The sequence below is a fragment of the Amborella trichopoda genome, chromosome 1 (assembly GCF_054954075.1).
Source record: "Amborella trichopoda isolate Santa Cruz 75 chromosome 1, AtrichopodaSantaCruz75HAP2 v2.0, whole genome shotgun sequence".
Lineage (NCBI taxonomy): Eukaryota > Viridiplantae > Streptophyta > Magnoliopsida > Amborellales > Amborellaceae > Amborella > Amborella trichopoda.
Window position 1 is genome coordinate 4,527,328 of NC_142336.1, and position 144,179 is coordinate 4,671,506.

Below are 144,179 nucleotides of genomic sequence, written 5' to 3' on the forward strand. Positions count from 1 at the left end.
CCAAATTTAACTTTTCTAACAAATACCTCCCCAAGTCATAAAAAAGGTAAAATGAAGACCAAACTATCCTCTAAGCATGCAGTCCGGGGCAAAATGGGGGTGGTCTGACACTTTTCTTCTGAAAAGCATGCTGTCCGGCATAAAATGGGGGGCGTACGGTACTTTGGGCATTTGAAAAGCATGCGGTACGACACAAAATAGGGGCTGTCTGGTACTTTAGGCATGCGGTCCAGCGCTATGGGCATTTTTGTCAAAAAATATGACTTTTTTGACTTTGGCGGGCGGAGGGGGTATTTGCTAAAAAAGTTTAATTTAGGGTAAAAATTGCTAAAACAAACTTTGTTGTGGGTAGGCTGTCTAGAAAGTCTCATTTTAGAGGCTTTTTTTTTTTGGTAGTTTTCCCATCTGTCATTTTAGTTTTGAGAAAAAATATATATAAAGCGGTCACAATAATCCTGACCATTGGGTGTGAAATTGAGTGACCACAATTATTCCATTAATCAAGCTCAAACTTCAAAAGAAAATTTTTCGAACTTTGTGACACATTCAAGCTATCAAATTTCATATCAAATAGTTGTAAAGAATTGTGACCACCTTGTATAAATGGTAAATGGTCTCATTGTATACAATCCCTTTAGTTTTATGTACCAACTACCATACAAATGAACTTTGGATGGTGTAGGATTTGTAGGGCTAGAAATGGGACGGGTGACCAAGCTTGGCTCTAAAAAATTGAGGTCTATGTGGCTCGAATGCCAGGTGGGGGAGAGCTTTAAGTCTATTCGACCTGGTCCTAACTAGGCTAGGGCTGGGCCTCAGCTAGGGCTCTTTTAGCCCAATTTGACCGAGCTTGGGCTAGCCTTATAGGGACTTGACTCGGGCTCAAGCAAGGGTAGGCCCGACCGGTTTCCAACCCAAAAGTTTGAACAAAAATAAAGTATTTTATCTTCATGACTTCAAAAAAAAAAAAAAATTGCCTTAGTTATAAAACTAAGAATTCATTATTTTTCAAGTAACTACCATGCTTTTGTTGGATTTCAAAAATATAAAAGTACCAAAGTAAGAGGACGTTTGGCGTCATTAGGGCATTATGACTAACATTAAACATGATTGAAGGTAAAATAGAATTTCTTAGGCATGTTAAATGGGTTTAGGGGCTTATTTGCGGTTTTTATCAAGGAAGTGGAGTTAAAAATGGACATACATAAACAAATTGGAGCATGGTTATAACACCAGAGTGTTGTAAAACTAAATGCAAAGGAATTATACATTATGAGATTATTTACTCTTAGTACAAAGAAGTCACAATCATTGGATATGAAATCTAATAGATTGAAATATCTCACAACATTCGATAATTTTTATTTTGGACAACGTGCTCAATTAATGACACATTCTCAATCACCTAATTTCATATAATCAATAGTGATTGTGACCTCTTTATATGAAAAATAAATGATTTCATTACAAACATTTCCAATAAGGTACATGTGCTTAGTGTCTGAAGCTAACAATGCCCAAAGTATACTGCTTAGGAAGATGAATACAAATAATTTTAGAGCTTTACGGCGAAGAGAAACCCCTCAACATGATGTATGGTGTGGGACGAATGTTCAATTGAATCTGACAACAGAATCTTTTCCAAAAATATATTGTATCACTCTGTGTTTATGTCCATACATGCATGCATAAGTAGGAGTGGCAATCTCATCGGTCATCGGGTCTACAGGTCGACCCGAACTAGTTCCAAGTTCGGGTCCAAGATTTGGACCCAGCTAGTCGGGTCTGGGTCTAAATGACTTGGACCCTAGGGTCCGAGTATGGCTTGGACCTCCTATGGGTTGGGTCAGATTGGGTCGATATAAAATATATAAAAAAATATATTATACAATACAAACATTAATTTTGCAGTTTTTTAGATTCTAGAATTGTCCAGGCCGACAAGGACCCTTCTTGGGCCGAGTCTGGGTCCAGGCCAACAAGAACCCAATCCAAGCCATTGACACCCCTATGCTTACCCTATATTCAAATGCATATGTCAAGGGGATTTGTTTGACCTTTAACTCTCAAATCGTTTGTATTCATCTTTAAAAATCATTTAAAGGAATAAGTTTGTGCTCAAAAGTAGCTCCAGGTTAATCTACTTTGACACTTTGCCGATCTGATAGATGATCAAATCTACAGTTTTAAGATCTCAAGATCTTTTCTTTAAAAAAAAAAAAAAAAAAAAACCACAAAATTAATAAAAAATGATTTGAAGAATTTAAAATTAACAAAAAAAATGAAAATGGCCCCTTTTCCTCTGGAAAAACGCATGAAGGACAATATGACAAACACAATCACCCCTCCATCTATATTGCTATTGTTTTTTCTAGAACTGGGAGAACCATGGTTTTCATAGATTTGTTATCAAATCCGGATTAGACAGCCCGATTGAACCATTTATTAGACCCCAAACTGGTTGTAGAAGATTGGATCTTGGAAATCTTGGATTTCTAATGTATATGATCACTTTTTTTCTCTCTCTCTTCTTTAAAACATGTGAATGTATCCTACAAATCTCTATAGAATTAGAGCTCTTTCTTATTTTTGCGACACATGTCCACTGCTTAACTCTAGCTTAATAATGTAGTACAGATAAATGATTTATTCATTAGTGTTAATAAAATGACACTAAACTATTGAACATTTTTTTTTTGGTATGGTGTTCAGTCTGGTTTATTCATACAAGAACAATGACCCTAGTTGGACTTGATCAGTTGTCAGACATTTGTTAAAAACCTCATAATTGCCCAACATTTTTCATCAAATCTTAAATCTTTTTCATTCAGATTTTCCAATTTGACTCAAACTCGCCTGAGTTCAGATCAGTGGGCCCCTGGCGAGTCAAAACCCCAGCCCGACTTATTAAATCTACACTAAGGAGACCATATGTATGAATTTCTCTTTCTTTTTGGGTTGAGTTGCATCAGGGATGTCAATGGCTCGGGTTGGGATCCAAGTCGGGCCGAACCTGGACTTGACATGGACTCAGACCTGACCTGGACCTAGGTCTAGAAACTAAAGAAATGCAAAAAGTAATTTTTATATTTTATAATGTATATTTTATACCGACCTGATCCTGACTTCACCCATAGGGGGTCCAAGCTGGACTCAGACCCGGACCCTAACCCAGACCCGACCCGATCCGACAAGGTCCCACATGGACTCGGACCCGACCCAGACCCAAGTCTGGTCCAAGTCATTCGGGCCTGAACCCAGGTCTAGAAATAAAATAATAAAAAATAATTGTTATATTGCATAATATATTTTTTTATATATTTTATATGGACCCGACCCTGACCTGAACCATAAGGGATCCAAACCGGACTCGGACCCAAACCAAGACTCAGATGTAGATCCGACCCAAATAGGGTCCAAGTCATTTAGAGCTGGACCCGGACCGAAAACCAGTTTGGGTCGCCCGTCGGGGAGGCAGGTCGACCCCGATCGACATCCCTAAGTTACATTGCGAGATATGTTTGAGGAATGTGCATGGGTTTCCTTGAGCCTCAATGGCTGGAAGAGGCTCTTATTGTTCACCGAACAAAACCAAAGCACAATTGCTTATTGTGTTTTATGCAATAGCACAATTGCTTATTGTGTTTTATGCAATAGATTTTGAAATCTTATGCCCTAACCCCCACGCTCATGTATAATATTTGGTACACCATCACTCAATATGTGGTCTTCCCAACAACTACTTATCCCACCACCATTTTTCTGTTCTCTTGCTTTCTCACCAACCATTTATCTCCATCCTCTTTCTTTAAGCATAAAAAGGAGTACATATCTCAAAACACATGTGACATGCACATGAGACATGAGCAAACCTTTGCCAACTAAAGATAGTTGAAGCATCAAGATATGATGCACATTTCATTAAATAAAGGGTGGTTATAAAGGCGGGATGTCTTGTTAAAGAGAGATATACTCCAATAGGGAACTTACAAATCAATAATTTAAAAATTGCTGAGCCAAATCAGAATCGAAATAGTCTGAGTCGGTTTGAAATTAAGAGATAGGCAATTCTAAGCTGAAAACCCTTGAAATAGCTTGAGACTCTTTATTTGAACATATTATTTCAATTTTTTGTTAAATATTGTCTAGTCTGACACGTAATCGCCTCAACTAAATCGAAGCACTCGTGCTTGGATCTAGCTTGACTTTTTAGAATGGGTGATCTCTCTCTCTCTTCATGATACTTTCTCTCTCCTAAATATTGAATACTCTCTCTCTCTCCGTAAATGGGGGATCATGGGTAGGTTGGGTTGTTTGTTTTAGGTGGGAGTAAACAAGATGTAAACTTTCAGTCATTTTTCCTTGAAATAAAGCCCCAATTTTTGGGGAGTTATGAAACCTTCTAGAATTGTAGGTTAACTATATGCCATGGGAAATATGCCCAAAACTTGAAGCTACCATGAAGTATTTAGAGTGATGATTAATCTTCTTTCTAAGGCATATTTATGTTTGAAAGGCCAATACCCTACATTACTCAAGCATGGTATGAGAGGGAGTGTATATTCGGTTTGGAGTGTGTTACGCCATATGCTCATATCCGACATCCACCGTTTATATTTATCTCTGAAAAATAGATTATACTTATACCTGATGCATATTATCCATATTTATCCCAAGACAGTAGACTTTCCCCTTAAAAATGAGGGATAGTGGATTTCATTATTCTCCCTTTAAAATAGGGATAGATCTAAAGGTGGATTCAATATAGAATAAAAGTGAGCAACAAGTCATCACCCATCATCCCTAAATGAACATAATTGTGGATTTTGTGTGTGAGTGCTTTGTTCGAGATGCAATATCTTTTCTCGTAACTAAAATAGATATTCATTATCTCTAAAATAATAAAGGGTGCAGTTTGTATAGAGCCTAGGCTCTAAACAATCAAATTAGGGCCTACCTTCAAATAATGACGAGAAATATAGTTTCAATACTGGAAATTTTTGTTATAGCCTTAAAATATATTTTCATATTTATTTATAAAGTTTAAAGCTTCAAAAATAGTGTAGATCGACAGATCTATGAAAACTTGAGAATTGACGGTCAAAAAATACCTTACAAAATACACTATTTCCAAAACTTGAAATCTATTTTTTTCTCATGTCCATGCATCTTGATATCTAGATGATCAATTTGAAGATATTTGGGCATAAAAAGCAACCTCTTCTATTGAAATTTTTGAGGTAAGCTCAAATTTGATGGTTTAGAGCCTCGACTCTATATAAACTTTTCCCAATAATAAATAGGAACCAACTTCTCTATACAAGAAAAAAAAAATAGAAGGAAAAAATGCTTAAAATGAAATACCCCCTCCAATATTGTATTCCTTTAATCATATATCTAGAATGTCAAGCAGTTAATCTTAAAAAATTGAATACCCAATAAAATCTTACATCAATATTAATATCTAGAATTACATTTTTAAAAATTGACAAATGGCTAGGACTTTTTTAGATGAACAGGTTTTTCAACTTTGTACCTGAATTTCAGGAAAATACATGTGACACTTTGAAAATGCATAATATTGTATTATTTCTTTGGGTTCCTATATGGACCTATTTATAAAGGTTAAAAAGCTGTTTGGCTTATACCTCTAGCCATGCATGCCTTAACTCATCTCTCTCTCTCTCTACTATATACTTCCAGCCATGTATTTATTAACTCAGTTATCTCTCTCTAAAATGGATGGATAATTAAAACTGAGCGGTCAAATCTCTCTCTCTCTCTCTCTCTAAATCAAGTGGATAATTAGAAACTGAGTGGCAATCTCTTCAAAGCCCACTTAATTCAAAGGCCACTTGGTTATCCATCCTTTTCAAATGAGATTGAAGTGCCCCTTATCTTTGGTTTTAAAATTTGGTCACTGTCACGTCACCTAGTTTATACTAGGAGATCAATCGATTAAACATTGTCGAATGTCTAAACGTTTTTTAAAATTTGGAGATCAGGATTAGAATCGTTAAATCTAGACTGAGTTCAGTAGGTAGGTGATTTGAATTTATGACAATTAAAATAGCATTTAGATACACCATGGAATTCCCGAAGCTTAAATATATTAGTCCCTCGTATTGTTTTTTTTTAGAGAAAATTGTGGCCCTAAAACAGAGAGAGAGTGTGTTCTTGCATGAGGAGGGATTTCTCTGTTTTGAGCTCAAAATAGAGTAAATGATTTATGCAAGAAAAAGTTTCACTCCCAAATTTTAGATCCCAGGAAAATGATTCCCCGAAATGTTTTTTTTAGGATCCAAATGGCCCCATGTTAAAGTGAAGACACGAAATGGAATATGTCCCTTGAAACAATGAGTCTTTGTTTTTTGGTGTTTTACAAACAGGAAAAAAACAAAAAGAAATATTTTGAACTCTAGGGGCATGTTTGGATGACCGTTAATCTTTTAAAAATGTTAAAACTTATAGGTCAAAAAGTTAATCCTACCTATGAGTTTATCTCATATAATTTTACGAAAAAAACATATAATGCATTATTATTATAATTTTATTGAAATGGTGAATTTTCCGCGATAACCCGGCCGAAAAATAGTTGGAACCAGCCTGATTCCCTAAATAATATATTGGGAACTAGGTATCGTTCGGATCATCTTGATTGCTTAAATATATCGAGAATTGAGTGGTTTCAAAAAAAATTAACCATACCAGATTAACAATCCAGTTCCCATGAATTCTTTTATTTATTATCATTTTTTTTAATTTTTTTAAGTTACTTATTTTTGTGATGGATGGCCCCACCATTTCATGTACACGGCATAAGTATTCCCAACCTTGTTTTGTAGACCCTTAGCTCTCAACGTCTTTCCGACGTCCCCAAAGTGTGGCTAAATGTTCTCACCATATTTGCCTCATTTCGTACCCTCTCTAATCTCTCTCTTTTGGATTGGGTTTTTTTTTTCTGCTCTCTCTCTAATCTCTCTCTCTTTCGGATTGGTTTTTTTTTTCCGCTCTCTCTCTAATCTCTCTCTCTTGGATTGGGTTTTCACTCTCTCTAATCTCTCTCTCTTTTGGATTGGGTTTTCTTTTTCCACTCTCTTGAATAATGGCTTAAATTTTTTTTCTCTCTGTTTATCTCTCTCTAATTGAGTTTTTCTTTTTCACACACATATGCATACACATATATAACTAGTGTCGATTTAGTAATGAAAATGGGTTCTCTAATTCGGCCGTTGGAAGAAGTTTAACCTCTTTTTTAGGTTCAGCTTTTGGTGTTATGGCTGCTAAAAAAAATGGAGCATAAAATTAAGGGACTATTTATGTTTTGCACATGGAGGTCATAACTATTCTCACTCATTAGATGTCAAATTGGATGACTTGGAGTGAGTCACAAAGTCTGAGATTTTTTCTTTTAGAATTGTGTCTATTCAATGACACTCTTATAACCACCTATTTTGAAATTTAAGGGACACATATGATTATGATCTCCATATACAATAGATAAATGATTTCTTTGTAATCACTAAAATTAATAATTTGCTTCCCTGAAAATTACAACTCTATTGACTTTGTAGTAGTTGTCATTATCTTCGCTAGGGTTTTAGAACTTAGCAATTTCCAGTCTGGATCACCGATCTGCATAAAAATTGGGATCAAATCAGTTCCAAGATTATATGGGTCCTAGCCCGGTCCCCCACTCTTAAAATCCCCTTATGTATTTTTTTTTCTTTTTTTTTTTAATCTTATCTAATATTTTATTTTGTCAAATGGTAGTATCTTTATTAATCGATTTTATTGCAAAAAAATGTATTTTAAACTCATTTTTACTCTGAAATAAACTTAATGGTCAACAAACACGCAGATAAAAAACATGTTTTTAGTATTTATGTATTTTTGGTAAAATAATGAAAATCTATACCATAATACTCCCAATTTTTTTGAAACATAAATAATTAGATTTTAAAGAGATTTTAGTAGATTTTTTAAGACTGGATTGGGCCGAACCGGCTGATCCAGTGTTTAAATAAACGCCGAGTCGAACCGGACTCGCCCGGTTCGACTCGGGAATCGCCATAGACGGTTCGAACCGCTAAAAAAATCAGGAATCGTCCGGTTCTAAAAAGAACTGGACGATTCGGCACAGTGACTCGCCGATTCATTGTACGGAATCGGCGAGTCCCGTGAAGAACACGGGCTGCACAGTGTTCTTCACCGGATTCTTCGAAATTTGTCATTTTTCTTGTTTTTTTGGCATGTGATCTAATTTGCAGGCTTTAAATAGCTTTATTCAGCTTTTACACAAATTAAATGGTTGAGAAATTTTGTGTTTTTGGATCACGAAACTTACATTTTTAGGGTTTTCGCCTTTCCTTGTGTTTCATGCCAAATAGGGCATGAATCTTTCAAAATTTGTAGGCATTTTGATCGTAAAGTTGTTCATCAAAACCTTATGTTACTAATTTGTGATAATCGTTGAGAAACACGGAGTTTTTTGAAGATTGAAGGCTCCGGTTCACAAAACCAGGTAAGAAGTTTGGGTTTTTTTTTTTTTTCCGCCATATGATTAATTTCACTGTGTATTTTGAAGATAATGAGTTCAATTTGTAGGGTTTTTAATCTTTATTGTGTCTATTATGATTTAACATATTCAATTTTATGTAATTTGGTCAATTACAACATAAATTTTTAGATGAACACAGATATGTATGTGGAACCAAATTTCTGCTTTTTTTTTCCTCCTTTTGATTTTTTGTTCATGATATATTAGAAATAATGTGTTCAAAATTTAGGGTTTTGATTCCTTATATTGTTGTTTATCATAAAATGTACTCAATTGGATGTATTTATTCGCTTAGAGGTGGATTTTTGAGTTAAAATGGCTTATGTAAGATAGCTCTGTGAAGAACAAATTCTTTTTTTTTTTTTTGTAATCCATGATTGAATTTTTTGTAATACTTGATCGGTTTTTTTGTAATCCATGATCGAATTGTTTTTTTTTTTTTTTTGTAATCATTGATCGAATTTTTTGTTTTTTTGTTTTTTTTTGTAACCCATGATAGAATTTTTTGTAATCCATGATCGAATTTTTTGTAACCTATGATCGAAAATGTTTGTTTTTTTTTCTTGTAATCCATGATCGAATTTTTTTTTTTTTTTGTAACCCATGATGGAATTTTTTGTAATCCATGATCAAATGTTTTGTAATCCATGATCGAAATGTTTGCTTTTTTTTTTTTGTAATCCATGATCGAAATGTTTTTTTTTTTTTTTTTTGTAATCCATGATCGAAGTTTTTGTTTTTTTTTTTTTTTTGTAACCCATGATAGAGTTTTTTGTAATCCATGATTGAATTTTTTGTAATCCATGATCGAATTTTTTTCTTTTTTTGTAATCCACGATCGAATTTTTTGTTTTTGATTTTTTTTTTTTGTAATCCATGATCAAATTTTATGTAATCCATGATCAAATTTTTTGTAATCCATGATCGAACTTTTTGTAATCCATGATCGAATTTTTTGTAATCCATGATTGAATTTTTTGAACATTTGTGATTTTTTTTTTTTAATCCATGATCGAATTTTTTTTGTAATCCATGATTGAATTTTTTTAAAATTTGTGTTTTTTTTTTTAATCCATGATCAAATTTTTTGAAAATTTGTTAATTTTTTTTTTAATCCATGATTGAATTTTTTTTTGTAATCCATGATCGAATTTTTTGAAAATTTGCTTTACTTTTTTTTATTATTTCTTTTTATCCATGATCGAATTTTTTGAAAAATGATGATTTTCTGAAAAGATGTGAAAATCGTGATAAGGTTTTGATTATGATGATGTATTAAACCCAATTTTTAATTTTTATTATTTGAGTTTACTGTACTTTTTTTTTTTTTTTTCCATGATCGAAAAATGATGATTTTCCGAAAAGATGTGAAAGTTGTGACAAGGTTTTAATTATCATGAGGTATTAAACCATATTTTAAATTTTTATTTTTAAAGTTTTTGTTGAAAAAATTGTATGTTGATAGATTATTTATGTAAAAAAAGTGCATGTTATTATATTTTTAATGCAAAACTATATTTTTTCTATCTGTTGTTAATGCATTGTTTAGTTGGAATGACTGATGTTAGCTAGCTCTGTGAAGAATTGTTTTTATTATTAATTTTTTAATGCAAAAAATGTATGTTCTTGATAATTGAGTTGTAGCCATGTTTGGAGCTTGCATTTTGTATTATATTATCCTGAATGTTTGTAAATGATATGTACGAAAATATTATTGTCAATAGAGGTATTTTGCAATAACAAATAACAACAAATATGACTACATGAACTACCCCAACATATTATCACTACACATGGTGATTATTTTTCTTGTTGAACTGTCAGGTTAATTTTATACTTTTTACTTCTTAAAACAGTTGAATCATGTCAAGATCTGCAGAAGACCCTACATGGCAACATGGGGTCAGACTTGATCCCAACAAAAAAGACAAAATTATTTATAATTACTGTCTAAGAGTGATAAGTAGTAGGCTACATAGGTTCAAGCAACACTTGGCAGGGATTAAGGGAGAAGTTTCTGCATGCCCTAGTGTCCTTAGTAATGTAGAAAAACAGATGGCAGCAATTCTTAATGCTAACAAAGGTAAAAAAATTGCCAAACATAGGATGAATGAGGAGATAGCTAGTTTATATACGTCATCAAGTATGAATGATACAGAAGAGCAATATAATAATGACTTAGAAAAACAATATAATAATGAACTGGACATGGCTACAAGATTGAGTTTACATGAACAATATCAGAAGGAATGTGGGTTTATAATGCTCGGTTGGTCTAGCTCAGACATGCATGGTGGGCCTAGCTCAGATATGCATGGCGGGCCCAACTAGAGCATGTATGGCGGGCCCAGCTCAAATATGTATGGAGAGTTTGGTGACAATATGTATCAAGGAGAATCAGATGTTGAAGAAATTGTTTCTAGGTTACCTAGGAGTGCTAGTATTGCAGGTCATGGTCGTAAAGACTCATTTCTCTCAAAGCCTAAGTCATAAAAGATGACCCTAAAAGGCATGGTTAAAGGTACAAGAAATATGTTGGGGAGATATGTTGGTAAATGGTTCTACTATAAAGGGATTCCCTTTGATGCAGCCAATAGCCCATATTTTCCACCTATGGTCAGTGCAATCCAGATAGTCGGGCCCGGGGTAAAACCCCCGACGGCATATGAGCTCAGTGGGCCAATATTAGATGAAGAGGTGGAGGAAGTTAAAAAATGGATTGAAGAATATAAACAGAGTTGGCCAAGAACATGCATTACTCTCATGAGTGATGATTGGTTGAATAAAGTTAGCAAAAAGGAGTTCTTAAACTTCTTGGCCTATTCCTCAATAGGTACAACTTTTTTGTCTAGCAAAGACGTATTAGGGACGAAGAAGGATGCAAACTTCTACGTACGACTATATGATCAGATGGTGGAGGAGGTGGGAGATAATCATGTAGTCCAGTTTATTACGGACAATGCGCGTGCATGTGTTTCTGCGGGCAGCAAGTTGATGGATAATAGGAAGCATCTAGTATGGACCCCGTGTGCTGCACACAACATCGATCTTATGTTAGAGGAAATCGGTGAGATCAAAATTGTGAAGGAGACTCTAGAGGAAGCAAGGTTGGTGTCGAGATTTATATACAACCACTCTAAAATTTTATTTATGTTTAGAGAATACTCTAAGAAAAAAGAGATAATCAGGCCTGCCATAACCTGCTTTGCGACCGATTACTTAGCTGTGGACTCCATTCGAGAATCTGAAGGTGCATTAAAGAGATTGTTTACCTGTGAAGAGTGGTTAAATGACCTCTTCTTGAAGTCCAGTACCGGTATAAAAGTGGACAACATAGTCTCAAATAGGCGATTCTGGTCTCGATGTTCCAGTGTTGTAGAGGCCACTGCCCCTTTGGTCACGGTGTTAAGAATGGTGGATGCTGACAAGAAAGCTACCATGGGTATCCTTTATGAAGGTATTGAGAGGGCGAAATCAGTTATTGGGGAGACGTGTAATTTTGCTAGCAAAGTGATCGAGATTATAGAAAGGAGGCGGAATACCAAATTTGGACGTCCAATTCATTATGCTGGTAAATATATATTTATATCATTATAATGTTTCATTTTAAATCATTTTTTTATGAAATTGTAAATGACATTTTTCTACCTATATATTTTGTAGGTTACTACTTCAACCCAAAATTTTTCTATTTGACACCTGAACATCCCCACAAGATTATGGAAGGGGTCAGATACATTATTACAAGGTTGAAGAGACGCCATCGAAACCAAGTAGCAGCAATACAAGAGGTATTATTTAATGTTTGGGTAAGAACTTCATTGAGTTGTTATATTTGTGAGCAATAATGTACTAAAACGTAATATATTTGTTTTAGCTTGCTATGTATAGGGATGCTATAGGATCTTTCGGAACTAGACTTGCCAGGAATTCTCGAACTATGATGGATCCAGGTTATCCCCTCGCTTATATTTTGTTTATTCATATATTTAATCTTATGAATTGTTCTTGCCCTTACAATGTTTTTTGCATTTTAATGAATGGTGGGAGATATATGGTACTGATGCACATCACCTAAAGGGGATAGCAATCAAGGTGCTCTCCCAGACATGTTCTGCTACTGGTTGTGAGCGCAACTGGAGTACGTTTCAATGGTTGCACACTACTAAGAGGAATCGACTCGCTTCTGAGAAGCTTCATAAGCTAGTCTACGTTCATTATAATTTAAACCTCCGAGAGCGACAAATAAGAAGGAAGCTTGAAGACTATGGGCCGATAGACTTAGACACAATGTTTGTCACAGACACAACCGACCAATGGATAGTTGAAGAGGAGGAGCCAGTGTTGCACAAGAGAGCGTTCCTTGAGGCTATCGGTGATGAAGATCTTGAAGAAAGTGATGAGCAGCATGAAAGAGGAAGCAGCTAGCCAACGTATCCACAATTCGTCGGAGATGTCGGTGATATTGCACCTAATGAGGGAGAGTGGGAAGGGGGTCTAAGAGAAAATGAGAGAGATGATGATTCTGAGGCCACCCTATCCCAGCCAAATTATTCACATATCGAGTCCCAACATCAACAGTGTATGGATGAGCACGACAGTGCAGGTGAGCATGAAGGATGGACATGCTTCGGGGATTTTGGATTGGAAAAACAACAAAACACTAACACTCAGGGATTTGGGGATAGTCAGACGCCTGCTAATATCGATGATTCGTTTTTAGATCGAATCAATGAATTGTCAAACGAATTCAATCAATGGCACCAGCGTGACCAAGAAGAACAACAACGTCGTCTATCATTTTATTTTTAGATCGTATGTTACTAATTTTATGCTTTATTGTAGTCCATGTATGTTGATATACTTATTCCATGATAATTCTATGTTTATCCTTTTGTGTGATGTAAATTAAATGCTGAATAGTAGTTCATGCAGGGAAAGAACATATCAATATTCGCATATTCATGCAAAAACATGAAAATTCTTAATGGAGTACCCTCATTTCTTATTGAATTCCTAAAAAATATTTATAATGAATTTTAATAATTTTTTCGAATTTTTTTGAAGCTTTATTCTGATCGATTCACCCTATTCTCGATCCGGATCGCCGATTCGCCGATCCGAATCGATTTTTTGGGTGCCCGATCCGGGTCACCAATCCGCTTTTTAAACCATTGGGCTGATCCAATGGTTTAAAAAACGGATCGGTGACCTGGATCGGGCTTCCAAAAAACCGATCCGGATCAGCGAATCGGTGATCCGGATCGGGAATCGGGTGAATCGGTCAGAATAAAGCTTAAAAAAAATCCGAAAAAATTATTAAAATTCATTATAAATATTGTTTTTTAGGAATTCAATAAGAAATGAGGGTACTCTATTAAGAATTTTCATGTTTTTGAATGAATATGCGAATATTGATATGTTCTTTCCCTGCATGAACCGCCATTCAACATTTAATTTACATCACACAAAAGGATAAACATATAATTATCATGGAATAAGTATATCAACATACATGGACTACAATAAAGCATAAAATTAGTAACATATGATCTAAAAATAAAATGATAGACGACGTTATTGTTCTTCTTGGTCACGCTGGTGCCATTGATTGAATTCGTTTAACAATTCATTGATTCGATCTAAAAACGAACCATCGATATTAGCAGGCGTCTGACTATTCCCAAATCCCTGAGTGTTAATGTTTTGTTGTGTTCCCAATCTAAAATCCCCGAAGATTGTCCATCCTTCATGCTCACTTGCACTGTCGTGCTCATCCCTACATTGTTGCTGTTGGGACTCGATATGTGAATAATATGGCTCGGATAGGGTGGCCTCAGAATCATCATCTCTCTCATTTTCTCTTTGAATAATATGGATTAAAAAAAAAAAAAACAAATTTTCAAAAAAATCGATCATGGATTAAAAAAAAAAATCACAAATTTTCAAAAAATTCTATCATGGATTACAAAAAAAAAATCGATCATGGATTAAAAAAAAAAAATCACAAATTTTTCAAAAATTCTATCATGGATTACAAAAAAAAATTCGATCATGGATTAAAAAAAAAAAATCACAAATTTTCAAAAAATTCAATCATGGATTACAAAAAATTCGATCATGGTTTACATAAAATTCGATCATGGATTACATAAAATTCGATCATGGATTATATAAAATTCGATCATGGATTACAAAAAAAAACAAACAAAAAAAAACAAAAAATTCAATCGTGGATTACAAAAAAAGAAAAAAACAATTCGATCATGGATTACAAAAAATTCAATCATGGATTACAAAAAACTCTATCATGGGTTACAAAAAAAGCAAAAAACAAAAAATTCAATCATGGATTACAAAAAAAAAAACAAACATTTCGATCATGGATTACAAAAAAAAAACAAACATTTCGATCATGTATTACAAAACATTCGATCATGGATTACAAAAAATTCTATCATGGGTTACAAAAAAAAAAAAAAAAACAAAAAATTCGATCATGGATTACAAGAAAAAAAAACAAACATTTCGATCATGGATTACAAAAAATTCTATCATGGATTACAAAAAATTCTATCATGGGTTACAAAAAAACAAAAAATTCGATCATGGATTACAAAAAAATCGATCAAGTATTACAAAAAAATCTATCATGGATTACCAAAACAAAAAAAAAAAAAAAAAAAAAAAAAAAAAAAAAAAACCAATTTCCGAACGGGACTCGCCGATTCACTGTTCGGACTCGCCGATTCCGTACAGTGAATCGGCGAGTCACTGTACAGAATCGTCTGGTTCTCTCTAGAACCGGACGATTTCCGATTTTTTAGCCGATACGATCCACTTTTGCGATTTTCGAGTCGAACCTAGCGAGTCCGATTCGACTCGACGTTTTTTAAAACACTGGGCTGATCCATTGATCCACTGAACTGGCCGATCCATCGATTCACCCAGCGACTACATATTTTCAAACATTGGTACACACAAACGTGCTCTAGATCTGATGCCCGCCAAAAGGATGGTTCACAATCAATAGTTGAGGGGGCACTGTTCTGGAGCCTTTTTTTAGCTCAAGAGTATTCTAAAAGGAAAAAAAAATTTGATTTTTGGGTGAATAAAGATGATTAAGAAATGTCGAATTTTAAAAAGGAAAAGTTTATATAAAGTTGCAATAATAAAATGTAGAATTGAAGATACACCTCAAAAATCCACCGAAAAAGGTTGTTTTAATGTTGAAAAACCCTCTAATTGATCATCTCAACATCGAGATGCATGAATATGAAAAAAAAAATATTGTGAGTCCCAAAAATAGTTCATCTTGCAACACATTATCTAGACCGTCAATTTTCAAGATTTTCATATATTTTTAGATAACTTGAATTTAACCATTTTTTAAGTTTAAAATTTTATATTTAGATATGAAAATAGATTTTCAGATAATCCTAAGAATTTTTTTTGCCAACGTTTGATGTTATGATAAAATTTGGAGGTGCGCCTTAATTTGATTTTTTTTAAGGTTGCAACCTCATAGAAACCACACCCTTTAAAAAAAAGGAAACGGTTTCTATACTTACCCTACAGCATAGAAGATATATGTTTCTCCTACCATCCAATCGTTCAATTTTGATCAAGAAAATCACACACTGTTTGATCTTAGATTCGATGTCTCAAAGTATTTTATTTTTAGTTTTTTTTTTATATAAATTGTATGAATATGAAATTTTGTATGTGCCATCTTCTCATTGGGGAGAACCTATAAAAAAATAGTAATTTTTTTTTTTTGATAAAATATAACGACCAAAATACCCCTTGAAACTTTCAGGGCTATTTTGATCATTTTATTTTATTGAATTTTTTTTATATATATATATTTTCGTTAGTGCGAGTTTAATAGAGGATTGGACGTCCAAAATTTGGTGTCAAAATAATTTATAGAAAAAAATAAAAAATAAAATAGTGTAGAGACGTGACATTATGATTGAGGCAATCTTAGCCCTCAATTCAGAATGGACTGTTGGATAAGGAGAAATATATAATTTTATGATGTAGGGGATGCATAGAAAGCTTGCCCTAAAAAAAAAAAAGGAAAAAGTTTATATAAGGATATGACCTTATAATGTAGAACTATAGACGCACCTCAAAAATCTATCAAAAAAGGTAAATTTAATGTTGAAAAATCCTTTGTTTAATCATCTCGACATCGAGATGTATGACCATGAAAAATAAAAAGATTTTAAGTCTCAGAAATAGTGCATTTTACAACATATTATCTACCGTCCATTTTCAAGATTTTCATATGCTTCTAGATCTACTTGATTTTTAATCATTTTTGAAATTTTAAATTTTATAATTAGATCTAAAAATAGATTTTGACATAATCCTAAAAATATTTTACATCAAAATTATATACCATTATAAAATTTGAAGGTAGACCTTACTTGTACAGCTATTGATGCATCCGTATGCCAACTGCACCCTAAAAAAACACCGCTAACTATGTTTTGGTGGGAAAGATGTGTTGATGGTGGTCTTGTGAGACCACCAAATTCTTTCCCAAATTAAATTTGCCCACAACTACTTATGACGAACTCTCTCCTTCACTAAATTCATTAGTCCTTTTTATATGGATCAACTTGGTATCAATGCATAACAAATAACAAATGGCAGATCTTCCTAAGTTAACAATTAGTAATAGTTGGAAGTAGAATTGACTTATATAATATCTATCTATGTAGAATTACAGTTGAATTTGAACCAAATTAGGAAGGAACATCAAATTGTTGATATTTTGGAGTTCGGGTAGTATTGAGCTAATTTCAACACGAATTTAAGATAATTTTGGTTGGTTTTCAGCACACTTTGATCAAATTCTTATTTTATTCAAAAGGAATTCTATCTTATTCAATAGTTAGATTAAACAGAGTCTTTTGTCCAAAATCCAAAAACTACTACAAATTAAGGTAACCATTTTTTTTTTTTTTTTAGTAATTCATTGGGAAAGACATGCCCTTACCCATTGTTTCATACAGAATAAGAAGTTAGCTTTTTTGAAGGTGTTCAGGATTGAAAACCACAGTATAGTAATTATGGGGCTGCTACCACGACGACCGAGTCCTTTCCTGAGGTAACCAATTTGTACAAATCGGAACACCAACCTCATAATTTAAGGTGTCAATTTAGGTTCCCCTTACTCATTATGCCAATTGATGGGGCGCTTTATCTCCATAAGTCAAAAGTTTTAAACTTGATAGGCACAAATCAAGGAGAAAATTATGGATTCCTTCTATAGGGTTTCACTTCACAAAAATATGGTTTCTATTAATTTCAACTTAGTGGACTATCCCCATTGATGTGATAATTGATGGATTACCTACTTTGCATGAATGCAAGGTTTAAAAATGTAGGGTACCAATCTTTTGCTCAGCTGAGAAGGCGCTTAATGTTGCAGCCTTATGTTGTGAGTTCAGAATCCAACTCAACTATTTATTGTTGTAGAAAGAGAATTGCAATGCAACAACCAACAATTAAAGAGAAAATGAGTGTTATGGATACTTTTTTTTAATGAATTTTTTTTTTTTTTAAGGACTATAGTATGCTTTCATGTGAGCATATTGTCCTCATACTCCCTCAAGTCAAAAAAAAAAAAGTTCCAAGGATTTTTTTAATATGGAATTTTGTGATCCACTTAAGAATTATTGCAAGATTATTTCAAAAGAGAAGAAAATAGGATCTTTTAGTTCTTTAATACTTAGATTTGGTTGTCCAAATATTGGAGGGTCTACATTCAATTTCAAGAAATTATTCCTTTTGCGATCACATACACTACACTTAAAATCGTTTTTTTCAAAGTTAGTCACTTGGTTGAAGATAATACATCCCCAAAATTTAGGGTGCCAAGGATACTTTTATATTGAGATTTACCTAAGGAAGTAAATAAATAGTATATGCCCCGCGAGAGCATGAAGTATCTGTACTTCTAAGCACAATTGGTTGGGCCCCACTATCCAAAAAACATATGGTGCTTAATGTTTGTCTTGTAAAGGGTTGGAGTTTGTTTTTTTTTTCCAACAAATTTAGGGTTTTCACTCACCCCACTTTCTTACATTGGTGGGGCAATAACCCTAAAATACATTCACCATAGGGTGGACTGGTGGTACTTGGCCACCTAAAACTACTTTGCATCTACCAAACAAAAATTGATTCTCTAATATGTACATCATGTTTGGCCTATCCATTGGGCAATGACCCTAGGGATTACAGTTTCCTTCTTTATTATTTACACAGCACTAAAGATATTGTCCTCATTGGCTCCTCATTGGACTCAAACTCATCATTTTGCTTTCAACTTGGCCCACCCTTCCATGACCAGTAGGCATTTTTACCTAACAGATTTTGGATTTTTATTCTGCATAAGATGTTGGTACTTACCCTCATGAACCAATCAATGGGTTGCATACCCTAACTGGTGGGGTGGTTATCCAACAAAGTTTAGGGTCGCCACTCATTTGAGGTTCCCTCATACGGGCTCGTCTGCTGATTTGTGTGTTGAATACTGAGTAAAACTTAGCCCGTTTTTCTTCAAGCCCAATTTTTTTAAGAAAATGTTTTTGAATGACCCAAACTTTACAAAAGCCCAAGTTTTTCTAAAGCCCAAGAAAATGTTTTTATAAAGCCCAAGTTTTTTAAATAAGGCCAAGGCTATATGGAAAAAACGTACAGCCTCACCTGAAAGCTCATCGAAAATTATAGTTATGGTGTCGGACAACCTTCAAATCGATCATCTCAACTTGATCTTTATGGTTGTGAAAAGAAAAAGGTTTTCAAGCCTAAAAAATAGCATATATTGTAACACATTAACTAGACCGTTCATTTTCAAATATTCACAGATCCATAAGATCTATACCTTTTTTTTTAGCTCCAAATTTCATAATCAATGGTTGAGTCCAAACAATGAAAATTTAAAGGAAAATTGTTTCATGCGGGCTGGACCGCATTTCTACATATCCGATCTAGAAAGTGTAAAGCATCCATCTTAAAGATAGACGCAAGTAGGTGTTCCATCTAAAAATAACGGAAACTAATGGTTCAAATGTTTCCTTACTAGAAATAATATTTTTACTTTTTAAAATTTATTTATTTATTCATATTCATGATCTCCATGTTAGAGATTCCATATCCGTAAAAATTAAGTCTTAAAATTCATCTAAAAAATAGATTTATTAAGAGCCCCACATTTCTACATATGCGGGCTTGGCCGTATCGAATCTGGGTCCAGATTTAAAACCTAGCTTCTATGCAAATGGTATCCCAACAGTATATACCCGAAACTCGGGTTTAAATTTTCCTTGTGTTAAAAAACTTGAGTTTTGGATAAGGGATTGTATATAATGAGACCATTTACTTCTAGTACAAGGAAGTCACAATTACTTATAACCATTTGATGTGAAATTTGATAGCTTAGGTGTGCCATAAAGTTTAAGAAAATTTCTTTTAAACTTTGAGCTTGGTCAATGGAACAAATGTAGCTACCCAATTTTACATGCAATGGTCTAAATTAATTGTAATCATCTTGTACCAAAGATAAACGATCTTATTGTATAATTTACTTTTGGATAGAACCTTGGTATGCTTTTCACGCTCGGCCAAATGTCCCCCGCAAAACTAGCCATTTTTACCCAGTATTAGAGCACTTAGAATGGGGCTTCCACATCATATAGATTGTATCCACTTTGCCTTGTTAGACAAATTGGTAAGGCTGATGAGCTAAAAGAGTAGAATTATTTAGAAAAATGTAATACATATACTGCAATTGTTCTTAGTTGTCCGATCTAAATGGATAGTTGGAGTTAGTTTTGTCATGATTCCTGTCAAATGTTGTTTGATTTTTACACTTTATTTTTCAAAATATTTTTTAATAAAATTTGGGGTGTGATCTCACCTTATTAGGGCACAACTATCAAAAATAAAAAATATTCTTGATAAAAATAAATGACCAAAAAGCTCTTCAAGGGTATTTTGATTAGTTTCCCTCAACAGAAACATTTTTTAAGTGTTTTCATGACGTGAGCCCTTATCAGGAGTGCTTATGTCCAAATTTTACTGTAAAATTATTTATGTAAAAATAAAAAATTACTATAAACTATTAGATCAAGGTCTGACGCTTAAGAACTAACTTGTGACTAAAGCTATCATAACAGTCAATTCAGATTAAGTGGCTGAGAACATGCTTTATACATAGAGGTGCCACATATAAAATTTCACTTTATTATTGGGCTCCTACATTGGAGGTCTTTGGTCTAGTGGTGCACTGAAAGAAGTCCAGGTTTCAAACATGAGCTTGTCACTGTTGCTAGTTTGTCACTGTTGCTAGTTGATGGCTTTTAACTAATGGTAGAGGCGCTCATAATGTGGTTGCACATGGCCATTTTTTTATGGTCATTTGCTAAGGCAATTATGCTGCAATAATTATGCCATTTTTTTTATTATTGTTGAGCATTAACTTGTAAATATCCTTAATACTATCAAAATTGATGAACAAGGACTAGTAAATGTAAAAAGAAAACTTTTATACATGGCACCACCGTTTATAAAGTATGCCTACCTGATGTTTTCAGCTATTCGATTTAAATGGACAATTAGAGTGCAATGTTTATAATGGTTTTATTTTTTATTTTTTTTAATCACTTTGAGATGAAAATTTTGAATACTCCTTGCAAAGATGCACTCAAACTAAGCGAAAAGATCAAACCAAATAAAATGATCAGAATACCATGGAAAGTTATTAGGGATATTTTGTTTATTATAAATAAGTTTATTTATTAGGTGCAGCCTTGTAGGAAGAGGGATTCACTAGATTTCATCCAAAAGTAGTTTGTAAAAAATAATTAAAAAATCAAATATTCCGAGCTATTCGATCAAAATCAGACGCTCGGATGCTAACTTGTTACATTATGACTAAAGCTTTCTCAGCCATTCATACAAATCGAACATCTTAGAATTGCAGTAACATATATTTCATATATAGGAGTGAAAAGTTTATGAATACAAAGCAAAAGTGTGTTGAACTAGCTGAATCCGATCCCTTGTCAATAAGACAACATTATAGTTTCTTTTTTTCTTTAAGTGTCAATGAGTTTTTTTTTTTTGGGATAATTCAGTAGGAAAAAAAAACCACTACCCATTTTTTTCATATAAATTGGGGAGTTAGTTTTTTTGAAGGTGTCAATGAGTAGTGTCAACAAGATTGAAAATCACAATGTGGTAACTAGGTATGAGTGTCAGCAGGATTGAAATCACAATGTGGTAACTAGGTATGAGTGTCAGCAGGATTGAAAATCACAATGTGGTAACTAGGTATGGGTGTCAACGAGTTTTTCATTGAGAATATGATAACAATACAGGTACAAGAAGGAAAAAGGAAGTGAGAAAGAAAAAGACAAAAAAGATAAAACAAAACATGGAACACACAAGTGGGATAGAGAATTAAGAATATTGGCATGCCATATGCATTGCCTCCTTCTCTAAAACATCAGTTGCAGTATTCCTGTCTTTGTAAACATGATAGTTTTAACCAGCGTTTTAAAAATCGCCGAGTCGAACCGGACTCGCCCGGTTCAACTCGGAATTCACGAAAAAGGGACCGGATCGGTTCAAAAACCGGGAATCATCCGGTTCTAGAGAGAACCGGACGATTCCACACAGTGACTCACCGATTCACTGTGCGAAATCGGCGAGTCCGTGAAGAACACGGGTTGCACAGTGTTCTTCACGGATTTTTTTCAAATTTGTCATTTTTTGATCATTTTTTTTGTTTTTTTCGGCACGTGATCTGTTTTGCAGGCTGTAAACAGCTTTATTCAGCTTTTTCAACGATTTAATGGTGGAAAAATTGGTTGTTTTTGGATCAAGAAAAATTCGGGGTTTAGGGTTTCCGCCATTTCCGAAATTTCATGCCAAATAGGGCATGAATCTTTCAAAATTTGTAGGCATATTGATCTTAAAGCTGTGAATCAAAAGATTTTGTTACTAATTTGTGATAATCGTTGAGAAAAACAGACTTTTTTGGAGATTGAAAGTTTCGGTTCATAAAAACAGGTAAGAACTTTGGGTTTTTTTATTTTTCCGCCATTTGATTTATTTCATGGCATATTTTGAACAAAATGGGTTCAATAATTAGGGTTTTTAATCTTTATTGTGTCTAGTATGATTTAAAATTTTCAATTTTACGTAATCTGGTCAATTACAGCAAGAAATTTGATATGAACAGTGAGATGTCTACGGAACCAAATTCCGCTGTTTTTTTTTTTTTTCCGCCTTTTGATTTTGTTTTCATGATATATTAGAAATAATGTGTTAAAAATTTAGGTTTTTGATTCCTTATATTGTTGTTTATCAGAAAATATAGTCAATTGGATGTAATTTATTCACTTGGAGGTGAATTTTTGAGTTAAAATCGCTTATGTAAAACGAATCTGTGAAGAACAAATTTTTTTTTTTTTTTTTTGTTTGTAGCCCATGATAGAATTTTTTGTAATCTATGATCGAATTTTTTGTAATCCATGATCAAAATGTTTGTTTTTTTTTCTTGTAATCCATGATCGAATTTTATTTTTTATTTTTTATTTTTGTAACCCATGATAGAATTTTTTGTAATCCATGATCGAATGTTTTGTAATCCATGATCGAAATGTTTGTTTTTTTTTGTAATCCATGATCGAATTTTTTGTTTTTTGTTTTTTATGTAACCCATGATAGAGTTTTTTGTAATCTATGATTGAATTTTTTGTTATCCATGATGTAATTGTTTTTTTCTTTTTTAGTAATCCACGATCGAATTTTTTGTTTTTTTTTTTGTAATGCATGATCGAATTTTATGTAATCCATGAACGAATTTTTTGTAATCCATGATAGAATTTTCTGTAATCCATGATCGACTTTTTTGTAATCCATGATCGAATTTTATGTAATCCATGATCGAATTTTTTGTAATCCATGATAGAATTTTCTGTAATCCATGATCGACTTTTTTGTAATCCATGATCAAAATGTTTGTTTTTTTTACTTGTAATCCATGATCGAATTTTTTGTGTTTTTTTTTTTTTTTGTAACCCATGATTGAATTTTTTGTAATCCATGATGGAATTGTTTTTTTTTGTTCTTGTAATCCACGATCAAATTTTTTGTTTTTTTATGTTTTTTTTTTTTTTTGTAATCCATGATCGAATTTTATGTAATCCATGATCGAATTTTTTGTAATCCATGATCGAATTTTTTGTAATCCATGATCGAATTTTTAGAAAATTTATGATTTTTTTTTTTTAATCCATGATCGAACTTTTTGAAAATTTGTTAATTTTTTTTTTTAATCCATGATCGAATTTTTTGAAAATTTGCTGTACTTTTTTTTTATTATTTCTTTTTATCCATGATCGAATTTTTTGAAAAATGATGATTTTTCGAAAAGATGTGAAAATCGTGATAAAGTTTTGATTATCATGATGTATTAAACATTTAAACCTAATTTTTAATTTTTATTGTTTGAGTTTGCTGTAATTTTTTTTTTTTTTTTTTCATGATCGAATTTTTTGAAAATTGGTGATTTTCCGAAAAGATGTGAAAATCGTGACAAGGTTTTAATTATCATGAGGTATTAAACCATATTTTAAATTTTTATTGTTAAAGTTTTTGTTGAAAAAATTGTATGTTGATGGATTATTTATGCAAAAAAATGCATGTTATTATATTTTCAATACAAAACTGTATTTTTTTTATCTGTTGTTCATGGATTTTTAAGTTGGAATGACTGATGTTAGCCGGCTCTTTGAAGAATTGTTTTTATTATTAATTTTTTAATGCAAAAAATGTATGTTCTTGATAATTGAGTTATAGCCATGTTTGGAGCTTGCATTTTGTATTATTCTACATGTTTGTAATTGATATGTACGAAATATTATTGTCAAAAAAGGTATTTTGCAATAACAAATAACAACGAATATGACTACATGAACTACCGCAACATATTATCACTACATATGGTGATTATTTTTCTTTTTGAACTGTCAGGTTAATTTAAACTTTTTACATCTTAAAACAGTTGAATCATGTCAAGATCTACAGAAGAACAACAACGTCGTCTATCATTTTATTTTTAGATCGTATGTTATTAATTTTATGCTTTATTGTAGTCCATGTATGTTGATATACTTATTCCATGATAATTCTATGTTTATCCTTTTGTGTGATGTAAATTAAATGTTGAATGGCGGTTCATGCAGGGAAAGAACATATCAATATTCGCATATTCATCCAAAAACATGAAAATTTTTAATGGAGTACCCTCATTTTTTATTGAATTCCTAAAAAACAATAGTTATAATGAATTTTAATAATTTTTTCGGATTTTTTTGAAGCTTTATTTTGACCGATTCACCCGATTCCGATCCGGACCGCCGATTCGCCGATCCGGATTGCCTATTCGCCGATCCGGATCGGTTTTTGAAAAGCCCGATCCGGGTCACCGATCCGGTTTTTAAACCATTGGTTTTAACACTTCTCTCCCAACTAAATGGAAAATTATTTAGTATGTAATTGATGCCCAAAGCTAAGGAATGGTTTCAAGATGCGTAAACCAGTTGATAACATTTGTTGAATCTCCTTCTACTACTAGTTGACTATGTTTAGAGGAGAGCGCTTGCTTGAGAGCCCACAGTTCTACTTCATTGATTTCCCCACCGCACCGATGTATGTGAACTGTATTATTGTTTCTTTTTCTCCATTAACATACTGAAAAATGACCTTTTCCTACTCAGATCTCTCTCAATCTCATCTAATTCAACATTACAACCAACTTTCAAGAATTAGGTTTTCATTTATTAAAAGGTACCAAGTTAACTTGTTTTGTAAAAGCCTGCAAAACCAATTATGGGGCTCATGGACCCATAGGATGCCTACCTTAAAAGTTCCCCCTGCATAGAGAAGGTGCTCACACCCTTCAAAATCCTAAATTTCCGCATGCACTCAATATATGTATGCATGTGTGTATGCGTGTTTGTGTGTTTGCAATACAAAATTAGGGTTCCAATATGGCACCGTTTTTTACTAATATTAGAGCTTAGGGCAGGGTTTAGGTGCATCCAGAGATTAAACTATTATACCGAGTCTACCTTTTCAAAATCTACCTTGGAATGAATAGTTCTAAAATTTTACTAGGTTGTCATCTCAACCACCACGATCATGAATATAGAAAAATAAATTTTAAACTTTAAAAAATGTACGTCTGTAGACCCTTTATATTTGTCTTCAAAGATCATCAAAGTTGCATTATGGAGCTTGAAATTCATATACCTGATAAAAAAATTCGATTTTTGGTGATTTGAAATGTATTTTAAGCACGAAATCCCTTGAAAACTAGAGATGAATCGGCTTTAAGGAGCTTTAAGGTATACATTAAACTATAAACTACTGGTGAACTTAGAACCAATGTTTGTAGACTTGGCCGAGTTGGCAAGTTTCTTTGCCAATATTGGGGGTTATTGCACATGTACAGTATTTTTACGAGTACTATAGGGACTTGCCCAAGTACTATAAAACTAGGGTAGACTTGCCCAAGTCCTATAGTACTCAAGCAAGCTGCTACAATGCTCACCCAAGTATTGTTTCCGCCCCTTTTTTTTATTTTTCTTAGATATCGAAGCGTATTTTTAATCAAAATTTCAGCTTAAGCTAGATTTTCATTAGATAAGCCTTAGATTCAACCTAAGCTAGATTTTATTAGAGTATATTTTAATAACCCCTTGCTTGAGGGTCCACAGTTCTGCATCATTGATTTTGCACTGACGTATCTGAGCACTGCGTGTTTATTTCTCTATTTACATGCTTAAAAATGACCTTTTCCTACTCAGACCTCTCTTAATCTCATCTAATTCCACAGTACAACCAACTTTCAAAAAAAAAAAAAAAAATTTGTCTCCACTAAAGAAAATTATGCCTTACAGGCACATAGGTTCTGTCTCCTTCAAGAATTAGGTTTTCATTTATAAAAGGGTACCAAGTTTAGTTGTTTTGTTAAAGCCTGCAATACCAATTATGGGGCATTCATGGACCCATACGACATGCAAAATCCTAAATTTCAACATGCACACAATATATGCATCCGTAGGTGTAGAGGTAAAGTGCACCTTCAAATTTTAACGTGGTATATAATTTTGACGTGAAATGTTCTTAGGATCATCTCAAAATCTATTTTTATATATAATTATAAATTTTTAAATTTAAAAAATAGTTAAAATCAAGTAGATCTATAAACATATGAAAATCTTGAAAATTGATGGTGTAGATAATATGTTGTAAACTGCATTATTTTTTGGACTCAAAATCTTTTTATTTTTTATAGTCATACATCTCGATGTTGGGATGATCAATCAAAGGGTTTTTCATCATTAAAACTACCTTTTCCGATCGATTTTTGATGGGCATCCGCAGTTCTACATTATAAGGTAGCATTCTTATATAAACTTTTTCCATATATGTATACGTGTGGGTGTGTTTGTGTTTGCGATCTAAAAACTAGGGTTCCAATAAGTCACCTTCCTTTATGAATGGTAGAGCTTAGGGTAGGGTTTAGGTGCATCCAGGGATGAAACTATTACGAATCTACCTTGAGAGCGGATAGTTCTAAAATTTTACTAGTTTATCATCTCAACCACCACGATCATGAATACATAAAAATGAATTTTGAGTTTTTAGAAAAATGTCTCTAGATCCTTCATATTAAATTTCGAAGATCATCAGAGTTGCATTACGGAACTTGAAATTCATATACCGATAGAAAATCTAAATTTGGTGATTTAAAATGCATTATAAGCACTAGATCCTTTAAAAACTAGAGATGATTAGGCTTTAAGGAGCTTTACGGTATACATTCAACTATAAATTGCTTACAAACTTAGAATTAATGTTGGAGGACTAGGGCGAGGCAGGGTGCCAAGGCAAGTTTCCTTGCTAATATTGGGGCGATTGCACATATGTATAGACTTGCCTAAGTACTGTAGAACTAGGGTAGACTCGCCTAAGTCCCTAAGTACTGTAGAATTGGGGTAGACTCGCCTGAGTGCTATAGCATTAAGGCGAGTAGCTACAATACTCGTCCCCTTTTTTTTTATTTTTCTTGAATATCAGAGCCCACATGCCCTATATTTTTAACCAAAATTTTAACCTAAGCTGGATTTTCATTAGATAAGCCTTAGATTTGAGAAGAAATCACTACATTTCCCATATCAATAGATCAAAGATTTGGGCAAATTTTTAACCCACTCTTCATAATTATAATTTGTACGTAATAGATGATAAAAATCAAACCCTAAGTCTAAATTCTAATGATTACATTACTTTTCAATTAATTATGTATGTTTTCTTTATTTTAAGGGTTTTCTTTTTTTCTATTTTATCCCAACTCATTATGGACTTGTACAGGATTCACATGAGCAATATTTGCAAAACCGGCTGGGTCAACTTGAATCAAGCAGGGTTACCATAAACTGGCCACTTGTCGTGCCGCTTTTTAGCTGGTTAGGGTGGTCAAAAGGTGAAATTTTAAAATAAAAATAAAAAAATATTATAATTTTTTAAAAAATAATAAATTTATTTCTAATAGTTTTTTATTTTTATTTTCTATTGTTTAGAAACAAATTGGGGAATATTTTGGTCATAAATACTTTTTTTTACATTTTTCTAAAATACGCTTAGGCACAATTTTATTATTCAAAATCTATTTTTTCACTTCTTTTTTTTTTTAATATCATTTGAATGTATTTTGTTTGATTATACTTTAAACATATTTTTTTATTTTTTGAGATGTTTTGAGATTTTTTTTTTAGTATTTTAACTAAGACCTGCTTGGATAGGGTTGGTTACCCAAAACGGTTCAGAGTTACCCGGGCCTATCCCATATCTGGATTCTGTTCCCGGGTCGAGTTGTCTAACATTGCTAGTTTACTCTGACTCACTGCCTAAGTAACTCGACAAGGGGAGGAGCGGAGTCCGAGCCCGAGTTTAGTGGCATTTATATTTTACCTAATAATTCTGTAACCACTTCAAAGATGGGTCAAAATTAGGGTAGTATGCCACATTCTCCTTGGGCCAAATTGTTAGGTTTTCCATATAGCAGGGCACATGCCCTACAATAAAATTCATTTGAACCCAAAATAAAATTAGGTTTTCACCCCAAAGTGCAATACATTTTGGACCCAAATTATGGTCCCCACAAGCAAGGGGACATGCCCTAATTTGGAAGAATTAGGCTTCCATTTATTCCAAGAATTTTCCACAACCAAAAATGGGGTGGGCCCACATGGAGGTCAAACCCTAGGGAAAGCACCCACAAATCTGCTTTTTGGGGGAATGAAGACTCAAATAACAAAAATCCAGATTGCACACATGAATTAGGAGTCTCATATCAACTTTCAACCAATCCTTATTATTATTACACAAACATTATACAATATACAATTTTTAAGGACAGCCTGGTTTTTGTGTGTCCATGGATCCACCCATCACCATTATTAGGGCTTCAAGCTCCATTAACAAGCCCCAAAAAGTAAAAGGGGTTGCTTGCACTCTCTACTTGGAATCATCTCTTGCCCTATCTCAGTGGTGGACTTTTTCAGGTCCTCATGATTTGGGGCTTCTTTTCTCTGATGGGGTAAGCTACTTTTTGGGTTTTTCTAGGAGTTTTGTTTTTTTTCTTTTTATCTTTTTAACCTAGGGTTTTCCTTTGCATTATTGCCCATGGTGGAATTTTGCCCATGGTGGAATTTTGGCAAATCCTGTGAACTTTTTAGGTTTTGGGTGTTTTGGGGGGAGTTTGTTTTTTGTGGGTTTTGCTGATTGTGCATCTCATGGTGGAATTTTGCAGGTTCTTATGATTTAGGGTTTGCTTTTTCTCTGGCAGGGGAGGTACTTCTTTGTTGGAATTTTTATTTTGTTATTTTCTTGGAGACAAGACTTGGATTTTTCTAGGATTCAATATTATTTCCCTTCCCTTTCTCTCGGGTCAATACATTGCTTCTCTTTCTGCTAAATGTGCGCAATTTTTTAGAAAATAGGTCCTTTTTTTTCCTTTTGTGGGTATTGAACTTTAGCTTGGAAATAATGTTTTTCTTCTAGGTTTTTGTTTTCCAGTTTCAGGTGCATTTGGAGTATGGTACCTTTGATTTGGTTTTCTAGTGGTTTTTATTCTTTCTTAATCGTAAAAATGTGCTTATAATTGCAGATTGTTAGAAGAATCTGACATTCTATTGTATGTATTCTTTTGGGGTGTCGATTGTTGCTTTCTGGAGTGTCGATTTCATAAACCTGATTTTCCCAAATTTTAGGCCCTAGAGGTTGAAGATCTTTCTCCCATTTGGACCCAATTTATTGGTTGTCTTGACTTTGTTTTGATCATCCATTGATTTGTAGTGATTGGAGCTGTTTCTGGTTATTCTGGTCTTATTTTCAGCTGTTTACTTGTAATCTATACTTTCATAACCCCATTTATCTCCTTATTTTTCTTTAGTCACCTTCTATTTTGGGTTAATTATAGATGTTAAGTCCTATTGGATCTGGTTTATGTTCTTGTTTGATCTTTAATTCTTTCTTTGGAAATTTTCTTGACATGGGGTTTACATCTTCTCTTCCTTTTGTTTCCCTTCGGGGCTTGTGTACTACTGAAAATTTGCTCTGAATGAGTTAATTTTTCTCTTGCCCCTCTAAATATTTAATAGGATTCCTCTGTCTTTCTCTCCACCTTTTTTCCTTGATTATAGTTTCATTGTCCAGGTTCTCTACCTCCTTGTGCTCCTTTTCTAAATCTCGGTAAACTTTTTGGTCATTTTCTGCTCTCTCTCTCTCTCTCTCTCTCTCTCTCTCTCTCGCCACGCCATGGGAATTTGTCATGGAAAGCCCTCACCGACACCTGCAACCCATGATGAACCGGCTCAAACTAGCTCTAATGGAGGCCCTTTATCAAACACTGAGACCAGTAAACCCCCTTCTTTCCCTTTCTATAGCCCCAGCCCCTTACCTAGCGCCTTCAAGAATTCACCTGCAATTTCCACTGCAAATTCCACGCCTTTACGCTTTTTTAAGCGCCCTTTTCCCCCACCTTCACCTGCTAAACACATTAAGGCCCTTCTTGCTCGAAGGCATGGTTCTGTGAAGCCCAACGAAGCTGCAATACCAGAGGGTAATGAAGGTGAACTGGGGTTGGATAAAAACTTTGGGTTCTCAAAACATTTTACAACAAAGTATGAGACTGGGGAGGAAATTGGGAGGGGGCATTTTGGCTATACTTGTTTGGCGAATGTGAAGAAAGGGGAGCTGAAGGGTAGGGAGGTGGCTGTTAAGATCGTCCCCAAAGCAAAGGTCTGTGACTGTCTGTATAATTTATATCAATAAAGTAGCCAATCTTTTCTTCTTTCATTCTCTATCATTCTTTGTAGTTGCAGTACTCATTGTTGGCAGTTATGTTATTTGGAAGTGGCAAATTTTCTTTTCTTTTGTTTGCGTTTTGAATCACAAATAAAAAAGAACGATGCTTGTTTAATTGGTTAGTGCCAAAAAGGGGAAATTACTTGGAAATAAACTTCATATGTAAAAAAGATTGGGAATGGCTGCTACTTTCTCTCTTAATGCTTTGTACGCATCAGTGCTACCTCGACTTAGTGCAACTTGATATTTATGAGTCCTTTTATACTATGTGGACTTTTAAAAGAAGAGAAAGTACTTCAAATGTAAAAGATTGGAATATTTGTAACAGAATAATGTAGTAATGAAGCTCATTTAAACAAGTAATATGGCAGTGATTAAGTAGTATAGAAGTGATTCCGATGGGTAATTTATATGAGGATGAATAGGAATCAAGGGTATAATGTTATTGATATTGTGTGAAATTATACTTGTACGAAGAGAGCAATGATTTTTTTGATTATTTCACACAAATTAACAAAGACTGTAATATTTCCCTTGGATGTATTTATGCTATCTGGTTAGTTGCTATGTTATCTGGAGTTTTCCGTTAGGTTGTCATACCCATGTCAGACACTTTTCAGAAACATTATTACAAGTGTGTTTGGATCATTTGTTATTCTTTTCTAAAGCTCATTGTCTCTATGCTTAGGACAACAGTGATTAATCAGCTTCTGTTGTGTAAGATTTATGACATGTTGGATTGTATGATGGTGACATGCATGCTAGCATACTCATTCATGACATGGAAAGATAACTCTAATGTTTATGTAGTGGTGGAATTATTCATTTTTAGATGGGGCAACAGCAATTTGCAATCCAACATGCCTCATAGTTTCCATCATCTATGTCTTAGTGTTAAAGGCCATAAAGGCACTTATATTCATTTTTGCGCTTCTATATCATTTTTTTATGGTTCTTATGTTATCTTAAAATGGTCTTTTGGTAAAGTTTGTCTGAATGCAGCGTGCTTACATTTTATAGGATGACATTGTTAGCTTTAGCACCATCAATTATAGTGTAATATCATATTTTAATGGGAATATAAAGTCTAACAAAATATCCTAAGAAAGCTAAAGTAAGTAAATACAATCCAGAACATTTGTAGTAGATCTGTTTATTATATTTTTAGAGTGCAAGTTTGTCTATTTTCATGGATGGTGGACCTTTTTTTTCCATGTTTCTGTTTGTTTTGTGGGGTTGGGTTTTGCTGTGATGGTGGTGGCAACTTCTATGTTATTTCTTTTTTATCTCCATCTTAGTGTGCATGGACATCCATGTGACATGTTTAGTGTACAGGGATTACATTTCATGATTGTGTTCTCTTCCCTGGTATGGTATAATAGTCATTTGGAAATTCAACATGATGAGAAAATTATGATACTGCTTGTATGAATATCATGCCGAGAAAATATTGATAAGTTCGTATACAAAGAAAAAAATATAAAATGAGGGATAGGTACACTACCCCCAAAAAAGAGGGAAATAGGAAGTTACATTAGGAGATAATCAGATGTAGGACAAGTCATAGATAGGAGAAATAGATAGTTACATTACGAGATAATCAGATGTAGGACAAGTCATAGGGAAGACCAAGTACTAAAGTTACATTACGAAATAATCAGATTTAGACAAGTCATAGAGAAGACCTGATACTAGTGCTTATGGCAACATATGATAGGAAGAATGAAACCTCTGAAAGTTCATTAGGTTGGGAAGAATATCTTTTTGAAGAATTAGCCAGAACTGTGGCAATTTCATTTCCTAGGTTCTTTTTCTATATGAATGTGTGTATAGGTATTAGTGTGTGGTCACAATTGCATGCAAGGGAATAGTTTTATCTTATGAGCGTGAGTTATATTTATGCATAGTACCTGGCTTCATTATATTTGTAATACCTAGCTTAGGTTTCAATATTATTTCTGAGTCCTTTATTCTGCAATTTGTGTGACTCATTGTACTGTTGCAGTTAGCTTCTCCTCAAATGATGGCTCCCATATCAAAAGAGAACAGATGATAGCTCCCTTGTTTTTGTAAAATGATATACAGTTGGGTCATGTGCTTTGGTATATCTGCTCATATTCGTTGAATTGACATTTGGAATCTTAAGTTATCATATAAAAGAAGAGATCTTATGTAGTTGTAGTTTACTAATTTTGCTTTACTTTTGTGGCAGATGACGACAGCAATAGCCATTGAGGATGTAAGAAGAGAAGTGAAAATTTTGAGGGCCCTTTCAGGGCATAAGAATCTGGCGCAATTTTATGATGTCTATGAAGACCATGACAATGTTTACATAGTGATGGAGTGAGTTAAGATGACCCTACTGCTCCATTTTATCATGGTTAATTGTGGGATTATCATGGTTCTTCTCATTTATGGTGTATGGTTTACTTAAAGCCCATATTTATAGTCTCTGACCATCTTCTTTAGGTTGTGCAAAGGAGGGGAGCTTTTAGATCGAATATTGGCGAGGTAAGGACCATTTATTTGTTCATCCTTCAATTGTCTATGAACATTTTTTATTTATTTTTTGCACAAAGTTCTATGGTGTAGCTTAATTTAACTTGTTTTTTTATTTTGGGAATGTTCAGATTTAACTAGTTGAAGTAATCTTATTTTTAGGGGTGGAAAATACTCAGAGGATGATGCAAAGGCTGTCATGGTCCAGATCCTTAGTGTGGTTGCGTTCTGTCATCTCCAAGGTGTGGTTCATCGGGATCTCAAACCAGAGGTAATACTCCCTCAGATAAGGTCACATGATTTTTGTTTCTTGGAATTCACAGTGATATACTTCTTTTTCCCTTATTAGGTAATGATTGTAAGTTAATCTGATTTATATGATATGGTGCAATTCTATTAACTTGTCAGGTGTTCTGAGGAACAGCCAAAGCTTAGTTGACTAAGCTCTCTGCACTTCCAAGTGAAAATTTTCTTTTTATCTTGACACTTGGTCAACAAATCATTATAGGAGAACAAAAATTAGGGACTTACTATGTTCTAAACAATAATTTGAACTATGGTGTGAACTGTGAAGTAGTATTTCTTACATTTTATGGGTCAGTGTTCCTTTGTTGAATGCGGAAATATAGGGTACTTCTGCATTGGAAGCTTCTTGATGGACCTTAAGTGACATTATTATTTAGGGAAATTAACAGAAAAAGTCATTTTTATTTTTTAAATTTAAAAATAGTCATATTTTTTATATTTTACATTTAATCCAACTTTTTATAGTGGATATTATATTTAAATTTTATTATTTTTTTTGTATGTCTGATTAAGCTCAAAATTTGAGCATCCATACTTCTCACCATAATGCACTTGTAAAAACGCTTAAAAATAATTACTAATTCAAATAAAAATGACCCAAATACCCCTACAAATTTCAAAAATGTAGGGTATTTTGGTTATTTTATTTTATTTTTAAAAAATAATCTTTTGGTACTTTTTACAAATGTGAGATGGTGAGAAGTATTAACTCCCCAAATTTGAGCTTGATCCGATGTATGGAAAGAAAACAATTTTTTTTTTTTTATAATGGTGAAAATAAAATTAAAACAAACTATATACTCTCAATGTGGGATTTGAGCATATGATATAAAATACACAGTACTGTGTTTAAATTTTGTTAATAAAATAAGATTTTCAAGTGAATTTCCGTATTATTTAAAGTTTGACTAGGGAAGTTTTTCTAGAGTGCAAAGTTTATAGCTCCCTTGAAATCATTGTTACAAAAATTGGAATGAAACTGCAATGGTCGTCCTTAAAGATGGAGATTACTTGGTCATATATATCTGTTAAATTTTGATAGCATATGAAAGCAAAATACTGGTCTAATTTAGGGAAAAAAAAAGCTATGGTTAATTTGAGTTTGAAATATTTACTTGCAAGTACTCCTCGTTTGAATAAGGGGTATAGAGTATTTCCTCAAACCTTCAATAGATTGTTACTCAACTAGTATATTGGTGATAAATAGTCACTCCCAGCAAAGATGAGGTGACTATATGTGACTCTTTTTCAACCATGAGTTGAGCTTTGGGCTTCATATCCCTAAGCTGATTGACCCAGAAAAAAAAATCATTGGTTACCTTTGTAAAAACAAAAGATATCAACAATCATTGCTACTAATTAGTAGTGCCGATTATTTGTTGATTATCGTCGATTTCATCCCATTAGTTCCATTTTCGGCATGAATTCTATCAAACCCTGGTTACAATAATAGCATATAGATTTAGATTTCTGTTCTATAATTCCTGAAGTTGTATTTTTAAATTTCTTGAATGTTTCTCAATAATTCATTTTCTTCTTCAGAATTTCCTGTTTAGCTCGAAGGACGAGAACTCGCCACTGAAGGCCATAGACTTTGGTTTGTCAGACTTCGTAAAGCCAGGTTGATCCTTGCAAAACCATTTAAAGAAAAGCGTACTATAGTCCTCTGGTTCTAGATTAACCACAATCCACTGTAATCATGACCATCCGATGAAATGATGGACAATGATGGTGACAGAGCTGTATTCACAATTGGGGTCATTTCTTGTTCTTGTGGATCTCTCTCTCTCTGTCCCCCCTCCACCACCCCTCCCCCGCCCTCCCTCTGGCCCCCCCCCCCCCCCCCGACCCACTGTTCATCATTTCATCAAACTGTTGTGATCTCAATGGATTGTGGATTTCCTTTGTCTACTGGATTATAGCTTACTTTCCAATATTTATACTCTGAATGAAAGGGCACACTGTTCCATATTGTCATTGAAATTCTATGACCATAGGTGTCACATCACTAGATGGACAGTCTATTATCTATCAAAAAAATAAGAAAAGGAAAATCATTCGATGGACGATAATGGACATGGGAGATTTACTGGGCACTGTCGTGTTCTCATAGATTCCACACTCTCTCTGTAACTGTCCATCTATTGATTTGTTGAGAACTATACCTGTTTGTATATTTTTTTTATGATCACATCCATCACAATACACTTTCCTGCTCTTAGCCTGCTACATAATTGTGGGCATATATCTGATCTAGGGCTATTTTGTGCAGATGAGAGGCTTAATGACATTGTGGGGAGTGCATATTATGTGGCACCTGAAGTTCTACATAGATCTTATAATACTGAAGCAGACATGTGGAGCATTGGGGTGATTGCGTATATTCTTCTTTGTGGGAGCCGTCCCTTTTGGGCTCGAACCGAATCAGGTATTTTCCGTGCTGTTCTAAAGGCTGACCCAAGTTTTGAAGAGGCGCCGTGGCCTTCCTTGTCAGCTGAGGCTAGAGATTTTGTCAAGCGTTTGTTGAACAAGGATTTGCGTAAGAGATTGACTGCTGCTCAGGCCCTCAGTAAGTTTTTCTTTCCATTCCCTTCCCATCCTTTAGAAGATATGGGAGTGCATACCATGATCCTATTTCCTATGAGATGTGGTATTTGGTTCTCTGAAGGGGCATCTTCCATCTGTTCTCTATTATCAACTAGGCTTGGTGGAGATCAATTGTAGTAAGGTCCAGCGAGACATTCATCCAAATAGAGTTAATCTCTGCCATCCAACATTGGAAACGGGTGATGATGGCCCTTTGGATTATGGTAGCCAATGCTCTACTGGACTATGGAATACATGCCCATATTGTATTGTCACGACTGTTGGAGGTTTTGTATTGCCATGGCCATCTAATCTTCTCAAGATTCTATTGATAAAAGGAAGGGCTCTTATAGGAATGATTCTTCCTCTCACATCCATTAACTTCTTCGTCTCACATCCATTAACTTCTTCCTTATAGACTTGATAGTGATTTCATATTTCTTGTGGGACCCATTAGCCACAATCCATCACCTGACTGAAAGAAATAAAGAAAAGGGATGAAGATTTTCAGCTGATGGCCTGGTTTGTGTTTTCAGGTCATCCATGGATAAGAAATTACCAAGATGTGAAGATTCCTTTGGATATGCTTGTTTTTAGGCTTGTAAGAGCTTATATATGCTCTTCATCTCTTCGGAGATCAGCTTTGGGGGTATGTGCATTTTATTGCCTCAATCAAGCTATGTGTATCGTCCCTTTCCTATGCTATCTGATCATGAGCCAAAGTTGGCATCCAATATTTCAATTTGGTGCATGCTGAACACTAGATTGTTTCTCAATCTAAAACAAGTGCATAGGGGTGGCAATTAGTTTGGGACCCGGGTCCATGTTTTGGACCTGGTGGGTTGGGTCTAAAACAAGCGCATAGGGGTGGCAATTGGACCCGGATCCATGTTTTGGACCTGGTGCGTTGGGTGCGGGTTCGGGTCCAAATGCTTGGACTCAGGTATAAAATATATAAGAAATATATAAATATATACTACAAAGTATATAAATTAAGTTTTTATTTTCTCGGTCCATGTAAGCTTAGTTTGCCACCCTTAGCAGTGCAAGAGAAGCATGAAATGTATGTATGTATGCAGTCTTGTTTTTGGTTTTAAGTATGGAGTCATTCATGTATGTATGCATGTGTATCAAGATGCCTCTGTTCACTTGGATCGACCATGGTTTTCAGTTTATTGTTTGATCCATTAAACTTGGGAACTTTGAAACAACACTGCAGGCCCTTGCAAAGACTTTGACAGAAGATCAACTTTTCTATCTAAGACAACAGTTTGAATTATTGGGCCCAAATAAGTTGGGGTGCATCTCTCTACAAAATTTCAAAACGGTTGGTTTATGTTCTTTTTTGTGTTTCTTTTTTCTAACCTCTCTCTGCATTCATTTCCTTATTTCTGATGTCTAACCTTCAGGCCCTGATGAAGAATGCAACTGATGCAATGAAGGAATCCCGTGTTCTTGATTTTGTTTCCTCGGTGAATATAGCTCCAATTCTTTATCCAACTTTTATTTTTACTTTTTTGTTTTAATCCCTTCAATTTGCTTTCTTGGGTAATGTGAACGAAAACAATTTACACAAATAAAAAGCAGAACATGATAAGGCGCTATTTTTCATGACAAACCTATTCTACTTCTTTTATATTGTTCTTTTTAATGTTTTCGCGGGTTTAATTTGCTATGTTGGGTGTCTTTTTATTAATGGTGCAGATTGGTGCTCTTCAGTACAGAAGATTGGATTTTGAAGAATTTTGTGCCGCTGCAACAAGTGTGCATCAGATGGAAGGGCTTGAGAATTGGGAACAACATGCTCGTCGTGCCTACGAACTTTTTGAAAAAGATGGGAACAGGGCCATTGTCATCGAGGAACTTGCATCGGTTTGATCTCCAAGCTGGCCCCCATTTCTTTCTCTCTCTCTCTCTCGCTCTATATATATATATATATATATATATATATATATAGGGAATCCCTTATGTACAGTACATGAGGGAAAATACCCAATTGCAACAGTACCCCATTCTAAAGAACAATTGTTTCATGCAGGCTGGACCGCATTTCTACAATATTCGGTCCAGAGGTATAAAGCATCCATCTTAAAGATGGATGTGAATAGGTGGTCCATCTAAAAACAATTATAACTAATGGTCCAAATATTTTCTTAATATAATTATTATTTCTAGTTTTCAAAATTTATTTATTTTTTCATATTCATGATCTCCATGTTAAAGATTATATATTCTCTAAGAATTAGGATCAAACTATATTTAAAAAATATACTTATTGCCAAGCCCGCATTTGTACATGTGCGGGCTTGGCCGCATGCTAACTGTGTCCCATTCTAAAAGATACAACAGTACACACATGGAAACCGGCTCTTTTCCTCACTCCCTTAACACTCCCTCTTTCTCTCATTGAGATTAAGGATTATATAGATCCACTGATTCATACACGTGCACGTGCATCAAGAATTATATACATGATTGAAAACCAACCCCCCCCCCCCCCACGCGCAACGCACAGGCATGTGTGCACCCGAACACACATATATGTAGATGCATTGGCACAGAAAGTTGCATTAAGGATTATATGCATGATCCTAACACACTAACTAATCTTCTCTCTATCTCTCTCTCATATACACACTAATCCTATGCATCTTCATGGCTTCAGGAACTCGGGCTCGGTCCCTCTGTCCCCGTTCACGTTGTCCTCCATGATTGGATCAGACATTCAGATGGCAAGCTCAGCTTCCTCGGGTTTGTCAGGCTTCTCCATGGCATTTCCTCTCGTTACATGCCGAAGCAGGCTACTGTGTCCTGAGTCTCTCTCTCCCTTCTCCCCTCAGCGCCCCCCCCCCCCCCCCACCCCCCACTTCTCTATCTCCATTTTTTTTCTTTTCTCTATCTCCATTTTTTCTCTTTTCTCAAATTTTCAATACGCTCGGTGGTTATGCCCAAAAGTTGGACTCTTTGTTCACACATGTGCATCATCAAGCCGAGATGAGCGGAGCTGTGGTGGCATGTATCTATACAGTAATGTGCACGTGCAGGTAGTTGTGCTGAGGGGTGGAAGAGGGGTTGTTGTACAGTATATAAGAGTGATTGTTGGACCCATATTGTCTAGCTTTCTGTAATGAAAAAAATATTTGGAGACCCGCAGTCACACTGGGCACTGTGCGGCCTACCCCATCAAAATCCATTAATTATATATATTGAGGACCCCCCTTCAAAATCCACTGAAGAATGATATGAGGAGCCCACACCCCCGCTGAAAATATGAGATAGAGATTCAGGACCCAAATGTCCACAATTTTTTCTCGCAAATTGATTTGCCAAAAATACTGATTTGGAGTCGTTTAGTTTTTCCTTCAGATTCATCTTTTTCAAATTTTGTCATATGATGAGAAAGAAATTAGATTTGGAGCCTTTAAAAATGGTCAAGTTTGCCTGTTCTATGATTTCAATAGCCCTATATCTTTCTGGTCTGCACCATTATAAGAAGGATGAGATTTCTGTAAGCCAGGCTTTATGAAAACAAATAAAGCTGCACCTCAAATCCTTGTCGGGAAAGTATTTTGGTGACGGATATATTTATGATGGTTTTAAAATCAGTTTTTTCTAAGTACTATAAAATTTGCAACTAAAAAAATAGTACTAATCTTGCGGATATGTGAATATTTACTTTTAGAGAAAAATAGGTGGTCTAGATAATTTGTTATAATCCACACTATTTTTAAGTGCTTGAAATCTTAAATTTTTTTAATATTTTCCGATGCTTATTTTAAAGTTGGGATTTACTTATTTGATAGGCCTGCAGCCCTAATCAAACCATTTTCTTTGTGAGAGCTCCAAATCTAGTTTCTAGGGGTGGAAATTGATTGGTAGTTGTTTTGAGCCCAAATTTTATCAGAAAAAACAATGAATTTGGAGGGAGGGCTGGTGTGGCCTTCGTCGAAGATTATGTGCTCCTGCAGTCCTACGGGGACGAAATGTTTAATTATTCCTAAAAGATCAAAATTGAGAAATATTTTTTGGATCCCAAATTTTGTAGATGTAACGTATTTGTTCTCCAAAAGTAAGTGTTTGCAAAATCGAATAGGAACGGCTAACTGGACATGGGCATGGAAGTGGTTTAACATGCCTAACCGGTAAATCGGCCGATTCAACCGTTCTAACCTGGCAAGTATGGGGCGGTAAAAAAAGTGTTAAAAGAAAATAAAAAATATAATTTTTTTTACTAAAATATGAAAACATATAAAGAATGATTAAAACAAAACACGTTAAAAAAAATGGATTTTAACCCATTTTATATTTTTCAAGAGCTATTTTAAAAATTTTCTAAAAAAGATGGAAAAAATATAAAAGTGAGTATTAATGACCAAAACAAATTTTAATATTTACGATAATGTAAAGAATGTTTAAAAATGCATTACAAATCAAATTCCTTATTTTTGAGAATTTATATACATTTTGTTGAATTTTTTTTTTAAAATACCGATTGATCACCCTAACTGCCCAAAATCAGAACTGACCACTGGCCGGTTTGTATCTAACCGGGCGGTTAGCGGTTAGATCGAGCGATTTTGCGAACAATCCCAAAAGCGGTTAGATCGAGCGATTTTGCGAACAATCCCAAAAGCGGTTAGATCGAGCAATTTTGTGAACAATCCCAAAAGTGGTTAGATCGAGCGATTTTGCGAACAATCCCAAAAGTTGAAGATGCACCTCAAAATTATCCCAAATTTTTTTTTTTTTTTTTTCAAGATTGACTATAGGTTGCTCATTTAGATCTCTGTGGTTAAGAACCCAATATAAAAAATTTCCTTCTTACGTTATTCATCTAATGATTTTGATGCCACTTCTAAATTTTAAGATCAAACAAATCCTTTTTAAGTTGATATTTTGTCTAGGAGTAAGGGTACAATTTGGTATCGCGGGAGCACAGTCACCCTAAACGGAAATTGGGAAATTAAGAGAGCCTAAATGAAAGGGGGAGAAAAGAGAGAATGGAATAAAGAGAGATTAGAGGGGAGAGATAATAGAAGTAAGGGAGGGTACAGCTTCCAGATTATGAGGATGCTTGCAAGGTGTGCAATTGCCTTTTAAGGGTTTAGAGAGAATCTAGTATCATCCAACAGTTCGAAAATAGTATTGTTTTTTATTTTTATTTTTATTTTAAAATCATATTTATCTTAAAATTGATGAATATATGGATTTTTCTATGGTACACCAAATTAAATAATAATTTTTTTTTTAAGAAAGACCAAAATACCTTAGTATTTTGGTCAATTTTTTTGTTCAACATATTTTTTATTTATTTTTATTTCATGTACCATAGAAAAAATACATTATCGTCGTCATAATCAGAACCATTTTCCAACATCTAATCACCAAATTTCAGATAAATCTAAATAAAATAAATATAAAAAACAAAACTATTTTCTAGTGGTCTTTTCCAATATGTACCATAGGAAGACTTTCCCTGGAAGTAAAAGATGATTAGGGGTGGCAATGCACTTGGACCCAACTCGGGATCCGCTGGTATACCTGACATGGAACGGGTATGGGTCTAGCATTTGGACCCGACGGTTTGGGTCTAGGTCCAATACTTGGACCTGAACACTATACTGGTGTGGGTCGAGCTGGACCCGACCCATACCTGACTTGTACCCTTAAATTATTAGAGATAAAATACTTTACTTTAAGTCCTGTTCATTTAGGTGTATTAAAGATTGTATATAATTAGAACTAGTAGTCATCTTTAGCTATTAAGTGACAAATCACACGGCTTGAAATCTAATAGCAGGTGATTGTTACTTTGTTACCAATAATATGGATATATGATGGTAAATAAAAAGGCAAAAAAGACAAAGAAAAAAAGAAACTCATAGTGAGGGTGACAATAGACCTGAGACCCGATGGGGATCGTGATGGGTCCAATTTTTTGACCCAACGGGTTGGGTCTGGGTCCAAGACCTGGATCCGAATCTATTCGGGTTTAGGCTCGGGTTCAGTTGGATCCGACTTATACCCGACCCATTACCACCCCTAAAAAACATACAAGGATAGATAAATGAGAGAGAGAGAGAGCAAAATCTTCTGAAAATGGCACTTCTTTGAAGCCAAAAGGTTATATGCTCTAGTGAAATATTTATTATATGCCATATGAATGTGCTTGAAATAGGGGCTGGCAATGGGTCCTGAACTTGGCTATAGCCTAGTTTGAACAGGCTGGTGCATCCTTGTTAAGTGCTTTTTTTTTTTGTTGACAAATGTTCCTATATTTTATTGATAACTATGAAAAGGAAATTACATCATTAGATATAACAAGAGAGGGTAAGGAAGCACCACCCTTAGCGAAAGCATTTGCCACATTGTTCGTTTCTCGATAAACATGAGAGAAGGTAACTGACAGAGAGTCGACCAGATCCATAACCTGCAACCATAAAAACCGAAGTTCCCAAAGAACTTTATGCTCCTTATTGTACCATTTAATTACATTCAAATAGTCCCCTTCATTCCAACCGCTATTACCAAGATTCCTATCAATGAAATTCTTCACCCTACAAAGTAAAGCACTCGGCTTAGCAAAATTAACAGTTTTAATACCTATCGAACCGGCATAGGAAAAAAATATATTACCAAAACTGTCTCGCAGTACACCACCAATCCCATCTAAACCAGGGTTTCCAAAAGTCCTATTGAAATTGTGCTTCAAAATTCCACTAGAAGGCGTGGTCCAGATACATCTCGGTCTACTATTAACACAACCAAGAAAGAAAAGATTGCTAAGATTAACCATAACATCAACCTTGGAGATACCTCAACCCTCTTTAGTCATTGATAACTAAGACCAAATGGAAAGCTTGATGATATGGATTAATCTTTCAAAAGACATAGAGTTCCCATCAAAGGTCATTCTATTTCTTTCCTTCCGAACCTCCCAAAGGATGACACCTTTCGTTATCTTCCAAATAATTTTCCCAATTTTAGGTAGGTGAGATAGAGCAAATTATGAAACTATCCCCTCCACAGATTGGGGAAGCACCATATTTATCCCTAGAACCCCAAAAAGCTAATACCAAATTCTCAAAGTGAATGAGCAATAAATAAAAAGGTGCGCACCTGATTCAACGTCAGCTTTACATAACAAACACACATTTGGTACAACTTTTCCCCTTTGATCAAATTGTCAATGTTCATGACCTTATTTAGAGCCCCCAACCAAATAAAGACCTGAACTTTGTGGGGAAATGAGCCATTTCCATACTTGGGCGATATGGGGACATGACCTTCTCCAATGATCGTGAAAGAGAATATTGTAGTACGATTTGACAGAAAAGACACCATCACTCTCAACTTCCCAAATCATTTCGTCATCTAGGTTCAGCGAAATATAGGCCTTATCCAACAAATCCACCAAGGCACGCCATTGAGATAATAATACATTGTTCAAGTGGCTATAAGCCAAGAAAATGCTCCACGAAATAAGATGGCCCCTTCTCTCTACAGCCTCACTAACTTTCAAATTACGACGAGTAACGATCTCATATAACTCTGGGAAAACGGACTTCAAGGGGTACTCCCTAATCCATTTGTGGTGCCAGAAGGAAACTCGGCTACCACAACCTATATTCCATCTAAAATAGCCCGAAACCATTTGCCTATAATTGAAAATTGCCCTCCACACATGCGAAGTATCCTTAACTCTTCCACCCCCAAGCCAAACATCAAATCTATCCATCCCATATTTGGCCAATAAAACTTGGACCCAGAGATGGTCCTACAAGTGAAAACTATGGCACCAACATTTGCACATCAAATCTTGATTCACCATTCTAATATTCCTAATGCCCAAACCTCCTTCTCTCTTTGGGGTGCATACTCTACATCTTAGTAGATGAAATTTCCTCTTTTCAACGCTAGAACCCCAAAGAAAATCCTGCACCATTTTTACAATTTTTTTGCAATCGATACGGGCATATTAATCAACGACATCTGATACACTGGCCTGCCCTTTGGATTTTGGGCCCAAGCCTGGCCTTTGGACCAAACTTTGTGGTCAGGTCTGAGCGATTTTGGGCCAGGCCGTATGGGGCAATTTCGACCCTCAGCCTAAAAAAAAAGTGTGCCCTAAAATTGAATAAAGCCAAAAGATTTATACTCCCACGATAGTATATTGTACGTTTACTCCTTAGGCAAAACGTAATGTATGAGCAATTTTAGGACCCAAATTTTGGAAATGTCAAAATTGAACTCTCTAGGTACTAGCAAGGATAATGTCTCAGATTGAAAAAAGACGGTCCAATCTTTAATGAGAGAGATCTAAGTGCTGAAAAACATGGAATTCAAATTTTTTATTTTGAAAATAATCATATGGGATTCTTAGGTCTTTCCTATCTTTTGAGAGAGGGAGTAGATCCTTGGGAGTAAAGTATACGAGGTAATGAATAAAATCGTTCAATAGTAGATCTAAGTGTCTAGGGAATCAAATATCTAATTTTCTTTTGGGATTGTATATTATGGAATTATTTATCTTTGATATAAACAGGTCACAATAATATCTAGCTATTAATTATCAAATTGGATCATTTAGGGCGTGTTTGAAAGTTCAAGATTTTTTGAACTTTGAGTCTAGTCGGATAACATTCTTGTAGTCACCTGATTTGAAATCTGACAGACAAAAGTGGTTTGACCTCTTTGTAATAAAAGTAAATAGTTTCTTTACATACTTTTCCAGTTCTTTTTTATGAAAATCATCGTCTAGTGATTCTAAAGTGGATTTCAAAATTCCGTATTGACAGATGCACATCATGTTCCTGTAGGAACACTGTGCTTTACGCGCTCTCATATTTTCAAGCCCCTTAACCGTGTAGGGCCAATCTTTGGACCACAGGTATAGTCTTAGATCATGGTGGACCACAGGTCAAGCCTTACACCACAGTGGTGAAAAAACTTTGCCCTCTCTTGCGACTTCTTTGTAATAGTCAAAATATGGTATCTCTGTTTACACATCTGAACGACACTTTTCTCACTCAAAGATTAGGGGTCGAGTCGGGCTGGACGTCAGATCCGATCCAAAAATTAAAATATTTATATATTTAACTATATTTCGTATATTGGGACTCAAAAAATATAACCAGACCCAGACCTAAATAGTATACGGGTCAAAGATTTGTACCTTGACCCGACCTGTCGGTCCAATTTTTGGCATACCCGGACCTCAATTGAGTCTAACACGCAGGTCCTGGGTCGGATCCGGGTCCGGGTCCATTGCCACCCCTATCAAAGATGATCCATCATTCAAATTTAAAATCCCTTACTCAAGATACCTTCTTTCGTAGTCTTGATTTTTGACCCTAAAACAACCCTTAGCTAATAGAAATTCTTTTCACTATACAAATTTACCATTTAAAAAAAAATTCAAATTCTTCAAATTAACCTTATTTGAAATCTTGGAGCAAAACAAGGCATCAGTTCACTTTCGAACTAATTGAATTTCAATCCATCAAAGAACCATGAGAGGGATAAAAGGTACCAAAAGATTATATGTCGGACGGGAGCATATTATACATTTACTCCCTCCATCAATCTTTAAGGGATTATTTTTAGGACCCAAAATTTGGGGTTTAACCTCCTTAACCTATCCGCCATCAACTTCAACCGCATGAAGAAAATGAAATTTTATCATATTCTATGTGCAACCGAAAAAATCAATATCCTAATATTGAATAAAGATTGTCAAGACTTTTAAGTTGTCATATTTAGGAACTCAAAATCTTGGGATTGTTTTTATTTTTTGTTTTTGAAATACTCATTGGTTGGTTCTAAATGAATCTCAAATTTTGACGTTGAGAAAATACTAATAAGTAGGTTTTTCTGCCTTGGGAGGAAAATGTACAATGTGATCCTGAGGGAACACCCTTCAAATTATCAAGAGAAAACGAATTGTCCCCTTCAGCAACAATAGTCGGAATTTAGGCCCAATAACATTGCCAACGTAACCCACACGACAGATGATACCTGAAATTGGAAGGAAAATCGTGGCCCCACATCGCATGTCCTCTTCTCTTAATCAAATCCTAGCCGTTGAAATCGCCATCTTGGTCCATTTATGACGTTTATTGGACCAAGTCAATGCAACCCGAGCATATATAAAGTTGGGTTTCCCTCATTGCAAGGAGCAAAAGCATGAAACCCCCCAATTCCTCTCTCCAAACTTTATGTTCCCCTCTCTGAATATAAGAAGAGCTTTGTGGTCCCTAGGGTTCCTTTTTTAGCTGATTGGAACACCAAAGGGAGTGTAAAGAAGGATTAAGGGAGGACCATGATGGAGAGTTGCTCATCTCCCCCGTATGTGAGTGCCCCTTGTTCTCCTATTGATTGTAGCTCTTGTGAATTTGCTTACTACTATAGTGCCCCAAGTAGCCCTATTAGAGGGCTCTCTGGGGTACCCTTTGATTGGGAGTTAGAGCCGGGTCTCCCCAAAAGAGTCTTAGACCATGATTCGGACTCGGACGATTTCGAGTTCGAAACTAGTCGAAGATTCTGCAGACTTTCGGACCATGGGGAGCCGAACGGAGAGCAGAGGAACATGGTGGATGACTTTCCGACCATGTCTTCTGCTGATGAGCTTTTTCGAGATGGCCGGATTCTCCCACTGAGGCTTCCCCCACGTCTGCAACATGTTGATGCTCCCAAACTAAATATTCAAAGTTGCAGTAGTTGCTGTTCGAGGACTTTGGCTACGGTCTTTCCTAGACCATTTTCGGGTAGGAATAAGGAGTTTGATCCATTCGACGTCGCTCTTGAGCGTGTAAAGAGAGAAGCGAGAGAGAGGGAAGATGGGAGGGTGCCCTACAAAAGGGCTAGGTCACTATCCCCACTTAGGGGTCCTTGTTGGGGTGGGGGGCCCACAAAAGAAATTATGCACAAGGGTCAAGCAGTAGGTCCTAACAGACACTTGGGTCAAGGAATTGGTCGTGTGGGCCCTGTGGGTCCTGCAGAGTTCGAGGAAAGGCCCTCCGACAAGGGGGATGGCCCTATGATAGAGGCGAGGTGCCCTACGGACACCACGGGCCCCATGAGAGATAGGGGTTTGTATGGGCCTGAAGGGTCTAGATATCCCAATACTACTGGGTCCATATCAGCTAGATATCCTAATACTACAGCCCCTATAGGAGTCCCTACACCTACTGTTAGTGTGGGACCTATAACACACACAAAGTTTAGGAGTTTCTCTTTGAAGGGATCTAAGAGATGGAAGATTGTGAATTTGGTTTTTAGGAGTGCTTCAGAAGGGACGGCTGGCAGCAATGATGGATTGAAGGACTATACTATTTCCATGAGGAAGTCAAGGGATGAAAACTTTAGGTCAGAGGAGATGAAGAAGAAGAATTTCATGCCCCTTGCACATGGGTTGCTTTCTTGTGTGGGCTTTCATGGAAAGCATGCAAATACTATGATGCCTAAGGAGCCAACTCTTGTTTCTTAATTCCCCTCATTTCTCTTATTATATTTATATTTTCCTTAGGTTTTTAGAATTTCAAAATACTGTATATCTTTGCAATCTTTGTTCTCATTCCAAGAGATTTATATGTATTAAGCTTAAAAACATGTGAAAAAGTTGTAATTCTAGTGGACTATAAGCATGTGAGAAAGGTTAATAAAATTGCGTAGTAGATTGTGAATTCCTCTGTAAATTAATAGACTATTACTGCTAGTACAAACCCCCTGTGTTTTTCATGGCAGAGAGAGAGAGATGATAAAAAAACTCATTTGGGAAAATATTGATAGTTGTGATTAGGATTAAGTGGGATTGCTACCAAATTTTGAAGAGAGAGGAGAGAGAAGGAAAACGGGATAAGAAACATCTAATTCATTTTTAAAGAAGGGAATCATGTTTCATGGATAAAAATCCTAATTTAAGAGAAAGAAGTTTAACCCACTAAACTAGGAGAGTTCATGGTTTTTCTATTTTCTCCCATGAAAGAAAGATCATTGAATCTTTTCAGTCAATTTTATTAAAATTAAGTCAACCCATATCATTAACTCTAAGTCAGTTTCATTGAAAGTAAGTAAATTACCTCCTAGCACATTGTTATAAAAAATATGTAAAATCTTTTCATAGGAAATATGTTTCGGCAAATTTATTAACCTTTGTTATAGGAAAAGGCTTCCGAACGTGTATAGGCGGATAATATACAGTGATTTCGCCTCCCTCGATCGCGCCGTCCATTCAAACAAAATATGACGAAAAGCTTGGATTGGCTGAAAAACCCTGCGAGCAAATGGGTGGGATTTGCTCAAATGCTTCAAACCCAAAAAAATTTCCCTTTACCCCTCATCCCGCTTCCTCTCCTCTACTCTCTCGTTCGCTCTCTTCTCTCCTCTGCTCTGCCAAGCTAGGGTTGCAAAACCCCTCCTCTTGCAACAGACGAAACCACCAGTAGCATCATATATATCAGAGCTCTCTACTGAAAGCACGAGCAGTTCCAAATGCAGAAGTTTTTGGAGCATCCAAAATTCCAACTTCAGAAGCGGATCCTCTACTAGCATATCAAGTAGTTGATTGAGATCGGGATTAGGTGAATATGAATAGCCCGACCCAGTGGTTTCAGTTAGTTATAGACCCCTTACCTTCGCTATGCTCAGGTAAGTGCTCCGCCATATCCCTACCTTCGTGAATATACTCTAACCTAAATAAAGAAGAAAAACCTAATTTTTTTCCAAAACGAGATTTATAAATAAAACCCTATAGTTTACAATGCTATGCATCAAATTCGTCAATTTTTTTTACAGTGGATATTTTTCAATGGAAAACTCTCTCATGGAAAACCTAATTTTTTTCCAAAACCCAACCCAAAAAACGATGTTTTTTTTTTTCCAATAAATCACCGAATTCTTACTTCAAAAATCGAATTTCCTAATAAATCCAGAATCAATCACCAAATTATTACTCCAAATCACAGGTCTAGCCAATCATATGAGAGCACGGTTCTGATCTTTGCAGTAAAAATGTAAGGTTTTATTTACAGTGATCCACCCATTGTAAATCATTGTAAATAAAATTTTTTAGTTCCTTTCTCTACTTTTATTGCCCCGTTTTTTTTTTATGTAGTTCTAAAGTGATTGTAGAGCAAAAATTAGGATTGTTTTTTTGTTTTTCTTTTGCAGGTCGATTGCTCACTGCATTTCCTGTCACCGTCTATTCACAAATACTCAATACCCAATTGTGCTTTCAGTTTCAGTAACAAAATAATGGTGGGGAGTCCAAGGCTCAATCCTAGACGTGAGGATAAATTACTTGCTTTTTGCTTTTTTCTATTATTTCTTCTATTTATTCATCATTATATTATTCATTTTCTGATGGGTGTTTGAGTTTTTCAGTGTTGATATATCGGTATTGTTTGCTAATTGGCAGCACTTTCTCTCTCCGAGTTTCATTATTTCTTCTGTTTATTTGTCATGACTTGCAGTTCTTTTCTTATTGATGTATGTGTTCTTCCTTGTTGATATTTGGGTATGGAATTCTGTTGCTTTCATTGGTCATTACATACTGGTGTTATTTTCTTTAATGGGGTGTTGATTTCTCGATGGTATTTATGAAAACTGTAAATTTCATTTGAGAATAGAGGAAACTTTTTTAGTTCTTGTAAATAAAAGTTTTTAGCTCCCTTCTCTTCTTTTATTGCTCTTTTTTTTTTTTTTTGATGTAGTAGAACAAAAATTTGGATTGTTTTTTTTTTTCTTTTGCAGGTCGATTGCACTTATTTTTTTTTTGGTACCTTTGCTAATATTAGGAATTAATGCGCAAAAAATATTTAAAGAAATCATGTTTTGTAATTTGATGTGGTGTGGAATGTTTGTGATTTTGAGATTTACCCCAAGACATTGAGTTATTTATGTTGAGGGCTTTTGAATTTGTACCAGGTGAAAATATGGGCAAATGGCCTGGTTCTTCCTGCTTTTTTTGTTTTCTTGGTAGTGGCCCAGTTTTTCTTTCTTAGAGAAGTTTTATATGATGAAGCGTGTTAAATAATTATGGTTACTTGGTTGATTACTATATGTTCTTGTTTTTTTTGTTTTAAAGTGTATGAATTGAAAGTTGGAGTTACCCATTTGAGGATTACCTTTTCAATGCTAGTCATTGCATTTAATAAACAATGGTTCTCGTTTCCTTTTTCTTTTTTTGGAGTATTTGTGTTTGATCTTATTTGTATTTTTAACTTACAGCTTCCATTCTCGAATGGAAATTACAGTTTTCATAAATTCCATCGACAAATCAACACCCCATTAAAGAAAATAACACCAGTATGTAATGACTAATGAAGGCAACATAATTCCATACCCAAATATCAACAAGGAAGAACACATATATCAATAAGAAAAGAACTGCAAGTCATGATAAAGAAACAGAAGAAATAATGAAATTAAGAGAGAGAAAGTGGTGCCAATTAGCAAACAATACCGAAATATGAATACTAAAAAACTCAAACACCCATCAGAAAATGAATAATTTAAGAAGAAAAAATAGAAAAAAAGCAGAGAGCAAGTAATTTATCCTCACTTCTAGGATCGAGCCTTAGACTCCCCACCATTATTTTGTTACTGAATCTGAAAGTGCAATTGCGTACTGAGTATTTGTGAATAGAGGGTGATAGGAAATGTAGTGAGCAATCGACCTGCAAAAAAAAAAACAAAACAATAATCCCAATTTTTGCTCTACAATCACTGTAGAGCTACATCAAAAAAAAAAAAAAAAGTAACAGTAAAAGAAGAGAAAGGAACTAAAAATTTTTATTTACAGTGATCACTGTAAATAAAACCCTACATTTTTACTCCAAAGATTAGAATTGGGCTTTCATATGATTGGCTAGACCTGTGATTTTGGAGTAATAATTTGGTGATTGATTTTGGATTTATTAGAAAATTCGATTTTTGAAGTAAGAATTCGGTGATTTATTGGCAAAAAAAACGTAGGTTTTTGGGTTGGTTTTTGGAAAAAAATTAGGTTTTCCACGATAAATAGTTTTCCATTGAAAAATACCCACTGTAAATAACTTTCACGAATTTGATGCATAGCATTGTAAGCCCTAGGGTTTTATTTATAAATTTCGTTTTGGAAAAAAAGTGGGCTTTCTTCTTTATTTAGGTTAGAGTATATTCACGAAGGTAGGGACATGGCAGAGCACTTACCTGAGCATAGCGAAGGTAAGGGGTCTGTAACTAACTGAAACCATTGGGTCAGGCTATTCATATTCACCTAATCCCGATCTCGATCAACTACTTGATATGATAGTAGAGGATTCGCTTTTGGAATTGGAATTTTGGATGCTCCAAGAACTTCTACATCTTGAACTGCTCGTTGAAAGAAAGACCTATGTGATCTTTTGCCGGGGAAATACTTTTATTATTATTATTATTAATAATCACCCTTTTATAATTTTGGCAACAAGATCACTCACAGATGGTCCTATTACAAACAATAGAAATTCCAAAAATAAATAACACATCAATAAAATAAATCTCAACTACTTGATGCCATTCATACAACCTAACACTGTGCTTGAGAATATGAAATAAAGAACAAGTATAAGATAAAGATGACGGAGATTACCTTACCGGGCTTCTTACACCCCACACCGAGTCACCACATCCAATGGCTCAGGATCTGCGGTCTAGCTTCAATCTCGAATAGGGAAAGCTGATTTCGGCCAAACTATGTAACCACTCTTAATTCTTCACAAAACCCTAACCTCCAAAAATAACTTAGGCTTCCCTCTAATTTCTACAACCCTTATTTTCTTCTTAAGTCTACGGAGAAAAAGAGCAGTAGCTAGAGTTGGGGCGTGGCCCCCCTTTGAAACTTTGCAATCGAGAGGGTTAGAGAGAGAAACTCAAAGGAGAGAGAGTAGGGCGTGCCCCTCGAAGAGAGAAAGAATTGGAGAGAGAGAGAGAGAGAGCTTGTTATTATTTTAAAGATGTGAAAGAACTTTCTTATTTATAGAGAAAATAAGATCTAAGGTTTCTTTAGGGTTTCCCATAGTTTGCCTTTTTTATGAGATTGAATCTGTATTGTTGATCAAGGTGACTTGTGGGGTTAGAGATCTGAGCCATCTATTCTATAGATGGGCCATCAATATTATGGAAGGTGCTTGGACCATTATCCCCTTTTTCTTAAACCATTTTCCCATCAATATATTTAGATAAAATCGATATAATGCATTCTATAAAAATAGCATGATCATATCACATATTCCATAAGGATATGTCAAACATTATCAAGTAAATACTACCAAAATTTTAAACAATATAAGGTCAATGTTTACCATCTATTCAAATTGACCATATCCCTTTTAAAGCATACTTATCATATTACAAAATATGTCATGACCGCTATATCTTTTCCAAGATTTGACCACATACCTCAAATCAAAATTACTATAATATTAAAGTCCTTGATCACAAGGAAACAATTGAATCCAAGGGGTGGGGCGTGCCACCCCTTTGTGGCATATGGTGGGCCCCCACCCACATGCCACATGGTAGGCCCATGTGCACATTGGCCCCCCCCCATAGAATTTTATAAAATAAAGTTTAAAAATTAAATAAAACGAATTAATATATATTTGAATTTTTACAACTTTGTAAAATCAATAACTGTATTTTTATAAGTTCAAAAATCATAACTGTATTATTTTATAAGTTCAAAAATCACAAGGGTTACACAGTCCCCCGTCTTAGTAGCCCTTGATGAGGTCGGAGCTTTTGCAAGAGGACGGGTTTTCCAACCTTTGCTTGGCAGAGCAGAGGAGAGAAGAGGCCGAACGAGAGAGTGGAGGCTCGCAGTCTAGAGGAGAGGAAGTGGGATGAGGGGTAAAGGGAAATGTTTTGGGTTTGAAGCATTTCAGAAAATCCCACCCGTTTGTGCGCAGGGTTTTCCAGCCAATCCAAGCCTTTCGTTTTATTTTGTTTGAATGGACGGCGCGATTGAGGGAGGCGAAATCACTGTATATTATCGTCTATATGCGTTCGAAAGCTTTTTCCAATGTGTGTGTGTATATATATATATATATATAATTAGGTACGCCTCATTAGGATGTACAACACTCCAAATTTCAGATCATTCCGATTAGTAAAAAAAAAAAAAATGGAATACTACCGGATAACTGTGACAATGCGATGAAGTTTGGATAGTGATGAGGATGGACAAAATTACTGTTCATTTTCGCCTATAGGCGTTTTGTAGTATATATATATATATATATATATATATATATATATATATATATATATGAAAAATTCTTTTGTGAGCTAATGGGTTCACAAGAAAAAATGACCCCAATGGCCCATATTGAATCTGGGTCAATCTAATAATCATGGATGCTCGATAGTGTTTGAATTTTAATTTTTTTTCTATAAATCAAAATCACTTGAAATTTTTGACGTGTGTTGATAAAAAATTGGTGAATATTCGAAAAAATATTAAAAAAATATTTTACATGCAAAACAATAACCAAAATACCCCCATAAAATTTTGGGGGTATTTTGATCATTTTTAATTTTGTGGATTGTTTTTTTTGTATTTTTATTAGGTGCAGCTTGATGAGAAGAATATTTACGAAAAATTTTAAGTGATTTGAATTTATAGAAAAAAAATTAAAATTTAAATACTCTCGGCAGTCAGATCGGCTCAAATTCAATCTGGGTCAATGGCCGTCAGATCGGCCCGAATTCAATCTGGGCCATTGGGCTTGTACTATTTCTGTGAGTTAGTGGGCTCACCTTAGCATCTTCATATATATATATATACCTACATGCTCTGAGTGAGTCGAGGACAATGGCATAAGTCATCATCAGCTATGTTTGCATGTCATAATCAATGTGTGACATGGTTGTTTACTTATTCTTAGTTGGTCAATCAAGATCAAACAATTAGACATCTCTGAACACATGGATTCTTTGTGCATAGAGACACGTAAAAAGCTCATGCAATACTATTCTTTTTTATTTAATAAATATTCCATTTTCTATACTCACCCAAAAAATTTCCAATAAAAATTTTCTATAACACACACAATATTATTTTAGGATTAAATAAAATAAAAATTTAAAATAAGAGTTTATGTGTTTGGGATTTAATGGGACCTAAAAAATAAAAAATGTATATGAAGAGACCATTGGATTTTAATACAAAAAGGTCACAATCATTGTCAACCGCTGGATGTGAAATCGGATAGGTCGTGATGTGTCACTAATTGAGCACAAAGTCCCAAAACAAAATATCTCAAAAGCTGTAATACATTTTAATGTGTTAAAGTTCACATCCAATGACTAAAAAACGTTGACCTTGTACTAAACATGGATGGACTCGTAGTATACAATTCCAAAAAAATCTTAAATAGACTTAAAAAACCCAATAGGAAAGGAGAATTTTTGGAGGAATTGGGCTAGGACCCACACCATCCCATATCCGATTCAATCCGAAGTTTCAACAATTTTTTACTTAAATAAATAATGATTATGATAGCTTTTTCTATTAATTGAGGTTAGCTACACGAATGTTGATTCGCCGTTCTGCTACATTTTTTCCGATTAAATGGGCCGGTTATACGTCCGCTACTTTGCTACCAAAGTTGGTATCTCATATTGAAAATAAATGGGTCATAAAACACTCGAGTACCCCATTGGATAGAATGTAACATCGTAGTCCCTACATCTTATGCTCTTGCAAATCACAATAGAACAAGGAGTACACAATAGAACAAGGAGTTCACAACAAAATTAAGGTCTTTAATGATAAAATGGCGCGATTATTTTAATGGAGTTCTTCCCAAAAGTAAATGCTTCTCTCTCTCTCTCTCTCTACTCAATTTCTTCACTCTGCAACTCCCATGGCGTTTCGCAGAAACCCTAACAAAAAATCCAATTATCCTCTCCTTATCTTAACCCTCTCTCTCTCTACTGTGTTCATCCTCTTCTACATTAGCTCATCTCCACTTTCCTCTGAACGATTATCATCCTTTTCCAATCCTAAAACCTTACAAAATCTCTTTTTTATTAAGCAGCCATTAATGAGGGATAAGTTTTACCTGTACTGGGGTAATAGGATTGATTGTCCGGGTAAGCACTGTGATTCCTGTGAAGGATTAGGGCACCAAGAATCAAGTCTGAGATGCGCTCTTGAAGAGGCCATTGTTCTTCGAAGGTAATGTGCCTTTCTAGAATGTAGGTTTTTTTTGGTGTTAGTGATTTTGTTTCAGCTGATCTCTTGTCAGCGCGAGTATATTGGGTCTATCATTCAAATGTTTGTGACTTTATGTTGAATTTGAAGCTTGATAGTGAATGTCGTTTGTTTAGAACTGGATTTTTTTTTTTTTTTTTTTTTTTAAACTTTTGGATCATTGAAATGTATGGAATTTGAGATTTGTGGAACTGTGATTCTGGATCATGGAAATATCAGATTTGGAGGATTTTTGTTTTTTGCATGTTAGCTCAATTTCCCATGGGAACTTTCCAATTCTTTGATGAACTGTTTGAATTTGCTATTGAAGTGTTTCTAGGTTTTAGGATTCATGGGTTTCTGAGAACCCTGATATTACGATTGCAAGTGAACAAGTGAACTTTACTGAACACTTGCAAGTCTGTTTTTGTCTATTTTGAAGCTTTCTATATCATTAATTTTCTTGTAGATGTGACTCTCTCTGTCTCTCTCTTAGCCCTTCTGGGTTTAGCCCTTCCGGGTTGTAACAAGGTTAGCTTGCCGTATGATTATCATTGTATCAACCATTTTTGGTTTCCATTCCATCATTAACCATTAGTAGAAAAGGTCATTATTGTTTTCTTTAATTATTTGGTCCTAAGGTTTTTATATATTTGTTTTTTTGGGTTCTTGCCACGAAAAAAATATTTGGATCCATTGAACTTGGGGCACTTGGGGCATGGAGGTGAATTTGCATTGATTTGAGATTTTTTATGGCTTCCCTCATTTCTGTAAATTTTCTGTGATCTAGGCTTTCATGGTACAGAAATGTTATTGCTAAATCGGAATTCAGTGGTGGTGAACTTTGTAAATTTAGATAGTTAGATTTTGTTTAGTGATCCGTTCTTCTAATGCGTTTTTCTTCTTCTGAATACCTTTTGCATTTGGAGAGTGTTTATATCTTCAAATCTGTGAATATGAGGTGAAATGATCCCAACCTTTTGTCTACAGTTGTATGTGCATATGCAATGTGGTATTGGGTCTTTCTTTTTTCTTTTGGTTCGTAATAGTCTAGTTTCTTTTTTTTTCTTGAGAAATAGTTTAGTTTCTTGTTGTTGGGTTTTTCTGGAAATTCCCTGTTGGAAAGCTTTTTGAAATTAAAGTTTTGGAGGTTTGGTGTTATGTTTTTTTTTAGTTATTTTGTATTCAATCTTTCTCATTTTTGCAATTCTCAGGACCTTTGTGATGCCATCCAGAATGTGCATTAGCCCTGTGCACAATAAGAAGGGAATCCTCCATCAATCTAATGATTCTCATGTGGAGGAAATGTATGTCTACTCCAACTCCTTTGGCTCATTTAGTCATTTGTTATACTAAAGGAGTGAGCTCGATATTAATACTGCATTTGATTGAGACAGTTGAGAAAAAGTAATGCATGTGATTGATTTGTGTGGAACTGGTTGAAAAGTGGTGGGCTTGATTTTGTCGATGCTAGATTATGTCTGATTCTCTAAAATTTAGCTGCAGAGTCATGAATTGGCAAATAAAAGTAGCAGTAAAATCATAATGGCTTACGGAAGTTTTCTAAAAAAAAGAAATGGTAGATTGTAGTCGAGGTGTTTTTTGCTTCTTTTAGATGCTTGAATAATTTAGTGAAAACCAAGTGATTGTTTTCTTCCTGGCTGGGGTTTAATGGCAACCGTCTGATTCCTTAGGAGGTCATTGTCTCTGATCCCTTGAGCGTTCTGTGTGAGAATTGTCCATTTTCTCCATTCCACTGTTAGCCATACCCTGCCACTTTCCCCTATAAATCCCCTCATTCCCTCTTTCTATTCCCCTCAAAGCATATCGACTGGACATAAATGATGTCTTCCTCTTCCACATGGGCCACTTCCATATGATACGATTGGTTAAAATGGTACCAGTGGTTCGTTCGTTCCACTGGCTTGATTTTCTCCATGTTAGAAATTCAATGATATGGTTCTATGCAGATAGATTTATAAGATATTAATGGCTCCCTCATACTAAAGGTGGATGAACTGCATAAAACTATGGAAAGAAAACTGGAATAGAAAATTCCTGACATAAAATACTAATCTGAATCTGGATTATTTAACTTCTATATGCCATTTTGGAAATTTTGATATCAATGAAGGAACGGGAGATTTTTGTGTTCCTAAAGCTTATTGTGGACATTTGGTTATCGGTGAAAGGGGAGAGGTGTATATTTTACATACTTCTAATAAAAAGTGGAACCGTTGGGGAGTGACATATGTATTCAATCCTGTTCCAGTTGGAAGTAGCAGTGGAAAGATTATCTGAGATAGAAAATAACATCAAAAGAGGAAAATAACCACCACATTATGCCAAAAAGTGCCATGGAGGCAACATGTACATGTTGATTTCTAACCTAGAAGAAGCTATTGAGAGAAGCATGAGCCATTCTGAATCATTCCCAATTGAGGCCCAAAAGGAAAAAGGGTACTATGTGAAAGAAGCATTTAAATAGCCAGACACAAGATAACTATCACATGCATAAAATGATAGATCATAGGAGAAGCTTCTTTTATAAGAGCATCAAACCCTGCAAAAACCGTGCTAGAAAGTAGTTGCCGTTCAAAATATTCCGTGGTGCTTATACATTGTAGATTACCGTGCTGTGATGTTAGAAGTAACACTTAATGCTTTGTAATTTTTTGATATCTGGAGTATAGGCTTGTTATCATTCAGATGTCAAACACCTGGACATTGGTGTGTGAGTTTCCTGTCATTTTTCTATGCTTTTGAAAGATTTGGGGCCTAAAATTTACTTTTCCATGAACTTCCCCAAAAAGAAAAACTTTACTTTCCATGATCTGAAATTATTCTTATTTATATGGTAGATGGGCAGCAAATTTTTGTGCAATGGACTCTTTGTATGATATGGAACTCATATCCAAAACTGTCCCTGTCATTCTTGACAATTCAAAAGAGTGGTATCAGGTGTTATCAACCAGTATGAAGTTAGGGGACAGGGGAGTGGCCCATGTGGAAGGAGTTAGTCGGATGGAGCTGAAAGAGAATGGCTTTTATGCCAATAAATTGTTGATTAACCGTACCGCGAGCCCCCTGTCATGGTAAATTTATCTCTCCTCAAAATGCATCTTTCTCACTCAAACTTTGTCGTATTCAATTATTTCATTGTAATTTAGTAGTTTGTAGTTATGTTTTTCTCTTTCATGAAAACTGTCCAGGTTTGTAGAATGCAAAGACCGAAAAAATCATAGTGCAGTACTGTTGCCATACTCATTCCTTCCTTCAATGGCTGCCAAAAGATTAAGAGTTGCAGCTGATCTGGTAAAATGTATTGGATTTATCTTTTTGTTATGACATAATGTCTCGGTTAGTGGTATAGGTTTGGCCTTTTGCCTAGTGATTGGATCTGTTTGCCTCAATCCCTCAGTTGCAGGGCCAAATTCTATGTTAACCAATTACATGAAATTAGATTTCTCGTGACTTTAGTTCTTATTGAAAAGGGCTAAAATACCGCCTATGCAGTGGAAGAGCTACATGTAATTTACCATCTCAAATTTCAAAATGTTTCTGATTGAAGCTGACGAGAAGGAGGTCTCCAGAAAACCATACTCCTAACTGATGTTGTCAGAGTCTGTTAGCTTTGGCCGTGTCTACTTCTAACTGAAGACAAATAAATATCCAATCCCTATATTTTGAATAGGTTAGCGATAATTTAAAAAATATCAACTTATTCAGAATATCAGAAATTGCCTGGTAAGTTCAAAATTTTGCTAGCTTACACTATACCTAAAGGATTTCCTACCCCCACAAGAGTATACTATCCATTTACTCCCTCGGGCAAAACACATGCTAGGGATATTGTTTAGATCTCAAATTTTAAGGGATGCAATCTCTAGTACATATATACTAATATCAGTAAAAAAAAAAGTTCAGAAATTAACTCCCTATGTACTAGGAAAAGATCTACTGCCTCAAGATTGAGGCCGTCCAATTTTTGAAGGGCTAGATCTAAGTGTGACAAAACTCAAAATCCAGATCTTTTCCTTTCAAATAATCATCTAGTTATTCTTATATGGTTCCCAAAGTTATAAACTAAAAAAATAATCCTAAATAGGTGTTCTGAGCAAGGGAGTAGATGCACAATATGATCCCGCAGGAGCATAGTATACTTGCTCCACGCTATATCATTTGTAATATTTAAAAAAAAGGTGTGGTTTGCATAAGGTCGCAACCTTAAAAATCCAATTTAAGGCATGCCCCTAAATTTGATCATAAATGTACTTTTGACATCAAAACTTTTTAGGATGACTTAAGAATCTATTTTCATCTCCGATTATAAAATTTTAAACTCTAAAAATAGTTCAAATCAAGTAAATCTATAAATACATGAAAATCTTGAAAATGGATGGTCCAGATAATGTGTTGCAAGATATACCATTTGGCAGACCCGAAACCTTTTTTCTTTTTACATTCATACATCTTGATGTCGAGATGATCAATTAGAGGGTTTCCAACATCCAAACAACGTTTTATGATGGATTTTTGAGGTGTACCTTTAATTCTACATTTTAAGGTTGCAACCTTATATAAACTTTTTCCTTAAAAAAAAGGCCTTGTTGAGTGTGATTTTCTGATTTTTTCTAGTTTTAGAAATACACCCATACTTCCCCACAAATCGGCCAAAAAGCTGAATGCTTTCCTTCCCCAGCAAAAAAGAAGACCTATCTCTTAACAGCTTTTTTTTTGTGTATGAGAGAGAGAGAGAGAGAGAGAGAGAGAGAGAGATTGTTTTCTCGTATGAAAATCTATGTTCTATTTGACAAGTTTGAGCTTTTAGTTTTCATGTGATAGTACCATTACACCTCTTTCATGACAGTGAGTGAGAAAATTTACCAACTGCAGGTCAAAGAGAGTCTTGGGGACTATGATGCCATGCATATCCGGAGGGGTGACAAGATAAAGAACAGGAAGGATCGGTTTGGTGTGGAGAGGACCCTCCATCCCCACCTCGACAGGGACACCCGCCCTGAAGCCATTATGTGTAGGATCAAGAAGTGGGTCCCACCTGGTCGCACTCTCTTTATCGCTTCAAATGAAAGGACCCCCAGTTTCTTCTCTCCTCTCTCTATGAGGTACCTTCCTTTATCTAAAATAGTCTCTGGTTTTGTTATATCTAAAATAGTCTCTGGTTTTGTTATATCTAAAATAGTCTCTGGTTTTGTTATAGGGTGTGGTTTGCATAAGGTTGCAACCTTAAACAATCAAATTAAGGCGTGCCTCCAAATTTCATCATAAATGTAATTTTAGTGTAAAAAATTCTTAGGATGGTGTGAGGATCTATGTTGATCTCTAATTATAAAATTTTAAACTCCAAAAATGGTTCAAATCAAGTAGATTTATAAACACATAAAAATCTTGAAAATCGACGGTCCAGATTATGTGTTACAAGATATACTATTTTTGGGACTCGAAATCTTTGTCTTTTCATATTCATACATCTGGATATTGAGATGATCGATTAGAGGGTTTTCCAACATCAAATCACCTTTTTATGATGGATTTTTGAGGTGCACCTTAATTCAACATTTTAAGGTTGCAACCTCATATAAACTTGTCCTCTGTAATAATTGTGAACCTGTCATTTACTCTCTCCAACAAAAAAAAGAACCTCTTATGACTGAGTTTTGGAGAATTTTATTCATTTATTTTTATTATTTTTCTTTGATAGATGAGTTCTGAGAACTTGTGAAATTTTCTTAGATTTTGAAAGTGAAATCTTCAAGATTATCTGTAAATGACGGCTGGAAGAAACCTAAAAAAATAGTGGGTTTTCAAAAAATTGAAGAAATATCAGTTCTGTTTCTAATCTCGAAAAAATATGGATTCTGTACTTCTGTTATTTTACTTTTAATTATTGAGAAAACCTCGGCAAGCACCTGTTGAGAACAAAATTAAGAGAAGCTTTTCTCTTTCTTGGCTTCCACTTATACTTCTACCGCCATTGTGTGGTCTCACCCCACCCAACTGCGCTCTCTCTCTCATGTATGCCGTCTCTGTAAACCTCTCTCTCTCTCTCTCATTCTCTTGTGCATTTACGTGTGGTGGCTGGTGCATGTTTGTGTGCATCTTTTGCTTGTTATCAACTTGAGGTTTAACATTTACCTATTGCATGTGTTTGAAGGTCAACTTGTGGTTTAACATTTGCCTATTGCATGTGTTTTGAAGGTCAACTTGAGGTTTAACATTTGCCTATGGCATGGGTTTTGAAGGTATAAACTGGCATATTCTTCGAATTTTAGCAGCCTATTGGACCAGGTGGTTGCGAACAATTACGAGTTGTTCATGGTGGAGAGGCTGATACTTATGGGTGCCAAAACATTTATCAGAACCTTCGGGGAGGACGATAACGGCCTCAGCCTCACCGATGATCCCAAGAAGAATACCCGCAACTGGCAGATCCCTGTTTACTCTTTAGATGATGTTTGTCAAACTTGATGTTCTTTCTTTTTACTCTCATACTTGTGTAGTAATTGTATCATCCATTTCCTCTCATTGTATTTCACATTTTTTCCATGTGGTTTCCTGGTTTGGGATATGATTTTTGAAGGACCAAGGCTGGCATGAGCTGTTCAAATGTAATATAGAAGCCAACAATTTTAGGGGGAGGTTAATATATATATATATATATATATATATATATATATATATAGGGGAAAGTTTGTATAGAGCTTAGGCTCTAAATAATCAAATTAGAGGCTCCCTCAAAACTTCCACGCTCCCTCAAAACTTCCACGGTAGAGGTTGTTTTGATACCCAAATATAATCAAATTGATCATCTTGACATCAAGATACATGGACAAGAGAAAATAAATGGATTTTAATTTTGAAAATATGGCATCTTGTAAGACATTTATGGACTATCAATTGTCAAGATTTTCAAGTTTCCATAGTATGCTCGATGTACACTATTTTTGGTGCTTTAAATTTTATAACTAAAGATGAAAATATAATTTAATGCTATCACAAAACTTTTCAACATTAAAACCATATTTCTCGATACTATTTGAAGGTGGGTTTTAATTTGATTGTTTAGAGCCTCGGTTTTATACAAATTGCACCTGTATATACATGGAAGATATTAGGATCATCCCATTAGCTGATAGAATAGTATAAGCCTAATGATTCACATTGAATTTGAGTTGATATGATATGATGGTCAGGATTGTATTTTGATAATATAATTTTAATATTTTTTTATAGGACTGTATTTTGATAATATAATTTTAATATTTTTTACATAAATTTAAATAATATTAAATTTGAAGCATTAACTCTTCTTATTAAGGCGTATTAAATAAAATATTAAAAAAAACATTTGTATAAAATAATATGACCAAAATACTTTTGGTACTTTTCAGAGATATTTTGGGTAATTTATTTTATGTGAATATTTTTTTTGATATTTTTATTAGATTTCACTATTTTTGAAGAATAGTCACTCTAAATTTTAAATGATTTGGATATGTAGAAAAAAAAAAAAAAATTAAATACGAAATACAATTGTGATAATTGGATTGGCCTAGATTCAATTTGGGCCGTTAGGTTTATACTATTCAATTAGCTTATGGGTTGACAGGAGCTTCATATATATATATATATATATATATATATATATATATGGGAAAAATCCTGTAAGCTCAGAGGCTCTGATGGAACACCCAATAGACAAGATTGTATCTGGGCTGATCTCATGGATATTGTATTTTGTATTTTAATTTTTTGTATTTTTTATTTTTTACAAATCTAAATCTTGTGAAATATGGGGTGTCTGCAGGTGTCATCAAAGCTCTCTTAATAAAAATATTAAAAAATTTATTTGTAAAATTAAATTCACCAAAATATCCTTAAAAGTTTTTAGGGGTATTTGGGTTTATTAATTTTTTTATGAATTATTTTTTTGATGTTTTTGTTAGATTCATCTATTTTTTAAGAATAAATGTTCTAAATTTGAAGAGATTTGAGTTTGTAAAAAAAATTAAAATTAAAATATAAAATACAATCATGATCATGGGATCAATCTAGATTCAATATGAGTTATTGGACATTTAATGTAGTTGGTGGGCTGACCTCAGACTCTCCCATGTATTAAAAAAGGGGGAGAAGAGAGTACCAAGGTTTGTGGGCGATGAAGAGCGATTTGAGATCTTATGGACCTGGTGCGTTTTGGTATCATGTTTTGCCCTATGCTAACATGTAGATGTTTTTGGAGGTCTAAGATCTATAGGTTTTATGCATGGCTAGGTGGGATTTTACCTTGGGTCATATATATATATAGTTAGTGTGCGGTTTCTATAAGGTTGTAACCTTAAACAATCCAATTAAGACGTACCCTAAAATTTTATCATAATAAGTAATTTTGTTATAAAAAATTCTTAATATTATCTTAAAATCTATTTTCATACCTAATTAGAGAATTTTAAAATAAAAAAATGGTTAAAATCTAGTAGATCTATTAATATATGAAAATCTCGAAAGTGGACGGTCTAGATAATGTGTTGCAAGATGCATTACAATGTCTAGATGATCGATTAGAGGGTTTTTTCAACATTAAAACAATATTTTCGATAGATTTTTGTGGTGCATCTTTGATTCTACATTTAAGGTTGCAACCTTATATATATATATATAAAGTTGAATTTTTATTAAAAGACAAGGGTATTGAACAAGTAAAGTTTCATATAAAGTTGAATTTTTATTAAAAGGCAAGAGTATTAAACAAGTAAAGTTTCATGATACTAACTTCTAAAATATTATTGTATTTTTAAATTTTTTTCAAATTTACTCATCACGTTCAAGTTACCAATTAAAATAATTTTTAAAGCAAAAAGTAATGGTTTCTTTGATAAATGCATCCATTACAACCTCTTCAAATATTAACCTTTATATTTTAAGGATTGTTAATTCTAGAAAAACACATATGTATATTAAACCCGTGTGATTGCCCCACAAAAAAAGGGAAAGTATATAATGAGACAATTTACCTTTGGCACAAAGTGGTCACAATAAATCTTGACTATTGGATATGAAATTGGGTGGTTGCATTTATTTCATGAAAAAAGTTTATATAAGGATGCAATCTTATAATGTAGAACTACGGATGCACCTAAAAAATCCATCGGAACGGTAGTTTTAATGTTGAAAAACCCTTTGATTGATCATCTCGACATGGAGATGTATGACCATGAAAAATAAAAAGATTTTAAGTCTAAGAAATAGTGCATTTTACAATATATTATCTACACTGTCCATTTTCAAGATTTTCATATGTTTATAGATCTACTTGATTTTAACCATTTTTTAAATTTAAAATTTTATAATTAGATATAAAAATAGATTTTGAGATATTTCGAAGAACATTTTACATCAAAATTATATACCATAAATTTTTTTTGAATTTTGTGACTTACCCAAGTTTTCATATTTCACATCGGATGGTTGTAAGTAATTGTAACTTTCCAATTCCAAAGATAAATAGTCTCTCTATGCAATCCCATAAAAAAAACTTATTTCTATTTTCAATCCCTCTCTCTTTCAACTAATGTTTCTCCAACTCTCCATACCCTCTCAGGCCCTTAATCACTTCTCTCCCTACCTTCTCCCTCCACCCTTCATTGCCAAAAGCCAAAAGAGCACCTTTGTCTCTCATCATCCATGTTTCTCATTCTCATCCGCGAACAAAAGAAATCGAAATTACAAATGAAAATCATATCAAAGATGAGTTTCACTTTAGAGAGAATATGAACAAGCCCCAATAACAGGAAAGACTAAAACTACAAGGAGAACATAGATATGATACTTATATACGGATATAAGTACCAAAAATCTGAAACTTGATAAAGAACTTGGGTAGCATGTAGAGAGAGAGGTTCAAGAAATGGGGGACTAGAGAATGAGGGCATGGGAGAGAAGTGAAGTGGGATAAATGTGGGCAGGAAAAAAGGGGATCGAAAATAAATAAGGTTTTTATATGGGCATTTAAAAAAGGGTGATGTTTCTATAAGGCCTAGGCTTTATGGAAATAAAATAAAGCCTCGCCCCAATCACTCTCGGTAATGAAAATTTTCATGATGGATCTAAAACCAAGTTCTAATACCAACAATAAGATTTGAAACTCAAAAAATGGTACAGATCTTGCGGATCTATGAATTTTTATATTTAGGGTAAAATGGATGGTCTAGATAATTTGTTACAATATATTTTTTTTTTAGAGCTTAAAATCCTAATTACTTTTTACAACCATAATGTTCACGCCGAGATGATTGACGTAACAGTTTTTCAATACGTGAACGGTAATTTTTGAGGCTTTGTTTTGATAGGGCTGCAGCCCTATCAAACCATTTTCCTTTAAAAAGGAGTTAAACAATCAAAGTAAGGCGCACCTCCAAATAGTATCGAAAGATGGCTTGAAAATCTATTTTTCTCAAATTATAAAAATTTAAAATTTGAAAGTGGTGTAGATTGAGTAGATCTATGAACACTTTAAAAATTTTGAAAATTGACAGTGCGAAAATGCATTACAAGATGTACTATTTTTAATACTTGAAATCTATTTTTTCTCAAGTCCATACATCTTCAGGTCGAGATGATCATTTGAGGATTTTTGGGCTTCAAAGAAAACCTCTTTTAGTGAATTTTTTGGGTGTGCCCTTGCCCTTATATAATTTTTTTCCAAAAAAAAAAAGGTGGGGAAATATGAGAGTAAAGTATGAGATGAAAGGCTTTTAAAAAATTAATGCTACCCGATATTTAAAACATTGGAGGGGGCACTGTGAAATAGATACCAATTTTGGGGATTAGCACGAAATTTTCCCAACATTTTGTGTGTGGCTCCAAAGTTGCCCTTTTTAAAAATTTTCTAACTTAAAAGGGAAATTTTGCACAATTTTCCACTAAAAGTAACTAGGTACCTCCTTGTGTGTCGTACTATACCTTTTTTATTTTTATATTATTAATCTAAATAAACTATCAATTTAAAGATGGGAAAAGTTTATATAAGGTTGCAAATGTAGAATCACAGATGGACCTCAAAAATTTATCGAAAATGTTATTTTAATGTTGCAAAAACACTCTAATTGATCATCTAGACATTGAGATGTATGAATATGAAAAAAAAAATTTTGAGTCCTGAAAATAATGCATCTTACAACACATTATCTAGACCGTCCATTTTCAAGATTTTCATATATTTATAGATCTACTTAATTTTAACTATTTTTGGATATTAAAATTTTCTAATTAGATATGAAAATAGATTTTAAAATAACACTAAGAATTTTTTACACCAAAATTACATGTTATGATAAATTTGTAAGGTGCATCTTAATTGGATTGTTTAAGGTTACAACCTTATAAAAACCGCACTCTTTAAAGATTATTCTTTACTTAATTTCTTAAGTCATTTATATTATATACTTTTTTAAGTTCTCATATTTGGTTACTTGTTGAGAATTTTATTTCTTAAATTAAGTTTATGGAGCATTCACCAATATACTAGTGTTGATAGATAATTACCCCTAGGAGGGTCGAGCCATAAAATAAAGGGCACATTGATGACTATTTGTGAGCTCTGATTAAGATATAACACTCCACTCGTATCGTGATCTTCAAGATTCAAATTTTTAATTTTTTTATACATTAAATCAAAATCTCTAGTATCACCCTAAACAGTTCATCATATCTAAATTTTAAATTTATCTATACATTAAATCGTCCACGAAATCAATAACACTTCCCATACATCACCATAAACACTCCTTTATGTCGTATATATCACCATAAACACTCCATTATATCATATACATCACCATAATGGTGTGATTTATATCATATAAATCTCCATAATAGTGTGATTGCTTTCGGAACGTTTCTTTTCTTATATGGAATTTTTCAAAGCTGTATAATCTTGCTTTTGACGGTAAAACAATAAATTTTACGTATTAAATTTCTTGGGAATGATCTTATGTATTTTAGATACATAATAACGTGTGTCGGAGTAGCCTCAAGATCAGGGCATCTCCATTTCCTATTCTCTCTCCTGCTCCTTTAGGGGCCGTTTGGATACCTGGAAATATATTGTCTGTGAAATATATTACTGGCGTAATATATTATCTGTAAATGGATTGTTATTGATGCAACCTGGGAAATACATTGTTTGGAAATCTATTGTCTGTGAAATATATTACTAGCTTAATACATTATTGCGTAATATATTACTGCGTAATACATTACCTGTAAATGATTGTTACAGTTTGGATAGTATTTAGATGCAACCTGGGAAATACATTGTTTGGAAATATATTGTCTGTGAAATACATTACTCGCTTAATACATTATTGCGTAATACATTATCTGTAAATGGATTATTACGGTTTGGGTAGTATTTACATGCACCCTGGGAAATACATTGTTTTTGTTTGGCTATGTCTGGAAAAAATATACAAAATGCATTACCAATATTTTACCAGCACGTGCCTATAAACTATCATTTCTTTCCTTCTTGTCACAAAATTCTACTAAAATACAGAATTATCATTTCCTTCTTTTTTGTCACAAAATTCCACTAAAATATTGAATTAAAATCATCATCACACCATTCCAAAAAGATTTCTAATATTAACATTACCACTATTCCAAAAATATTTTCTAATAATAATTTGTAGCATTTTACAGTCATGACACTATTTCCTACTTATTTTAAGTGCCATTGGCGCTTATATACAATCATATGTTTTCTAACATGACATTGGTTTCAACATGATAAGTCATTAGAACAAATAACATTATTTTATTATTATAAGCCTTATTTTTATTTATTTTTTATAGAAGTCTTTCAAATGTCTCGCTATATAATTTCAAATAAACAATAAATTTATGATGCTAAATTCAAAATTTATAGGATACGAGTTAAAAAATGGGAAGAAGTTTGATTAGTAAACTAGAAGGTTTGGTAATTGGAGTATAAAATTTTAAGACATTGAAGGAGACTAAGGAGGTATGTTATTTGAATTGAGATTTTAGAAATCTCTTATTGAAATATTTTATTATGATTGTATTGTGTAATTTATCATTGATTACTGAGTTTTATTTTTATTATTTTTGTTTTTATATAACACTGATGCCTTGATGAGGAGACGGGTTTAAAAAGGGAGGGATCACATTATGTTTTATGAAAGTTTTTATTATAATTGTGTTGTGTAATTTATCCTTGATTAATGATTTTTATTTTTATATGACAGCTGATGACTTTATATTAGGAGACGAGCTTAAAAAGGGAGGGATCACTATTTATTATGAGGGGACGAGCTTAAAAAAGAGGGATCAACTAAAGAGGTATGTTATTTGAATTGAGATTTTAGAAATCTCTTATTGAAATTTTTTATTATGATTGTATTGTGTAATTTATCATTGATTACTGATTGTTATTTTTATTATTTTTGTTTTTATATAACACTGATGCCTTGATGAGGAGACGAGTTTAAAAAGGGAGGGATCACAAGTTTAAAAAGGGAGGGATCACATGATGTTTTATGCCTTGATGAGGAGACGAGTTTAAAAAGGGAGGGATCACATTATGTTTTATGAAAGTTTTTATTATAATTGTGTTGTGTAATTTATCCTTGATTAATGATTTTTTATTTTTATTATTTTTGTTTTTATATGATAGCTGATGCCTTCATATTAAGATATTTTTAATCAGGCATAAAGGTAGACAAAAACGGCACTCGAAAGATTTTTCAAAATTAACCGTCATTGTCGTGTAGTTCCCAAAATTACCCTTCACTCTAGTAATTTTTCATATATAGCGCGTAATGGATTTCTTGGTTTTTGGAGGAATATGACGTAATCTTTTCATTGCTTACAATCGTAATAGATTTTTGACCGTGTGTAATGGGTTTCTTGATTCTTGAAAAATCTCTCGTAATTTCTTTCCATTTCCTTACTCTAGGTTTTTCACCTTACTAAATATCACCACGCGTAATGGATTTGAAATCTCGCGTAATCTCTTTCCATTTCCCTTACTCTCGTAATAGACTTATCACCATGTAATAGATTTCTTGATTTTTTGGTACATCTCGTCTAATCTCTTTCCATTTTCTTACTTTTCTCAATAGATTTTTCACCTATCACGTCACGTAATAGATTTACTGATTTTTGGGAAATCTGGCGTAATCTGTTTCGATTTCCTTACGCTCGTAATAAATTTTTCACCTATCCATTTCTTTATTTTTTGGAAATCTCATCTAATCTCTTTCCATGTGAGATTTTTCACCTATCACCGCACGTAATAGATTTACTGATTTTTTTTAGGAAATCTGGCATAATCTCTTCCATTTCCTTCTTCTCCTAATAGATTTTTCACTTATCCATTTTCTTTATTTGTTTGAGGAAATCTCACGTAAGCTCTTTCCATTTCCTTACTCTACGTAATAGATTGCGTATTCGATTTTTCACCTATCATTGTGCGTATTGGATTTCCTGATTTTTGGGAAATCCGTATAATCTCTTTTCGTTTTCTATAGACCTATCACCGCGTAATGGATTTCTTGATTTTTGGGAAATGTCTCGTAATCTCTTTCCATTTCCTTGCTCTCGTAATCTCTTTCCATTTTCTTACTCTCCTAATAGACCGCGTAATGGATTTCCTCATTTTTGAAAATATCGTGTATTCTCCTTCCATTTCCTTACTCTATTAATAGACCTATCACCATCCATTTCCTTACTCTAGTAATAGGCCTATCACGACGCCTAATAGATTTCTGATTTCGCGTAATCTCTTTCCATTTCCTTACTCTCATAATAGATCTTTCCATTTACTTACTCTCGTAATAGATTTTTCATTTCTTTACTCCAATAATAGATTTTTCACTTATGGATTTCTTTATTTCAGAAATCTCGCTTAATATCTTTCCATTTCCTTATTTTCGTAATAGATTTAGATTTTTTAGATTTTTCATTTCCTTATTCTTGCAATAGATTATTCACTTATCGATTTCCTTATTTTTGGGAAATCTAGCATAATCTCTTTCCATTTCTTTCCATTTCCTTGGTGATAGATTTTTCAAGCACGTAATGGATTTCCTGATTTTTGGTAAATCTCATCTAATCTCTTTTCCATTTCTTTATTGGGTGTATCCAAATAGATTTTTGAGATTTTTTTATTTTTAGAGAAATCTCACTTAATCTCTTTTATTAAGTGTACCCAAACAGATTTATTGCATTTTTGGGAAAATCTCGCCTAATCTCTTTTCATTTCTTTATTAAGTGTACCCAAACCGTGGAAATATCATATTTATTAAATGTACCCTTTCCATTGCATTTTTGGGAAAATCTCGCCTAATCTCTTTTCATTTCTTTATTAAGTGTACCCAAACCGTGGAAATATCATATTTATTAAATGTACCCTTTCCATTTCTTTATTAAGTGTACCCAAATAGTGGAAATGTCATATTTATTAAATGTACCCAAACAGTGGAAATGTTATATTTTCTTGTAATTTACTGTCACCTAATAGGTTTTCAAGTACCCAAACGGCCTCTTAGCTACCCTCAAAATCGAGACGCCTCCATTAAAAGAATCAAGAGAGAAAATCATGGCTTCTCCATTAAAAGAAATCAGGAGAGGGAAAAGAGGCATTTCACCTTTGTCAAAGAAACTCAGGCCAATTACTAAAGTCTAGGTTTCCATTCTTACTTAAGGCATTAAAAAAACATTGAGTATTTCAAAAACAAGTAAGGGCTTGTCACACCATTGAATTATTCAAAAAAAAAAGTTAAAGGCATTACCATTGTCAGATGAGACAACAGTCCAAGAAACTCAAAAGAGACAACAACAATGGTGAATCCTGGCTATTCTCACTCCTTATGCTTGAACTAGTGGTTGGAATATCGTCACTTGAAAACCTTACACTGGGTTCTATCTTTTTCTCTCTCCATTTTCTATTCAATGTTTGTGCATGTATGCTCCTACAAATTCTAACAGAGAGATCACAAAATGTATGCCCAGCCCTTATGTCCATTCTATTAATAGATTTTAAGAAAGAGGTTGAGAGAAACACGGGACTTCCTCTTTTCTCACCTGTCTTCCAAACCACATATTTTACCATTGTCCGCATTCTCTCTTCAAAACTGAGCTGAAAAAAAAAAAAAAGAAAAAAAAAAAAAAAGAAAAAAGAAAAAAAGAAAAGAAAAGAAAAAGCAATGCTTTCTATCCTAAACAATCATATATTTTCCTATTGTCCACTGTCCACGTTCTTACTCCTATAAAAATCCTAAAAAGAAGCACATATTTTCCCATTGTCCACATTCTCTCTCCTAAAAGAAATACATATTTTCCCATTGTTCCCCTTGTCCACATTCTCTTTTCTAAAACGAACCAAAAATAACAACATATTTAAAAAATAACAACATATCACATATATTAACATATTTTCCTAATGTTTCTCTTTTCTAAAACGAACCAAAAATAACCACGTACTTAAAAAATAACAGCATATCACGTATTTTCACATATTTTCCTATTGTTCCCCTTGTCCACGTTCTCTTTTCTAAAAAGTACCACATATTTTAGCATATTTTCGAGTCACTTTCACTCCCAAATGAGTTAAAGAAACAAGGTTTTTCATTGCTGGTTTCATGGTTTATGTGTTTTTCAATGAGTTGAAGAAACCATGGGTTTTCATTGCGTTTCTGCCTCTTTGTGGTTTTTCATTACTAGTTTATATGTTTTGTTGTGGTTTATATGAGCTGGAAAGGTTTTTTTTTTTTTTTTGCTATGTGGTTGTAGTTTATATGCGATTAGAAAGGGTCTTTTGTGGGTTTTTCATTCCTGCTCGAAAAAGAGAGAGAAAAGTGGGAAAAGGAGAGAAAAAGGATTTGTTGGTTTTTGGTAGGGTTTAGGGGAGGAGAGAAAAGGAGAGGTTTTGAGGGAAGAGGAAAAAGGGCAAAACAGTTAAAAATTTTGTAGATATTTATTACATTAATTTTGACATTAGTTTCATTTAGAGATGATTTATCAAATTACTCAACCTCAATCTAGAATTGTAACAGTCCCGTAGCTCAGTTGGTTAGAGCGTTGGTCTTATGAGCCGAAGGTCGCGGGTTCGAGCCCCGCCGGGACTAAATTTTTTTAACACTAACACTCAGTTGGCTCATAAAACAAATAAATAAATTTGGCTCATAAAATAAATAAATAAATAAATTTTTTATTTACGTATCAAAAATAAATAAATAAATATTTTATTTATATATCAAAATAAATAAATAAATTTTTTACACTTACACTCAGTTGGCTCATCTCTGTAAAAATAAATAAATAAATTTATGTATCAAATAATAAAATTTATCTCTGTAAAAACAAATAAATAAATTTATGTATCAAATAATAAATTTTACATATTGGCTCATCTCTGTAAAAAAATAAAAAATAAAAAAATTTACTTATCAAAAAATACAATTTATGTATCAAATAGTAAATTAAAATTTACATATCAAATGCTTAGCAGCCATTTAGATTAACGAAAACCTTGATTTGAAAAGAAAATTATACTTTAGGGTTTTATCCGAATAGAAGACAGTTGGCTCATCTTTCTAAAATAATAAATTTTATATATCAAATAATAAATTTTAGGTCGCCATTTAGATTAAGGAAAACCTTATTGGAAAAGGAAATTATGCTTTAGGGTTTTATCCAAATATATGATCAAATAATAAATTTTACGTATCGAATGCTTAGCAGCCATTTAGATTAAAGAAAACCTTGATTTTTACGTATCAAATAATAAATTTTACGTAACCATTTAGATTAAGGAAAACCTTAATTTGAAAAGAAAATTATAGGAAATTTTAGCTTAGCAGCCATTTAGATTAAAGAAAGCCTTAATTTGAAAAGAAATTAATGGGAATTTTAGCTTAGCAGCGATTTAGAATAAGGAAAACCTTGATTTGAAAAGAAAATTATCGGAAATCTTAATATGTTTTACGTGAACTTCAATCAAAAAATTATGGGAAATTTTAATCTGTTTTACGTGAACTTCAACCAAATATATGAAAGTTGGCTGATCTCTGTAAAATAATGAATTTTACGTATCAAATGTTTAGCGGCCATTTAGAAATACTTAGCAGCCATTTAGATTAAGGAAAACCTTGATTTGAAAAGAAAGTTATAGAAAATTTTAATCTGTTTTATTTGAACTTTAACCAATATTTATTGATAAATTTTATCTATTTATCTACTTATAAAAACCCTTTAATTCACGAGGGACAATTTTAATTAAAATATTAAGTCCAATTAACATTAAATATAAATGAATCTTGAATAGAATGAAATGAAGATGTACGCAGCCATTTAGATTAAGGGAACCTTGATCTGAAAAGGATAAAATGAAGATATATGAAGCTGTTTAGATCAAGGAAAACCTTGATTTAAAAAGAAAAATATGCGAAATTTTAATCTGTTTTACGTGAACTTTAACCAATATTTATTGATAAATTTTATTTATTTATCAACTCATAAAAACCTTTTAATTCATGAGGGCTACAATTTAATTAAAACATTAATTCCAATTAACATTAAATATAAATGAATCTTGAATGGGATAAAATGAAGATATAAAAGAAATATAATTTAAAAGAATTTAAAGTTTTACCGGTCACTTCCGATGCCTCAAAGGTAAGATATATCTTCAATTTGCTATCATTTACCTCCTTCCCATACATATTCAATACAAAGGCACTTCACATAGAAATAACATGGAAAATGTGAAGTAACTAATAGCATGGAAAAGGTGAAGTTACGAATGATGTACTGCTCAAAAGAGATTCCCAATGTGTAAAATTTTGATGCTTAATCTTCTAAACAAATTGAAAATCACACTTTTCCATAGTGAAAAGATTTAGTTTTATTGTTAATTGTGAGATTCCCATGTTATTTTGGTTTAATTGGGAATGAACCAAGTAAAATTTCAAAAGAAAACGTGCTCCGGCGGGAGCACACATTATATTTACTTCCTCGAATAAAAGAGCTACTTAGTGTGGACACATATAACAACATACAAAGGCACCACCATAGCAATTGTGTTTGTATGGGCACAAGGCAGAGCAGTATAAAATTTTATAGAAATTGTATCTTGCATCTACAATAACTTATAGTTGTACGTTGCATGCACATGCATTCTTTGTGGATAAATCACACCCTTATAATATCAATTGATCAATGAACAAAATAGAGTATTCTCAAACTTAGAAGTATTTCAAGGTCTAGAATTTTGGTATCCACTTTAAAAGCATTCAATGAGTATTTAAAAAAAAAATTAAAAGAAAACTTTTTAGGTTCTAAAGACTTTGATCTGAGCTTCTAAACATATAGAATGTAATATTTTCTTTCTTCTTTTTTGTTTTTCAAAGTTGTTAGCTAGTATGAGGAGGTTACATCCCTAAAATGTGGGTTCTTAAAACTTATTCTAAGGGAGCATATGTTGTACTCCCCACTTGATGTCTCAAGGCTGCATAATCATTAGTAGCTCAAAAGCACTCTGTGTTTTTTTATAGTACTTATATGGTGATTCTGATCATCATCACCATCAAAGTCTTTTTTCAATTAATTGAGGTCGCCTACACAAATTTTGGTTTTTTTATAGTACTTATATGGTGACTCTGATCATCATCATCATCAAAGTCTTTTTTCAATTAATTGGGGTCGCCTACACAAATCTTGATCGGTCATTCTACTCTATAAAGGGTCATACTACTTTTTCGCCTATTGATGCCACTCCTAAATTCTCCTGCATGTTTTTATTTTGAATTCTATCCCTTCTTGTTTTGCCATTCATCAATATCAACGTCCTCATCTCAGCTACATTTATTATATGTGTATGTTAACATTCTGCCTCATAATACAAAATTGGTCTCACACTTGTCCTATAGAACTTATCCTTCAACTTTATTGATATTGGCAATAACATAAGTTCATATAAAAAAGACGTTTTTGGGCAGCTCTATCAATTTGCTCTAGCTGTAGCATGTTATAGTTTAAAGGTTGCAGTTTTTATCAGGAGAAAGCATGAGACTTTCCGGAAGGACAGCTATCCATTTAGAGATACGAAAGTACCTTTTAGGGAGACTACATTATAAAGGTACACCACCTCAAATCCCACTCGAAGTGCAATTCCTAGTTGGCTTTCAAATCATTTTAGTGGATATAAAAATATGGATTTCATGCACTAAAAAAAAAGGCTAAGTTATTCCCTAGATTGTCCATTTCAACCATTCATAGATCTACTGGATACACTATTTTTAGAGTTTCAAATTCCTCTCTTAGGGGCAAACTTGGCTTGTAGCCCAGCAAAGGCATCTGTATATACTATTTTAAGGTGTGATTTTACTAAATATTATTTGGGATTGTATACTATGAGATCATTTATTTTTGTTACAAGGAGGTCACAATTGCTATTAGACATTTGATGTCAAAGTTTATAGCTTTGGCTGTGTCACAAAATTTGATAAATTAATTTTTATTTTGAGTCTAATCAATGACACATCCGCAACCATCTGATGGTCAAGAGTGATTGTGACATCTTTGTATTAAAATAAAGGAAAAAGTTTATCCAGAGCCGATGCTCTAAACAATCAAATTTGAGCCTACCTCAAAATTTTCATTAGAACATGTTTTAATGCTCAAATATATTCAAATTGATCATTTTAACATCAAGATGCATAGACATGAGGAAAAATTGGATTTCAAGTTTTGAAAATAGTATATTTTGTTACGCAGTTTTGGACTGTCAATTTTCAAGATTTTCATAGATCTGTCGATTTACACTATTTGTAAACTTTAAACTTTATAAATAAATATGAAAACATATTTTAAGGCTATCACATAGATTTCCAATAGTAAACCCACATTTCTTGACACTATTTGAAGGTATGCTTTAATTTGATTCTTTAGAGCCTAGGCTCTATACAAATCGCACCCTAAAATAAAGATCTCGTATACTTTTCCATATTATAAAATAGTGGCCCTACAAAAACCTTTGCAAGGATACTTGCAACCTTAAAAACTAAAACATAAGGGGAGAAAAAGAAATAAGGAGAACATGTAAGAAGTGTTATCTTACAATTTTATAAAATACCCTTGGGTTCCAAAAAATTCAATAAATCTTAAACACCAAATGACTGAATAAAAATTTTAGTTTAATTATCATTATTATATATATTTTCCAATTAATTAGGGTCTGCTACTTAAATCTTGATCCGTCATTCTGCTCTATTAAAAGTCATACCCTCAGTGAGGCTATGAACGCTCATATCTTTTCGGACTACTTCCAACCACTTCTTTTTGGGCATATCCCTTGTCCTTTTCAGTCCCTCCACTATCTAACTTTAGATGGGATAGTTATTAACCTTTTATGATCATACTGTTACGGCAGTTGTAGTGATCATCTTTACCATATTATACATTTTAGACTGTGATAAAAGATTTCGTATTTCCATAGGAGTATTCTATCCTTTTACTCCCTCATGTAAAACCCAGATCCCAAGTTTTGAAGAGGTGACTTCTTCAACTCATAGACTATCTTCTATGAAAAGTTTTGCACTCTCTATAAGCCAAAAAAAAACAAAAAATGTCTTAAGATTGAATGGTGACCATCCAATTTTTGGAATGCGAGATCTAGGCGTTTGAGACTTCAAAATCCAAATACTTATCTTTTAAAAATAATCATCTAGTGATTTTAAGTGGTCCCTAAATTTTCTTCTAGGTAAGTCTTCTACCCGAGGGACCCAATGCATGGTATATGCTCCTACCGGAACATAATATATGCGCTCTTATGACATTGTTTGCCTCCATAGCCTTAGGGGACCCGAACCTTAAAACAAAATTTATGGGACGCGGACCCAACTGGACCTAAAATTATCGGACCCATACCCGATTGGACCCGAAATAATCGGACCTAGACCCGATTGGATCTGACCCAAAAATAAAAAATATATATTTAAATATTAATATATAGTTATATTTATTCAAATAGTAATTCATGTATTATTTAAATATTATAACTCAAAATATACAATTATATTGATTTAAATAAAACTAAATAACATTAAAATATTATATATTAAATAATAACACTATTTGGGTAGGTCCGGTCAGGTCTACATGAACCTGGATCCAGACCTGAATAGTATTTAGATCTAAATACGACTTGCCGGATCCAATTCTTGGACCCATACCCAGACCATAGTTAGCAAGTCGGGGACTATCAATAAATCGGCTCACCATAAAATCGGAAACAAATAGTTTTTATTTTAAAAATCGGATGAAAAAATCGGGTAAAAAATACGGATCGACAAAAATACTTCATATAAAGATATCACTAATATATCGGATTAGGCTAAAAAAAGCGGAGTCAAAAAATCGAATAAGTTCATAATATTAGAAATTTTGAAATTCTAAAAAATAAATGTTATGTCAATGCCATCAATAACTAATTCATCCATAAATACTTTATTAGACTAATATAATTAAGTCAATTCATTTAGATGCCTTGTGACTCTTATCCAATCATCCAATATTAAATATATAATTAACTAGTATATACCAAAAAAATATACCTTATAAATCTACCCATTAAATACTTTAAGAAACATCACACCTATTTATCATATATCAAAAACAAATTTACTATATAAATTTATTCATTAAATATTTTAACTATGGTATGGTGACAAATATACTTATCTAAATTTAGTATTAAACATCACACCTACTTAATTGGTTAAAAAAAAAACGATTTTTGTTTTCTCATTATAATGATTTAACTGTAGTATGGTGACTATGGTCACTTCATAAATATGGTTAAAGTTTTATAAATTTTTTTAATTAAAAAGAGGCTCGTGCAAATTTGGGTTTTACATCTGTGTTTACGGTTTAGAGAGAGAGAAGAAGGAAGAAGGAAGAGAAGAAAATAAGATTTGGCTCCCATTAGGGTTTATAGAGAGAAGGGTTTAAAGAAGAAGAAAGGAGAAGCTTCACTAACCCTGCCATTAGGGTTTACAGATAGAAGAACGAAGAAGGTTCACACACCCTGCCATTAGGGTTTATGGAGAGAAGAAGGAATAAAAAGGAAGAAGCTTCACAAACCCGGCCTTTAGGGTTTACAGAGAGAAGAACGAAGAAGCTTCACAAACCCTGACATTAGGGTTTATAGAGAGAAGAAGGAAGAAGCTTCACAAACCCTAATGGAAGACGCCTTAACTAATTTTTAGAGAGAGAAAAGGAAAATGGGATACTGATTTGGGATAGTTTGAAAAGGGTTTTCTCTTTGATTTGGGATGTTGTTTGAGAAAAAGCCCTAAATTTGTGAAGAGATTGTGAAGAGGCCCTAACTGATTTTTAGAGAGAGAAAAAGAAGAGGGTTTTTCATTTTCTTGAGGAAACAAGAAGCAGAGCTGAAGGATTAGGTTTGGGGAACTAATCGTGTATGTACATTTGCTTGCTCCTGTAAGTTTACAGTTCAAAATATTGATTACTTGGTGCTTACTCACGCTCTCTGCTTCTCATTCGTAAGTAAAAAGACTATGTTTTGCACTCTAATTTCTGTCATCAGTAAAAAACTTATGTTTTGAGCTCTAATTTGTGCCAGTGTTTTCATAAAACAATTATCACACATAATCACAGAAATCTGAGTGTAAATTATTTTCTTTACACAATGATTTACTTTAAAAAATGATTTGCTATAAACAGTATTTCATTTACACAATGATTTTCCACAATAACAACTGAAATCTACATCTAGTTTTTTAAGTTTTTTTAAAAAAAGGAAAAAAAAAAATCATACCTTCAATCTGCAAATGGCTTTGAAGAACAAGGGATAAAAAATTATATTTTAGGCTTTTTTTTTTAAAATAATATTTTTTTTCAAAAGCGTGACATTAGCAATGGCTGTAATACAGAAAATGGGAATATATATATATATATATATATATATATATTTCAAAAAATTTTATTGGAAAGGGTAAAAAAGATACGATTTTTTGGCTCGATATAAATCGTATTATGAAAAAATACGTTTTAAACGTTTTTATGAAAATTACATGATTTTTTTCCGACTTTTTCAAAAAGTCACAGTTTAAAATGTTTTACATAAATTTTTTTTTAAAATCTCCGAATAACCGGAGATGTGCTAACTATGACCCAGACCCGTGTCGAATCCAGATGTTGGGTCCCGGGTCAGGTCGGAGTCCATTGCCACCCCTACACAGCCTCTAAGAACATGAGATTCAACTGCGGTCTTTCTCTCTCTCTCTCTCTCTCTCTCTCTCTCATTTTAGAGAGATAAACATGCCTCTAGCTACATCAGATTAAATGTGGCCTCTCTCTCTCTCTCTCTCTCTCTCTCTCGCATGTATGCAGCAGACATGAATGAGACGCCCCTGTAACTCTCTCTCGAGCTACTTTCCATTCAAATCCCCGAAACCATGTTGTGTGTAACTACCCTATCAATGTCCTCATCTTACTTGTAACCAGGCAAGAGATACATTTTGACATAGTAAATTCCAGTACAGTAAGTGCCGTGTCAAAAACCCTAAAAGCTAAACGAACCTCTCTAGTTCCCTGACTCCATCAATGGCATATCAAGTTGATGGATAGCGAGGTAGTGTCTGTACAGCATCCTAACAAAAACAAAAGAGGGGAAAGTGGATTGAGACCGCCATTTTTTTTTAATATGGAAGAATGGATTGGCGGAAGGCGTTGAAGCTTAAGAATGATGGTTTAGGTGACCTTGTTTGTGGTTTTTCAGTAGGAAATTGTAATCTAAAGGTGGTAGACGATGGGCAGGTGGTCGAAAAGAGTTGTGCTGATAGAAAATCATTTGCTACATGATCTTTTTCACCCCCTCTCAAGGATTATTTTGGTCTATTGGAGTGGGTCCAGAGAGGATGGAAGCGGACATTTCCCCTGACATTAAGATTATTGGTGAAAATAAAGAAGCCTTTAAGCTAAGGTCAGCCGATGATGTTCGAAAGACTCTCTCTCATACATTTTGCAGGGTGCGGGGGAGCTTACTTTCATTGGATTTGTGGAAGCCCTCGGATCAGGCATCTTATGCTCAGAAGAAGACTATCTGGATTAAACTTTGGGGCCTACCCGTTCACGTTTGGAATATTGAGGTTGTCAAACAGGTGGTGAGTCCTTTTGGGGAATATTGTGATTTAGACTGGAATTCATAGTCCATTTTGCAATTTTATTCGAGTGAAAATTTGGGTTGCATTGGGTATGGAAATTCTTCGGAAAGTAGGTTTCAAAATAGTGGAAGATGTGTTTTCAATTTTGCAATTCAAAATTGAGATAGCTGAAGATAATGGTAAGCCATGGAGGGAGCTGAAATCAGATGGCCCTGCTACGTCGGAAACATCGCCGGAAAAGTTAATCGATAATGCATATATTTTGTTCCAGGTGATCACAGAGATCAACGATCGCAGTTCCGTCAACACAGGGGGAATCCAAGGGGTTTCAAAATTCAAAATTTCAAAAGTTGCTTAAAATAGTGAAGAGATGGATCCCAATTGGGTGTTTCCCAGATTCATCGGCAGGATTGTCGACGAATTTAAATTCGGATACAGGTGAACATCCTCCGGCGGTTTCTAAGGAAACCAGGTTGATAGTCCACGAGTCCCATGTTGATCCTGCGGCCCCACAATCGATAGAAACTACAACTTGGCCTTTTTTTTCTTTGAAGAGACGGAGGAGGCAGTACCGATAATGATGGAAAGGACGTTGTCAGCTGTCTTTTGTGCTTTTCGAATAGTTTCCTTTTCGAAAAAGCAACAGAAACGCTGCTGATCGTAGATCTATGGAAAGAAATAGAAGTTAAAAGAAGAATTTTGGCAGGGGTAGCAGCGGTGGTGTTCCTTCTGGTTTGCTTGGCGTGTAGCAGGTTCATCTCGCGGTTGCACGAAAGGAACCTTCCGTGGCTGATACTTGTGGCCCTCTGTTCTTCGAAGATGCATCCCCTTCCATATCATTCGACTATTGCCAAGAATGCTAAGAAATCCAGAGTGAGATTTGACCCCTTGCTCATTGAACCCTTGGCGGTTATTTTGGTAGAGGACGAAACAGAAAGAGGGTTAGAAGCGCTGGAAGGTTCGAATGCTCCTGTAAACAGTGACTTGGATTTGCCGTTGGTGGAGGTTCATATGCTTCATATCATGGCGCATGAGGAGTTGCCCATTGTATAGGCACCTCTAGTAGGTATGAAGTTGACGCAGGGGAATAAATCAGGGGTCTCAAATGAGGATGAGGGTGGTCAGGCTGTAGTCGATGGGTCAGTTATAGCTGAACTTTTCGAGGGGAGAGACAGTCCAGTCTGCATGGAGGAACCAGCCTTTGGTTGGCATGGCTCCCAGCCCGGGGGTTCAATCCCTCTACCGCTGTTCGAGTTACCCCTAAAAGGGGACCTCTGCAACCCATGAAAGAATCTTGGATGTTATGGGTCTTGATGAAGTCCCATTAAGTGTAGTGCTAGTGATTATCAGGGCGAATAGGATGAAAAGGAAAGACATTGGAGAGGAAGCTGCTAAGAAAGGAAAGTCTAAAGTTACAGAGCTACAGGCGAAGGATATGAGGACCCCGGTAAGGAAAATAGATGCATAGAAGAAAAGAAGTTCGAAATTGGGACGAGGTCTTCTGCTTGTCTGGAGGCGCAATAAGTGATCAAGAAAGGCCCAACCCGGGACATTACTTCTCGTGAACCAGAATTGGTGGAGATTGTTCCACTTCGAGCGACTCAGCTGAAGATGAGGATGACTTGAATGAGGCGCTGATGCTGGAGGAGCAGTACTTTGGTGGAGATCCGGATGCACCAGGTGCCTCTTCTTCTAACCCCCTTTGAATAATGAATTGTCTTTCTTGGACTTGGAATGTTAGGGGTCTTGGTGACCCACGTAGGAAAAGAGATGTTCTATTTCTGGTTTCTAAGTTTAACATGTTCTTTTTCTTTTATAAGAAATTAAATTGCCTAAACCTAATGTTTTGGGAGTCAGAGAAATTTGGGGACTTGGGGCCCTAATGTTTTGGGAGTCAGAGAAATTTGGGGACTTGGGGCTGTTGCTTTTTGCAGGATTTATGTAGTGGGTGCATCAGGGGGCTATGGGTTTTGTGGGACCTGAGGGTCCCACAAAATTTTGAAGTTGTTAGTAGGAATTTCTGTTTGTTTTTGGGTTTAAGTGGACCTAGACTTGGTTTTTCTTGGGGAATTTGAATGTTTATGGACCAAATGATGGTAATTTGAAGGAAAGGTTTCTTGATGAAATGATATCTATCATTCATTCATTTAATTTTCCTGTTTTAATTGGGAGTGATTTCAATTTAATGAGATGGCCGGATGAGTGTCTTGCAACCACTCCCATCAATTCTTCAATGAGACTGTTCAATGGTTTCATTGAAAGCAATTCCCTTATGGATTTGCCAATTATTGGAATTAAGTTCACTTGGTCCAATAATAGCTTGATCAAGCTAGCAATGTCAAAGTTAGATCGTTTTTTAGCTTCTATGGAGTGGTTGGAAGAATTCCCCTTAATTGTGGTCAAAACTGTGCCGAGATTAAGCTCAGACCATCAACCCATTTTTTTAAGTACTAGTGTTTTTGCATGGGGGCCTAAAACCTTTCGTTTGAATTTAGAGTGGTTGGGGATAGATGGGGTCTTTGATCTCATCAAAAGTGCATGGACCAACTGTGTGGTGGAAGGCACAGTGGATTTCCAGATGCATAACAAATTGTTAAACATCAAGCATAAATTGTTGGATTGGAGGAAGACAAATAATTTTGACATTAAGAGGAAGATAGAGGAGGTCTTGCGTGATATTGAAGCGTTGGACCGTGATGTTCATGAAGAGGGTATTGTTTCAGAGGAATTCTTTTTACAACGAAGTGAGAAAATTGAAGAGCTTCATGAGTTAAGAAGAGCTGAGGAAATCTATTGGAAGCAGTGATTCAGATCCAAATGGCTCAAAGAGGGTGATCTTAATACCAAATATTTTCATGACATTGCTAGTGCTAGGAGAAGGAACAATGACATTTCCGGACTGACTTTCCCAGGGATTGATGCTGAAAACAATCAGGCTATGGAATTGGCGATGATCGAACACTTCAAAAAATTATTCTCAAAGGAAGTGAAATTCGTTTCGAAGATGGGAAGAATTCCTTTCAAGGTGCTACCCCAAAATATGCAATCTCAAGTGGAGGAAGAAATTATCATGGAAGAGGTGAAAAAAGCTGTCTTCGCTCTATCAGGGGATAAAGCACCAAGACCGGATGGTTTTCCATTAGTTTTTTCCAAAATTTATGGGAGCTGATTAAAGGGGAAATTTTTGAGATGGTGAGAGGTTTTATGGTGATTGGTCATTTGTTTCGGGGTATTAACTCTACCTTCTTGGCTTTGATCCCGAAAAAACTAGTTATTGCTGAAATAGCATATGTTAGATCTATCAGCTTATTAACTAGCTTGTACAAAATCATTGCTAAAGTTCTCTCTGAGAGATTAAAGTTGGTGCTACCTCTTTTGATTTCTAGCTCACAATCGGCTTTTATTGAAAATCGACAAATCACAAATAGTGTGTTGATTGCACATGAAAGTATTTATTCTAGAGTGATGGAAGGAAAATCGAAAGTACTACTGAAGCTAGATATGGAGAAAGCATAAGATAGAGTGGAACAGGGGGTGTTACTTGAAATAATGAAGAGAATGGGTTTTGGCAATAAGTGGTTAAGTTGGATTTGGGGATGTCTCTCTTTTGCTCACTTCTCAATTCTTTTCAAAGGTAGTCCAATTGGTTTCTTCCAAGCTTCTAGAGGATTACGCCAAGGTGATCTTTTGTCCGCTTTTTTATTCACCATCTATGCTGAGTGCTTTAGTTTGATGTTAACTAAGGTGGAAAATGCGGGCTTTTTTTCGGGATTTAAGATTGCGAATTTTTCAAATATAATATCTTATTTATAATATGCAGATGACACTTTAATTTTTGTGATGCTAATATCCCGCAAATCAAATGTATTGCAAGGTTTCTTGATTGTTATGAGGTGACTTTGGGCCTTAAGGTGAATTTTAGAAAATCTTCTATGATTGGCATTAATCGCGACTATCCTTTTGTGGAAGTTCTTGCCAGTACAATGGGTTGTAAAGTGGGTTCCTTTCCGGTGTTATATCTTGGCATACCCATTTCAGATTCAATATTGTCTATTTCAGTTTGGGATAGAATCTTGGAGAGAGGACAATTGAAATTAGATTTATGGAAATTGAAATACTTGTCTATCGGGGGAAGGAAAACTTTGCTGCGTGCTTGCTTAGCAAACTTGCCGGTATATCAAATGTCTTTAAATCATATTGCAAAGAAGATTGAAAAAATGATGAGGGATTTCTGTGGGGCTCATATGGAGAAAACATGAAATATCATTTGGTTAGATGGGATAGAATTTGTACACCAAAGAAATAGGGGGTTTTGGGATAAGGAAGGTAAGGATGTTCAATCAAGCATTATATATAAATGGTGGTGGCACACTACACAATTTAAGGACCATTTGTCATACCAAGTCCTACTTGCTAAAGAAGGGCTCGATAAATCTTTTATGTGGGTCGACAGAGGTAGAAATAAGAAGGTGTCGCCTTGTGGAAAATTATTTTAAGTTGTAGACAGGTGATATCGGGCTATTTTCGATGGAATGTTGGAAGTGCGAATTTGGTGTCCTTTTGGCACCATAAATGGTTGGGTGAGTATCCGCTGAAGGCAAGGTTCCCTGACCTCTTTAAATTGGTGACAAGGCCGAATAACTGTGAATGAGGCAATAGCAAGAAGGGGTAATAGTGTTTGTTGGGACATACACTTAATCTATAGTCCATTGAATATTTCACTTTTGGCGCGAAGGTGCTAATTGATGGAGTTGCTGGATAAAGTGTACATCCCACGAAATGCGAATGATGAATTTATTTGGGAACTTGAAAAGGATGGTATTTTTTGGTAAAATCTTGTTACAATTTATTTTTCCATGATAGGTGGAGGTGGTCATGCGCAAGTATTGTGGAGATTTGGAAGTGGCCAATTCCACATAAGGTTCAAATCTTTATTTAAACTGGATGCGTAGGACAAAATATTAACAGTTGACAATTTGATTAAAAGGCGGAAGATCTTGCCTAATGTGTGCCTTCTATGCAAGGAGGATGGTGAATCTGCGTCTCACCTTTGCATCCATTGTTCATTACCGACAAGATTATGGTACTGGCTCTTTGGGATGGTTGGAGTTCAGATGCCACCACTGCAGAGGATTGGAGATTTGGTGTCCTCTTTGAAAACATCCTTTTTACTGAAAACAGGTTGAGTTGTTTGGAAGATTGCAGTTGGAACAATTATATGGGAGATATGGAGAGAAAGAAATAGGAGAATTTTTGAAGGAGATGTTCTCTCTTTTGACCGATTGCTCCATATTTCCAAATGCTCCATTTGGTCTTGGCTTTCGGTGAAGAAAAAAGGGTGGGGGATATCCAAGATAGATGTTATGGCTAATTTACAAAACTTATTCTCTCTCGGTTAAGTCAAAACTAGGTCTAGGAGCATTTGGATTGCTCCATGTTCTGAAAGCTTAAAGCTTAATTTTGATGGTAGTTCCTTAGGGAATCCAGGGATGGCAGGTATAGGTGGCCTTTTGAGAGATTGTTTTGGAAATGTTTTACTTTCACATACAGGCCCTATTGGTTTTGCAACAACTAATCTTGTTGAACTAAGTGCTTTATTATGTGGTCTCAAAATTTTCAAAAGTAAAAATTTTGGTATTAGTTGTACGATCGAAGGCGATTCTCTGAATGCAACAAGATGGTGCAAAAAGGAGCAGAAAGTTTTGTGGACACTTCGGCCTTTATGGCCAAATGTGATGGATGCGGTTGATCATGTAGTGGTGTCTTTTGCTCATGTATACAGGGAGGCTAACACTACAATTGATACCTTTGCTAAAGGGGGATCTTCTATTCCTTGCCTTTTAGTTTCTGATGATGTAACATCGTTTTCTTAAAATTCAATAATATCAGTGATCTTTGTAAAAAAAAAAAGGTAGTGACTAAAGCCATGGAGAAAGCCCTTCAATAAATTATGTATCAGGTATTCAATACATATCAAGTGCTTTCAAACCCGGTAATATTCGAGCCAGATTGCTGATTCAGATGGGAATCAGTCAGGACCGAGCCGATTCTAGTATGGTATGGGTCCCAGCCCTCCTCTTATATGTATATTTTTATTTTTCAAAGGTTGTCTAATGTTTTTTTAGGTCTCCTAAAGTTCTTATCCATAAACCCGTATTTTTATTTTTATTTATTTATTTTTAATTAACTTTTTGGCTCACTGATTCAAAGCGATCCAAACCCAATTCAGATTGCCGATCTAATGATTCGACACAAACTTATAAAGTGAACATTCTACCCTACTGAATATGAGTCACATGTTTTGTATGTGGTAGTTGGAAACCTTTTTATATGGTGCGAACTACGTGTAAAATATATGAGGCTATAGTTCTCTCCAATCTAAATGGACAGTGCTTAAGTCATAATGTCTTTAGAGTATTTAAATTTTAACAATTTTTAGAAATTATTTTGAGGTTATAATTAGGCACCCAAGGGGGCACCTAATAAAAATAAGAAAATATATTATAGATAACAATAAATAACCATTATCATTTATAGGGGCACTTGGCAATTTTTATAATTGAAAATGTATTTACTTATTGTCATTAAGTACTCCCTAATGAGAATAGGGAGCACCTCAAATTTTATCACAAAATGATTTATAAAAATTAAAAATAAAATATGTTAAATGTGATATTGTGATTGAAGCTATCATAGCAGTCCATATAGATCGGAAAACTGAGAATAAGAGTGTCACGACCCCTCCCCCTGACCCTTACCTTACCAACCGGAGGACGAAAGAGGGCCGGATCGTGACCAGAGGTCGCAAACGTCATTCTGGTGTGAACGGCTCAACGCGTCTAGAAATGTGGAATCAAAGCAAACCATGACAGAAAATAAAAACTCGTTCATCAAGCCACATAATACCGCACAAATATAACCATTACATACATATAAAATCTCCAAAGGTTCTTTTCAATTTTGTCCAAGGCACTACCAGCCTGACATAAACAAGACAATATTATATCAAAACAACATTGTGGCACAACCACTCGACATGTACTATCAAAAAGTTCCTTGATCAGTCTCGAGCTTCAGCTGCTTGTCACCACTGTCCAGTTGCCTCCTCAAGGATGGTCAGCTATCACTCTACACAGATGGGAAAAATAAGAAGAATGAGCTAAAAACCTAGTAAGTTGATCGGTATACATAATAACATGGTCTATGTTCAACAGAAATCATTCTGACATCACAGAGTAGGATCGTGCATCAGAATATATATATTTGTTGTATATAAAGAGAGTAACATTCAGATATCAGAGTATCCATTGTTCTTGAGATGGCATATACATCTATGCTTATTACAGTTAAAGTTAGATGTTCACACGGAATGCTTAAGTCAAACAGGTAGAACAAATCTATTTACTCTTGAAGTAGAAGCCACATCGATTAGGCTAAGCCAATCCTATAACTTGGAACTTCTACCCTCATTCGGGAGGGAGGACAATGACAAATGGATGTCTTATTTCGTAATATCTTCACTCACGCACACAATCCCTAGCGTGCTTTGAGGTTTTCGATAGGTTGAGGCCTTGCAAGACCTGCCTATCTCCTTACACCTTCAAGCGAGAGGGCGTTATACTATCATTGGAGGGCCCACTATGTAGTGCCCATAACAATTTAGGGGGTGTGACCCAATCTATTATTCACAGTCACTCCTCGACTCCACTCCTATCATAGGAGTCGAGGTACAATATACCCAACTACCAATGGGGACTCATTGTGTAGTGATCATATCATAGATATCAGTTTTCAGTATAACAGAATCACAAATCCAACTACCAATGGAGGACCCATTGCGTATCTGTCATGGCACATATAACATAATCACATATAACAGAATCACAGTATCCACTACCAATGGAGGACCCATTGCGTAGCGATCACTACACATATACAGAATCACATATAACAGGATCACAGTATCCACTACCAATGGAGGACCCATTGCGTAGCGGTCATGACACATATAACAGAATCACAGTATCCACTATCAATGGAGGACCCATTGCGTAGCGACCATGACATATAACAAAATCACATATGACAGAATCACAGTATCCACCATCATGGAGGACCCATTGCGTAGCAGTCATGGCACATATAACAGAATTACATATGACAGAATCACAGTATCCACTACCAATGGAGGAACCATTGCGCAGTGGTCATGACACATATGACAAAATCATAGTATCCACTACCAATAGAGGACCCATTGCATAACGGTCATGACATGACACATATAACAGAATCACATTATCTTTTTTTTTTTGTAATTTCCGACAGTGACATCCTGTCCCAAATAGGGCCATAATACTCAATCCATTTGGAAATAAGAAATGGTTCCAAAACCATATTTTTACTAGACATGTGTATCTTAAAAATGGAGGTGGTTTGAAAGCATTTGGATCATGTTTATCCTTTCAAAAGCTTGTTAGAAAGGAGACATCCCATCTGAAACCTGCTGTGCAGTTGGGACAGTGACATATCCCACTTAGCACAGTTATAACTTTCAATACACTAGGCATTTTGAAGTATTTTCAATACCAAAATTCTAGTAAAAATATGTATCTTTCAAACAAGGGCAGTTTGAGAATATTTGGATTCAATTTGGGCATTCAAAAGTTCGTGACAACCAAAGTAATGGTTTTGAATTTTTATGATATCTGTCCATAGTGACATATATTTACAAATAATTGTATAACTCTCAAACTAGGAGGAATTTCAAAATGTGTTCAACATGTAATTTGAAGAATACTCGTAGATCTTTCAAATATTAGTGATTTAGAAGAAAACAAACTCTATTTGGTCAGTCAAAATTCTTGAAACAGAGACATCAGTTCTGAAATTTTACTAAATCTGTCAATAGTGACATACTTGAATATTTTGAAGCATAACTCTTCATGCATAAAAAATTTGAGTAAGATTCAAGCGTGAATATTTTATTAGACACATATATTTCCAATGGCAGTGATTTAAGGTTATTTGTACCTCATTTGATAGGTCAAAAGTAGATGACAAAAACATAGAACCTTCTTGGAAATTACAATGCAGTTGTAGCATCATCCAAAATGACAATCAATTAATCCCAAATTATGCTACATCTTAACATAAAACCTTTTTACTGACCATTAGATACATATAAGCATTTAATCACAGGTTTTCCATGGAAAGCAAGGAAGATCTGATACTCATTTAGGGCATGCAAAGGCAAGCTAAAGTGTTAAAAATCATGGTATAATAGTATATACATACACCACTATTCATGCATCTACTCATGCTCATTCTTATACTTAATTCATGCTAAATCCATGCTTAAGGACTTACAAGATAGTTGACCCACTTACCTTGTATGCGCAATGGTGTTCCCAGATTTCCTCCCATAACTCACTTCTCAAGCTCCTCAATTTGGGCTCCAACAAAGGTTAGAAAAGGGGGCTGCAAATGCTAAGTGCTTTGGCTTGTAAGAGTGAGAACATGGCGTGAGGGAAAGGGAGAGAGGCTTATGTACTCCAAAAGTGTGAGGTGGTAGCTTGGGGTTGCCATGTGGCAGATCAGTGACATGTAGTTTGACAGGTGGCAGCTGTGGCAACATGCAGTAGGCAAGTGGCATCCATATGTCATGCACAGGCTCGACGATGTAGCGCACTTTCTCTTCTTCTTCTCTCTTCACCACCGCGCACACTCTCTCACCGTCGTGCGCACTCTCTTTTTCTTCTCTCTTCACCGTCGTGCACACTTTCTCTTCTTCTTCTCCTTTCACCACCATGTGCACTTTCTCTCGCCAAGAAAGTCAAGGTCATTACATCAACCCCCCTTTAAATAGGATTTTGTCCTCAAAATCGTGTCTTAGTTAGTCAAAGAACTCGGAGTACTTATCCTGGATTTCATCTTCTTGTTCCCATGTCGATTCTACCTTTGAGTGATACTGTCATAACACACGGACCAAAGGAATTTCTTTATTACATAACACTTGCACTCTCTTGTCCAGTATTTCAATCAGTCATTTAATATAAGTCAAGTCTTCTTTGATCGGAATTGGTTTATAACTCAAAACGTGGGATGGGTCCGACTGATATTTCCTTAATAGTGATACATGGAACACGTCATAAATATTCGCCAACTCAGGTGGTAGGGTAAGTCAATAAGCGATATTCCGAACTCTTTCCAGAATTTCAAAAGGTCCAATAAATTGTGGGCTCACTTTTTCTTTCTTGCTGAATTTCATAATACCTTTAGTTGGCGATACCTTCAAGAAAATTCGATCACCTACTTCAAACTCGAGGTTTCTCATTCGATTATCAGCGTAACTCTTCTGCCAATTCTGAGCAATCTTGAGTCTCTCCCGAATCAAGGAAATCTTTTATAAAATTGCTTGAACAATTTCTGGCCTTAACAGGCTCCTTTCACCGATCTCATCCCAACAGATAGGTGATCTATACTTCCGCCCATACAAGGCCTCAAAAGGCGTCATTTCAATACTGGCTTGGAAGCTGTTGTTATAAGCAAATTCTATCAGAGGTAAATAGTCATCTCAGCTTCCTTTGAAATCAGTAACACAAGCTCTTAACATATCCTCCAGGGTTTGAATAGTCCTTTCTGACTACCCATCAGTCTGGGGGTGGAAAGCAGTGTTAAAAATGAGTCGTGTCTCCAAAGCTAATTGCAGACTATTCCAAAATTTTGAAGTAAATCTAGTGTCCTTGTCCGACACGATGCTGACAGGTATTTCAACCTTACAATTTCTTTAATGTATAACTGGGCCAATTTATTCAAAGTATAAGTTGTGCGGATCGGTAAGAAGTAAGCATCTTTATCAGTCGGTCCACAATGACCCCAATACTATCATGCCCAGCACTTGTTCTAGGCATGCCAGAGACAAAATCCATAGTGATATGTTCTCATTTACACTTTGGCACAGGCAAGGGTTGGAACAGTCTGACGAGTTTTTGATGTTCAGCTTTTACTTGATGACACGTCAAGCACTTAGAGACAAACAGTGCCACTTCTTTTTTCATATCATTATACCAGAAAGTTTTCTTCAGCTCCTAATACATCTTAGTACTCCTTGGGTGTATAGTATAACGGGAGTTGTAACCTTCCTCCAAAATAGCCTGCTTCACACTCTCATCAGTTGGGGATCTTCCTTTTGTGCCATTCGAATATGTTGAAAGAGCTGGGGCTCCATCCTCATACAAGCAGTCATCTCTACTCCATCACTAAGGGGCAGGGTTGGGTGCCACTCCACTGCAGCTTCTAATAATTTCATCGCTCGAACCATCAGATGTGTCATTGATACCATGGGCCTTCGACTCAAAGCATATGCTACTACATTGGTCTTACCCGGTTGGTAATTGATGGTACATTCATAATCATTCAGTAGGTCCATCTATCTTATTTGCTTCATGTTTAACTCCTTTTGAGAAAATAGATACTTGAGGCTCTTATGATCTGTAAATATCTTAAACTGGGCCCCATAGAGGTAATGTCTCTAGATTTTCAAGGAAAATACTACAGCCGCAAGTTCCAATTCATGAGTTGGGTAATTTTGCTCGTACGATTTTCACTGTCTAGAGGCATATGTTATGACTTTCCCTCGCTGCATCAGCACACATCCAAGCCCTTTATGAGAGGCGTCAGTATAAACCACAAATTCCTCGTTCCCTTCGTGTAAGGCCAGTATCGGGGCGATGGTTAGTCTCTTTTTCAGTTCTTGAAAACTTATTTCACAATCATCTGTCCGCACAAATTCACTTCTTTCTGGGTTAGGCGAGTCAAGGGGAGCGCTATCTTTGAGAACCCTTCTACGAAGCGTTTATAATATCCTGCCAGTCCTAGAAAATTGTGGACCTCAGTCACATTTGTCAGTCTTCCCCATTGAAGTACAGCTTCAATTTTACAAGGATCAAGTGCGACCCCATCTTTAGATACAACGTGCCCAAGGAAGGCCATGCTCGAAAGCCAAAATTCACTCTTCGCCAATTTAGCATACAACTTGTATGTCTTTAGAGTCTCGAGGACCATTCTTAAGTGCTGCTCATGCTCTCCCAGGCTCCTTGAATATACCAGATTATCATCTATAAAGACCACCACAAAATCATCCAAAAAGGGTCTAAAAACTTTATTCGTCAAATCCATAAAGACAGTCGGAGCATTGGTCAACCCGAACAGCATTACCAAGAATTCATAGTGTCCATACCAGGTCTTGAATGCGGTTTTAGGGACATTTTCTTCCTTAACCCGCAGTTGATGATAGCCTGACCGAATGTCGATCTTAGAAAACAATTGGGCTCCTTGAAGTTGGTCAAAAAGGTCATCAATTCGAGGCAAGGGGTATTTATTCTTTACAGTGACCTGGTTCAGCTGCCTATAATCTATACAAAGCCTTAAAGACCCATCTTTCTTTTTCACAAATAGGACTGGTGCACCCCAAGGTGACACATTGGGTCAAATGAACCCCTTTTTTAACAACTTTTGCAATTGTTCTTTTGGTTCCTTTAATTCGGCTAGGGCCATCCTATAAGGGGCTTTAGAGATGGGAACGGTGTTTGGAACCACATTTATCTCAAATTCTACCTCCCTGACTGGAGGCAAAGAGGTCAACTCCTCAAGAAAAACTTCGAGATATTCCTTCACTACTGATATCTCTTGTAACTTGGATTGGACATCCCAATTCTCTACTACATAGGCCAAATACCTAACACATCTTTTGGCCAACAGGCGAGAAGCCCTAAGGGTCAAAATAAGGTGTAAAGGGGAGCCATCCTTAATGCCCACAAAGTTCAACTCAGGGTGATTTGGGCATCTAAAGGTTACAGTTTTATCATAGCAATTTATTGTAGCATAATGTGTGGACAACCAGTCCATACCCAAAATAACATCAAAATCTTGAATGCCTAACAGTATCAAGTCTATAGGCAAGACACATCCTACAAGCAAGAATCTACCTTGTTTATAAACAATATCAGTTTCTAACGATTCCCCCATAGGTGTGCGTTGTACCAAAGTTCAGTCAAGAAGTGTAGGTCTAGCATTCATGTCGGATGCAAAGTGAGGTGCAACAAAAGAGTGCGAAGATCCAGGGTCAATCAGAATTTTGGCTTCCATGCCACAAACAAATAGCCTACCTCGGATTACAGAGGCAGACGGCTTGGCTTCTCGTTCTGTGAGAACAAATACCCGACCTTAAGCCTTCGGTCAGTTTTCTGGCCCCTTGACTAGACAGTCTTTGATCAGGTGGTCAGGCTTGCCACATCTGAAACATAATCCTGTCCTTCTTCGCCACTCAGCCGCAGAGTGATTGTCCTTCTTATAGTATGGGCACGTTGGGTGATGGTTCTCCCTTATGTCCCCTGGAAAGGTCTTCTAAATCTTTTTGTTCTTTTGGTTATCTCTTCTCCTGAAATTTCTCCTTGGAGGTGGTCCAGTCTTTCTCCCAAGGTTCCCAAACTGGGTTGACCCCATTCTTCCGTCATTTCTTAACCGAGACTCTTCTATGTCCCTCTCAATTTTCATGGCAAGATCTACCAGAGGGGAGAAGGTTTTGAGGTTTGCCAATATCGCCCTTCCCCTTATATCGAGCCTGAGGCCTCTCTCAAACTTGTTCGCTTTTCGTGCATCGGTAGTAATGATATGTAGTGCATATCTTGACAGCTCAGCAAACTTGGCTGCATATTGTTCCACTAATAGATTCCTCTTTTGCAGCTCAATAAATTCTACTTCTTTTCATTTTCGTATAGAGTCAAGAAAGTACTTCTCATTGAAGGCTTCTAGAAAATTTCCCGAGCTTACTTTTGTCCCTGACTCTTCCCATGATTGCTTCATTGAGCCCCACCAGTGCTCAGCATATCCTTTTAGCATGAAGGCCCCCAATCTGACCTTATGTTCATCCGTACAATGCAGTACCTGAAATATCTTTTCTACTTGTCTTCTCCATCATTCTCCTTTCTCTACTCCCCCAAGCCTCAAGAAGGAGGAGTTAGCCTCCTAAACTTCTCTATCAAACTGCTGTCATTTAGGTCAAGGGTAGGGGTAGACGGGGTCGGCATTGCTTCTTTCATCATCTGTGTCATGGCCCCTAAGGTTCTGAGAAATTCATCAAGAGCCTCGGTGTTTTCATTACTGGAGCTTGCATTATTGGCTCACGTTCTCGGCATCTTCAACCTAAGACACAAGCACTCAGTTACTAATCTACCCAAAACTATTCCAAATACACTTCTAAAGACTTTTTAAGCCAAGAATCCGATCCTAGCTACTCTGATACCGTAACTATCACGACCCCGCCCTCTGACCTCTATCGTAGCAATCGGAAGGCGATAGAGTGCAGGATCGCGACCAAAGGTTGCATACGTCAGATGGGAATGACTCAACGCGTTTAGAAATACGGAATCAAAGCAAACCACGAAAGAAAATAAAAACTCATTCATCAAGCCATATAATATCGTACAAAATATAACCATTAAGTACATATAAAATCTTCAAAGGTTCTTTACAATTCTGTCTAAGGCACTACTGGTTTGACATAAACAAGACAGTATTACATCAAAACAACATTGTGGCACAACCACCCGACACCTACTATCAAAAAGTTCCTTGATCAATCCCGAGCTTCAGCCGCCTGCCACCACTGTCCAGATGCCCCTTCAAGGATGGTCGGTTATCACTATACACAAATGAAAAAAATAAGAAGAATGAGCTAAAAGCCCAGTAAGTAGATCAGTGCCCTTGCATTTCTACCTACATGCATATACATAATAACATGGTCCACGGTTCAACAGAAATTGTACTAACATCACAGAGTAGGATCGTGCATCAGAATATATATATTTATCATATATAAAGAGAGTAACATTCAGATGTCAGGGTATCTATTGTTCTGGAGATGGCAGATATATCTGTGTTTATTATAGTTAAAGTCAGATGTTCACACGGAATGCTTAAGTCAGACAGGCATAACATATCTATTTACTCCTGAAGTAGAAGCCACATCGATCAGGCCATGCCAATCCTGATTGGAACTTCTACCCTCATTCAGGAGGGAAGACAATGATAAGTGGATGTCCCATTTCGTAATGTCTTCACTCAGGCTCACAATCCCCAGTATGCTTTAGGGTTTTCGATAGGCTGAGGCCTTGCAAGACACGACCCTCTCCTTATGCCTTCAGGTAAGAGGGCATTACATTACCATTGGAGGGCCCACTGCGTAGTATCCATAACAATTTGGGGGATGCGACCCACCCTGTTATTCACAGTCACTCCTCAACTCCACTCTTATCATAGGAGTCGACGTACAATATATCAAACTACCAATGGGGGACCCATTGTATAGTGATCATATCACATATATCTGTTTTCAGTAAAGCAGAATCACAAATCCAACTACAAATGGAGGACCCATTATGTAGTAGTCATGGCACGTATAACAAAATCACATATAACATAATGACAATATCCACTATCAATGGAAGACCCATTACGTAGCGGTCATGGCACATATAACATAATTACATATAACAGAATCACAGTATCTAATACCAATGCAGGACCCATTGCGTAGCGGTCATGACACATATAACATAATCACATATGATAGAATCACAGTATCCACTACCAATAGAGGCCCCATTGCGTAGCGGTCATGACACATATAACAGAATCACATATAACATAATCACAATATCCACTACCAATGGAGGACCCATTGCATAGCGGTCATGACACATATAACAGAATTACATATGACAGAATCACAATATCCACTACCAATGGAGGACCCATTGCGTAGTGGTCATGACACATATAACAGAATCATAGTATCCACTACCAATGGAGGACCCATTGCATAACGGTCATGACACATATAACAAAACTACATATGACAGAATCACAATATCCACTACCAATGGAGGACCCATTGCGTAGTGGTCATGACACATATAACAGAATCATAGTATCCACTACCAATGGAGGACCCATTGCATAGCGGTCATGACACATATAACAGAATCACATTATCTACTACCAATGGAGGACCCATTGCGTAGCGGTCATGACACATATAACAGAATCACATCTAACAGAATCACAGTATCTTATTTTTCTGCAATTTCAGACAGTGATTTTTTATCACAAACATGGCTTTAATGGTCAATCCATTTAGAATTCGTAAATAGTTTCAAAACAAAATTTTTACTAGAGACTTGTATCTTTCAAATGGGGGTGGTTTGAAAGCGTTTGAACCCCGCTTGACCCTTCAAAAGCGTATTAGAAAGGAGGCATCCCATCTGAAACCTATTGTGCAGTGGGGGCAGTGACATGTCCCACTTAACACATTTATAACTTTCAATCCATAAGGTATTTTGAAGCGTTTCTGAAACCAAAGTTCGAGTAAAAACATGCATCTTTCAAATAAGGGTAGTTTGAGAACATTTGGATTCAATTTGGGCATTCAAACTTTCATGACAGCCAAAGTAATGGTTCTGGATTTTTATGATATCTGTCCACAGTGACATATCTTCACAAATAATTGTATAACTCTTAATCTATGAGGAATTTTGAAATGTATTCAACGTGTAATTTCATTTCAAGTATACTAATAGAATTTTCAAATAGCAGTGATTTCGAAGAAAATAAACTCCATTTGTTTAGTCAAAATTCGTGACAACAGAAACATCAGTTTTAAAATTTTACTAAATCTGTCAACATTGACCCACTTGTATATTTGAAGCATAACTCTTTATGCATAAAAAATTTGAGTAAGATTCAAACATAAATATTTTAGTAGACACATATATCTTTCCAATGACAGTAAGTTAAGGTGATTTGGACCTCATTTGATAGGTCAAAAGTAGATTACAAAAACATAAAACCTTCTTGGAAATTACTGTGTAGTTGTAGTATTATCCAAAATGACACCCAATTAATCCCAAAGTATGCTACATCTTAACATAAAAACTTTTTATTAACCATTAGATACATATAAGTACTTAATCACAGGTTTTCCATGGAAAGCAAGGAAGATTTGATACTCATTTAGAGAATGCAAAGGTAAGCTTAAGTGCTAGAAATTATGATATAACAATATACACATACATCCACTATTTATGCATCTATTCATGCTCATTCTTATACTTAATTAATGCCAAATCCATACTTAAGGGCCTACAAGATAGTTGACCCATTTACCTTGTGTGTGCACACAATGGTGTTCCCAGATTTCCTCCCACTACTCACTACTCAAGCTCCTCAATTTGGGTTACCTTGTGTGTGCAATGGTGTTCCCAGATTTCCTCCCACTACTCAGTACTCAAGCTCCTCAATTTGGGCTCCAACAAAGGGTAGAAAAGGGGGTTGCAAATGCTAAGTGCTTTGGCTTGTAAGAGTGAGAACATGGCGTGAGTGAAAGAGAGAGAGGCTTATATAATCTAAAAGTATGAGGTGGCAGCTTGGGGTTGCTTGGTGGCAGTTCAGTGACGCAGTTTGGCAGGTGGCAGTTGTGGTGAAATGCAGTAGGTAAGTGGCATCCATAAGTCATGCGCAGGTTCGGTGGTATAGCGTACTTTCACTTCTTCATCTCACTTCACCGCCGTGTGTACTTTTTCTTCTTCTTCTCTCTTCACCGCCATGCGCACTTTCTCTTTTTCTTCTCTTCACCGTCGTGCGCACTCTCTCACCGCCGTGCACACTTTCTCTTCTTCTCTCTTCACCGTCGTATGTACTTTCTATTCTTCTTCTCTCTTCACCACTGTGCCCGCTCTCTCACCATCGTGTGCACTCTCTTCTTCTCACTTCACCTTCGTACGCACTCTCTCACTGCCGTGCGCAGTGTCTCTTCTTCTTCTCTCTTCACTGCCATGCGCACTCTCTCACAGCTGTGCGCACTTTCTCTTGTCGAGAAAGTTTGGGTCATTACAAATAGTCACATATATTTTATGGACAAGCTTTCTATGCTTCCCCTAGAACATAAAACTGATATACTTCCCCTTATCCAACGGTCCATTTTGAATGGAGGGTTAAGATTGCCCCCATCACAATGTCACGTCTCTACACTACTTTATTTTTAATTTTTTTTCTATAAACTATTTTGACACCAAATTTTGTACGTCCAATCCTCTATTAAACTCGCACTATCGAAAAATATAAAAAGAATATTTCTAATAAAATAAAATGATCAAAATACCCTTGAAATTTTCAAGGGGTATTTTGATCATTATATTTTATTGAAAAGTTATTTTACATATTTTTTTTAAGTGCACCCCAATGAGAAAATGACATGTATCAAATTTCATATTCATACAATTTGTATAAAAAAAATAAAAAATAAAATATTTGAGATGTCGGATCTAAAATCATACGGTGAGTGGCACTCTTGATCAAAATTGAATGGCTGAATGGTAAGGGAAGTATATATTTTATATGTTGTAGGGGAAATATAGAAACATTTCCCATATTTTATATAGGAATTGTAAAATATGTGATCATTTATCTTTGTTATAAGGTGGTCACAATTATTCTTAGCTATTAGATGTTAAATTGGATGGCTTGTAGTGCATCACAAAGTTTGAGAATTTTATTTTTTTAAACTTTGAGTCTAGTCCATGACACTTTTACAATCACCCAATTTGAAATCTAATAGACAAGAATGATTGTGGCCTCCTTGTATTAAAAGTAAATGGTCGTTTTATGTACATTTCATTTTATATATGGGTAGAGCCGCATAGAAAGGGCTCCCTTTGGGAAGAAAAACAGACATCTAAAATACATATCGCTACAAATCCCAACCATCTAATATAAGTGGACAGCTAGAATAGCTTGACTCATAATGTCACTATTTAGTATCTTACCCCAGCGGATGCATTTTATTTTTATTTTTTTTTACAGATCATTTTGAGATGAAATTTGGGCATCACCCCTTCTTATTAGGGTGCACCTAATAAAATTAAGAAAAACAATATTTCCTGACTAAGTTACATTAATGAAAATAGTTTTTAATCTTTATTAGGTGTCTATTAGATGTGGCCCTTTTCTTTTTCTTTTTTATTTTTCTTGGTGGTGTGGCGGCGTGGGGCGGGGTTCATTTCACATTAATTTTTTGAAAAATGTTAAAAGTAAAACCATATTAGCTGTGACATAACTAAAACTGTCAGCCATCTATTTAAATCGAACGGCTAAAAATAGGAATTACTTATATTTTATATGTGGCGGCGTCACATAGAAAAGCTCTTGCTTTGCTTCCTGTTTGCCTCCCGGAAAAAACAAAAGTAGAGGGTCATTATTCCATTGCTATTACCGGTTTCAATTCTTGCTTCCAACCAGAGAACCGGGAGCCTAAAATATTGGAACACCCTACTGATCTAATAGGAGCTGACAAGCGAAAGATGACTCCCTCACTTCATTAGGAGTTCGACAATGGACGGAGCTTCTGGCATTACAGAAAAACCAAAGGTAGGGATTTCTTCTCTCAATAGATTAAAGTATAACATACAGACTCTTATATTAGCAAAGAAAGAAAGGCAGGGAGCGGGCGGGCATTTGGGGCATCACACCCCAATAAAGAGATATAAATCAATATATATAGCAGAATCTCAGTCAATCAGTCAGTCTCGGCAAGGTGTTGTGGCCTTTTTATTGATTAGGCAGGGCAGGGCAAGAGCAAAGGCCGGTTGTTGAATCAAGGTCCGGGCGGGCGGCCGGGCGGGCAACGGGAAAGTGCTTCCCATCGTGTAGTGAAGAATCTATCTAATCTAACCTTCTTCTTTCACTACTTTTAGGTAGGGCAGATCCCATTAGATTCTATTCTTTCTATAGAAGGCCTTGCTCTTCTCTTTTACAAGCAGCAGGCTGGGAAGAAAACTGGTAGTAGGGGTGGAGCTATGGCCGACCCTTCTTTCTAGATGGAAGCAAGGCCTCACAAGGAACAATAGAAAGCAAAGCCCATGTTTCACAGCTTCTTCTTTGCCATTAAACCAGCTGGAAGGACTAATAGAAGTCCCGCCGGCTCACCGCTTCCGGGCAATGAAAGTGAGCGGAACGGTTCCCTATACTATAGATAGAATGGAACAGCTGGGGTGCAAGGGAGCCATGTAGGTGATAAGGAGAATAGAGCCCTGTTCCCTCACGAAAGAAGAGCACATTGCCTATGAAAGCAGGCTCTATTCGTCCTGTCTCTCTCCGGGTGGTAAATGGGAATATAGGGCCGAGCCGACTTCCCTTTTTTCCGTAGAAGAAGCCCATACTGTGCTCTTTTGCCTGCTTGCTTTTTGGGCAAGGCATATATAACAGTCGCGTCGTATATAACAGCTCCTTTCCCGAACGAACCATAAAGCCGAGAAAGTGGAATAACATTGAAACGGATTTTGCCCGTTTCTCTTTGATGCAAATGTCTTAATCTATAGTATGCAGACTGATCATTTCCCTTTTTGAAAGGAACGTTTCTATGTGGCACTATCCACATATAAAATATTTGGTTTGGTTGTAACTCTCAATCATCCGATCTGAATAGCACCATTTATTTTATATTATAGGTAGAAGTCCTAAATTTTTGTACTTTTAATTTTGGGAAAATATCCCCATACTACCCATTTTTAAGTTTTGTATCACAATAGATTCAAAGTTTCAAAGCATATCTTGGATCATAAAAATTCTAAGTTTTATATCTTTTAATCCCTTAAGCTAATTTTATCCTTCTTAAATCTATTTTTTTGTTCAAACAAATATAAAAAAAACGTCTTTTCTAAACACCATGATTTCTCTCTCTTCACATGATTTTCTCTTAAATCTCTCTCTACCTATTTTTTCACTCTCTCTCCTGTGTCTCTCACTTTCTTTCTCTTCGTTAGAGAGACAAAGAGGTTGAATGTTAGAAAGAAAGAAATTTGGGTGGAGTATATCACGTAAAGAGGTGAAGAGTTTAGAATGAACATGTCATTTTGTATTTATTAGGGTTAAAAAATAGTTAAAAGTGAGTAAAGTTAGTCATGGGTTAAGAGATATATTTTGAATATTTGAATCTATTAAGATATGAACACAAAATATAAAGGGTACGAGAATATTGCCCTTTAAATTTTTTTCAAAACTAACCCCAGCTTTGAAGCTCAAGTTCTAGAGAAATAGTTTTAAACTTTTTTTATTTCCAAAGTGAATAATTGGAAATTTGAATTTGCCAACCTACTCTCTAAAAAAAATGTGGCGGTTTGGAACTTAAAATTCTAAATAACGTGATCATTCCGATTTTGAACCTTCAGCAAAACTGTAACAGTGATGGATACAGAACATGGATTTCTGAACCCCACCACTTCACCAACAAAAAAAAATACAAGTGAAATCTGGGTTTCACTCAAAAATAGGTCCAGAACTTGTACTCTCACACTACTTTTTCACTCAAAAATATTAATTTGAAGTTTCAAATCTAGTTTCCTTTAGGAAAATAGAAAATGTAGAGAACGAGAATTTTAATGTAAAATATAAAATGGAGGGGCTTCCTAAAATTTCCAAAATTTTTGGTAGCCCGATAGGTAAGGAACAACCAGTTATACCAAAATAAACCAGTTAATACAATTAGAGACTACCCATAATCAAGTTAATTCAGATGATCATTTATCAAAAAAATGATCGGTGAATCAAATGCCGGTGTGTGTTATATGATACTTTGCTTCTCAGCTACAAAAACTTTTTGAATTATCAAATAAAACATCAATATGGAATTTATTTTTAATTAATTTATTAAGTCATTTTTATTTTTATTGAGTTGTAATGGTCGGTGGCCTGTAGAGAATTTAATTTAGTAAATTAAGTTCATAAAGCATTCACCAAGAAATTAGCATTCCTCAATTAATAATCTACATTCCTAATTCAAGAATTTAGGAGATATGAATTGATTTTTAAATTTACAAATATCACTTCTTTTTGCTAAAACTAGTTTTCACAAGATTGAACCGGAATGGTTAACGTAACATGGGCCTGAAAGCGGTTTAACTAGCCTAATCAGTAAACTGGTCGATTTAATCGCTCTAACCGAGCAAGCTCTAACCGAGCAAGTCTTGAGTGGTCAAAAAAGTGTTGAAAAGATATTAAAAAAAAAGTGCAAAAAAAAATCTATTAAAGTATAAAAAGCATATAAAGAATGATGAAAACAAAATACATTCAAATAAAGTTGAAAATTAATGAAAAAAATGGATTTTGACCCATTTTATATTTTTCAATGACTATTTTTAAAATTTTGTAAAAAAGATGGGAAAATATAAAAGTGAGTATTAATAACCAAAACAATTTTTAATCTTTACCATAATATAAAGAATATTTAAAAATGCATTATAAATCAAATTCTTTATTTTTGAGAATTTATATATATTTTTTTGATATTTTTTTTTAAAATACTGATTGATCATTGTAACTGTCCAAAACCGGTTTCGATCTAATCGGACGGTTAGCAGTTATATGGGACGATTTTTGCAGACAATGGCTAAAACCCAACCTCCAAATTACTCCATCACGTAATCTCTCATGAAAAGAAACTCTCAAATAACTTTACAAACACCCAATTTATCTGGAATTTAAATAACCAATGACATGAATCGCCATAAACATTACTGACACTCAATTTATTTGGAATTTAAGTCGCTGACGACATGAATCGCCATAAACATTATCCCACCGCATATCTCAAATAACTTTACAACAATCAATTTATCTGAAATTTAAATAACCAATGACATGAATCGCCATAAACATTACTAACACTCAATTTATTTGGAACTTAAGTCGCTGACTGCATGAATCGCCATAAACATTACCCCTTATCATCCATGGTAGGCAATTACCCCATATCATCCATGGTAGGCAACTAACTATCCATTCGTAATGCTAACGACATGAATCACCATAAATTTAGACAAAAAAAAAAACAAAGGGAAAATTACAAAAAAACACCTTAAAATAGACTATCTATGCTATTTACCCTACCTCAATCTTTTCTCTCGCATTTTTCCCCCAAAACGACCTTTCCTCGCAAAAACCCGTAAGGTAAAAGGTTGTTATTTTTTGATAGAAATGCCCTTCCCTTATAAACCAAATCATTTCGCTTGTCCCAAGTAGCATACTGCCGAAGCGTGTCTTTGCACTACCAGAGCGCGTCTTTACCTAGAGCATATTCTCATAATGCCGGATCGTTGTGGCTCAGACCTGCATTGTCGGAGTGAGTTCTCATGATGTCGGAGCGCTGCGGCTCAAACCTACAATGTCGGAGCGTACATTCAGAATGTCGGAGTGTATGTTTTTACTGCCAGAGTGAACATTTAGAAATTTGTATCAAAAAAATATCTCTAATATAATTTTTTAAGATGCTTGCATTGTACTACTATACAACTATTGCATGAAATCATTCCCCTTACTGCATATCATCTATTTTAGATAACCAACTACCCATTCGTAATTCACACTATGAGTGCTTGTTCCACCTAATAAATGAATAGATAAAGGGATGAAAAAAGATACAATTTATATCGGTTAAAATATTCAAAATAGGAAAATTTGAAATTTCAATATATTTTATGTTGGGGTGTGGTTTCTCTAAGGTGCCAAGAGCTTGTAGTTGTCCTATTTTTTGAAAGGATTACTGTAATTTATTAAAAAATAAAATAAGAAGATCCAGTATCAAAGAATCATAGAGTTTGTAGTTGTTCTATTTTTCTTTTAAAGGAATTTATTCAATAATAAAATAAAAGGAAGTGCACATGTGCCAGCAAAATAGAGTTAAACCTTGCTCACAGTTATAATTCACATGCGTTAGCAAAATAGAGGACGAGAATAGCTATGAATTCTAAAGAGGAGAGAGGCAGCGAAATGAACTCCGAATATGAATGAGGCAGTGAAATGAAATCCGAATATGAATAATGCTAAGAAGAAGAAAGTTAGAGACAGAGTGGGGAAACCAAATATAAAAAATATAGAAATAGAGAGACAAAAAATGAAGTAGAGAGAAATTTGAGGTTAATTAGGATTTTGGAATTTTGGATAAAAAAAAATTCTCTAATACATTTAGGATCCAACATTCCCATCACTGTCACAAATAACACCTCCACTCAGACCAATATTACTATCATTATCAGAGCTGATCTTTTTGGGTGGGCCAGATTTACCAAATCAATTACTATTCAATGAAAAAAGACTTATATGATCTTTTGCTGAAAAAATACAATTTTTTTTTTTTTTAAAATAATAATCACCACCTTTTGTAATTTTGGCAACAAGATCACTCACAGTTGGTCTTGTTACAAACAATAGAAATTCCAAAAATAATTAACACATCAATAAAATAAATCTCAATTACTTGATGCCATTCATACAACCTAATATTGTGCTTGAGAATATAAAATAAAGTACAAGTAAGTATAAAATAAAGATGCCAAAGATTACCTCAACAGGGCTTCTTACACCCTACACATCCAATGGCGCAGGATTTGCGGTCTAGCTTCAATCTCGAATCGGGAAAGCTGATTTCGGCCAAATTATGTAACAATCCTTAATTCTCCACAAAACCCTAACCTCGGGATCTGTGGTCTAGCTTCAATCTCGAATCAAGAATGTTGATTTCGGCCAAATTATGTAACCACTCTCTCCACAAAACTCTAACCTCCAAAAATAACTTATGTTTAGTTTATTAGGTTTAGTTTCTTCTTAAGCCTTAATTCTCCACAAAACCCTAACCTCCAAAAATAAAATAACTTATGTTTAGTTTCTTCTTAAGCCTTAATTCTCCACAAAACCCTAACTTCCAAAAATAACTTAAGTTTAGTTTCTTCTTAAGTCTAGAGAGGGTTAGAGAGAGAAACTCAGAGGAGAGAAAGTTTCTTAGGTTTAGTCTCTTCTTAGGTTTAGTTTCTTATGTTTAGTTTCTTCTTAGGTCTAGTTTAGTCTCTTCTTAGGTTTAGTTTCTTCTTAGGTCTAGTTTAGTCTCTTCTTAGGTTTAGTTTCTTATGTTTAGTTTCTTCTTAAGTCTAGAGAGGGTTAGAGAGAGAAACTACGAGGAGAGAAAGTTTCTTTTTAGATTTAGTTTCTTCTTAGGTCTAGAGAGGGTTAGAGAGAGAAACTCAGAGGAGAGAAAGTTTCTTAGGTTTAGTTTCTTTTTAGGTTTAGTTGCTTAGAGGTTTAGGCTCTTCTTAGGTTTAGAGAGGATTAGAGAGACAAACTCAGAGGATTTTCTTAGGTTTAGTTTCTTCTTAGATCTAGAGAGGGTTAGAGAGAGAAACTCATAGGAGAGAAAGTGGGCGTGCCCCTCTAGGAGAGAGAGAGGGGTAACAGAGAGGTTATAGGAGAGAGAGGTTATGAGAGATAGAGAGTGTCCCTATTTATAGTGAATATTTAAGTTTAAGATTTCTGAAGTTTTTCCTATAGTTTGCCTCTTTCATGAGATTGAATCTATACTGTTGATCAATGTGACTTGTGGGGTGAGAGATCTGAGCCATCAATTCCATAGATGGACCATAGGTGCTTAGACTATTATCCCCCTTTCCTTAAACTAATTTCCATCAATATATTTAGATAAAATAGATATCATGCATTCTATAAAAATAGCATGATCATATCACATATTCCATAAGGATATGTCAAACATTATTAAGTAAATAAATACCACCAAAAATTTTAAACAATATAAGGTCAATGTTTACCATCTATTCAAATTTACCATATCCCTTTTTAAAGCATACTTATCATATTACAAACTCTGTCATGGCCGCTATATCCTTTTCAAGATTTAACCACATGCCTCAAATCAAAATTACCATAATCTTAAATACCTTGATCACAAAGAATCCAAAAGGGTGGGATGTGCCTCCCTTTTGTGGCACATGTGGGCCCATGTACACTTTGGGCCCTCATGAAATTTTATAAAAAATTTTAAAATAAAATGAATTAATATATATATTTGAATTTTTACAACTTTGTAAAATCTATAACTATATTTTTATAAATCCAAAAATCATAATTAAAATAATGAGAGACTCATAAAAATTCAAATAATAAAAGTAAAATCATATTAATAATAAAATGAACACAATTAAATTAATATGATGGGAAAATGATCCGCATGGTTTTAGATAATCAATCTGTAATAATGGGGTACTCCACCTTCAACTGTGGATTACAGACCACACTAGCTTTATCGAACCGACCCAGTGTTTCCCATGACCCACAGTCCAAGTAGGGGCTCATTAGCGGGTTACCAAAGTTAGGTCGATGAATTAAGGGGTCGCAATCCCAGTCTGTGAATTACAGGTCCTCCCCTAGAGACAAGTCAAGTTTACCACGACCTGATGTGACCACAGCTCTATAGTGCATAGGGGTATCTCTTGCACATGCATACGCTTCACCCAAAAGTGGATATCCGACTTTTTCGAACGATCTATCGATATGCATGCCTCGCACATACATACGCTTCACCCAAAGGTGGATATCTGGCTTTCCCGAACAATTTATCGATATGCATGTCGTGTGATGGAACATGGATGAGGTTTTGGCCCCCGTCTCAGTAGGCTTGTCATCACACACAAGGATCACACAGTCCCTCAACTCACTCATATAGGCATAAGCTCCAACCTTATCAAGAGCTAACCCAAAACTTTCATCAGTTAATTCTTTATGCCCAGGTACCTTGGGTTTTACAACCGACTGGCCTAGAATGATAATCACAGCCCGGTATAAGTAAACATCATTCGCTTAGTATGATCCTCGAGGGACTACACTCATAAAGCCTTTAAAGGCCACATAAACCCAACATTCACAGATCCTTTTGGGTCTGTCAGAGTTACCAAGTGAATTGCCATTCACAAATAACCACTCTTTTCATAGTCCTCATCCTTTTGGGTAGTTTAGAGTTACCAAATGAATTACAATTATGGGTAATACAGAGTTACCAAATGACTTGTTTAACTTAACTACACCTTGCATAGAAGGCTCCTTACCTAGAAAGCTCCATTCATCGTTCAGTACAAAGTTACCAAATGAATTGCCGTTAAAATTTAACTTAATTGCACCTTGTATAGAAGGCTTTTTACGTCCAAGGCTCCATTAATAGTTCATCTTTGATAATGTAGATTTGACATTTTTATACACTCTAAAAAAAATTGATACCTTTATATACCTCCATTCAATAAAATAGCCAAAGTGGATTATTGCAACTTTATCCCAGTAAAATATAGGGATGAAAACCAGGATGAAAAGGATCTAGATTAAAATATACATGTTTTAGGTTAGGCTGTGGTTTGTATAAAGACACATTGTAAAAAAAAAATTGACATATATTTGAAAATATAATATCAAATCTACATCATCCAAATAAAATAAATAGTATAGAACATTACAACATGTTTTTTAAGACACTGTAAAAAATTAACATATATTTGAAAATATAATATCAAATCTATACCATTCAAATAAAATCCATAGTAAAGATCATTACAACCTTACTTCTATATATAAGGTTGTAACCTTGTATAAATTTTTTCTTTTAGGCTAACTTTATTAAATATTTTTTATCCATTTATCAAAATCAAGTTGTACTACTATTTATTAGATAAATCCTTTCTATATTAACAACACAATTTTAATTAAAAAACAATTCAAATTAACATGAAATATATATATATATATATATAATTTTAATATAAAAAATATAAATATATTTTGAATTATATTAAATTATAGATATAATTAACTTTAATTAAAAAGTAATTCAAATTAACATGAAATATATATGATTTTTTAATATAAGAAATATAAATGAATTTTGAATTATAGTAAATTATAGATATAATTAAAAATATATAATTTCAAGCCATTTAAACTTTTACCGGTCACCTCCAATGCCTCAAAGTGTAAATAGGTATTTGCTATTTACACCTTTCTCCCATTGGCTATGTAGCCCTTTTAATAATAAATACATTTCAAAATACAACATATACTATAGTTGGTAAGAATCAAAGCGAAAGAACATGAAATATGTGAAGAAACAAAAAAACAAACCATTAAAAAGATTCCCAATTTCTGGAAAAGTATGATTCTTTTTCAAACAAGTGCTTCACCACATTTGTACAATATGTGGTGAGGTATAAAGCATCCATCTTAAAGATGGATGCCAATAGGTGGTTCATTTAAAGATAATTATAACTATCAGTCCACGTGTTTTTTTAATATAATTGTTGTTTATATTTTTCAAATTTTATTTATTTTTTTTATATTTATAATCTCTATGTTAAAAATTATACCTTTTTTAAAAATTAAGATCAAATAATATTTAAAAATATATTTATTGCCAAGCCCGCATTCCTACGCGACGCATGCTAACCGCGTCCTTCTTTTTCTCTTAAAGAAGGGAAATGACACTCTTCCATGTAAAAATATTTAGTACCATTGCTAGCGGAGAGATTCCCTCGTTTTTCTTGTCCGCTTCGGTATAAAAGATAGCATGCTCCAGCGGGAGCATGCAGTATACTTGCTCCCTCTACTTAGAAGCATTTCTAGATCTATAATTTTGAGATCCGCTTTAGAATTAATTAGTATTTTAAGTATTTTGAAAAAAGAAAAAAAATTAAGTTTCCAAACGCTTTGATTTGACCTCCTTAAATTCGGAATATGCTTTAGAATAGAATTTCAACGTTATCATCTAGTATGAGGAGGTTACAACCCTTCAATTTGGGGTCCTCGAAAAGTTGTAACCACTAGAATCATCACCATTCAATCAAGGTTTGGATGACGGATATGGGGTCCTGGAAAAGTTGTAACCACTAGAATCATCGCCATTCAATCAAGGTTTGGATGACGGAGTCATTTACTGATGGATTTGATGGTACTGACTCCCTCTCTACTGCCTGATTTAATGGTTTGGATGGTTATAACCAATGGTTTAAAAAACGGATCGGTGACCCGGATCGGGCACCCAAAAAATCGATCCAGATCGGCGAATTGCCGATCCGGATCGAGAATCGGGTGAATCGGTCAGAATAAAGCTTAAAAAAAATCCGAAAAAATTATTAAAATTCATTATAAATATTGTTTTTTAGGAATTCAATAAGAAATGAGGGTACTCCATTAAGAATTTTCATGTTTTTGAATGAATATGGGAATATTGATATATTCTTTCCCTGCATGAACCGTCATTCAGCATTTAATTTACATCACACGAAAGGATAAACATAGAATTATCATGGAATATATCAACATACATGGACTACAATAAAGCATAAAATTAGTAACATATGATCTAAAAATAAAATGATAGACGACGTTATTGTTCTTCTTGATCACGCTGGTGCCATTGATTGAATTCGCTTAACAATTCATTGATTCGATCTAAAAACAAATCATCGATATTAGCAAGCGTCTGACTATTCTCAAATCCCTGAGTGTTAGTGTTTTGTTGTGTTCCCAATCCAAAATCCCCAAAGCTTGTCCATCCTTCATGCTCACCTGCACTGCCGTGCTCATCCCTACACTGTTGCTGTTGGGACTCGATATGTGAATAATAGGGCTGGGATAGGGTGGCCTCAGAATCATCATCTCTCTCATTTTGTCTTTGAATAATATGGATTAAAAAAAAAATTTAACATATTTTCAAAAAAATCGATCATGGATTAAAAAAAAAAATCACAAATTTTCAAAAAATTCTATCATGGATTACAAAAAAAAATTCGATCATGGATTAAAAAAAAAAAATCACAAATTTTCACAAAATTCTATCATGGATTACAAAAAAAATTCGATCATGGATTAAAAAAAAAAAATCACAAATTTTAAAAAAATTCAATCATGGATTACAAAAAATTCGATCATGGATTACAAAAAATTCGATCATGGATTACAAAAAAATATATATATATATAAAAAAACAAAAAATTCCATCGTGGATTACAAAAAAAGAAAAAAACAATTCGATCATGGATTACAAAAAATTCAATCATGGATTACAAAAAATTCGATCATGGATTACATAAAATTCGATCATGGATTACATAAAATTCGATCATGGATTACAAAAAAAAACAAACAAAAAATTCGATCGTGGATTACAAAAAAAGAAAAAAACAATTCGATCATGGATTACAAAAAATTCAATCATGGATTACAAAAAACTCTATCATGGGTTACAAAAAATTCGATCATGGATTACAAAAAAAAAAACAAACATTTCGATCATGGATTACAAAACATTCGATCATGGATTACAAAAAATTCTATCATGAGTTACAAAAAAAAAAAAAAAAAACAAAAAAAAAACTTGATCATGGATTACAAAAAATTCGATCATGGATTACAAAATATTCTATCATGGGTTACCAAAAAAAAAAAAAAAACAAAAAATTCGATCATGGATTACAAAAACAAAAAAAAAACCAATTCGATCATGGATTACAAAAAAATCGATCAAGTATTACAAAAAAATCTATCATGGATTACAAAGAAAAAAAAAAAAAAAAAAAAACAAAAATCCGTACTGAACTCGCCGATTTACTGTACGAGATTGCCGATTCCGTACAGTTAATCGGCGAGTCACTGTGCAGAATCGTCCGATTCTCTCTAGAAACGGACGTTCCCCATTTTTTTCACCGATTTGATCCGTCCATGGCGATTTTCGAGTCGAACAGGGCGAATCCGGTTAGACTCGGCATTTTTTTAAACACTGGTTATAACCCTCATGATCATACTGCTTACCGTCATCTAATGCCATGATTGTATATGGACTATGTTATACTACTAAAGAGAAAAATGTAGACCATTATCTGCCTCAACCAATATGAGATTGAACGCTAAAGGTTACTCTACACTGTATTTAAAAAAACGCCGAGTCGAACCGGACTTGCCCGGTTCAACTCGGGAATCGCCATGGACGGATCGAATCGGTGAAAAACGGGAATCGTCCGGTTCTAGAGAGAACCGGACGATTCTGTACAGTGACTCGCCTATTCACTATACGGAATCGGCGAGTCCGAACAGTGAATCGGCGAGTCTCGTACGGAATTTTTTTTTTTTTTTGTTGTAATCCATGATAGATTTTTTTGTAATACGTGATCGATTTTTTTGTAATCCATGATCGAATTGTTTTTTTTTTTTGTAATCCATGATCGAATTTTTTGTTTTTTTTTTTTTTTTTGTAACCCATGATAGAATTTTTTGTAATCCATGATCGAATTTTTTGTAATCCATGATCGAAATTTTTTTTTTTTTTTCTTGTAATCCATGATCGAATTTTTTGTTTTTTGTTTTTTTTTTTGTAACCCATGATAGAATTTTTTGTAATCCATGATCGAATGTTTTGTAATACATGATCGAAATGTTTGTTTTTTTTTTGTAATCCATGATCAAAATGTTTGTTTTTTTTTTTTGTAATCCATGATCGAATTTTTTGTTTTTTGCTTTTTTTGTAACCCATGATAGAGTTTTTTGTAATCCATGATTGAATTTTTTGTAATCCATGATCGAATTGTTTTTTTGTAATCCACAATTGAATTTTTTGTTTGTTTTTTTTTGTAATCCATGATCGAATTTTATGTAATCCATGATCGAATTTTTTGTAATCCATGATCGAATTTTTTGTAATCCATGATTGAATTTTTTGAAAATTTGTGATTTTTTTTTTTTAATCCATGATCGAATTTTTTTTTGTAATCCATGATAGAATTTTTGGAAAATTTGTGACTTTTTTAATCCATGATCGAATTTTTTTTTGTAAGCCATGATAGAATTTTTTGAAAATTTGTGATTTTTTTTTTTAATCCATGATCGATTTTTTTGAAAATTTGTTTTTTTTTTTTTTAATCCATATTATTCAAAGAAAAAATGAGAGAGATGATGATTCTGAGGCCATCCTATCCTAGCCATATTATTCACATATCGAGTCCCAACAGCAACAGTGTAGGGATGAGCACGACAATGCAGGTGAGCATGAAGGATGGACATGCTTCGAGGATTTTGGATTGGGGAAACAACAAAACACTAACACTCAGGGATTTGGGAATATTCAGACGCCTACTAATATCGATGATTCGTTTTTAGATCGAATCAATGAATTGTTAAACGAATTCAATCAGTGGCACCAGCGTGACCAAGAAGAACAATAACGTCGTCTATCATTTTATTTTTAGATCATATGTTACTAATTTTATGCTTTATTATAGTCCATGTATGTTGATATACTTATTCCATGATAATTATATGTTTATCCTTTTGTGTGATGTAAATTAAATGCTGAATGGTGGTTCATGCAGGGAAAGAACATATCAATATTCACATATTTATTCAAAATCATGAAAATTCTTAATGGAGTACCCTCATTTCTTATTGAATTCCTAAAAAACAATATTTATAATGAATTTTAATAATTTTTTCGGATTTTTTTTAAGCTTTATTCTGACCGATTCACCCGATTCCCGATCCGGATCGCCGATTCGTTGATCCGGATCGGTTTTTTGGAAACCCGATCCAGGTCACCGACCCGGTTCGACTCGGGAATCGCCATGGACGAATCGAATCTGCGAAAAAAACGGGAATCCGGTTCTACATAGAACCGGACGATTCTGTGCAGTGACTCGCCGTATCACTGTACGGAATCGGCGAGTCCGTACAGTGGATCATCGAGTCCCATACGGAACTTCTTTTTTTTTTTTTTTTTTTTTTTTTTTTTTTTTTTTTTTAAATACATGATAGATTTTTTTGTAATACTTGATCGATTTTTTTGTAATCCATGATCGAATTGTTTTTTGTTTTTTTTGTAATCCATGATCAAATTTTTTGTTTTTTTTTTTTTTTTTTGTAACCCTTGATAGAATTTTTTGTAATCCATGATCGAATTTTTTGTAATCCATGATCGAAATGTTTGCTTTTTTTTTCTTGTAATCCATGATCAAATTTTTCGTTTTTTTTTTTGTAACCCATGATAAAATTTCTTGTAATCCATGATCGAATGTTTTGTAATACATGATCGAAATGTTTGTTTTTTTTTTTGTAATCCATGATCGAAATGTTTGTTTTTTTTTTTATAATCCATGATGGAATTTTTTGTTTTTTTTGTAACCCATGATAGAGTTTTTTGTAATCCATGATTGAATTTTTTGTAATCCATGATCGAATTGTTTTTTTCTTTTTTTGTAATCCACGATTGAATTTTTTGTTTTTTTTTGTTTGTTTTTTTTTGTAATCCATGATCTAATTTTATGTAATCCATGATCGAATTTTTTGTAATCCATGATTGAATTTTTTGAAAATTGGTGATTTTTTTTTTTTAATCCATGATTGAATTTTTTTTTGCAATCCATGATAGAATTTTTTGAAACTTTGTGATTTTTTTTTTTTAATCCATGATCGAATTTTTTTTTGTAATCCATGATAGAATTTTTTGAAAATTTGTGATTTTTTTTTTAATCTATGATCAATTTTTTTGAAAATTTGTTATTATTATTTTTTAATCCATATTATTCAAAAAGAAAATGAGAGAGATGATGATTCTGAGGCCACCCTATCCCAGCCATATTATTCACATATTGAGTCCCAACAGCAACAGTGCAGGTAAACATGAAAGATGGACAATCCTCGAAAATTTTAGAATGAGAACACAACAAAACACTAACATTCAAGGATTTAGAAATAATCAGACGCCTACTAATATCAATGAATTGTTAAACAAATTCAATCAATGGCACCAACGTGACCAAGAAGAACAATAACATCGTCTATCATTTTATTTTGAGATCATATGTTACTAATTTTATGCCTTTTTGTAATCCATGTATGTTGATATACTTATTCCAGGATAATTCTATATTTATCCTTTTGTGTGATGTAAATTAAATGCTGAATGACGATTCATACAAGGAAAGAACATATCAATATTCGCATATTCATTCAAAAACATGAAAATTCTTAATAGAATACCCTTATTTCTTATTGAATTCTTAAAAAACAATATTTATAATGAATTTTAATAAATTTTTCGGATTTTTTTTAAACTTTATTCTGACCGATTCACCTGATTTTCGATCCGAATCACCGATTCACCGATCCGGATCGATTTTTTGGAAGCTCGATCCGGATCACCGATCCGTTTTTTAAACCATTGATGTAGACCATTATCTGCCTCAACCAATATGAGATTGAACGCCACTCTCTCTCTCTCTCTAGAGAGCAAAAGGTTACTCTACAGTGAGATTGACAAATAAACCTTAAAAAAAAAAAAAAAAAAAAAAAAAAGAGATCGACATGTGAGATTGAAATGTGGACTGCAAGCCTCTCGCACACACATGCAGCAATTCAACAAACCCACCAATTTGGACATGCAAAGATGATATCACGCCTCCTACTCTCTCTCTCATTCCGCTTCCCAAGTCAAATCCCCAAAACATGTTTTTTACAACCACACAAACCACTCTTCCAGAAAGTTGGTCTTACCCCAAGTGCTATGGTCCCCCATAGAACTGGGGTTTCCAGTTTACAGTAAAACTCCCCCGTTATCAAACGAAGTAAGTGCTACACTATTGGAAGGCGTGGTTTCCAAAACTGCATCTTCTAGAAATCAAACATGCTCTTAATGTCATCATCATCATCCATGTTGCAGCCAAGCAACAGTTACATTTGTACAGAGCAAATTCCAATAAAGCAAATGCCATATCAAAGCCCTAAAACCTAAATGAACCTGTCTGGTTTCATGAATGATCAAGGAGGTGGATAGCATGGCAGTGGTTTTCATGAATTGCAGATCAAGGAAGTCAGATAGCATGTTAGTGACTGAAGCCATGAAGAAGAGTTGGAGCTTTTCAATAAACCATGTTTCGTCTTCTAATGTGCTATGCCTTCTGAAAGAAAGCAACACATGTTAGATAAAATAGCATATAGTAACACAGCTCTTTCTCTCTCTAGTGAGATAAAATAGTATAAAGTAATCTCTCTCTCTCTCTCGCTCTCTCCCCCGCCTAGCACATCAAACATTATGAGATACCAATCAAGAAAAGAGAAGCAAAGAGAAATGAAGCAGCAAATGTGATCCATACCTGTATGGGCAGGTACAGTTTGAATTCTGGTGGGAGCTCCTCTTCTGAGTATAGACGATCAGAGAAATAAATCCTCCGAAGTCGACAATTTGCATGGACCTGAACCCGGAGTGTCTCGACATAGTTTGTTCCATATGCCCTCCTCGTGTAATCAGCAAGGTTCAACTGAATCTGGTTCCACCCCTCATCTAACCTCAATGGCATCGTGCATATGTACGGCTTCACACGAGTAACTGCCTGCAAAATGGCATTTAGCATCCATGCGTGGAACTTTGTCAGCCATGATTACCCAGTGCGGCTGTACACAACAGACATGCATATTGTTCATCCCTTTTCTCTCTCTCACACACACAAGAGCACAAATATAAAGTTGAATGAAGACAGATGAGAGATTTCAATCAACAGAAACAAATCTGCAAAATGCCCTTGAACTGTACAAGAATGTGAAACATGAAAGCATATAATCAAGACAAATTCTAGAAAAGCCTGAATTTTTTCATTTGGAATTTAATCAACATTCCAAATCATATTCAAATGAAGGTTTAGTAGCTTATTATTTCTGCTAAAATACAGGTTAGAAACCAAATACTTCAGAATTACCAATATATGCAATTAGCAGAAGATATCAAAGCATGGAAGCTGATGCTAAATTTTTGGTTTTTTTTCTTTTGATTAGAGATCCTTTTTCCGTCAAAACAATCACATATGGCAATGAATAATTGATAAAACTTACACACTTGAAAATTTGAGGCCCTGAAACGCCGGCGAACATTCTTATCATCCAGCACCTGAATCTCAAAGGTGAAGTATTTCTTCAGGTTCTTCACAATCATAACTAAGAAAGGAAGCTTTATACCAAGGGTTGCAGCAGGGTCTGCTGGGCATGTAATATAAGTTGACTGCACATTTGAGCTAACAACTTCAAGGACATTGGACTGGATGTCTTCATCCTGAGGCCTTTTGATCTGGCCATTCACAACTGCAAGAAAGTGGAAAAGAAACTACTATAAACAGTGGAGCTGAGTGACAAATATCCGAGAAAAAATGTTGTCTATGTCATGAGGGCGTAAAGGCACTAAATATGTCTCACCCCCTCCCTCCTCATGCTCTAACAAACATTTTCAGTTATTTATCATAACTATGCACAAAAAGTATGATAATACACCAAAATAACAATCCCTATTAACTCTCTCTTCCATTGCTTTGAATATTAATGAAGATATATAGTCGATAGAGGGGTGAAAAAAAGGACAAGAGCCAAAATACAAATGCAAATTAATTTCAATTTCATCCCATATTTAATGTAAATTGTAAACATGCAGGATAACCTGAGGTTACTCACCTTCTTTGTCCCATATTTGCAAAGGCTTGCTCCTGTCATCAATATCCAAATAGTCATGAACTCAGTAGACAGTATAGGTCATATTGAGAAGGATATGACATTTACAGTCATCCAAAAATTCTAAAACGATAAAATAACATAAGAGGCGAACATACCCAAGGCTGTACAGAATGGATAGAAATCCTGATTGAAAAGTATTCCTGAACATTCTCTCAAGCAATCAGCTGTAGCTGTAAACAGTAAATTTTAAAAAATCATGCCATCAACACCTTGTTAAAAATCAAATTATAAACATTTCTCTTGGACTAGCCCTTTCGATTGATCACCAGCAAGGTTTCAAAAAACGCTAGGAGGCCGGCCTGGTGCCCAACACCCAATGCCCAAGCGGGCGTCAAGAACCTTTGGCGCCCTGTTGTACAAGTTATATAGACATGTAGTATATATACATATATTTGTGTCAATTTTAGAATTTATTACATGTGAAAATATTGTAACATTTTTTTATGTACAAAAATATGACATCGCAGTTGACAACAAATTTGTTCAAAATTTAAACCATACAAAATTTAAAAGTCTAATAGGATATGTATTAGTAATAGTCTCCAACTCTCCATATTTCATAATAAGTGAAAAGGTTTAGGAAGGTTCTTCAAACCACAAAAAATACTTTTGATTCTCAGAAACATGTATAGCTAAGAGATTGAGGGTTTATGGAATTTTTCTTTTAACTTTGGGGGTTGAAAATAACCCCCATAACCTATTTAAACCTCAAAATTACCCTATTTTCCCTTTTGGGTATTTTTTTTAAAAAAAAAGCCACGTCCCTAGGCACCCACCTAGGCACCCGGCCAGCCCACCTGGGTGGGCACCTGGCCCGCCTGGGCGCCCGCCCAGATAAATCCGCCCGTGTAAGGCCTCCTGGGTTTGGGTGTGCAGTGGACCGTTTTTTAAAACATTGATCACCAGAAGAAGCTGAAAAGTAAATGGCACTCTTAATAATAATAGGAAACAAGGACTAGCAATCATCACAACAACAGCAACACGCAAAATGATTCTGATTCACCATTTCACTCCTATCTAAATTTTTCCGAAATTAGCTGGCCATGTTTTACTGTCTGGAGAACTCGATGAAAAGCAAATGGCATTCTTACTAATAAGGAAGAAAGGATTAGCAATTATCACTAAGAACGCAGAAGCCAATTGTTTCAGATTCACCATTTCACTCACACAAGTTTTTGTAAAATTAGCTGGCCATATTTTATAATCAAAAGAACATGATGGAACAGAAAATATATGAAACATAACAACAAAGAGAAAGGAAAACGGTTTATTATCTAAATGAATGCTATCTGGACCAGACTGGAAATTGAACCAGTGAAGGCATTGGTTTGGACAGACCAGTCAAATTGGACCAGAACACAGGTCAAACTGATCAAATTTAGAGTGTTTGACAAATCGGTCAAGTTACTCGGCCTCGGCAGAGTGCAGGGAGAGTACTGTGTACAGAGGAACCTCTACAGTACTGTAGCAACTCACCCGAGCACTGTGAAACTCGGACAGGTCAGCCAAGTACTGCAGAACTCAGGCAGACCTATTTGGACGAGTGGCTATGTTACTCACTCATGTACTGCTACTAAACATAAAATAAACAATTTCAACTCATTCTCTCTCTCTCTCTCTCTCTCTCTCGCTGCTCGTTGTGCTAGTATGTACTCTCTGAACTGGTAAAAAATAGTAATTTCTCTCTTTATATCCTTTCTATTTGTCCAAACTCTCTCCATAGAATGTCCTTTCTTAATCTGATTGATGCACTGTTTATCCATCTTTGCAATTTCCCTCTAGATTCTCCATCTCTCTAATTTCTATAATCCCCCAATCTCCCTCATTACTCTCAAGACTCTGAATTTATTGAACTTCCTCTCTCTCTCTCTCTCTCTCTCTCTCTGTAGGCTCTCTATCTTTATAATCTCTCTCTAGCTTCTCCATCTATCTAATCTCTCTCTCACTATGCTTTTCCTCTTTTTCTATTTTTACTATTTTTGGATTTTCTTTTCCTTTTGTTTTTTTTCTTTATCTTAAGGACATTTTTTATATGAGGCAGAATTCGGGACAGTCCATTAGGACACGCCTGAGTTACTTGGCAAAGACAAGGGCCGAGCCCCAAGCCTGAGCCTAGTTTTGGAACTTTGATTCAGAGAGAAGAGAAGATTAGGCAAAACAACCTGAAAAATCTAGGGGGGAAAAATAGCAATTTACTCGGACCAATAAAAAAAATTATATCGTCATAGATACACCAGATTAGAAGCCGAAATTACAAAAAATGAAAATACACTCATAAAATCATAAAGAGTCAAAGATATAATGTCATAAATCATAAAGGTATAAAGCATAAAACCAATCCAAGTTAATAAAACTACGGCCAGGTCGCACCAGCCAATTCAGAGTTCAAAACTGTGATCCGAGTTTGGAATCTAGTGGTGCAGGTTCTGCTCTAGCTCCAGCAAAGACCAGCCTCTTTTGCCGAGGAGATAGACAATAAGAGTAGTGTCACTACATCCAAATTAATAGGCTTTTCTGTTGATCCTTCAGAGCCTTTCCACTAAGTTTAAAACTTAAGTACATCAACACTTAATTCCATCCTGCTCTAGAAATAAGATCCAGATGAACCACATTCACCTATCCCTCCAAATAAGCTCTAAACGTAACCATGTACTACTTTCAACATTCCTAATAAAGACCTAGCAAGATATTATCAGCCCATGTGGCTCTATTTAACCTATACTGAAAATGGTATTTCATGAGTTCCTCTTCAAGGTGCCTTTCAATGCATACTACCACTGCCTATGAAGCCACACAGTAAGACCATTTTTGGAATGCTAGCATCCCATGTGCATCTTTTGGGTCCCTCAACCATTTCTGCTTCCAAAACAAACATCTTTCCCATGTCATGTAGCCAGATGGACGATACATGACCTCCTTTCCTTGGTCGATAAAAAAAATATGGCCTATTCCTTTTTTATTGATCGCAGACATGACCTCTTTTTGCAGGATGTCTACAAAAGAATACTGTCCTGTTGACTGCAGAGAACCACCATTCTTGGGTTTTTATTACTTCTGCTAATGTCTTCATACGTAGTATCTAGACTAAATTTTCTCCGTTCCTATTATCTTTCATCAGCACGTCCAAATCCCTTGTCCTCGCATTTTTTGTTAGCCAAGCACCAGCACAGTTTATCCTCCAGACATTCTTTCAACTGAAGTTCCTAGTACGTTTGAGGCCATCTTTCCTAATTCCTTTAAAGATGCCACCACAAGCTGAACTCCAAGTATATGTGATTCTGATTTAACCTGCTTTAATGTTCTGATAAACATCTGAATTGTTCTCACGTCAACTTTCTTATTTGAGCAGAATTTTATAGATTTTGAGCTACTGATCAATGTGAACATATTGACCTTGATTTCCAATATGAACATTTTTAGCCTTAGTATGGATTAAAAAATGCCATATTTAAAAAATAAGATCAATTTTGACATAATTTCGTAGATGCAACGATTCGTATTTGGAATCGTTTCCAATAACTATGGTCCCGCTAATTTTAAAAATTTAGATTCCAATGCATCCCTCAAATGTTCTAACTTTGGGTTGACGTCATCTCTACTCTCATCAATCAAAGTTATGTCATCTACAAACAACATACACAGTACCTCATCCTGTAGACACCTAATTAACTTGTCTATAACTAAAACAAAGAGATATAGGCTCAAAGCTAACCCCTGATATAGGCATACTGTCACTAAAATCAAACATTCATAAAAAAAGTAAAACGAAGACCTCATTTCATTGTAACAAATTTCTTTGCCAAAATAGAAAGGACCTCCATTTAGGTTAAGCACTGAAGAATCTCTAAGAATTTGCAAATGTTAAAGAACAATCAAATGCATACTGAGTAATTTTTCACTATAATCTCTGAATAAAAATAACCAAAAAGTTGCCTTCTTGGATAGGCTATTAGAAGAGCAATCCTGAGTTTTGCAATGTCAAGGGATTGGTGTGCATCCTCAAACTTTGAGGGGTGGACCTTTTCAAGGTTTTATAAGAATTTAGGAATATCAAGGAATACTCCAAAGTATACTAAGGAAGTTTGCCCTGTCATCAACATTAAAGATATTTAAAAAACAAGAAATGCATGCCAAACTCCTTTTTTTCCGTTCTGCAATTCATTCCTCACTAGTTTGATAGATCACTAGAAAAACAATCAGCCAGCAAAAGAGGAAAGAAAGTAAATGAGGTCAGCAAGCTCAATCTCATACAAAACAAATACACAATGTATCATTACTTTAAAATTACTGCACAGAGCTTGTTCTTATGACCTTATTTACTCCCCAAATCCTTCAATTTTTAGTTCCTAGTCCAAAATAGTCTGCATATTAGTTTCAAAATAAACAGTTCATATCTCTTAGATGACCTCAACCAACGTTTCACATGAACAAAAAACTACATACCCTCAAATACAGCAGAGGAAAATAAATCCAAGTAATTTTGGAACAGCCAATTCAAATCAAAACAAACTCCATGGGAATATAAGCACCTTGCAATGAAACAAAAATTCAAATGAAACAACTATATAGATAACAAACAAAACAAAAAAGGTTACAAAAGTCAGTAGCAATGAAGAACATGAGCAAAGAAAACCATAATTTGAAATCAAAACCAAACGTTTTACTGTTACTGGCGACCCGTAAATAAAATGGAGGATATCCAAAAGCGCTTTTAATTTCAACCGGAATTTTGTAAAGATACCTATCTGTGTCCACTATAATGTATAATATGATGTAGTGTTTAAGGAAAAGGAATCAGACGAGTCATCCAAAATAAGTTTCCTTTTTTTTTGTTTTTTAGGAAAAACATGGAAAACTCCTTTGATTTGCAGGGCTTTGGAGGTTTTTAATGGCTAAACCTACAAAGAAAAAAAGTGGAAAGCAAATGAAAATCTTGCAACTTTGGATAAAAATCTGACTTAAAGCATCTCTGAAATCCACAAATTTGGGGCTAATTTTGGGTGGATTTGCAGCTATGTTTGGGCAGTTTTTCACGGTCATCTTTGCCCTGTTTTTTGGATTTTTTGGTGCGAATTTTTGAGCAGTTGGGTGGATTTTATTTGCATAAAATAAGAAGGCGGTGGCTCCCCGTTGGAAAGAATAAGAAGATCAGTTAGGAGATAGAGATATCTGACCCACAAATAGGTTTTCTTTTTTTTTAACTGTTAACTGACCCAAAAATTAGTTTCAGACCAGCAAAATCAATTAGAGAGAAAGACAGAGAATAAAGACCTGCAAATCAGAGAGAGATGTATTCTTTTGCCCAGTTTGAAGAAAGGGAAAAAATAGTATTATTCTTTTGGCAATTGAACTGCCATTTTTGTAGATGAATTCTTTTGCCCAGTTTGAAGAAAGGGAAAAAATTGTATTATTCTTTTGGCGGTTGAACTGCATATTTCTGTAGAAATATGGTTTGTAGAGCTTCTACAGATTCTAAATTTCCTGATGAGTAACAAGCTTTGAAGAACTTCTAAGTATAAAACCCTAAATTTTCAGATACTAGTAAGGTTTGAAAAGCTTAGGTATGAAACCCTAAGTTTACAAACTGAACCACGAATGACTTACCAACAAAAAGCAGCAGTTAACAAGCTCACCCCAACTTACCTTAGGCTTAGTCGTTCGGGGCTGAAGCGAGTTTCGACAATGGATTTTGCGCTGTTAGGTTCCTGAGGATTATTTGGTTTAACCGATACGCCTGGTGCCTGTAACAAATACGAAAAGTAGTCTGAGAGATGGGTTTTTTAAAGCCCCAGGTAAAAGAGGGATCGAGGTGCATTGAGAAGGGGCATGCCTTACCATTGAACTTAGTGCACTTCTCCCTATACAAGTATCTTTTTGTAAGGGACAAGTTTATATAGAGCCAAGGCTCTAAACAATCAAATTTGAGCCTACTTCAAATTTCATTAGTAGAGGTTGCTTTGATACCTAAATATCTTCAAATTAATCATCTCGATATCAAGATCCATGAACATAAAAAAAATGAATTTCAAGTTTTGAAAATAGTGTATGATGCAACGTATTTTTGGACTGTCAATTTTCAAGATTTTCAAGTTTTTATAGATTTACCAATCTACACTATTTTTTAAGCTTTAAATATTATAAATAAATATAAAAAATATATTTTAAATCTATCACAAAGATTTCTAATATTGAAACCATATTTCTCGACACTATTTGAAGGTAGGTTCTACTTTGATTGTTTAGAGCCTAGGCTATACAACCCACACCCTTTATTTTAATGAATGGACGGCTTTATTTTATTTTTAATATTTTTTTATAAAATATTTTGATCTCCTCTCGTAAACTCGCATCTGTAAAAAATATAAAAATAACATCTCCATAAGAAAAAGTTTATATTGCTCATCTCGATATCGAGATGTATGAATATGACTAGAAAAACATATTTCGAGTCCGCGAAATAGTGTGTCATGTAACACATTATCTGGACCATCTACTTGCAATATTTTTATGTATTTATTAGTCTACTTGATTTGAACCATTTTTAGAGTTTAAAATTTTATAATTAAAAATGAAAATAGATTCCCAAGCCATCTAAGAATTGTTTATATCTTACAGATGATAAAAATTAGAGGTGTGCCTTAATTGGATGGTTTAAAGCTGCAGACAAGCTTTCTATGCTTCCCCTACATCATAAAATTTATATATTTCTCCTTATCCAACCGTCCATTCTGAATGGAGGGTTAAGATTGCCCCAATCACAATGTCACGTCTCTACATTATTTTATTTTTATTTTTTTTTCTATAAACTATTTTGACACGAAATTTTGGAGGTCCAATCCCCTATTAAACTCGCACTAGCAAAAAATATAAAAAATTTATTTTCAATAAAATAAAATGACCAAAATACCCCTGAAAAATTCAGGGGTATTTTGGTGATTATATTTTATCGAAAAATTATTTTTAATATTTTTTATAGGTGTGCCCTCATGAGAAGATTGCACGTACCAAATTTTATATTCATACAATTTTTATATAAAAAAATTAAAACTAAAATGCTTTGAGATATCGGATCTAAGATCAAACGGTGTGTGGCTCTTTTGATCAAAACTGGATGGCTGGATGGCAGGGGAAGCATAAATCTTCTATATTGTAGGGAAAGTATAGAACCATTTCCCTAAACTTACAACCTTATATAAATCACACCCAATAAAACTGAAATGATCAAATTGTCCCTAAAAGTTTCAAGAGGTATTTTGGTCATTATATTTAATCAAAATATTCTTTTTAATATTTATCACATTTTCCTGCATTAATTTGTTTCATATTTATATAGGGCCCATCCTGATTTTGCTTCAGTTCGAGCTTGGCACAAGCCTCATTATCATGGATTTGGCTTGGACCCCTGGCAATCCCCAAAGCTAAAATTTCGGGCCCAAGCCTGCCTTTAACTGTTTTGGGCTAGGCGTTGGGCCAGGGTTTGCCCGACCTGAACACTACCCAATAACAACCCTAGTATGACCTAGCACTAAGGAATCTTTCCTACTAGCCCACACATGCTCTAACATTTATGCACCATAGGTGAACATTTGGATGCTTATCTTCTTCATGCATTTCATCTGTTTATGTAACAAGTATATTTTGAAAACTAAACTTTCAACTCTATCCTTCAACTATCTATAAAAAGGAAAAAATAAAAGTATCATAAAAGAAAACTAAAATCTCAAATAACTCCAAATCTAACTTCAATCTCCTAGAATATAATAGGGAAAATTACTAAAAAATCCCCCAAAATGAGCTTTTTAGACATTCTACCCCTACCTTAATCTTTCTTTACTAATTTTTTTTAAAAAACCAACTTTCCTTACTACAACCCCCCAACTAAAAAAGGTTTTTTTTTTATACCAAAAATACCCCTTCCTGTACCTTGAACGTACGATCAAATCCTACGGACAGACCCCAATTTCCATTAACATCGGATAACGGTTATTATTTGTCGGAGTGCTTATGAGAAAATAATATGCCGGATCAAATATCTAAAACGCCGGACTGAAGTGCATGTGTATCCATGAAACATATCGCCGGAGTAATCTGATGAATTGCAGGACTAAAAAATTTTCAAAGAGGAAACTACCGGTTCGATGTTCTTCACATGCCGGATAACCCATGATTCTAGTGACGTTTTCGCCGAACCGAGGCAGACAAACGCCAAAGTGCTTGGGATTCCATGAAGCAAATTGTCGGTCTACTTTCCTCATATGCCTGAGTGCCCATGATTCCAGTGAGCTATTCACCGGACTGAGGTAGTGAATTGCCATATTGGCCTTTCATCCAGGAAGCTGAGTGCTGGACAGATATGAGTGACTTCATCATGGGCCAAACTGTTACATAGACCTTTTTGCCGGAGTGCTTTCCATATGTGCTTGAGTGTCAATTTCAGTCAACTATTCACTGGAGCAAGTTCATCAATTGCCGAAGTGTTTTTAAAATATGTTGGAGCGCGTTTTACGAATGCCGGACTGCCTATTTAATAGTGAAGTATTCTCCGGAGTCCTCTTCACAAGTGCTAGAGTGCACTATTATACAGTAAACAATTCGCCATAGCGAGCTCATGAGTGGTTTCTAAATATGCCGAACTGCATTTTACAGATGTCAGACTGTGTATTAATAGTAAATAATCACCAAAGTGCTTTGCAAAAAAGGCCAGAGTGATTTCTAATTTTGCCAGAGTGCATTTTACAGATGCCAGAGTGCTTATTTAACATTGAACATTCTCCGAAGTGCATTCAGAAAATGCCAAAGTGCTTCTTAATTTTGTCGGTGCGCATTTTTTAGATTTCGGACTGGCTATTAACAATGAATCAATCTCCGGAGTGGAATCAAGAAAAGCCGGAAGTGCCTTTTAGTTTTGCCGGAGTGCTTTTTACAGATGCCAAACTGCTTTTTACAGTGAACTAATCTCCGGAGTGCTTTCAGCAAATGCCGGAGTGCTTTCTAATGTTGCCGGAGTGCATTTTACAGATGCTGGAGTGCTTATTTAACAGTGAACATTCTCCGGAGTGCATTCAAAAAATGCTGGAGTGCTTCTTAGTTTTTTCGGTGCGCGTTTTTAGATTCCAAACTGCCTATTAACAGTGAATCAATCTCCAAAGAAGATTCAAGAATCTTCGAAGTGATTTTTAATTTGCTGGAGTGCTTTTTACAGGTGCCGGACTGCTTTTTTACAGTGACAATCAAGATTTCCAGTCAAATGCCTCATTATTCAACTCTCATACACTTAACATTATTTGTTCTCATTTTTGTGAGTAACGCAGTGTTAGGTTAGACCACTGCCAATAAGTTCATGTGATTAACCTAATTAGGTTGAACAATGAATATTACTGAAGGAGATAGATAATTCAAGCTTCCCATCAACATCTTCTTGTTGACTCTTTTTTATCAACATGGATAGAACTGATGCCTTCTTTTTTTTCCCTTTATAATGTTAAATTTTCGTGAAAAGCAAAGGATTCTACGATCTACCAGGAGATAAATGTTCAAGAGAATGAATTGCCTGTAAGACAAAGAATAATGAGTTGGGTTCATCACCTCCATGATTACCAACTATTAAATTTGGACTTTACATAATGCATTTGTAAAATTACAGCTCCAGCTTTGCTGAGGCCAAGGAAACATATGTTTCCAAACCATCTTTGTCAAAACCATGGAAGAGCACCATGTTATTTTCCATTTTAAAATATGATAAGTGCAACGGATGGAGTTTTAGATATTAAATTTAAGGGCTAAGTTGCCGGAGTGAGTTTCAGTTTTGCCGGAGCGCGTTTCATAAATGCCGGACTGTGATCTCCAAAGCGCGTTTAAAAAATGCCGGAGTGCGTAAAAATTTTGCCGGAGGCTTGAATGATGTTTTACCAAAAGGGCTGATGTACACAAATGAGTATAGCAATAGTAGAAGATTGACATCCATTAGTGAATATGCTGGGATGGATCTTTGCAAATGGACTCAGAAGAATGTTAGCTCCCTTATCGTGTCATTTGAAGAAATCCAATGAAATTATTAGATCTTTTCATAATTTGTATCCATATTAATCATCAGCAATCAAAACACGCAACAATTTAAATGAAGGCATGTACATTTAGCCCCAACCTTCAATATCCCTCTCTGTTTCTTAAGCACAATTTTGTGCTCGTGAACACTTCTTAAACCATCTTTCGCCTTCTATTATGAATCAAAGCTCCACATTCCGAAATACAATTTCCAAAGCTAAAAGAAGAATAGTGAAGTGCAGCATTTACCTAAGAGCAATGACTATTCTGAAAGCCATGTTTCTACTGCCTAAAAACCGAATGATTAACAAAGTATGAACCTCTAGAATTCCCCATGTGTGCTGGAGGAATCAATAGCTTGTTGTAATTCTTAATAGAACAAGAATAGAATCGTGACCCCAAACAAGAGGCTTTCATACAAATTTCAGCAACCCACCTTGCCTAGTGACCCAACAACAGAGATAACAGCTCGAAGACCATCAACTCTTCAACAGAGAAGAAAGAAAAGAAAAAAAATCCACCTCAAATTAATCCCAAATAAAATAAATTAGGAAAAAGAAAAAACATGAGCCTATTAAAGCAAAAAACATGATGAAAACTCCATATACAAGAATATAACCTTCTTTGATCTTCTCGAGAGAAGCCAAGAAAGCCTTTCTCCTCGTCCTCTGCAACCACTATACAACACATGCAAAAAGAAAAATAGTAGCAAGAGAGATAATCAAAGGAACAAGAGTAAGATATAACTCTTACCAAGCCAAGGGGAAGTCATATCAAGTGGCCAATGAAGCCAATTCAGATATATCTCTTACCACTCTAACATGAGAGACTTGATCAAGATGAAGTTGAAGTGCTTATGCAATGATCCAAAAAAGAATATATTGGCATATGCTTCTGCAAAGATGAAATTCTTATGCAATCATATCAATCTTTATAAACTCATTCATAAAGAATACATTGGCATATGCTTGACCAAGTTTCAAAACAGTTTCCATTAACATAATGACAACAAAAACAACTTAAAAGTATATTGATTCCATTAACATAATGACAACAAAAAGAACTTAAAAGGGTATTAATTCCATTAACATAATGACAATAAAAAGACTGAACATTTCATTAATTGGCTACTATGATAGAGTAGCTTCAATTGTACAAAAATAACTTAACATCACTGTCAATCTCGATATCAACTTCTGTCTCAAAAGATGTTCATACTTTTAAATTTATATTTGTTCCAAAAATTACATCGACGTTCACTTTCTTGGCCTCAACCATTTCTTTGGCCAACTTGCAATACCCTTGCCCTTTTCATTTTTGCTATTTGTTCTCATTTCATTTTCCTCATCAATCTCGATATCTCTTTCCTTATCATTTTTGTTCTTCTTTCTCCTCTCATCTTCCTCATCAGTTTCACTCTCTCTTTCCTCATCTCCACCATCTCCTTCTTCAGTCTTGATTTCCTCATCAGTCTCACTCTCTTTTTCCTCATCTCCACCATCTCCCTCTTCAGTCTTGCTTTCCTCATCAGTCTCGCTCTCGTTGTCGTCATCTCCACCATCTGTCTCCTCGCCCTCACATCGACCATCGCCCTCCACCAACTCCATGACATTATCTATAGGAGTGTGCTACACTAACAAATCGTGGGTCGTCTGTACCAAACGTCTCGATTCCTTTGCTAATACTTCACCACCAAGTGCAGTTTGTAGCATCCCTATACAAGTTAATTGCTACAAGTTGACAATATATATATATATATATATATATATATATATATATATAATAAATGTGCCCCAAATGCACAAAAATAAATGATAACGAATGTAATATCAAAAAAGAGAATAATATATGTGCTCCAAACATAATGCTTTACAAATTAAAAAGTGGGTGCTACAAATAAGAAAGACCAAATAAAAGACACCAGTATTTTGCTGTTCCTTTGCACTGACTACAGTGAATAACTCACATCGGTACTTCCTGCCACTTGATGCTCTTCTTTTTTAGTTCGGCTAGGGGGGCATCTTGAGTGAGGTGGAAGTGCTCTTACTTCATCTAGAGGATGTTGTCTATGTAAATTATGCCCTTACAAGCAATCAAGGCAACAGACATGATAGGTACGGAATATGTTTCATAGAATTTTGTAACTGTTCACAATGGTCAACATGATCCATATTCATTTCTTTGAAGGGCTTTACAAGCATGCTTACTGTATAATTCATGCGATCACCCCTTGCTTCACACACTGCTCCATTTGATGCCATAGTTACCCTCACGAAAAGGGATTGCTTAATGATTTTTTTTAATTCGTTTTGAGCTTGCGGGGTAAGTCTTGTACTCTAGGTTTCCACTTTCAAACTGCGAGTAGCCATTAGTTTCATGATTTGTCTCCTAATCAAGTCAACACACTGGAGAATTGGCATATCCTGTGCTTCTAAAATCCACTTATTATATGACTCAGTCACATTGGTTGTTACTTGGTCATATCAATTACCCTTGAATTGTGATGTGGCCCAACGATTTGGTTATGCCTCCATAAACCACTTGAATGCATCCTTAGAAAGTGATCTAATTTCCATCATCTTATCAAAATACTATTGCTACTTATATGCTCTACATGCTCTGATAAAGGCATATACAACTGCCTTCTTAACATCATTAAGTATATGTTTTACATCTTTCTTGAAATTCTCCACTAAATGACGCTCACAAAAGGCACGATGAGCATTCTCAAAAACTTGACAGACAGTATCAACTAGACTGTGATTTCACGATCCGTCCCAATAACAATCTTTAGAGATTCCATAAACCATAACCAGTTATCGATACTTTCAGCATCCACAATTGCGAATGCAACAGGAAACATATGTCCATCCCCATCGAGTGAGTTGACAGCAAGTAGAGTCTCAAGGTATCGTGCCTTCAGGGATGTCCCATCGAGAAATATAAGTGGACGACATCCATTTTTGAAGCCCTATATTGACCCATGAAGCTTAAGAACAGTTGACGAAATCTACCTCCTGACCACACTTGTCCTGTGGCATAACTACCAGGATTTGTCTCAATCACACAATTTAAATATGCCGGTAAGCCTCCTCTTGCGAACCATGTATATCTTTGATGGCCTTTTCTTTGCCTCACCAAGCCTTTCAATAGGGTACTTCTAACCCATAATCTCAAGACAAATCACCCATGATTTCTCTAGCCTTGTAATGCGTAGTGTCACTTAATTTATCCTTGATTAAGGATGCAACTAATTTTCATGACACTCTTCTCTGTACATCATTGCTTGTCCCAATATTGCATGAGTGATCTTTTATCCATGTTTTGATTTGAAAAACATATGTCCTGCCAAGCTTCACAGCATATATCTCCCATTTGCATCCATCACCTTTGCATTTTGCCCTTATACGATACCCCTCATTTTTGACAAGACGGTATGCGAAATGGTTTGCTATAGCAAACTTATTAAGGGCTTTTTGGAAATCTTCTAAAGATTCAAACTATTGCCCTACCCCAACAAGTGCATTCTCCCATGTGCTAAGCAACTTTGGTGCATTGCTTTATTCAGAACCAGATACCAAAACATTTGAAGGTTGTGGGGGTCTGAGCTCTTCGATTGCCGTAGTATTATGTGAAGTACTTCCACAACTACGTTCACTCCCATGAAATGCATATTCTAACACTTGATTCTCGCCTTCATCGACGTTCAACATCCTAACAATATCATCATCAATAAATAGGTTTACCATAAATTTTTATTTCCCGGGACAAAATATTTCAATGATATCAAATGCAGGTCAAGTGAGAAACGCTCTGCTACATACTTTCTCATGGCTTCTAACTTAGTTCTACAGTCAGTGAAAAAGGTAAATGCATCACCAACAATATAATCTAAAGTCTCATCGCCACTTGTTTCGAACTCTCCAGCTAAAATACAATAAATTAATCTGCTATCACCTATTTTCTTTTGTCCCGCACAATATTTGTAGTAACTTATTCCTTACATTGCATATACAACATTTTAAATACTAGCCTCGAACTTGCCATATGCTTATTGTGTTTTAATGAAAATTTATATTTTAACAAGAGATTGGCGAATTTTAAAAAAGCTGTATAAAACAAGAATTGCTACTAAATTTTAACAAAAGAAAGATGGATCATCATCTACAACTTCAACGAAATGCAACAAAAATAATCTAAAAGTTATTACCACCAATTACATCCATATCTTAAAATGACAAATACAGATAAAATGACAATATCCATAACAAATTAAGAAAATAAAATTCAATACATCTTAAGCCATTATCAATCCATTCTTTCAATTGTCATTGACAAATTAAATTTTCACAAGAGCTGCTACACAAATTTTAAGAAAGATTATCGTAACATGAATTGCTACTAAATTTGAACGAAATAAATAATGTAAATCAACATCTATAAGATCAACATAATATAGAAAAAAAAAATAAAAGCCAAAATTTAATATCAACAATAACATTCATACCTTAAAATAACAATAGAGAGGCATTGACAATACCCACAACAAATTAAGAACAAAAATGCATCTTAAGAATTACCTATCCATTCCTTCAATTGTCAATGACAATTTCAATATAGCCAATATGGCCAAATAAAATACCCAACAACAGAATTTAGAGAAAAGTTCTTCTCTACATTTTCATAAAAAACAACATAAATTTCAACGCAAGTAACAAACTTTTGATTCACAATTTCACTTCATAACATTAACAAACACGTTTTCATATGCCAATCTTTAACCCCAAAGTGAAAGTTATAACATATATACTAAAAACAATATTTTGAAATATTAAATTGAATTATTCTTTCATACCTAGGCTGGGCCTAAAAAATCGACCTTGGCCTGTGTTGGACCTCGTTTCAATACAACTGTGCTCTGTGAGACCTTCGTAGCGTGCGATCTTCACGTGTAGAGAAAGAGAGCTTTGTGGGACCTCTGTAGTGACGAGACTTTCGATTGTAAAGAGAGAGGGAGAGAAAAACTAGGAGAGCGACTCTTTCGATGAAGAGATTCGATTTTAGAGAGAGAGGGAAATAAAAAATGAGTATTTTGTCAGAGAAGTGAGTGAGTGGGGCCTACAGAGAGATTCGATTAGTGTGAAGAAGCCAATGGAGAGGGAAAACCGTGAGGAAGCTAATGGAGAGGGAAATTCGTTGGGAATCCGGTGGGAAGAAGAGGTGAGGAAGAAGCCGAGGAAAATAGAGAAAACTACGAGGAAGAAGCTGTGGTGGTGAAGGAGAAAGTCGTGAGCATGAGGAAGAGGCCGTGAGCCCTGAGGAAGAAGCTATCATAGTGAGGAAAATAGAGGAATGGATAAAAACTAGGGTTCATGAGGAAAATAGAGTAAATGGGTTAACGGGAGGGGTAATAGTTAAAGGTCAAAACAAGGGTAAAATTGTCTTTAACTCCTCTTTTTTTTGGGTTGGGAGTTTTAGTAAAGAAAGTTGATTTTTTAAAAAGAAGAGTAAAGAAATGTTTAGGTGGGGTATAAGGTATAAAAAGCTCATTTTGGGGGATTTTTAGTAATTTTTCCAATATAATAAGAAAAGTTAGAAAAAACGAATTGCATCACTCCTTGAATTAAGAGAAGCCCAACCTTGAGCTTATAGACTCAAAAGTTGAATGAAAGACAGTCTCTTCCATCACCATAGGTGAACATTTGCACGCTCATCTTCTTCATGGATTTCATCAGTTTATGTAACAAGTATATTTTCATCCTCCTCTTTGGGCATTCATAAACATGGCAACATGTTTTGTTGCACCGGAAACAAATAACCATATAGGAAGAAACATGTGCGCACACACACGCATGCATGGTAAGTAAATATATCTATCACTTCTAAGGTCATTAGATCTGCCACATTGAATCATGTCAGTATTCATTAAGAAGTGGTTTCTCGCAAGTCATCCCCTTTAAATAGTTACATCCCAATGCACAAATGCCTTCTTCCAATAATCCCATTCCCATTGTGTCGCATGAGTATAAAGATTGGAGCAGACACAGTAGAGGAAAACAAGAAGTGGTGAGGCCTTAGTATATGGTATGATAACAAACTTTGCCACCCTCTCTTTCGAAGGAATCGCATCAACCGAGTTATTGTGGTGAGGCATTGTGTCACATGAGGATAAAGATTTTAACGGGATTGAAAACCATAATATGGTAATTAAGTATGAGGTGCTACCACTACAACCCAACTCCTCTCCCAAACATCACATCATTGATCTCAATAAGGCAGCTAAGAATGCCTTGAAATTGAGAGGTTTGGAGAAGGGGGGAGGGGGGGGGGGGGCGGGGGGGGGGGGGGGGGGGTGGATTTGGATCACATTTGAAAGACCAGGAAGTCTGCATTATGAGATTGTTTACATATAGATCCGGGCGAATTCGTTTAGCCAAAATTAAGGTTTCTACAAAGATAAAAACCAACTTGCTCATCTCACCTTTGAAAATTGTATGCTACTGATGAACAAGGTGCCTGTTTGCGAGGAAGTTGATTCAGCTAAAGTTGAGAAAAACACCATAGTGAGAAATCGGGTTGGCTCATATAGTTAACAGTTGAAGTTAGCAATACTACATCTTAAGTTCGATTCTCATCGCTAAACTAGGCCAAAAAAGAAAAAAACACCATAGTTAAGGAGCTCTTTGATCTCCAAGGAAGCCCACATTGAAGAAGTGTAAGCTCGAGAAGCAAAAAGTGATCACAAACATACATGGGATCAATAAAAAGCTAAAGTTTTTATTTCGCCACCCTCCATTCTCATCGTTAACATGTCAAAAAGATATTTGCAAGTTTTGAAATGTCTATATGTTGAATTTGGTGGTTATTAGAGTGCTCAAATTTGGAGAATAAGCTAACCCTGGTGAAGACCAAAAACAAAGAAACCCCTGTTAGTGGAAGCATTGCTTCAAGATCATATGTCAGTAGGGATGGCATTGGACATGGACCTGACCCAGGACCTAAGGGGTGGACTCAATCCGGGTTTGAGTGTGGGTTCAAATATTGGAGCCAGCGGGTCGGGCTTGTTGAAAAACTTAAGGGAAGAGATAGACCCATTCCTAGGATTAGAGGCAGTGTCGGAGACTATCGATTGCAAAGATCAGGCTTTTACCAAAAATGTGAGAACTCTGTAAATTTCGGTGTCTCTCTTCATGGCCATAAAACCCTTTTTAAAGAGGGATGGAGGAGGTCGTTCTCCAACGTTCGGCTTCCTCCTGAAATCTCTGAGAAAACGTGGCCATGTAATCCGGGAAAGTTGGTGGTTACTTTCTAGCCGTTAGATAACAGTGCTTTTTCTCTCTAAGAAGCCTCCCTGTTTTAGTGATAAACATTTAATTATAAGAGAGAAAGCATGAAATAGCAACCTGATTATCACAAAACATTTTAACAGGTCCGTCGGCTATATCCAGCTTCAAATCATTTATGAAGCGTTTAATCCAGACGGCATAAGTTGTAGCAATGCTACAAGCAATATACTCGGCTTCCATAGTATACCTAGCTACACAACCTTGTTTCTTACTAGACCAATAAACACATCCACCTCCAAATAGGAATATAATTTCTGAGGTTGATTTTCAATCATCTGAGTCTCTTGCAAATCTGCATAACCTCTAAGTTGTCAGCTTGGAAGCACAACTTGTAATTTTTAGTTTTATGAATATATCCGAGTATCCTTTTTACAGCTTGCCAATGAGTCATCTCAAGATTACTTTGAAATCTACTTATAAGACCATATGCATAACTCAAATCAGGTCTCGCATACAATATGACATAATTTATGCATCCTACAACTTGAGCATATGGAATTCTTTCCATTTCAATTTTGTCACTATCATTTAATTGACACATTTTCTTTGATAATTTCAAGCCTCTACAAACAAGTGTATCTATGGACATGCAATTTTCCATCTTAAATCTCTTTAAAACACTTTCTAAATAATTTTCTTACATAAACATAGAAGTCTTGAATTTATATATCTTGTTATCGTAATGTCCAATACATATGAGGCTTCTCCCATATCTTTCATCTCAAAATAGGAACTTAGCTATGATTTGGTATGGTTAATCATGTGAATATCATTACCGGCTATCAAAATATCATCCACATATAGTGACAATATAACAAAATTACTCCCACTATTCCAGACATATACTCAATGGTCTAACATATTGGCTATATAACCAATTTCAGTGATTGCATTATGAAAAGTAAAGTACCATTGCCTAAAAGACTGTTTTAGACCATATAAAGATTTCTTAAATTTATATACTTTGTCTTCTTGGCCTTTAATTATATATCCTTCTGGTTGTTTCATATATATATATATTCTTTCAATTTTCCATTTAAAAAAGCTGTTTTGACATCCATTTGAAATAATTCTATATCATAATATGCAAATAATGTAAGGATGATCTTAATAGATGAAAGTTTGACTACTGGAGAATAAGTTTCTACATAATCTATGCCCTCCTTTTAGGTAAATCTTTTAGCTACCAACCTAGCTTTATATTTATCAATGGATCCATTTGAATTAAGTTTTTTCTTTAGGACCCATTTGCAACCGATGATTTTTCTATCTTTAGAGAGGTCAACCAACTCCCAGACTCGATTTCTTTTAATAGAATCAAGTTCATCATCCATGGTTTGAGTCCATTCAGCTAAGTCATGTGAGCTAATAGCTTCACTGTAGCTTCGAGGTTCATATATTGTATCCTTACTCATTGAAGAGTAATTATCTTCATAGATAAATATATTAAATTCTTCTAAACTTATAGGTGGGGCTCTAGTTCTTTTAGGCCTATCTGGGATACTTGATTCAATTGAATCATTATCACCAAATGTAGAGGGAGTATGAGAAACAGGGTCTTCCCGACCCTTATCTTTATCAATTTCATGTAAGTCAATAAGCTTATTTAAAATATTTTCATTATCTATATTTTCTAAAAAATGAGCATCACGGCTCTACTAATGATCTAGTATCATGGTTATAGAATTTATACTGTTTAGAGTTTTCTGAATAGCCTATAAAAGAGCATTTTATAGTTTTACTTTGTAATTTTTCTCTATTTTGTGATGGTATAAGCATACATGCGTAAGAACCCCAAACTTTCAAGATAGTAAGGTTAGGTTTCCTACCTGTCCATAATTCATATGGGGTCAAGTCTATAGATTTAGTTGGAACACGATTAATGATATATATTGCAGTGTTGAGAGCCTCACCCAAAAATGAGGTGATAAATTTGAATGGCTCATCCTGGACCTAACCATATATATTAGAGTTTTATTTCTCATTTCTGCTACACCATTTTGTTGCGGTGTATACGGTATAGTTGTTTCGTGAATTATACCATGCTCCTTACAAAATTCAAAAATTAAAGCGGAGCAATATTCACCTCCCCTGTCTGTTCGAAGAATTTTAATATGTCTACCTAACTGATTTTCTACCTCAGCTTTATATTCTTTAAATATTTCTAATGCATTTGATTTCTTACTAATTAGGTATACATATCCATAACGTGAATACTCGTCTATAAATGTTACGAAATATTCCATATCTCTATGTGTTTTCACATTTAATGGGCCACATATATCAGAGTGAACAATACCAAGTAGTTCACTAAACCTTTTGCCTTTAGGGAAAAGCTTCTTAGTTAATTTACTAGAAATACATGGCTCACATGTTTAGAACACAATTTCTCCTAAATTGGGGAGCAATATCTTTTAACCATTTGATTTATTTTGTCTTTATTTATATGTCCTAATCTTAAGTGCCATAAATATAGATCATCCATACACATAAAAGCGTCAAAAGAAGTATCAATATAACCAGAAAATGATAAACTTTCATTAATATTCAGTCAGTACAAATTGTCAACTTTAGTACCATACACCAAAGCTCTAGAATCCTTCCCAATGGTAACCCGACCAGACCTGAACCTTATTTCATAACCCTTATCGTCTAGCCTTGGGACATAAATCAAATTGCTCCTCATATTGGGCACATACAATGTATTAGTCAATAAGAGATTTATTCCTCTTGGTAAACACAACTTTAAAGTATCAACACCTAGTACATCGCAGTAGGTATCGTTTCCCATATAAATTCACTGGTTACCAGCTACAATATCTTTCAATTCTGTGAATCCATCATTGGTCCTCGAGACATGTCGAGTGGAGGCTGAGTTGACCCACCAATTTCTCAGGTCATGATTGACAACTATTGATTCTAGGACTACGCAGATCAAGTCCTTTCTCTTATTTTCATCTTAGGACAATTAAAATTGATATGCCCAATTTCCTTACAATAAAAATAGGTCTTCTCAACCTTATTCTTTTGATTTTTAAAATTTCTCCTCATTCCCTTATACATATTATTTTTATGATAATCGAAAGGTTTCTTGAGGATCTGCGAAGGTTAACTTTGGGCAAAATGGAGTTCATTTGACTTCTTCATCATTCTTATCTCAGCTTCAATACTAAGATGCATGGGAAGATTTAATATGGTTATCCCTTGTGCAGAATGGTTCAATGCAATTGCAACAGACTCCCAAGATAGAGAGAGACTGTTAAGGACAATGGACATTTGCATGTGATCGGGGACTGGATTCCCAGCTGCAGCAAGGTCCTTTGCGAGCACTGTCATTTTATTAACATGCTCAGTCACTGAGTCCGTTTCTTTCATTCTGCAACAATTGTATTTTTCTTACAACAATTGTACATGGGTCTCAGAAGTGGTCTCATACTTTTCAGATAGAACGTCTATCATACTTTGAGTTGTGGTGTAATCCTTAAAGACTCTAATTAAATCATCTTTCATAAAGCTCAACATAGTAATCATAGCTACTTTGTCATCTTCTAACCATTTTTCAAGTCGCCTTTTGGCTTGACCATCGGCATTACGCTCTAAAACTGGTGATTCTGTTTCTATGACATAATCTACCCTATCTTGAAAAAGAATATATCCAAGTTTTATTTTTCACATTGAAAAATTGGTCCCATTGAGTTTTTCAAGTTTGGATAATTCTGACATGACTAGCCTAGATACTATTTTAAATTTTAAGATAATATCTAAAAGTTCAAAAACAAATTTAATTGTGTTTAAAAAAAGGTTGTCTGCTAGCTAAATCAACAAGTTTGTCGACTCTCAATGAGTTGCAACTTCAAAGAAAAATTTTCTCGAACAGTTTATGTTCGCACTGCTGTGATGCAACAAAAAATTAATAAAGTTTATGCCAAATCTTACATAAGAATAATTTTCATAAATATGTGAATATGTCTTAGCACAAGATAGGGAGTCTACAATGACATTTGATATTTTTCAACAAAAAATATGGCATTGCGTAATCACAAAAAAAAAATCACAAAATCAAGATCATGAAATTTTTTAACTTAAAGAGACCAAAGCATAGGATAATTATGTAATGCAGTGACAATTATTATGCAAATAAAATATGTCAAAAATCCCTAAATTATAGGTCACAATAAAAATAAAAATATATAAATACATGCAATTGATATGTAAGCCTATACTCCAATAGAATTGGCGCGTGCATAATAAGATTCAATAATAATAAAAAATATGCATTAATTTTCAGCAACAAAAAGATGGAAGAAAGAAGATGTCAGCCGCCTGATTTTCAGCAGTCCATGGTCGGTAAAAAAAATATTAACAATACGCAAACTTAGATACTCAGCTACCTTGCATAAAGTAGAAGAAATTTATTTTTATTTTTTGACAGTCTTTACTAATTACTATTATTAGAAAATAGAAAGAAGAATTATTGCCTTATTTTCTGTTACTTGACCTTGGGCTCAAGTATGTATTGTATCAACAACTTGATCTTATAGAGAGAAAAAATAATTACACAACTTGTTCCTACTCTAAAAAGAGAGCCTAATATTGAGGAGTAGAGAGAGAACCTAATATTGAGGCATATACAAAGTCAAGATAACTCTTCTGCAACAACTTTAAACTTATTTTATCTATCTTCCTATTCTTTTGATGATTCTTCTAGTATCTCTATCTCTTTAACTTTTCTCTGCAAAAGATTAAACAGATGACTTATCGCAAATGAGAAGCAATAAATTAAGAGAGAGAAATTCATAAAAAATAAATAAATAAATTTAGACTATTAAATTTAAGGTTAAAAAAAATTTACAACAAGATATACGTGAATGACAAAGCACAATATCAAAGTTACTATAAATTAAACTCAGAAAAAAAAAAGAAGATATAAAATACCAAAAAAAATTGGGACCTATAGGTTATGAGCCCACCAAGTTTCCACAACTTGCTCTGATACTAATGTTGAAAACTTGATAGAAGAGATGGATCCACTTCTATAATTAGGGGTAGTGTCTTGAGACTATCAATTACAAATATCAGGCTTTTACCAGAACTGTGAGAACGTTCTCCAACGTTCGGTTTCCTCCTGAAATCTCTCAGAAAAAATGGCCCTGTAATCCTGAGAAATAAGTGCTTACTTTCTAGCCGCTAGAAAACGGTGCTTTCCCTCTCTAAGAAGTCTCATTTTTTTAGTGATAAGCATTAAATTATAAGAAAGAGAAATATTACACGTTTAAGGCCCCATGGCCACACACGTACCAATAGGGTTCAGGTCCAAATCTTGGACCTAAACACTATTCGATTCTGGATCTATGTCCCACACTATATTGGGTCCGGGTCCAGGTCCAGCCGGACCGAGACCCAACTCAACCGGCTGGCACCCCTATATGTAAGCCTCTTCTTGTTTCTCCATGTATTTTGAGCACTTTTATTTGATATTCTTATTATTTTGTTTTTTATCTTTAACAATTCACATGTACTTATTTTCTCTCAACTTCAAAGCATTTTTTTTTTTACTGTGATTAAGGATGACAATGGGTCGGGAAACTCAGGTTAGCCCTGAACAATTTGGGCTTGGTCCCCACAAAATTTGGCTCGAGGCCACACCCACGCCTGAAATATAGGCTCATTGTTAGGGTCAGGCCGGGCCTAGGTCCGAGGTAATGGCCATGCCCGGACTTTTTTTGTTATTTTTATGAAATTAAAGAAAATGTACGATCAAATGGCCATGCCCAATTTTCCTCGACCCGACCCCATCAACAAGACTAAACCCAGGCACCTAGCCCAATAGTGGGGCCGGATCTAGACGAGGCTCTATCCCTGTCCAGCCCTGGGTCTCGGCTTTAGGGTCCCGTGACAGGCTGGGGCCATGTCCATTTCATGTATATATGTTTATCCTAATGATTCTATGATCCCGCTGGAGCAAACTATCAATTTAGTCCCTCGGGCAAATATTAATCTAGGAGTATTGTTAGGATGCAAAAAAAAAAAAAAAAAAAGTTGAAAGACACTCTCTCGAGCTGAAAAAATAATGTCCCAAAATTGAACTAAAATGATCAATTTTTTTATAACAAGATCTAAATGTTAAAAGAGAGCACAAAATCCGATTTCGATTTTCTAAAATTTATCATCTGATGATGTTTAAATGAATCCCATACTTTCATATACAAAAACAACTCTCTACGTATAATATTTTCACCGGAGGGAGCAAATCAATGTTTTGCTCCACGGGAGCATAGTATACTCACTTTTATGCTTAGGATAAGTTATTCATGAGTAAGAGGGTTCGTTGCCTCTCTAAGATGGGCATGTAAAAATCTCACAAGTCTAAATTGAATTTAGACAAGGGTGTGATTTTTATAAGATTGCAATCTTAAACAATCCACGCACCGCCAAATTTTATCATAACATGTAATTTTGGTGTAAAAAATTCTTACGATTATCTCAAAATCGATTATCATACTAATTATAAAATTTTAAACTCTAAAAATAGTTAAAATCAAGTAGATCTATAAACATATGAAAATCATGAAAATGGATGGTCTAGATAATGTGTAGCAAAATGCACTATATTTAATATTCAATTTTTTTTTTCCTATTCATACATCTTGTTATCTAGATGATCAATTTAGAGAGCCTTTCAACATTAAAACAACCTTTTTCGATAGATTTTTGAGGTGCGTCTATAGTTCTACATTTTAAAGTTGCAACTTTGTATAAACTTTTTCCTTTTTCCATAAAAAATGACATTTTAAATATTGAAAATTTTCTTTTTTTCCATAGTCATGATCATCTTAATCTAGATCGTGAAACCTACAGATTTAGATTAAAAACCCATTTTAGAGGTAGATCTAAGTGTGGGCCCGCATATGCACAGTACGAGTGGGCTGACTGATAGAAACCCCATAACAGTTAAGGGTTCCTGTATAAATATCGCTTGATCTAGACCGCTAAATTCCGTATTTTCTAATCTCAGCCGTCCAGATCCACAAGGGGTGGCAGCCCCTAGTTTGATTTCCACGTGGCACATTCTCAAGCACCAAATTGGTTGGATATTGAAATTGGCCACGTGGACGAATAAAATTCGAGAACTAGATGTACTGCTTTCTCTGCCACAAGCCTTCTATTAACAACGAGCCACACATTCTTGGAGAGACAAAGAAGAGAGAGTTGCTCATTCCCTATCAAGTGTCAACTCAATCTTTACTCGGGATTTAGGGATAGGGTTTCATTATCTGTTCTCATATTTTCTATTCTGAATTCTGGTTTCTCATTTCTTCAATCTCATGATTCCTCGTATTGATTAGGACTTCGGCTTGTGCTTTGGGATTTGGAGTTAGGGTTTTTAACTCGCCATTTGGGTTAGAGTTGGGCATCTCTTACAGCTCCGACTTACAGCTAAGTTTGGGGATTTTACAAATATCCAGCTTTTTTCTTATTTCTGTTAACGGAGTATCAAAGAGGAATTTGGGCCATAAAACAATAAACTGATCAAGTATTTGATAGCCAAGGTAGGATCAAAGAACTTTCTTGAGTTTGTTATATGCATACCATTTTATGCTTCCATATTGATGATTTTTTATGTATTCTATTATTGTTGATTAATTCATTATTCTCTTTTGAATGTCAAATATTAATTCATACTTTCATGCACCCAATTTTTGTTTATCTGGCAGCTTCCATGGATTATTGAAAATTTTTTTTTTTTTTTTTTTTTCTAATGAATGATTATTAAGTCATGCTATTACCCGTACTTGGCAGATGGTTTGAAAAGTTGGTTTCCTCAGCTAAGGAGCAATGGAGTTTTTGCTGTGTCTTCTCTATATATCTTGTCTTGATTGATTGAGATGGATGTTCAAATCTTTTAACCATTGTAAACAAAAGTGTTCACAATATAACACCAAAAAAGAGTAACCATAACAATTTCAAAAAATAAAATAAAAAAGGGTAACCATAAGTTCAATTTTTTGAAGGAATTTGGTGAAGATTTCAAATAATAGAGAAGACACGAAAGCAAGCAGCAAATTCATCTAGCTTAGGGTTGCGTACTCACATCACCTTCTTTTTGTATCAATACATTGTATGCCTTCTTTGGGGGTAGTACATGAGAGTTTATGTGTCATGTATTGATCTACGTCCTTTAGATATCCAAACTACTTCAACAAATAGTTTTTGTAGAATTTGTGAAGTTTGCATGTGTATAAAATGGAAAACTATACCATAATCTAATTGGGTTTGTTATACATTGCTCCAAAGTGTCATTCGCCACCGTTCTCAATGATGAATAATGGACATCAGCTGTGCTTGAGTTGAATGTCTTGATTAGCCCCACTAAGGTTAATCGTCGGAGTTCATCATCAGAATGGATGGTTGATACCAGTGGTTTAAAGCTCGGCCAAATCCAGAGTGGACTCGGCCGAGTTACTTGGACTCGGCTCTTTGCCTAGCAGAGTACTCGGGCTGCTTAAATTTTTTTTAAAAACAACATAAATCTGGAAGTGGAATCCATTAATAAATAACATATATGTAATTTGAATGCTTTACAATAATTTGAGATTTTCTTATCATATGCCTTATTTTTATAGTTTCCTCCTTTTCTGGATTTTTCTAAAATGTGTCCCACCATAAATTAGGTTTTTCTAAATCCATGTCTTATATATTTTTCTTTTACATTTTTTGAACTTTTTATGTTGGCTTTGGTTTTGTTTTCACTTTAAATATTTTATTTAATTTTTAAACCTTTTTTTTAAAATGTTTTAGGGCCTTTTGGGCTGTGTGCGCTACTAGGCCAAGTCCAATCAGGCTTGGCCGAGTTACTCTCGTCGGGCCAGGACTGAGTCCAATGCCTGAGGCACATTAAAAACCATTGGTTGATTACCCTTTCGGGTACCATATGCCATGCTTCATTGGATTACAGTATGCATTGCCAAAATCAAATATCAAAGCTATTGCCTGATCATTCTCTTGGGTGTTTTTTCACATAGGATTTCGACATGGACTGGAATCTCATCAACAATAGTGATGATCACATTGTTCCAGTGGATCGTCAAAAGGCATCAGAGATGATATGCAATGACCACAAAGTTCCATCACCTGATGCTTGGCTCCAACAGGGAGTGAACAAACGAATAAAACGGTGTTCATCAAATTGGATATCTACCTCATTCTCGGAACCTTGGGGAAGTGAAAATAAAACACCAAATCTTGATATGGAAAGCCTTTACTCCGAACTTTACGGTGAATCTATTTCAAATCAAGAGGGGAGTTCACACACTGAAGATGAATCACTGTTATCATATTTGGATGATGAAGACTTCTCGAAGACCTCACAGCTTAAGCTCAATGAGGACCCTCCCATTCATGGAATTTATGGGAATCTCTCTTGGGTAAATTATAAGGTAGGCAAGTTC

General features: G+C 34.8%; 5 protein-coding genes, 1 long non-coding RNA gene and 1 other non-coding gene across 32 annotated transcripts in view; 6 read left to right on the top strand and 1 right to left on the bottom strand.

Annotated features, from left to right (window-relative positions):
• The first annotated feature begins 29,067 nt into the window (after positions 1 to 29,067).
• LOC18427157 (CDPK-related kinase 1) lies at positions 29,068 to 39,562 on the top strand. 2 transcript variants are annotated; one of them, XM_006836212.4, is made up of 13 exons: positions 29,068 to 29,255; positions 29,469 to 29,509; positions 30,374 to 30,958; positions 33,237 to 33,367; positions 33,494 to 33,535; positions 33,686 to 33,794; positions 35,372 to 35,450; positions 36,102 to 36,398; positions 36,952 to 37,064; positions 37,635 to 37,742; positions 37,825 to 37,887; positions 38,120 to 38,287; positions 39,081 to 39,562. In XM_006836212.4, exons 3-13 carry the CDS (start codon positions 30,476 to 30,478, stop codon positions 39,228 to 39,230), a joined length of 1,743 nt encoding a protein of 580 aa, XP_006836275.1. In that variant the 5' UTR covers positions 29,068 to 29,255; positions 29,469 to 29,509; positions 30,374 to 30,475; the 3' UTR covers positions 39,231 to 39,562. The 2 variants fall into 2 exon arrangements, with proteins under 2 accessions (XP_006836275.1, XP_011620736.1); XM_011622434.3 differs by having other exon boundaries at positions 29,469 to 30,958.
• A 7,032-nt stretch (positions 39,563 to 46,594) lies between these two features.
• On the top strand, positions 46,595 to 50,595 carry LOC110006656 (uncharacterized). Of its 2 annotated transcripts, XM_088858160.1 has the most exons (3): positions 46,597 to 49,063; positions 49,586 to 49,700; positions 50,342 to 50,595. In XM_088858160.1, the coding sequence occupies exon 1, from the start codon at positions 46,737 to 46,739 to the stop codon at positions 47,901 to 47,903; it is 1,167 nt and encodes a 388-aa protein (XP_088714286.1). In that variant the 5' UTR covers positions 46,597 to 46,736; the 3' UTR covers positions 47,904 to 49,063; positions 49,586 to 49,700; positions 50,342 to 50,595. The 2 variants fall into 2 exon arrangements, with proteins under 2 accessions (XP_088714289.1, XP_088714286.1); XM_088858163.1 differs by having other exon boundaries at positions 46,595 to 49,063; positions 49,586 to 50,595.
• A 4,657-nt stretch (positions 50,596 to 55,252) lies between these two features.
• LOC18427159 (uncharacterized) lies at positions 55,253 to 62,241 on the top strand. 6 transcript variants are annotated; one of them, XR_016049307.1, is made up of 6 exons: positions 55,253 to 55,619; positions 56,849 to 56,941; positions 58,496 to 58,729; positions 58,847 to 58,956; positions 60,531 to 60,760; positions 61,854 to 62,241. XR_016049307.1 is itself a non-coding variant. In XM_020662915.2 (6 exons), the coding sequence occupies exons 1-6, from the start codon at positions 55,255 to 55,257 to the stop codon at positions 61,861 to 61,863; spliced, it is 1,035 nt and encodes a 344-aa protein (XP_020518574.1). In that variant the 5' UTR covers positions 55,253 to 55,254; the 3' UTR covers positions 61,864 to 62,241. The 6 variants fall into 6 exon arrangements, 4 of the variants coding, with proteins under 4 accessions (XP_020518574.1, XP_006836277.3, XP_088714308.1 ...); XR_016049305.1 differs by having other exon boundaries at positions 61,898 to 62,241; XM_020662915.2 differs by having other exon boundaries at positions 58,847 to 58,949.
• Positions 62,242 to 72,731: 10,490 nt separating this feature from the next.
• Positions 72,732 to 72,805, top strand: TRNAI-UAU (transfer RNA isoleucine (anticodon UAU)). Its single transcript has one exon. It is a non-coding gene; the product is annotated as a tRNA-Ile (tRNA).
• A 5,759-nt stretch (positions 72,806 to 78,564) lies between these two features.
• LOC148783489 (uncharacterized) lies at positions 78,565 to 103,813 on the top strand. Its single transcript, XR_016049318.1, has 2 exons — positions 78,565 to 82,546; positions 98,122 to 103,813. It is a non-coding gene; the product is annotated as an uncharacterized LOC148783489 (long non-coding RNA).
• Positions 103,814 to 115,238: 11,425 nt separating this feature from the next.
• On the bottom strand, positions 115,239 to 123,088 carry BUG22 (cilia/flagella-associated protein). Of its 17 annotated transcripts, none has more exons than XR_016049355.1 (7): positions 122,984 to 123,088; positions 121,784 to 121,869; positions 117,436 to 117,510; positions 117,281 to 117,312; positions 116,672 to 116,917; positions 115,939 to 116,175; positions 115,239 to 115,743 (listed from the first exon to the last, which is right to left on the bottom strand). XR_016049355.1 is itself a non-coding variant. In XM_088858214.1 (7 exons), exons 3-7 carry the CDS (start codon positions 117,486 to 117,488, stop codon positions 115,735 to 115,737), a joined length of 573 nt encoding a protein of 190 aa, XP_088714340.1. In that variant the 5' UTR covers positions 117,489 to 117,504; positions 121,784 to 121,869; positions 122,984 to 123,088; the 3' UTR covers positions 115,239 to 115,734. The 17 variants fall into 17 exon arrangements, 12 of the variants coding, with proteins under 12 accessions (XP_088714340.1, XP_088714370.1, XP_020518500.1 ...); XM_088858214.1 differs by having other exon boundaries at positions 116,676 to 116,917; positions 117,436 to 117,504; XM_088858244.1 differs by having other exon boundaries at positions 115,239 to 115,740; positions 116,676 to 116,917.
• Positions 123,089 to 141,926: 18,838 nt separating this feature from the next.
• Positions 141,927 to 144,179, top strand: part of LOC18427163 (uncharacterized) — an 8,737-nt gene continuing 6,484 nt past the window's right edge. For 2 of the 3 annotated variants that reach the window (XM_011622456.3, XM_088858260.1), the window contains exons 1-2: positions 141,927 to 142,280; positions 143,754 to 144,179. The exon at positions 143,754 to 144,179 is cut by the window's right edge and continues 116 nt beyond it. In XM_011622456.3, the coding sequence (XP_011620758.1) occupies positions 143,763 to 144,179 (417 nt within the window). In that variant the 5' untranslated portion in view covers positions 141,927 to 142,280; positions 143,754 to 143,762. The remainder of the gene's footprint in view (positions 142,281 to 143,753) is intronic. The other variant, XM_088858261.1, reaches the window with a different exon arrangement.

Bases quoted from the DNA above. Each gene is read 5' to 3' on its own strand.
- LOC110006656 (XM_088858163.1), top strand. From the start codon at position 46,737: ATGATGGAGAGTTGCTCATCTCCCCCGTATGTGAGTGCCCCTTGTTCT.
- LOC18427159 (XM_006836214.4), top strand. From the start codon at position 55,255: ATGCTTCTCTCTCTCTCTCTCTCTACTCAATTTCTTCACTCTGCAACT. The intron at 56,942-58,495 runs GTATGTCTACTC...TTTATATGGTAG, and splicing joins GATTCTCATGTGGAGGAAAT to ATGGGCAGCAAATTTTTGTG. The intron at 60,761-61,897 runs GTACCTTCCTTT...TGGGTTTTGAAG, and splicing joins TTCTCTCCTCTCTCTATGAG to GTATAAACTGGCATATTCTT.
- LOC18427157 (XM_011622434.3), top strand. From the start codon at position 30,476: ATGGGAATTTGTCATGGAAAGCCCTCACCGACACCTGCAACCCATGAT. The intron at 30,959-33,236 runs GTCTGTGACTGT...CTTTTGTGGCAG, and splicing joins AGATCGTCCCCAAAGCAAAG to ATGACGACAGCAATAGCCAT. The intron at 33,536-33,685 runs GTAAGGACCATT...TCTTATTTTTAG, and splicing joins TTAGATCGAATATTGGCGAG to GGGTGGAAAATACTCAGAGG.
- BUG22 (XM_088858206.1), bottom strand. From the start codon at position 117,488: ATGTTCAGGAATACTTTTCAATCAGGATTTCTATCCATTCTGTACAGC. The intron at 116,918-117,280 runs GTGAGTAACCTC...ACTTTCTTGCAG, and splicing joins GCAAATATGGGACAAAGAAG to TTGTGAATGGCCAGATCAAA. The intron at 116,176-116,675 runs GTGTGTAAGTTT...GCCATTTTGCAG, and splicing joins TCAGGGCCTCAAATTTTCAA to GCAGTTACTCGTGTGAAGCC.